Source organism: Heptranchias perlo, chromosome 5 (genome assembly GCF_035084215.1).
Source record: "Heptranchias perlo isolate sHepPer1 chromosome 5, sHepPer1.hap1, whole genome shotgun sequence".
NCBI lineage: Eukaryota > Metazoa > Chordata > Chondrichthyes > Hexanchiformes > Hexanchidae > Heptranchias > Heptranchias perlo.
In genome coordinates, this window is record NC_090329.1 from 111554280 (window position 1) to 111698458 (window position 144179).

General features: G+C 43.5%; 3 protein-coding genes and 1 long non-coding RNA gene across 11 annotated transcripts in view; 3 read left to right on the forward strand and 1 right to left on the reverse strand.

The window, feature by feature from the left end:
- Positions 1–8821: 8821 nt before the first annotated feature.
- Positions 8822–43573, reverse strand: LOC137322011 (uncharacterized). Of its 2 annotated transcripts, none has more exons than XR_010962941.1 (5): positions 43294–43573; positions 34525–36423; positions 31928–32079; positions 10772–10822; positions 8822–9396 (listed from the first exon to the last, which is right to left on the reverse strand). It is a non-coding gene; the product is annotated as an uncharacterized lncRNA (long non-coding RNA). The 2 variants fall into 2 exon arrangements; XR_010962940.1 differs by having other exon boundaries at positions 31928–32127.
- On the forward strand, positions 41300–89288 carry cep57l1 (centrosomal protein 57, like 1). Of its 7 annotated transcripts, none has more exons than XM_067985009.1 (12): positions 43421–43806; positions 43918–43941; positions 47367–47544; positions 48749–48919; positions 51066–51187; positions 54535–54651; positions 56050–56127; positions 70426–70518; positions 74019–74096; positions 74973–75238; positions 79270–79414; positions 88702–89288. In XM_067985009.1, exons 3-12 carry the CDS (start codon positions 47370–47372, stop codon positions 88936–88938), a joined length of 1482 nt encoding a protein of 493 aa, XP_067841110.1. In that variant the 5' UTR covers positions 43421–43806; positions 43918–43941; positions 47367–47369; the 3' UTR covers positions 88939–89288. The 7 variants fall into 7 exon arrangements, with proteins under 7 accessions (XP_067841117.1, XP_067841116.1, XP_067841115.1 ...); XM_067985011.1 differs by having other exon boundaries at positions 43421–43801; XM_067985016.1 differs by lacking the exons at positions 43421–43806; positions 43918–43941 and adding an exon at positions 41300–41396.
- Positions 89289–105744: 16456 nt separating this feature from the next.
- On the forward strand, positions 105745–130923 carry LOC137321498 (putative uncharacterized protein C6orf183). Its single transcript, XM_067983890.1, has 8 exons — positions 105745–105914; positions 108081–108252; positions 109369–109441; positions 112706–112816; positions 113918–114031; positions 114976–115170; positions 125156–125321; positions 130433–130923. The coding sequence occupies exons 2-8, from the start codon at positions 108116–108118 to the stop codon at positions 130549–130551; spliced, it is 915 nt and encodes a 304-aa protein (XP_067839991.1). The 5' UTR covers positions 105745–105914; positions 108081–108115; the 3' UTR covers positions 130552–130923.
- Positions 130924–130973: 50 nt separating this feature from the next.
- si:ch73-242m19.1 (uncharacterized) overlaps positions 130974–144179 on the forward strand; it is a 139937-nt gene continuing 126731 nt past the window's right edge. The window contains exons 1-4 of the mRNA XM_067985017.1: positions 130974–131125; positions 132642–132794; positions 135718–135819; positions 143088–143246. Coding sequence (XP_067841118.1) covers positions 131108–131125; positions 132642–132794; positions 135718–135819; positions 143088–143246 — 432 coding nt within the window. The 5' untranslated portion in view covers positions 130974–131107. The remainder of the gene's footprint in view (positions 131126–132641; positions 132795–135717; positions 135820–143087; positions 143247–144179) is intronic.

The window sequence follows — 144179 nt, forward strand, 5'->3', positions numbered from 1 at the left end:
TGGGATAGGAAACTCATGTTTAATTACTCAATGCTTAGTGTATTGCAGCATCAATGTGCTGAGTCACCACATTGCCCTTCCATTTCGCCTTTTCAAAACTGGTGCATTTGCCATCCAGTGAAAAAGGTTATAGTAAGCATTACGGCAAAAGTCTGTTTATTTTGATTTAAATTTCACTTCAACACTCATTTTTGATCTGCATCGGTGTTCCACAGCCGAGAGTTGGGACAGTAACTTGCTGTTGGACCTCTGCCAATAGAAGCTGGTCATTTGTAGGCTCCCAAAAGATGTTCAGGACAGCTCATTTGATGTTTTTCTTCCATTCTTTCCTGTGAGGAAGCAGATATACACTCAGCGTCTCCTCTTCATGGCCAAGATCCAGAACCAATCTTTTTAGTATATATTATGGAAAAGCTATTACATTCTGCACAGATAAATCTGTAGTGGAACAAATCACTGAAATTGAACATTTACTGATGGTGATTTTTAAAAAAAATCAATTGTTTATAATGCACTCCTATTTGCTATCACTGATTAAACATTTAAATCCCATCTTGAAGTCCAAGTCCTCAGGCTGTCTATCACTTACATATTATGTTGGATCAGATTAGTTTAGCAATTCTCACACGTAAAAGCCAGATATCCTGAGAGAGTAAAAATCTGGTATAAACCAGCTCACCCTACTTTTGATTGGTATCTTCCTATCATAAGTGTAACTGTGAACACTAAGATCCAGCGCATGGTAATTATTTTTTTGGAAATATTTCCATAAAAAGTACTATACAGGCATTTTTCTGAAGGAGAGAGATAGATTGGTTTCCAACTACATTGCAGGCAGCAGATGTCAATCAGTTATATTAGTCCCGATTTTAAAAAGGGGGGCAGGAACAGTGTGCGCGAGCCCTGAGGTGGGCGGCGCGCCCGGAGAGTCTGGGGACATGAAGGCCCGGCTGAACTTAATGGCATAGCCTTCTTTAAATAAAGGTTCCCGGAGTCCCACCCGACACCCGACTAGATTCACTACCTGGCCGGCAGGTGGGAGTAGGAACTTGGCAGCAGGAGGACGCAGCCAGAAATATGTCAAGAGAAAAAGATTAGTGAAGACAAATGTAGGTCCCTTACAGTCAGAAATGGGGGAAATTATAATGGGGAACAAAGAAATGGCAGAACAATTAAACATATACTTTGGTTCTGTCTTCACAAAGGAGGACACAAATAACCTCCCGGAAATGTTAGGGAACCAAGGGTCCAGTGAGAGGGAGGAACTGACGGAAATCAGTATTGGTAAAAAAATAGTGCTAGGGAAATTAATGGGGCTAAAGGCTGATGAGTCCCCAGGGCCTGATAATCTACATCCCAGAGTACTAAAGGAAATGGCCCTGGAAATAGTGGATGCATTGGTGGTCATGTTCCAAAATACTATAGACTCTGGAACAGTTCCTACAGATTGGAGGATGGCAAATGTAACCCCACTATTTATAAAAGGAGGGAGAGAAAAAACAGGGAATTACAGACCAGTTTAGCCTAACATCAGTAGTGGGGAAAATGCTAGAGGCTATTATAAAAGGATGTGATAACAGAACACTTGGAGGGCATTAACGGGATTGGACAAAGTCAGCATGGGTTTATGAAAGGGAAATCACGCTTAACAAATCTACTGGAGTTTTTTGAGGATGTAACTAGTAGAATAGATAGGGGAGAACCAGTGGATGTGGTGTACTTGGATTTTCAGAAGGCTTTTGATAAGGTCTCACACAAGAGGTTAGTGTGCAAAATTAAAGCACATGGGATTGGGAGGAATATACTGGCATGGGTTGAGAATTGGTTGACAGGCAGGAAACAGAGAGTAGGAATAAACGGGTCATTTTCCAGGTGGCAGGCAGTGACTAGTGGGGTACCTCAGGGATCAGTGCTTGGGCCCCAGCTATTCACAATATATATCAATGATTTGGATGAGGGAACTAAATGTAACATTTCCAAGTTTGCAGACAACACAAAGCTGGGGTGGAATGTGAGCTGTGAAGAGGATGCAAAGATGCTCCAATGTGATTTAGACAAGTTGGGTGAGTGGGTAAGAACATGGCAGATGCAGTATAACATGGATAAATGTGAGGTTATCCACTTTGGTTGTAAAAACAGAAAGACAGATTATTATCTGAATGGTGATAGATTGGGAAAAGGGGAAGTGCAACGAGACCTGGGTGTCCTTGTACACCAGTCACTGAAAGCGAGCATTCAGGTGCAGCAAGCAGTTAGGAAGGTGAATGGTATGTTGGCCTTCATTGCAAAAGGATTTGAGTACAGGAACAGGGATGTCTTACTGCAGTTATACAGGGCCTTGGTGAGACCACATCTGGAGTATTGTGTGCAGTTTTGGTCTCCTTATCTGAGGAAGGATGTCTTTGCCATGGAGGGAGTGCAACGAAGGTTTACCAGACTGATTCCTGGGATGGCAGGACTGACGTATGAGGAGACTAGGCCTATATTCACTCAGGTTTAGAAGAATGAAAGGTGATCTCATCGAAACATATAAAATTCTAACAGGACTAGACAGACTAGGTGCAGGGAGGATGTTCCCCATGGCTGGGGAGTCCAGAACCAGGGGTCACAGTCTCAGGATATGGGGATGCCATTTAGAACCGAGATGAGGAGAAATTTCTTCACTCAGAGGATGGTGAACCTGTGGAATTCTCTACCACAGAAGGCAGTGGAGGCCAAGTCATCAGATGTATTCAAGAAGGAGATAGATATATTTCTTAATGCTAAAGGGATCAAGGGATATGGGGAAAAAGCGGGAATAGCGTACTGAGTTAGACGATCAGCCATGATCATTTTGAATGGCGGAGCAGGAACAAAGGGCAGAATGGCCTACTCTTGCTCCTATTTTCTATGTTTCTATGACCCGTGGGAACAGTCCCCGGCAGTCATTGGGAAGAGGGGTCTGAAGGCGATCAGAGATCAGGGAGAGGGGAGGCTTCCTGCGCGTTCGGGGGGAAGTTTGGGGCCGGGGAGGCCCAAGGACTCCATGTGGGGCCTAGGGGGATCTACTCTTGCTCTTCCTGACTCATAAGGAGTTCTGACAAAACAAATTCTTTAAACTTACCATGGCCTCTTCTGGCCAGTCGGCTCCTCTCACCAGACTCCCCCTGATGTGAAGTTAATATGATGTCATCGGCCGCGACCTTTGCATGATAAGTAGGCCCCCGCCTGCCATTAGCAGAAGCCTCATCGATGGCCTGACTTGCCGACATAAAAATTACAGCAGCCGGGAAGGCGGCTTGTTGGAGTCAGGATGTAGAATTTTCACATTTTTAACACCTCCCATGCACATACCTGCAAATATTGTGAAACCTGTATTATAAAATGTACTTTGTATCAAATGGTATCTTGAGCACCTTCTCACAAATAGGAGTTAAAATCAGAGTGAGACTCGTAATTGGGCTGTTGTTGCAGGCCTCCAAGCATCTGGCTGTACAGCAGCATTGGCAGAAAGCTGAGAGCTTGTCACTTCTCCTCACCCTTTCAGCCAAACAAATTAATGCCCCTAGAAGAACTATAAAGGCAGAAAAGTACTGTTCAACTTCTCCACAATAGCCTGGGAAAAATACTGCGTGCAATCACTAATCAGGGAAGGGGAATACAATCTATGTGGCAAAAATTGCAGGTCATTAAGGAAAACAAAATGTAGCATTTTACAATCATCACTTTTAGTGGAACATTGGACAATAGAATGATTAATGCTTCAATTAAAAAGATCAAAATCTAAAAATCACAACAGTTTACCACACACTAGATTTTGAGTCTGCTGCAATCTTTCGCCAGCTATCTAATGGTAGCATCTGGATGGAGTTTTCAGATAAGGTTTTTCTTGATGGTTCCAGGCATTAAAACTCTCCAGTACGACAATAAATAACAAAAAATAACAGCGAGTGATAACATGTTATAAAAGAATTGACCCACTGACTGCGTTGGAGTAGTGGAATGTAAGTTTGCACTAACAATTCCTCATATGATTGAATTACCAATCTCAACCATTCCATCTTGAGATGGTAACGAGTAACAACATCAACTTACATTAATATAATTCCAAAAGTCCCAAAGCATTTATAGCTGGGCATTAGACCCAAGCAGGTTTATTGGGAATATTAAGGAAGGTGACCGAAGGTGCAGTGGAAGAAGCAGCTTTTGAAGGTGGAACAAGATGTAGAAACACAAAGGTGTTTAGGAAGGGAGTTGCAGAGTGTGGGGACAAGATGGCTAAAGGCTTTTCCACTGCTGGAACAGAACAGGGAGGGGGAATCGCCATTTCCCCCTTCCTAACCATCTATTCCACCCTTCATAATCAGCAATTTCCTCCTTATTGCTTTCTATTTCTTCCTTGATTACCATTTATTCTCCCCTTCATTCCCATCCAATTCACCCCTTTATTGCTGCCCATTCCCCTCATTGCCCTCTATTCCCCTCCTTCCCTCGGTCCCACTCCTATCTGAGTCCAGTTGCTAATGGATCAGACCAGGGTCCCACTTCCCTCAATGCTGTTCTCGGTACTAATGACAGTGATTCCAGCCTCTGCATACTGCAGGTGTGAATTTTCCTTCTTGTGAGAATTCCTGCCTGCACTATAAAGAATGTACGGAGTCTTACAACACCAGGTTATAGTCCAACCGCTTTATTTGAAATCACAAGCTTTCCGAGCTTTGCTCCTTCGTCAGGTGAGGACAAAGGAGCAATGCTCCGAAAGCTTGTGATTTCAAATAAAGCTGTTGGATTATAACCTGGTGTTGTAAGACTCCGTACATTTGTCCACCCCAGTCCATCACCGGCATCTCCACATCATGACTATAAAGAAGGCAGTTTACATTCCATTAGCACCAGGAGCGGCATTGTAAAGAGAGGCCCCAAATCCAGTCCATTAGCAGTCAGACATGCATGGGAATGGGACTGAGGATTGCAGCCTGTTGCTTGCTCACTTTTCTCAACAAAATGTTCACATGCTGAGCAGGCCCTTAAAACAATTATGTCAGCATGAATTGCTATTGGTTTGGAATATATGCTATTAAAATGTCGGAGCGGGGCTATGGACAGATCTGGGAGTGGTGGAGAGGGCATAGGGGCTGGAGGGGGCCGAGACAGCTCAGCAGATACTCAACTTCAGAGACAAACTATGAGTTTCTTATAACTGGCTTCAGAAATGAGGATGGTAGGGGCAGGTGAAGGAGCTTGGAAGAAGCTGTTTGTAGAGGAGAATAGGAGTTTGGGATACCCTTGCTCTCCAGGATTATGCTTCAGTATTAAGATGATTTGGTTGTAAAGAAGGAGAGACAATATTTTAAGTAAAAGTCATTTCCCCACTGTAAGGGAAGTGGGAAGGTCTATCTTGGGCTACTATCCTAGCGGCTGGTCATAGAGCAGCATTTGCACATTTTAATTATTTTAACTTCCAGTAAATTAAAAGAAAGTTATTTCTAGGTGATTTCATTAATCTCCTTGCAAACAACAACAATAACAGCAACAACAACTTGTATTTATATAGTGCCTTTAATGTAGTAAAATGTCCCAAGGTGCTTCACAGGAACGTTATCAAACAAAATTTGACACTAAGCCACATAAAGAGGTATTAGGACAGATGACCAAAATCTTAGTCAAAGAGGTAGGTTTTAAGGAGCGTCTTAAAGGAGGAGAGAGAGGTAGAGAGGCGGAGAGGTTTAGGGATAGAATTCCAGAGCTTAGAGCCTAGGCAGATGAAGGCATGGCCGTCAATGGAGGAGCAATTAAAATTGAGGATGCACAAGAGGCAAGAATTGGAGGAACGCAGAGATCTTCGAGGGTTGTGGGGCTGGAGGAGGTTACAGAGATAGGGAGGGACGAGGCCATGGAGGGATTTGAAAATAAGGATGAGAATTTTAAAAGCGAGGCGTTCCCGGACTGAGAGCCAATGTAGGTCAGCAAGCACAGGAGTGATGGGAGAAAGGGACTTGGTGCGAGTTAGGATACGGGCAGCAGAGTTTTGGATGAGCTCAAGTTTATGGAGGATGGAAGATGGGAGGCCAATCAGGAGAGCATTGCAGTAGTCGAATCTAGAGGTAACAAAGGCATGGATGCGGGTTTCAGCAGCTGAGGCAAGGTCGGAGACAGGCGATGTTACGGAGATGGAAGTAGGCGGTCTCGGTGATGGAGTGGATAAGTGGCTGGAAGCTCATCTCAGGGTCAAATAGGACGCCAAGGTTGCGAACGGTCTGGTTCAGCCTCAGACAATGGCCAGGGAGAGGGATGGAGTCAGTGGCTAGGGAACGAAGTTTGCGGCGGGGACCAAAGATAATGGAGGAAATTTTTGCTTGTCGGACAAGCGGTGTGACAAATTAGAGACAGTGGAGGGGTCGAGAGAGTTGGTGGTGAGGTAGAGCTGGGTGTCGTCAGCGTACATGTGGAATCTGACATTGTGTTTTCTATTGATGTCACGAAGGGGCAGCTGGTAGATGAGAGATAGGAGGAGGCTAAGGATAGATCCTTAGGGGACTTCAGAGGTAATGGTACCATAGCAGGAAGTGAAGCCATTGCAGGTGATTCTCTGGCCACAACTGGAGAGATAAGAATGGAACCAGGTGAGCGCAGTCCCACCCAGCTGGACGACTGGAGAAAAGGCGATGGAGGAGGATGGTGTGGTCAACTGTGTCAAACACTGCAGACAGGTCGAGAAGGATGAGCAAGGATAGTTTACCATGGTCACGGTCACATAGGAGGTCATTTGTGACTTTGATAAGGGCAGTTTGAGTGCTGAGGCAGGGGCGAAAACTTGATTGGAAGGATTCAAACATAGAGTTGCAGGAAAGATGGGCACGGATTTGGGAGGCAACAACACGTTCAAGGACTTTGGAGAGGAAAGGGAGGTTGGAGATGGGGTGGTAGTTTTCAAGGACAGAATTAGGACACAGTTGAAGAATGTAAAAATAGGAATATCATTTATTTTTTAACAATGAAGCTGACCCAACAACTGATGTAATAAGGTGATCTCTGAGAAGACACCAAGACGCTTCCCATACAATGAATTACTTTGAAGTGCTGTCACTTGTTATGTAAGCAAGCATGTTCGCCATTTTGCACACAGCAAGTCCCGCAAACAATACGAGACGAATGACAAATTAATCTATTTTTAGTTAAGGAAAAAACGTTGCTAGAAATCAGGAGAACTCCCTACTGTTCTTCAAATAGTGCCATGGGATCTTTAAAGTCCACCTGAACTACTGGAATAGGCAGATGGAACCTTAGTTTAGCATCTTATCCATCGGACAACACGTCTGATGATGTAACACTCCATCAGCATTGCGCTGGTATATCAGCCTAGATTCATGTGCTTAAGTCCTACAATGGAAATTGAACCCACAAGCTTCAACTCAGAGATAAGGGTGCTACCAAATGAGCCGTGTCAACTCAGTTGATATCATGGTGCTAACAGTATGTGTTGGCTCATTCTTGCATATGCTTGGCATCATTCCACTTTTACAAAAGCAAGTACCTACATTAAAACTAATTTACACCTCCCGATACCCATGTTCTCCCCTTAGCTTTATTTTCTTGAAGGCACTGACTCATGCATTGATATGATTCCATGGGCAAAAGCAGTACTTATACCTTACCCAAATGGTCATTCTTGATGAGTGAGCCTGAATAATGAGCGTCAGCAAGTTATTCAACTATAGGGACCATCACAGCCAAGCTAGATCCTGCTGTCAAATGTCATCCAAACACATGGGCTTAGTGAACAGTAACCAGAAACAAAACCCTGGATGATTTTTCTCCCCTCAAAGCCCAAGGCCATGAAGGCCAAATGTTTTAATGTTAATGATAATCCTATTTGTTGAGTTAAGCAGTTGCTAAGTGTTAATCATTTTTGAACGGGGAGCTTCCCATGGGGCTCATTAAGAATCATACGCTGTAAGCTAATTCCATGTGAATATAATTGTTTATGTGGCACTGACATGTTTGTACATGTGATTGAATATTGCAACATTCCTCACCCCAGACTATTTAAATCATAGGATATGTAGGGGCCTAGCACAGTACCAGTGAAAGTTATTGAAATCTCAAAGCTCCAATTGTTGTAGCTCTGAACTGGGAAACATACATTAAGATCACTCTTAAAGTCCTTAAAGACTTTTAGGGGGTTAAATTGGGCCACATAGCCATGTGTTTGGAATGGGAGCATCAGATGGCTGCTCACTTGGAAAATGGAACAGGGCTGAAATTCAGCAAGTATCCAACAGAGCTGAATCTGCTGGATATTTTGACCGCCAATGCCCAAATCATGACCCAGATCGGGGCGGTAGCAGCACTGAAATCAACCCACTGCATTTTCAGAATAGTGCCAAAACCCTGAAGCTCCATCTGTGCCCTCAGGTCCGCTGAAAGCATGGTTTACAGTGAAATTGAAACTGTCTGCCGCAATTTCATGTGTTGGCTTTACTGCAATGCTGTCTAATACATTAGCCACATGTGGCTAATTTGGAATCCAGATGTGGTTAGTTGCATTTCTGATTAGTAAATAAAAAATGACCATCGTTGTGCATGTGAACTCTATACTCATATTTGCACAGTATATGCATGTTTACTTTAACCGTTTTGTGCGTTTGTCAGTAAAATGTAAGACGAAGAGTGGAGCGTGAGTGTGCTTTGATTGTTGTGAGTGCTTTACTTCCTTGGTTACTGAATGGTGGTAGATTTTTGTTAAGTAAATAAGTAAATATACATTTATAAAGTACATCTACGTTTATTGAGTATGTGTATGCATCGTGTTTTCTACTAAAATTAGTGCATGTGGCTAAAACAGTATTGCTGTAGCCACACCTGTGGCTAGTCAACAATTTTTATTGGGCAACACTACTTTAATAAAGAACCCAAATTTTTCTGTACTTAAAGCATTTCAATTCTTAGTGCCGATTAGAATTCTTGAATGAAGATCTCCCACAGGGATCGCAATGGGGCAGAGGGGTTAGCACCAGCGAATAACAACATACTAACCATTTGAACTTCTAGCCCCTCTAACATTAGAAAACGTTCCAAGGCCCAGTCAGGATGTTGAAATGACTGTATGTGCCAAAGTTGAAGGCATCGAGTGGTCACTCAGCTAAGGGTTCTGGAGTGGGGCTGATCGTGTGAACAGGAGAGCAGGGCTGGCGGGTGATCAGCGCTGGAAGTGGTTTTCTCTTCTCTGTGCCACTGTCTCTTAGTGGAGGGAATTTCAGATCTTCAGGGTTCATCTGACACTGCGACCACTTGCATTTCTTGGGCTTGGAGTGTTGCAGATTCCCGATGCTAGGTGCCATTTGTTTAACTGTACTGATTGATGACACACAGGTTGGTAACAGTGAACCGAGCAGAACTGGTGGATTTTGGGTGGACCTTAGAGGGGCACAGTGAATGTAATTCCTGCTGTCAGATGCAAATCTTAGCCTCTAAAAAAAATATTTTGTCTGTGAGCAACATCACAGGGGATCACCCAGTTATGTTAAATTATATTATACATTTGCAGCACTAGGCAAGTGTCAAGCCCCAAACTTTTTGAACTGGGTACTGTAAACATCAGTAACGATGCTCCAAGCCCTAAAGCAGCCAAGAGGAAGGCTGCAGGAGGTCTACTCCTCAACTCTGTTGTGCATCAATATTACTGTATTGGTTAAATATTAATACAGTAGAATCTAGTTGATTTGTCCAGTAGAACAAATGATGACTATATCCACTTATCATAACTGATTCTTCATGTGTTGTTGCTCATAGATCATAGAAATTACAGCACAGAAGGAAACCATTCAGCCCTTTGCCCCTGTGCCTGTGCCATATCTTCAACTGATGCTGTCTAATCCCGTTCCCATGTTTTTCCCCCCCAATATCCTTTTATATTTTTTCTTTTTAAATACTAAACCACTTCTATTTTGAATGATAGTTTTTGCCTGAATAGACAGTCAAATGTTTATGACTTCCAGAGAAACCTTGGCCTAAATTTTAACCCCACTTACGGGTGGGTTGGGGGCGGGTGGGAAGGTAGAAATTGTAAAAAAAACTAAAACCCGACCCTTACCCGCCTCCAACCTGCCTATTTCCGGTTTTAACGGAGGCGGGTCGAGGGCCGGGCGACCAACCCGCTCTCAGGAGGCAGGTTGGTAAGTGAAAGCTTTTAAGGAGGCTGCGGACCTCCATTTTGACAGCTTAACTCCTGGAGGCTGGGAATCCCGGGCCTTCTGCTTCACGCCACATGAGAGGAGGCGAGAAGGCCTGGAATAGCAGGTAAGTGCCTTTATTGCACTGCTTGTGGGCCCGGAGGAGGAGGAGTGCTTCCCGCAGGCCCAACAAGCTTACCTGCCGCGATCCCACACACATGATCGGCCAACCCCCCCGTCCACGATCTCCGACCTCCCCATGATATCCAACCCCCCCCCCCCCGGTGACCCCCCCCGACCCCGATGACTGACCTCCCCAATTACCCCCCCGATGACTGATCCCCAATAACTCCCCCCGATGACCGACCCCTCCGATGACTCCCCTGTCGATGACTCCCCCGAACTCCCTGAAGACTCCCGACCCCCCGATGACTGCCCCCGATGACCCCCGACCGCAACGATGACCACCAACCCCCTGATGATCGACTCCCCCGATGACTTCCCCAATGACTAACCTCCCCAATGACCGACCCCCCGTGACCCCCAACCCCCCAAAGACTCCCCCTGATGACCTTCCCCGATGACCGACACCCCCCCCCCCCACCCCATCTAAGACTTACCCGCTGGCATCCGCTTCCTGGCTCTTCTCCCGTCCTGTCAATCTGGCTGGCCTGTCGGGCGGGAAACAGACAAAAAAATATTAAAAGACGTCCTCACGTCAAAATCCTAAGGACATCTGGGAAACCCGTACTTCCGGGTTTCAGTGAGGAATTCCACTCCGCCACCCCCACCACCCCCTGCCCTCTTCTCGGCTCTGGGTTAAAATTTACCCCCTGATCTCTGGAGACAGTATAACAATCATAACAGATTGAAAAAGGCAGCCATTGTGATCTCATTGCCTTACCTACAAGTATTGCCCGGTTATTGCATCATGAGCTTAGTGACCAAGAATGCCTAGCTATTGCATCACAAATTTAACAAAAGACATCACTATGGCTAGTTAATAATCCATCACAGAACTGTTAAATAACAACATTTGTATTTAAGTGTGTGACAGTTGCCCAAGTGTATGTAATGTATGTGGACTCTAGATTGGTTGTTTCCACTCAATGAGTTATGCCTCCCTCGAGCGATCACCTGGAACTTCTTTCTTCTGACACACGAGCATTACACAACAATGCACCTGGCAGCAAAATATGTCAGAAATATTGACACGAATGTCAATCATGTAGGTATCATCATGTGAATCACTGCACACCGAAACAGTAAGTGCGGCTAAAAATGACAATAAGCTAACAAAAGTGAAAACTGAGATACTTATCTTATCTATACTGTATAAATAGAATCCATGTCAGAGACTGATGGTTATAGAAGGGGTGTAGGGAATGGAGGGGGGTAGGGGCTATCAGGAGGTTGGAAACTACCTTTGCGGGGGAGGTCGAAAAACTGCCAAGGTAGGGAAGAGTGGGAAACTACCTCCATGGGGGTAAGAACGCTACCTCACTGAGCGAGGGTAGGGGTTGTACTGGTCCCAATTTTTGACTGTTATTGGCACTTTTTTTTTTCTAACTTTGCAGTTCCCCTAATTTTTTTTACATTTATATTATTACTCATTTCTTAGCATTAGTACTGCTCCCAATCTTCTATGATTCTTGCTACTACTGATAGAAGCAAGCGTATCCTCCAGAGAGATATAAGCAGTTTTGTCACATAACATGAGCTGACACTTAACAGCACAGCATTACCTGCAGGCATAACAGGTGTCGCAGATAAATGTGGACACATATAATGATAAAACCTATTGACAAAGGTTGACATATGCATTTGCCAGGAGGAGCAGGAGGTACTCCTCTGAGCCCCACAAGGAAAGTCTGGAGTTCTGCCACACCGGGCTCTCCTCTGCCGAACCCCCTCCGTGATTTACCTGAGTGCTGGCAGATGGCTTCTGGGCCACCCGATCTTTACCCTGCTGGCCACCGGCCAGCTGACGTTTTACGCCTGTTTCAGCTGGTGGGAGGTTAATGAGGCCTGACGGCTAAAATCGGCTATGCATCCCATGGAGACTCCCGATGGGAATTTGTACGGCTCCCCTGGCTTCCCCCCCCCCCCCCTCCCCCACCAAGAAGTTAAAATTCATGTTTCTGTATTACAAATTGAAATACAAGGGTAGACTTTCTGATCAGGTCTCCATTCGGACATTAGTTAAGTGGTGCATTATGAGCATCTGTGAGTGTACTGACCCCACATATTGTGCAAGGTCAGATTAATTTGTCTGTTGTGCAGGGTCAGATTCATTTACACAATGTAGGTGAGCTCCTGCCCCAAAATGGGCCTGATATTGGACATTTGATAGAGTTGGGGGGGGTGGTGGTGGGGGGAGAGGTTGGGTGAAATCATGTGGAAGCAGCTCACAGGGTTGCTTACAAGAGGTGAGGCCTAAAATTAAAGGGTACGACCATTTAAATGTAAGTGGCCGAATATAGGGACAAAATGTTGATAGGCTTTACAAAAGCTTCTAATATTCTTAATGTATATTTCAGACTTGGTAAAGGTAACAAAATCAGATGGCAAAACCCAGTGGAAGGTAGGCAACTGAATAGTAGGTCAAAGGGTGAAGTGGTGCAACACTCAAGCCGACTGTGCGACTGCTGATAAAGTGGAATCTGTGCTGTATGAGGAGGTAGTGCACAAGATGCCATTGTTTGCCCCTCCAGAGCATCTTTCCCATAGGACAGTATGCCTGGAAAGAGTCAGAGTAGAGAATATGAGAGCGCAGTTGACAGTGACTGCCACTGGCGTAGCAATCCCTGTGGTAGCTTGCAGGTGTCCTCCCAGCAGACAGTACCACTCTGGCACTGGCTCGCTGTGATTCAGAGCATTTGCAGGCTTAGCTCCTCTGACAAACCCAGGTAGGTGTGTGCCATTGCCTTTAAGTGCAGATGTGAGGGTGCCACTGAGTGTGCAGCCTGAGCTGGCTGCTGTCCCTCTTCCTCCTCTTCCAAAAAAAACATAAATAAAGGGGAATTCCTATGGGGAACGCACTGTGATAATATTCTGAAAGTTCCAAAAAAAAAATTGGGAGTGCTAAAACACTTGGCACAAAGCCTCCTGAGTAATTAAGTATTGGCAAGGAGGAAAGAATATTAACAAGGCTGGAAAACAATCTCAAAATACAAAAGGTGCAATGAGCACTGGAAATGTGGCATGGCCAGACTTATACAGTATTGCTGAACTCCCCTCCCCCCACCCCCACCGCCCTCCTCACCCCACCCAAAATCTCCATGGCCAGTTTAACTATAATATTGAGGTTGAGTTCAACTGTTGGGGAGCAGAAAATAACCTGCATTTGCAGGAACGAAACACCTGACCAGCCTAAAGGGTCACACACAACTTGAGAACAGAGGCTAAATATTACGAGCTGAGAAACATCTGTTAGTTCTGCAGGAGGGCACAGAACCCCCAGGTTCACCAAGGCAGCAGTGGAAGTGCTGCTGGACCGAGTAAGGCAAGGACAGAATGGTGAAGGCCTGCAAAGAAACCTGCTCAGGCCCAGTGGAATGGGGCGGCTAGTGCAGTGAGTGCCAATTCCATCACCCCGTGCACAGCAACTCTGTGCCGCAAAAAGTTTAATGACCTCACCAGCTCAGGCATGACAAAAGGAGCCAGCAACACCTTCCAAGAATGCACTGTACTAAGCATGTCTACCACTAATAACCACCTTCTCCTCACTGTGTTAAATTGCTTGAAGAACTTTACCATCAATGCCCACGATGTAGTGCAGGGTGACCATAAGACCATAAGAGATAGGAGCAGGAGTAGGCCATTCGGCCCCTCGAGCCTGCTCCGCCATTCAATGAGATCATGGCTGATCTGATTTTTACCTCAACTCCACTTTCCTGTCTTTTCCCCATATCCTTTGACTCCTTTGCTGATCAAAAATGTGTCTAACTCAGCCTTGAATGTATTCAATGACTCAGCCTCCACAGCTTTTTGGGGTAAAGAATTCCAAAGATTCACGGCCCTCTAGGAGAAGAAATTCCTCCTCATTTCTGTCTTAAACGGGTGACCCCTTCTTCTGAGACTATGCCCCCTAGTTTTAGATTCCCCCATGAGGGGTAACATCCTCTCAGCATCTACCCTATCGAGTCCCCTCAGAATCTTGTATGTTTCAATAAGATCTCCTCTCATTCTTCTAAACTCCAATGAGTATAGACCCAACCTGTTCAACCTTTCCTCATAAGACAACCCTTCCATACCCGGAATCAACCTAGTGAACCTTCTCTGAACTGCCTCCAATGCAAGTATGTCCTTCCTTAAATAAGGGCACCAGAACTGTACACAGTACTCCAGGTGTGGTCTCACCAGCACCCTGTACAGTTGTAGCATGACTTCCCTGCTTTTATACTCCATTCCCCTAGAAATAAAGGCTAATATTCCGTTTGCCTTCCGGATTACCTGCTGCACTTGTATGTTGACTTTTTGTGTTTCATGTACGAGGACACCCAGATCCCTCTGTAACACAGCATTTTGTGGTATTTCTCCATTCAAATAATATTTTGCTTTTTTATTTTTCCTCCCAAAGTGGATGACTTCACATTTTCCCACATTATATTCCATCTGCCAAATTTTTGCCCATTCACTTAACCTGTCAATATCCCTTTGCAGACACTTTGTGTCCTCATCGCAACTTGCTTTTCCACCTATCTTTGTATCATCAGCAAATTTGGCCACAAGACACTCTGTTCCTTCATCCAAGTCATTGATAAATATTGTAAATAGTTGAGGTCCCAGCACTGAGCCCTGCGGCACCCCACTAGTTACAGATTGCCATTTTGAAAATGACCCTTTTATCCCGATTCTTTGTTTTCTGTTAGTTAGCCAATCCTCTATCCATGCCAGTATATTACCCCCAACACCATGAACTCTTATCTTGTGCGGTAATCTTTTATGTGGCACCTTATCGAATGCCTTTTGGAAATCCAAACATACTGCATCCATTGGTTCCCCTTTATCCACCCTGCCCATTACTTCCACAAAGAACTCTAATAAATTTGTCAGACACGATTTCCCCTTCATAAAACCATGTTGACTCTCCTTGATTGTATTATGAGTCTCCAAATGTCTTGCTACTACTTCCTTAATAATGGATTCTAGCATTTTCCTAATGACAGATATTAGGCTAATTGGTCTACAGTTACCTGCTTTCTGTCTCACTCCCTTCTTGAATAGGGGTGTTACGTTTGCGGTTTTCCGATCCACTGGGACCTTTCCAGAATCTAGTGAATTCTGGAAGATTACAACCAATGCATCCACTATCTCTGTAGCCATTTCCTTTAAGACCCTCGGATGCAAGCCATCAGGTCCAGGGGACTTGTCAGCCTTTAAACCAATTAGTTTACCTAGTACCTTTTCTCCAGTGATAGTGATTGTTTTTAGTTCCTCCCTCCCCTTTGCCCCTTGATTTTCTACTATTATTGGTACATTATTAGTTTCTTCTACTTTGAAGACAGATACAAAATATCTGTTCAATTCCTCTGCCACTTCCTTGTTTTCCATTATTATTTCCCCAGTCTCATCCTCTAAGGGACCAATGTTTACTTTAGCTACCCTCTTCCTTTTTATATACTTGTAGAAGCTTTTACTGTCAGTTTTTATATTTCTTGCTAGTTTACTCTCATAATTTATTTTCTCCCTCTTTATTATTCTTTTAGTCATTCTTTGCTGGTTTTTAAAGTTTTCCCAATCTTCGGGCTTACCAGTAATCTTTGCCATGTTGTATGCTTTTTCTTTTAATCTGATACCATCCTTTACTTCCTCAGTTAGCCATGGTTGGTTCACCCTTTTTGTGGAGTCTTTCCTCCTCACAGGGATATATTTTTGTTCCGAGTCATAAAATATCTTTTTAAATGTTTGCCACTGCTTATCCACCAACATACCATCTGATCTGTTTACCCAGTCCACTTTAGCCAATTCCACCCTTTATAATTGCCCTTATTTAAGTTTAATACAGTAGTTTCAGACCCAAGATCCTCGCTCTCAAACTGGATGTGAAATTCTATCATGTTATGATCACTGCATCCCAAGGGTGCTTTACAATCCAGCCTTCAAATTTAAAGTTGGGGTGTTATTTTGCACAGCCTTACATGCATGCATCCCACTAAAAGTCTCACATAGTATGTAATTGCTTGATTCATGCATCTTCTTCTTCTCTAGATGTGCCAGACCAAGAAGCAGAGGAGCAAGAAGAGCTACCAGGCCCTCTGCTTCCAGCCCGGCCAGCACTGCATTGCATGCGACAATCACCCTCACTCCGCCAAACACCAGCCCAACGACATCCACCCAAGTAAGCCAGAGGGGAGTGCACAGTGACAGGAGAAACAGCAGTGGAACTTCTACCCTAATCCAACTGTTCCTGTACTAGCTAGCACTTGGTACTGGTGGTAATTCTGAGATAACTACTTTTTGCAGTCTTGCTTCTTAACCTGCTTTCCAACTCCTGGAAGTCTTTTTTGTAGGACCTGAATCCTATTCCTCGCTATGTCATTGGTTCCAACAGGACGAGCTTTCAGCTGATCCCCGTCCCTCTCCAATAGTTTCTGCACCCACTTAGTTATGCCTTTTACCCTGGAACCAAGGAGACAACACATCATTCAGAATTCACATTTATAGTTACAGGAGTGACACTGCATTTCTGCACTCGACTCTCCCCCCTTGGGTCCCTCTTTTTTCCATGCTACAGCATTGCTCATGGCTGCCCACCCCCCAAGTTGTCATCCATTGAGTAAAGTATTCAGTATTGAAAACTTATTTTCCTTGCATTTCCTTCTGTCTTTTCTGGTCATCTCGATGGTTGATGTTGACCGGAGGTCACCGGTTACGGTTATTGGCTTAGTACACAGAGGAGGAGAGTCAATTCTCTCTTAATTCTCAATTCACTTTATTAACATTATTAGATCATGTACATATAGCTTATACGTCTGGTTAGATATAGGCATGCAGTTTACAGCAGGTTATACAGTTTTATACTCAAACTAGGATTTAAACGCACACCCACTAGGTTTCTCTGACTAACACTCCCTGAGTGGTCACAGAATAGAAAGGATATTATATTACCCGGAAAGGAGAGCTGACGCTGGCCAGGCGTTCCGTTCTCTCTCTCTTGACGTCGTCTCTACGTCCCTGACGTAGGGTCTCCCACTTTCGCGATGGTTAGTCTCCGGAGTCTCGCACACAAACTGGCACCAAGCCTGCAATTCTTCAGTCTTATTTCCAAGTCTGTCTTTTCGAATGATGCTGTCTTCTCCTGTTGGCTCAGATTTGCTGGAGTGGTCGGTGTCATCCCCTGATTGGCTCTGTTCCAAGGGGTTAGGTAGCATCATCTCATTACTCCTTTTCTAAATAAGGACTGGTGTCTCAGCACATCTCCTTTGTCCCTTAGAAGCGTAACTAATTCAAACCGGTTCCGGCCAGCTCAGACCAGTGACTGAACTCCAGGTCACTTCAGTTCAAAAGTTAGTCTCTTTGCCTGAGTGTTAGCAATTCGAAATAAACTCAGTAGTTTTCTGCAGCCCCTGGTCAACAGTTGATCACATGCTTCCAATCCTTATAATCTATCTCTCTGTCTGACAATGTCTGTGTGGTGATCACTTCTGTGACTTTGTGTTGTGGAAACACCTCCACCTGCCATAAAATTGTGACTGAGTATTTCCCGCTGTTCCTCAAGCTGAGTAACTTTGACCTTGAGCAAAGGCAGCAGGATACACTTCCTGCAAGCGTGTATGCTCTGGCTGCTGAAACTATCCAGGAACGCCCATGACCAGCGAGATTCACACAGCATGGATCGCATCTGTTCTGCCATTGTATCCCTTTTAAACTTTATTTAACTTATACTATATAAAATATTAAAAAAAGACAGAACTGGAAAAGGGCTGTTTACATCCAATTTTGCTTCACTCAACTCATTAACATAACTTTAGGTGTACATTTGCATGGATTTAAAGAACAGACTAATAGAGGAACAGGAAAGACACTTGCAAGTCAAATTTAATGGGATGGGGACAATTAATGTCACAATAGGGTGATAAAAGTTCAGAAAGTCTTTGGAGACAAGAAGACAACTTAATACATTAGCAGACTTTACTTTGACTGAAAGGGAAAGAGATTAAGAGGAGATGTGCAAAAATGAAGGGAAAGGAAACCCTAGGTGCAGGAAGAGGAAACTCCAGTAACACTGTCTGCCAAAACGTGGTCATTTCACCTCTGAAGATTCAGGCGTGTGGGTAATGGCAGGTGGGCACAGAGCAGCTCGTGGGCAATCCAACCTGCCTGGCATCCCTCCGTAGATTGTTCTCTTCCTCCAAGTATGTCAGAACGGATATTCTGATTGGGAAACCCATTGGTGCCAGTAGTGTTACGGGCGGGGGAACAAAAATAAATCATTTACATCTAAATGCCACAAGGAAAAAAGCAAAATAAAATCAAGATGAACAGTCCTTTCCATTAACTCCTGATTGTTTACCACTGTCCAATAATCCTGGATGCCCATTTAAAATTAACATTCTTAAAGTCAAGTGCCCTCTACACCAGACCTGTGGAAAGTGGTGTACAGCTCCCAAAAGACATTGGGATACCAACCTGGCACAATTATGTATTGTTGAGGCTTTAAAACAGAAAAAAAGGGCCCGTTTAACCGACTTCTTCATCTGCTCACAGTGACTTTTTATGCAAATGACCTATTGATTGTTCAGAAGAAATCCCAGCATTCATCTATTCTTACGTCCTGTTCAACTCCAAGTACAGCAATATTTCAGGCCTCTTTAAATTCACTTCCATATACAGCACAGCCACCAACAATTCTGGATGGCCATTTTATACAAGCAAGTTTATGATTCCATGCTATACTGGCACAAATGCTGGGAAATTACATGGACATCTAAATTATGTCATTGGGACTTTCTTTAAATGTTGTAACAGGGAACTGGTGGGCACTTTCTGTGACACTTGAAAACCCAACCAGAAAATTAGGTGGGATGCTAAATGAGCAATACTGAAAGTGATTCATACCACATGCTGCTTAAGCATTAAGTGGGCAAATTTTTTAATATATATTTTTGTTCCTGGGATGTGGGTGACACTAGCAAAGCAGAAGATATTGCCCATCCCTCTCTGCCCTGAACCAACCACATAGTGTGGGACTGAACTCACATGTAGGCCAGGCCAGTTAGGGGTGGCAGGCAGGTTCCCTTCCCTGAGGGCATTAGCGAGCCATTTGGGTTTTACCAATGGGTTTATCCCCATTGCAACTTCTTACAGCCGCAGAGAGCGAAATCAAGGCCAAAATACCATGTATTAAGACACAAGAGATATATTCAGGCCATAGAAGCATTGTAAAGAAGAGCCACAGGGCAGATTCCTAACATCAAATGATTGAATTATAAGGAAAGCCTAACAACACTAGGGGAGTAATTTTAACTTTGGGCGATGGTGTAAAATAGATGATATTGAGTTGGTTATCCACTATACGCCACACCCAATTTTCCTTTCCATTGAAGTCAATTGAACGGAAAGTTGAGCGTAGTGTATGATGGACGACCAATTCGACTTCATCTGTTCTACACCATAGCCCAAAGTTAAAATTACCCCCAAGGGCTCTTTACCTTTGAAAGAAGATGACTAAGACCAGATCTTATGTATTTACCTTAGTTATTAAATAATATAGAGAAGGTAAATGCAGAGGGATGCTTCAAAGTAAGCCAACACAGTAGAGGCACAGGCTAAAAGTTGTGAACGGTCAATTTTGGACCTAAATAAAAAAATTCACATAAAGAGTGAGCAGAATTTTCTGGATAGAGTGGTGGAGGCAAAAACTTTACATTCATTCACAATCCAGTCAGATGACATTATGGATGGGAGACCTGCAATATTATTTTTCCCTGGATGGATGTGCTAAGATGGCCTCCCCGATCTGGACTTACCTTGAACAGAAAGTTGGCAATATTTTGTTTTTCTTACGGCAGTGATACAGAAGAGTCCAAAATATATGTTTGATCCAAGGATACAATTATAATACAGTATTTTCATTACTGGAAAAGTCCTGATCCACACACTGTCCTGCTCCAAATAAAACATTTCTTGCATGATTTGTTATGCTCCTCAGGATTCAGCTGATGAGAGGTCACTGACATGACTACAGGGAAGCCCCCTTGAGATCAATTTTTATTAACCAGAGATTTATTTTTTTAATCTTAAATGGGATTTCATTTTAACTGCTTTCCTCAGGGCAATCCTCAGGATTTTACTATACTGTGATAATGAGCATAAGAAAACATTCAGGTTTATGCGTTGGAAAATAAACACAACCTTTACTTGAATTTTGGCTGTAGAACATAAGGTAGATCTCTTACCAGGAGGAAATAATTTATTCTATCCAAAACTTTTGGGATTACGTTCAAGAACTTGGGTGCCACTCCTACAGACACTCTGAATAGCAGGGTCAGATGTGGTTAATCTCATTTTTTATGACTCACAACTGCTCGACTAGCTATGATGCCAGGGGTTTCTGTTGCTAGCCGTCGCAGGGCATATATGTGTCAGATGACTCCCCCCCCCCCCCCCCCGCCCACCCCCTCCCTCCCCTTTCAGGGCCTCTTTTGTACACATTCTACTCTCTCACTTCACTCAACTCTAATACTCATTCAGCTTGATGTTGTTCACTCTACTATTGGTAACTATCATACTTATGTTTTGACATTTTTGTCTGGACTAACCACTTTGTTATTATTTGATAACATATCTCAAATGTCATGCATCTTGCATCATGTGTATACATCTTAATTGTCACACTTACTTCCTGTATCATGATTTTGGCACAATTTTGTCAAAAGTTTGTCACAGCTGGGGTAAAGCCAGGACAATGTTGAGAAATGCTTTTAAACTGAAATTGGTTTCTTATACTTACCTTGACTTAAAATTTCTTTTTAAAGCTTGTGGAGGGTTTGGGTGGGGGGGAGGGGTTGGGGAGTGTATAGTGGGTAATGGGATGGAGGAATAGGGCTGCACAGGGGGAAATAGGAGATGAGAAGGTATTGTGATGGATTAGTCAGGGTTAGATGGCTGGGAGAGAGCATACTCATGTAAGGAGGATGAGATGGAATAGAACCGAGTGTACAGCAGAACAAATAGGAGGCGAGGGGAGGGTTAAGTGGTATCGACAAATAAAGTGGAGAGCAGGGCAGGGCATGAGAGCAGAGCAGTGGGTAGTGGGTAGGGGCTTGAAGATGAGGGTGATGGAGAGCATGGTTATAGATTCTTGCCGCTCACCCTCAGAGGGAGTGTATGGGGGGGGGGTCATCGGGGAGTGCTTGGAGGGTTGAGTGGAAGCTGAGACAACAGAGTGAATGGGAGGGGAGGATACATAGATTCAGTAGAATATAAAGGGAAAGGAGTATGGTTTGGCAGTGGGAGCAATGGGATGGTAGTAAGGAGAAGTGGTAGTGGGAAGGGAATGGGTAGGAGACGCAATAAAAGCAAAGGGGTGAGGGGGAACAAGAATACCGGGGAAAGGGAATGAGAAGGAAGTCACCGATAGCTACAGGCCATATTTTCCACACACCTGCCACCGAAAAATGGCGCTTGCAGCCTCCCCATCACATCATGCCACGCCCCACCCGAAAAGAAAGAGGAAAAGAAAAAGACAAGCTGAAGAGGAAAGATAAGAGAGAAGCAAAAAGATATGTGCACAGAAGCAGAAGGAAGAGAAAGAATTGGAAGCACAAGAGAAGAGAAACAAACAGCAACAACACGAAGATGACAGACAACGGTGAGAGACACACCATATCCTCTGATCTACTCTGTGCACCCCACAGGAGATTCGCAGGTACAACATATATTAATGACTTGGATTTCAGTGTACAGAAGCAGAAAGAACACAATTACAGGGGTTAAAGGGTATATATTTCAATGCAAGGAGTATTATAAACAAAGCAGATGAGCTAAGGGCACAGATAGACACATGGCAGCATGATATCGCTATAATGGAAACCTGGCTTATGGAGGGGGATAATTGGCAGCTCAATATCCCTGGATAAAGAGTTTTCAGGCAAGATAGAGTGGGTGATTAAAAAGGAGAGGGGGTAGCATTATTGGTTAAAGAATCAATTACAGTTGTGAGAAGGGATGATATGGTAAATGGATCATCAATTGAGACCATATGGTTGAGCTAAGAAATAAAAGAGGGGCAGTTACACTATTAGGAGTGCACTATAGACCCCCGAATAGCGAAAGGGAGATAGAAGAACAAATATGTGGGCAAATTTCAGAGTGCAAAAATAAGAGGGCAATAATAGTAGGGGACTTCAACTATCCTAACATCAACTGGGATTCAAACAGTGTGAGGGGCACAGAGGGTGCAAAATTCTTGATCGGTGTCCAGGAGAACTGTTTTAGCCAGTACGTGACAAGCCCAACAAGAGGGGATGCAATTCTAGATTTAGTCCTGGGAAATGAAGATGGGCAAGCGGGTGAAGTGACAATGGGTGACCATATTGGGGATAGTGACCACAGTTCAATTAGTTTTAGCATTATTATGGAAAAGGACAGAGTTAAATCAGGAGTAAACGTTTTAAATTGGGGGAAGGCAAATTTTATAGAACTAAGAGGTGATTTGGCAGAAGTGGTCTGGTCACAACTACTTGAGGAGAAATCAGTGGCAAGCCAGTGGGAGGTACTAAAAAGTGAAATTCTATGGGTACAATGCAGACACGCCCCTCAAAGAAAAAGGGTGGCACTGCCAAATTTAGAGCCTCCTGGTTGTCTGGAAGTATACGGGGCATGATAAAGCAGAAAAAGAAAGCTTATGACTGTCACAGAAAACTAAATACTGCAGAAAGCCTAGAGGAGTATAGAAAGTACAGGGATGACGTAAAAAAGGAAATAAGAAAAGCAAAGAGAGGGCATGAAAAAATATTAGCTAGTAAGATTAAAGATGTTTTATCAGTACATTAAGGACAAGCGGATAGCTAAGGAAAAGGTGGGACCTATCAGGGACAATAAGGGTAACTTGTGTGTAGAAGCAGAGAATGTGGGTAGGGTTTTAAATGAATATTTTATCTCTGGATTCACAAAGGAAAGGGATAATCCGGATGTAGTAGTTAAAGAGGAGAGGTGTGAAATATTGGATAAGGTAAACGTAATCAGGGAGGAAGTACTAGAGGGACTGGGATCCTTGAAAGTTGATAAGTCACAAGGGCCGGATGGATTGTTTCCTAGGCTATTGAAGGAAGCCAGGGAGGAAATAGTGGATGCTCTGAGGATCATTTTCCAATCCTCACTAGATACAGGGGAGGTACTGGAGGACTGGAAGACTGCAAACGTAGTACCATTGTTTAAAAAGGGCACGAGGGAAAGGCCGAACAATTATAGGTAGGTCAGTCTTACCTCGGTGGTGGGCAAACTATTAGAATCAATACTGAGAGATAGGATAAACTGTCACTTGGAAAGGCATGGTTTAATCAGGGACAGTCAGCATGGATTTGTTCAGGCAAGGTCATGCCTTACAAATCTGATTGAATTCTTTGAGGAAGTGACAAGGAGGATTGATGAGGGTAATGCAGTGGATGTTGTCTACGTGGATTTTAGTAAGGCATTTGACAAGGTCCCACATAGCAGACTGGTCAGAAAGGTAAAAGCCCATGGGATACAGGGAAATGTGGCAAATTGGATCCAAAATTGGCTCAGTAACAGGAAACAAAGGGTAAAAGTCAATGGACGTCTTTGCGAATGGAAATCCGTTTCTAGTGATGTGCCACAGAGCTCAGTGTTGGGTCCCTTGCTGTTTGTGGTATATATTTATGATTTGGACTTGAATGTAGGGGGCATGATTGGCAAATTTGTAGACGACACAAAAATTGGCCGTGTAGTTGATAGTGAAGAGGATAGCTGTAGACTCCAAGAAGATATCAATGGGTTGGTGGAGTGGGCAGAAAAGTGGCAAATGGAGTTCAACCCGGAGAAGTGTGAGGTAATGCACTTAGGGAGGGCAAACAGTAAAAGGGAATACGCAGTAAATGGGAATATATTGAGAGAGGTAGAGGAAGTGAGAGACCTTGGAGTGCATGTGCACGGGTCCCTGAAGGTGGCAATATAGGTAGATAAGGTTGTGAAGAAGGCATACGGAATGCTCTCCGTTATTAGCCGAGGTATAGAATACAAAAGCAGGGATGTAATGATGGAACTGTAGAAAACGCTGGTAAGGCCACAGCTGGAGTATTGTGTGCAGTTCTGGTCACCACATTACATGAAGGACGTAATTGCTCTGGAGAGAGTGCAGAGAAGATTTACCAGATGTTGCCAGGGCTTGAAAATTGCAGCTACGAGGAGAGATTGGATAGGCTGGGGTTGTTTTCCTTGGAGCAGAGGAGGCTGAGAGGAGACTTGATTGAGGTGTACATAATTATGAGGGGCCCAGATAGAGAAGACAGGAAGTACCTGTTTCCCCTGGCGGAGAGTTCAAGAACTAGAGGACATAGATTTAAGCTGATTGGCAGAAGGATTAGAGGGGACATGAGGAAAAACCTCTTTACCCAGAGGGTGGTGGGTGTATGGAATTCGGTGTCCGAATTGGGGTAGAGGCAGGGACCCTCAACTCTTTTAAAAAGTACTTGGACCTGCGCCTAAAGTGCTGTAGGCTGCAGGGCTACGGACCGGGTGCTGGAAGGTGGGATTAGAATGGGCACCTGGTTGTTCTTCGAGCCAGCGCGGACACGATGGGCCGAATGGCCCCCTTCTGTTCTGTATCTTTTCTATGGTTCTATGGTTCTAATTTCCAAATTAGCGGATGACATAAAACTTGAAAATGTAGTGAACAGTGAGGAGGAAAGTGATAGACTTCAAGAGGATAGAGACAGGCTGGTGGCATGGGCGGATACATGGCAGATGAAACTTAACGCAGAAAATGCAAGGTGATACATTTCAGTAGGAAGAATGAGGGGAGACAATATAAACTAGAGGGTACAACTCTAAAAGGGGTACAGGGGTACAGGAACAGAGAGACCTGGGGTATATGTACACAAATCGTTGAAGGTGGCAGAGCAGGTTGAGAAAGCTGTTAAAAAATGCATATGGGATCCTGGGCTTTATAAATAGAGGCATAGAGTACAAAAGCAAGGAAGTCACGATGCACCTTTATAAAACACTGGTTCGGCCACAACTGGAGTATTGTGTCCAGTTCTGGGCATCGCACTTTCTGAAGGATGTGAAGGCCTTAGAAAGGGTGATGAAGAGATTTACTGGAATGATTCCAGGGATGAGGGACTTTAGTTACGTGGATAGACTGGAAGAGCTGGGGTTGTTCTCCTTGGAACAGAGACGGTTGAGAGGAGATTTGATAGAGGTATTCAAAATCATGAAGGGTCTAGACAGAATAGAGAGAGAGAAACTCCCATTGGTGGATGGGTCAAGAAGAAGACATAGATTTAAGGTGATTGGCAAAAGAACCAAAGGTGACATGAGGAAAAACGTTTTTACACAGCGAGTGGTTAGGATCTGAAATGCACTGCCAGAGGGAGTGGTTGAGGCAGATTCAATCATGGTCTTCAAAAGGGAGCTGGATAAGTACTTGAAAGGAAAAAATTTGCAGAGTTATGGGGATAGGGCGGGGGAGTGGAACTAGATGGATTGCTCTTGCATAGTGCTGGCACAGACTCGATGGGCCGAATGGCCTCCTTCCATGCTGTAACCATTCTATGATTCTAACATATAACAACGTTTGCACTCTTTGTTCTGCACTCTCCCATGTACATTCTTCTGTTAATTTGGTGCATTTGCTGTAAAAACAAATTAAAGTAGCTAAAAAAAAAGGTATGTACCAAACTGCTCTGTGTCACTAGTTCACAGTGCAGTGCATTTTATTTTTAGGGTGGTGTAACTTCTAATTTTTGCCCTTTTTCCCACTTTGATCTTCCTGGGTTACAGCTGAGACAGCAAATGGGTGACTTGCTCTCAGCTTTCTACTAACTCAATTGGCTGCCTGGAGTTTTTTTTGTTTTTTTGCTGTATGATGCTCTCAGGATGTGAGTGAGGTTCTGAGGCAGTATTAATACTTGAGAGCACACTGGTGTAGTGGTTATGATAGTGGGCTAATAATCCAGAGAATGTGGGTTCAAATCCCACCATTACAGTTTTTATGAAAAAAATCTGAAAATAAAAACTGTTGGATTGTTGTAAAAAAAGAACTGGCTCACTAATGTCCTTTAGAGAAGGAAACTTGCCTACCTGGTCTGGCCTATATGTGATTTCTGTCCTGTACCAATCTGATTGACTCTGAAGTGACCTAGTAAGCCACTCTGCTACAATTGCAGCAGTTCACCACCACCTTCTCAAGAGCAATTAGGGTTGGGCATTAACATTAAGGGACTGAAAATTCTTGAGTCATTATCCCAGCAATTACACTGGGATCATGCCTGTTGGTGCCTTCAGTGCTGACCCTGCTAGAGTATGGGAGATTTCTGGTGCTGAGAAGCACTGTATACCTACAGGCGAATAGTACAATTGGGACACAGAAGACAGGGCTAGCAGGAATTCTGGGGATCCCGCCAGACCTGCTACCATTTTTGATGTAAGGCTGCAAAGGGGTGGAGGCAGATGCAACAACCACCTGTCCCTGCTCCCACAGGAAATCCCAGCCCAATGTTGAATGGCATAACCAGGTCCTGCCCCAATTTCCACCATCTTAAGTCTCCATCTGCCCTGAATATGCCTCAAATCCACTGAAAACTTCCTAGATTTTATCTATAAACAAATCTATAATGCTGTTATCTATAAACAAATAACTTCGTATTAGATTGTGCCTGGAGGAGTTAGATAGTTGAATTTCTATTGCAAATATATAATTGTATTCTATCACTGTTAGATCATTTGTTTCTTGTTTGTTTAATAAAATTGCTTAATATTTGAATGAGGTTTGATGAGATGTTCTATTGCTTTTAGAGACCCTGTGAAGGTACAGAATAAAGTCCACGAGTTTAAAATTAAATACCAGAGAGGGTTTGCTCTGTGTAACCCCAGGCATGTTACTGAAAGCTTACCTATATTTCAAGAGTAATGCAGACACTCTTAAAGGTATAGGGAGGTGGAATATGCCTGAGACATATTTGAGATATGAGAGCTAAAATAATCCAGAGCAAGAAATGTAGAAAAGACCCCCAAAATGTAACACCCTCATCCCTCAGGAATAAATACACCCTTTGATCTGAGGTCCCACAGATGACTAGTATGAATGAAGATAATTTATAAAAAATGCAATCACAAATGAAGGCTTATATCGGACAGATAATTTTAAATACATTTATCTTATCTCTTTAGAGTGCGGTTTCTTCATCAAAACATGTCTAGTTAGGAGATTTCTATCAGCCTTCAAGCTTGGAGAAAGTTTCTGTACCTACTGTTCGTGTTCTGCAAAGTCCAGCCTCTCATCACGTGCATGTCACTGACTCCAGAACAGTTGTGATGGATCCAGTTGCAAACAATAAAGGTATTTTATCCATGTGAAGAATGGAATTTTTCGATGTAGATCACAGTTCACGTCTAATTCCGGAACAATGTATTTTAAAAAATTTGTTCATGGGATGTGGGCGTCGCTGGCGAGGCCAGCATTTTATTGCCCATCCCTAATCGCCCTTGAGAAGGTGAGCCGCCTTCTTGAACCGCTGCAGTTCATGTGGTGAAAGTTCTCCCACAGTGCTGTTAGGAAGGGAGTTCCAGGATTTTGACCCAGCGACGATGAAGGAACAGCGATATATTTCCAAGTCAGGATGGTGTGTGACTTGGAGGGGAACGTGCAGATGGTGTTGTTCCCATGTGCCTGCTGCCTTGTCCTTCTAGGTGATAGAGGTCGCGGGTTTGGGAGGTGCTGTCGAAGAAGCCTTGGCGAGTTGCTGCAGTGCATCCTGTAGATGGTACACACTGCAGCCACTGTGCGCCGATGGTGAAGGGAATGAATGTTTAGGGTGGTGGACGGGGTGCCAATCAAGCGGGCTGCTTTGTCCTGGATGGTGTCGAGCTTCTTGAGTGTTGTTGGAGCTGCCCTCATCCAGGCAAGTGGAGAGTATTCCATCACACTCCTGACTTGTGCCTTGTCGATGGTGGAAAGGCTTTGGGGAGTCAGGAGGTGAGTCACTCGCCGCAGAATACTCAGCCTCTGGCCTGCTCTTGTGGCCACAGTATTTATGTGGCTAGTCCAGTTAAGTTTCTGGTCAATGTTGACCCCCAGGATGTTGATTGTGGGGGATTTGGCGATGGTAATGCCGTTGAATGTCAAGGGGAGGTGATTAGGCTCTCTCTGGTTGGAGATGGTCATTGCCTGGCACTTGTCCCCTTATTCCCTGCATTAGTTCATTGTTGCCCATATCTGGGTTTTTCTTTTGTTACCTTCTTCTTAATGTTTTAACTGTGTATAATATTTCTTCTATGCTTTTCCACTCTAAAATTGCTGTCCAGTCCTGTTCTGAGCTCACCCCTCAAAATCGGCTGGTCTAAAGTTGAAAGTCTCTATTGTACATAGGAACATAGGAACAGGAGTAGGCCATTCAGCCCCTCGTGCCTGCTCCGCCATTTGATAAGATCATGGCTGATCTGTGATCTAATTCCATATACCTGCCGTTGGCCCATATCCCTTAATACCTTTGGTTGCCAAAAAGCTATCTATCTCAGAGAGTTCCAAACTTCTACCACCCTTTGTGTGTAGAAATGTTTTCTAATCTCGCTCCTGAAAGGTCTGGCTCTAATTTTTAGACCGTGCCCCCTACTCCTAAAATCCCCAACCAGCGGAAATAGTTTCTCTCTATCCACCCTATCTGTTCCCCTTAATATCTTATAAAACTTCGATCAGATCACCCCTTAACCTTCTAAACTCTAGAGAATACAACCCCAATTTGTGTAATCTCTCCTAACTTAACCCTTGAAGTCCGGGTATCATTCTAGTAAACCTACGCTGCTCTCCCTCCAAGGCCAATATGTCCTTCCAAGAACTGCTCACAGTACTCCAGGTGCGGTCTAACCAGTGTTTTGTATAGCTGCAGCATAATTTCTGCCCCCTTGTACTCCAGTCCTCTAGATATAAAGGCCAGCATTCCATTAGCCTTATTGATTATTTTCTGCACCTATTCATGACACTTCAATGATCTATGTACCTGAACCCCTAAGTCCCTTTGGACATCCACTGTTTTTAACTTTTTACCATTTAGAAAGTACCCTGTTTTATCCTTTTTTGATCCAAAGTGGATGACCTCACATTTGTCTACACTGAATTCCATTTGCCACAGTTTTGCCCATTCACCTAATCTATCAATATCCCTTTGTAATTTTATGTTTTCATCTACACTGCTTACAATGCCACCAATCTTTGTGTCATCAGCAAACTTAGATATGAGACTTTCTATGCCTTCATCTAAGTCGTTAATAAATATTGTGAATAATTGAGGCCCCAAGACAGATCCCTGCGGGACTCCACTAGTCACATCCTGCCAATGTGAGTACCTTCCCATTATCCCGACTCTCTGTCGCCTTTCGCTCAGCCAACTTCCTAACCAAGTCCGTACTTTTCCCTCGATTCCATGGGCTTCTATCTTAGCTAACAGTCTCTTATGTGGGACCTTATCAAATGCCTTCTGGAAGTCCATATAAATAACATCCATTGACATTCCCCTGTCCACTACTTTAGTCACCTCTTCAAAAAATTCAATCAGGTTTGTCAGGCACGACCTACCTTTCACAAATCCATGCTGGCTCTCTCTGATTAACTGAAAATTCTCGAGGTGTTCAGTCACCCTATCCTTAATTATGGACTCCCTATCTTTAATTATAGACTTACTCTCATTTTCATCATTAACTTAACTTTAGTCTCCATCATATTGTGGTCTCTGTTGCCAAGGGGTTCTATTAGCTCTGACCTGCTCTACCATCTCCTGGCTGTTACTTACCGTTAGGTCCAATATCATGTCCATCATCCATGTTTTGACTCCTATTGCACCCTTTATAGATTTACATATCTATCCATGGTAAATTAAAGTCACCTATCACCCATACATATTTTTCTGTACACACTTCCCTTATTTGACTACAAAGTTTTGGTCCAATTCCCTCCTCTTGACCTGGTGGTCTAAAGGAGATGCCCATAGTTACTTTCCCTTCCCTCATGTCTCATGTCTCATCTCTCTCCACAGGGTTTCCACCCTATCTACACCCAGAACAGCTCTCCTTCACATGAAAGTCTCCATCCTCTTCTAGTTTGTCCTTTTAATCTTTATCTCTATATGTTCACTCAACCTGTGTCAGTGTTGAACCAGGTCTCTATGGTGCCTATGATACCCGTTCCTTTCCAGCAAAAACCTCTAGGTCTCTCATTTTATTGCTAAGATTCCTTGCATTCATTTATAGAACTTTAAAGCATCCAGTTACTTACTTCCTGGGTTGATGTGTTTATTTATTTTGTCATTGTTTGCTCATGTGGTCATATCCTTTACTCCACACACTTTCTTGCCGTAATAGTGCACTGTACTTCCAGCTTCTGTTTCTTTTGTACGTCATTGGTCCTCATATTCCCTCTTTCCAGGTCTGTTTTGTTTGCACTCCTCCTGACTTATTAGATTAAATCCTCCCCCACTGCCTTACTTACCCTCTCTTACAAGAACATTGGTACTAGTCTGATTCAGGTGAAGTCTGTCCTGTCTTTATGAACATAAGAACACAAGAAATAGGAACAGGAGTAGGCCATACGGCCCTTCGAGCCTGCTCAACCATTCAATAAGATTGTGGCTGATCTTCTACCTCAACTCCACTTTTCCACCCAATCCCCTTGCTCCTTGATTCCCTTAGTGTCCAAATATCCATCAATCTCAGTCTTGAATATACTCAACGACTGAGCATCCACAGCCCTCTGGGGTAAAGAATTCAAAAGATTCACAATCCTCTGAGTGAAGAAATATTTCCTCATCTCGGTCCTAAATGGCTGACTCCTTATCCTGAGACTATGCCCATAGTTCCAGACTCTCCAGCTGGGGAAACCAGCCTCTCAGCATCTAGCCTGTCAAGCCCTCTAAGAATTGTATATGTTTCAATGAGATCACTTCTCATTCTTCTAAACTCCAGAGAATATAGGCCCATTCGACTCAATCTTTCCTTTTATCCCAGGAGTTAATCTAGTGAACCTTCGTCGCACTACTTCCAAGTCAAATATATCCTTCCTTGGGTAAGGAGATCAAAACTGTTCACAGTACTCCAGGTGATAAATCAGTATGTCTTCCCTATTCCCAAGAACTTGTCCTAATGTACTAGGAATCTGAAACCTTCCCTTCACACTACCTTTTTAGTCACATGTTGACATGTCTAATCTGCATTTCCTTAACTTGTCCAGCGGGGAGGCAGTGGGGGTAATCTTGAGATTACTGACCTCGAAGTCTTGCACTTTAGTTTGGAATCCAACTACTTAAATTCTCTCTGCAAGTCTTCCATCCTGCACTTTCCAATTGGTCCTACGTGGACCATGCCTCTGGCTGGTTTCCCTCCTTTCTCATAAGATTTTTTCACCTGTTTTGTTATGTCCTTTACCCGATTGCCTGGGAGACAACACACCATTCAGGACTCCTGATCATGGCTGCAAAACAGGCCATTTCTGCTCCTAATTATATAATTCCCCAGATCTACCTCTCTCCTCATGGCTAGTATGTTTGGTTTCCTCCTTGTTATCCCCTTGCTCCACAATCCATGATATTGCTTTTAATTACCTTCCTCAGTGCACCTGTCCTTTTCTTCACCATAGATGTTGAGAACGGTGTACCTATCAGGCAAGTCCACACCCACAGGGTTTCCCTGTATTAGTTTCTCCCGTTTCCTCTTCCTGCTCCTCCTACTGTGAGTCTTCTCTTCTTCTGCTTCACTGAGAAAGACACATCAGAATATTTTCTTGATGCCGAGATTCTAGGAGCTGTGGAGGAGCAAAGGGATTTAGGTGCCCATGTGCACAAATCACTGAAGGCTAGTGCACAGGTACAAAAAGTAAGCAAAAAGGCTGATTAAATGTTGCCCTTTATCTTAAAGGGTTTGTAGTTCAAAAGCGAGGAAGTTATGTTTCAGTTGTACAGAGCCTTGGTCAGACCTCAACTGGAGTATTGCGTTCAGTTTTGGGAACAACGCAGATTCACCAGAATGATACCAGGGCTGAAAGCGTTAAATTAGGAGGATAAACTTGGCTTGTATTCCACTGAGTTTAGAATATTGAGGGGTGAATTGAGGAATTGAGGGGGCTGGTGTCGTGGGGGGGGGGGGGGGGGGGGAGGTTCCTGCACCTGGGTCCTTCACTTTGGATGCTTTTTTTAAATTAAAAAGTATATTATTGGTAATATTGTCCTTGCTGACATGAAAAGAACACCAAGTTTTAAAAAAAAAGACATTAACCTTGTCAGTCTCTTTGTTTTGCCTAAAAACACCATTGATTTTAAGCAGAAATAGTTTTCATCTGTGGTTAAAGTAAATAGAAAGACTTAGGCTGTGGGTGGTTGGGGGCAGGGGTGGGGGAGGGCTACAAGAGTAGCTGACCCTGTTTAGCAGTCCTGTCTGAAGATTAAACATTTGAAGCATTATGTAACATTCCTTTGATGCAGCAACATTTTTCAACAAACTATTAGCTGAAATCTAATTAAACATTGCAGCTTTATGTAGCTGGCATGTGGAATTAGTTTCAAACATTAAACTATATAGATTTATAACCATTTTAATACAATCCAGGTAGGCAGCCTGATGTAAGAAACATTGTTACTTATAAATGAAGAAATAGTAATTGTGATGAAAATTGACAAAACAAATTCTATAGAATAGGAGAGAAATTTTTGAGTAAGTGTCTGTCTTATGCTAATATCCAGCAGTCCTGACAGCTTGGAAAAGTTTTCAAGACAAGATTCAGCAACTGGAAGAGGAGCGAAAACAAGCTGAACAGAATATGAAACATCTGTACGATGAATGTGTTCAATACATAAAGATCTCGGAGGAAGAAAACAATAAGAAAGATATTATCAGCATCGATGATGAAGTTGCTAATGGTGAGTATGTCTGAATCTATATTATTCAATATGCTTTGTGCTTTAATAAAGTGGTTAAAATAGAACAACAGTAAGCTTTCATTTTTTAAGTGAAGTAAAACATGGCCATCTAATGTTCTGATTGATAAGCGGGAATTGTCAGCACCCCCACCTGATGGAAGCGGGTGGTAGCGGAGTTAAAATTCTATCGGGAGACTTACTGCCCTGTTCCCAATCAATTCCCAGCAATTGCCATAACTGTGCAGTTTTTTCAGGCGCCTGAGGTGCCTGTCGGAAGCAGGCAGGTGCCTCAGGAATAGATACAAATTGGGGTCCTATTTTTAAAAAATTCGTTCATGGGATGTGGGCGTCGCTGGAGAGGCCGGCATTTATTGCCCACCCCTAATTGCCCTTGAGAAGGTGGTAGTGAGCCGCCTTCTTGAACCGCTGCAGTCCGTGTGGTGAAGGTTCTCCCACAGTGCTGTTCGAAAGGGAGTTCCAGGATTTTGACCCAGCAACGATGAAGGAACGGCGATATATTTCCAAGTCGGGATGGTGTGTGACTTGGAGGGGAACGTGCAGGTGGTGTTGTTCCCATGTACCTGCTGCTCTTGTTCTTCTAGGTGGTAGAGGTCGCGGGTTTGGGAGGTGCTGTCGAAGAAGCCTTGGCGAGTTGCTGCAGTGCATCCTGTGGATGTTTAGGTTGGTGGATGGGGTGCCAATCAAGTGGGCTGCTTTGTCCTGGATGGTGTTGGAGCTGCACTCATCCAGGCAAGTGGAGAGTATTCCGTCACACTCCTGAATTGTGCCTTGTAGATGGTGGAAAGGCTTTGGGGAGTCAGGAGGTGAGTCACTCGCTGCAGAATACCCAGCCTCTGACCTGCTCTTGTAGCCACAGTATTTATATGGCTGGTCCAGTTAAGTTTCTGGTCAATGGTGACCCCCAGGATGTTGATGGTGGGGGATTCGGTGATGGTAATGCCATTGAATGTCAAGGGGAGGTGGTTAGACTCTCTCTTGTTGGAGATGGTCATTGCCTGGCACGAATGTTACTTGCCACTTATGAGCCCAAGCCTGGATGTTGTCCAGGTCTTGCTGCATGCGGGCTCGGACTGCTTCATTATTTGAGGGGTTGCGAATGGAGCTGAAAACTGTGCAATGATCAGTGAACATCCCCATGTAATTATGACCCTAATGCAATTTCAACACATGGTATAGAAGTCCCAACCAGCATTGAACCCACTGAGTAAAACGTAGCAGGATTTATTTCTAAAACCATTGAAAGCAATATTTAAAGGGGCACTTACCTGCAAGCGCTCAGATCATTGCGTCTTTTGGATTTCCACAGGAAAGTTTGCCTTGGAGATTGTTTTTCTTCTCTGCATTTATTCTGTTTACACACCCTCAATAAACACACAACTTGTGATAGATGCCATTCTTGCTACTTTATTCTGGTTGCAGCAGCAGGCTCCTCCCTTCCCTTCCCCAGGTTTGGTTCTCTGCACCAAGCACTAGTCGCTGCTCAGTAGGCTAGATAGGTGATCTGCTCCAAAATATCATGGATGTGAAATGTTACATTGGTACATTGGGGTCTGCACAGATTTTGGTACTGTACTACCAGCTGGAAATAAAATATCACAAATTTTAAACAATAGTTTATTGCAAACAGCCCCACTCCTGACCTTATGATGGAGGGAATGTCATTGATGAAGCAGCTAAAGATAGTTTAGATAGTTTAGGCACTGCCCTAAGGGACTTCTGAAGTGATGTTCTGGGGCTGGAATGATTGAAGTCCAGTAAACATGACATCTTCTTTTACATTAGATATGACTACTGCCACTGGAGGGTTTTTCCCCTTCATTCTCATTGACTTCAGTTTTGCTGGGGCTTCTTGGTACCATACTCAGTTGAATGCTGCATTGATGTCAAGGGCAGCTACCCTCACTTCTCCTCTGATATTAAGCTTTTCTGTCCACACTTGGATCAAAGCTGTGATTAAGTCTGGAGCCAAGAGGTTCTGGCAGAACCCAAACTGAGCAGTATACCTACAATGTTGTTAGGGCCTATAACCTTCACTGTGTCCAGTGCATTCAGCCACTTCTTAATGTTGCATGGAACGAACTGCAATGGCTGGACACTGGTATCAATGACGGTGGGAACCTTAGGATGCGACCCAGTGGGATTGTTCACGTGGCAATTTTGGCTAAAGACACTTGCAAACAACTCAGCCTTGACTCTTGCAATTACGTGCTGGGCTCTGCCGTAGTTGAGGATGGATTCTTCATGGAACTTCCTCCTATTAGTTGTTTTATTGGCTACTACCATTCTTGATTGGCTGTGGTAGAGTTACAGAGCGTTGCTCTGATCCATTGTTTGTGGGACTACCAAGCACGGTCTATAGCCTGCTGCTTTCAGTGTTTAGCATGTATTGTAGCTTCACTTGGTGCCTTATTCTAAAGTATGCTGGGTTCTGCTCCCAGCATGCTCTTACATACACTTCATTAAACTAGGGCTTGTCTCCCAGCTTGATGATGATGGAGGAGTGAGAGACGTGGCAGACCATTAGCTTATAGTTGTGATGGTATTCAATTCTGCTGCTGTTTATGGCCCACGCGCCTCATAGATGCCCAACTTTGGGCTGCCAAATCTGTCCTTAGTCCGTCCCACCTAGCATAATGGTAGTGTCATACTATACTATACAAAATTTCTTCTTCACAAGGATTGTACATTCCTACCAGTGCTACCATTGGCAGACCTGTCTGCAACAGGGGTAGGTTGGTGAATATGAGGTCAAATGGTTACTTTTGCCTACATTACAACAGTGACTACACTTCAAAAGTATTTCATTGGCTGTGAAGTGGTTTAGAATGTCCTAAGCACATGAAAGGCGCAACACAAACACAACTCTCTCGTGTTGGTCTCCTCATCATCTGGCATAGGCCCAGGTTGGCAGTTATGTCCTTCAGGACTTGGCCAGCTCTGTCAGTGGTGGTACTGCCGAGCCAGTCTTAGTGGTACACAATGAAGTCCCACCCAAACTATTCTGTGCACTTGCTTCCTCCAAGGTATCTGAGGGGATGGTAGATGATAATCAGCAAGAGATTTTCTTGGCCTTGTTTGATCTGAAGCCATGAGAATTGATGTGGTCCAGAGGCAATGTTGATGACTGTACACCATTGTACTCCTACTTCTGTGGGCTTATCCTGCTGGTGGGACAGGACATATCTAATGTTAACTAATCAACTTAGTTATAAGAACATGAAAACATAAGAAATAGGCGCAGGAGTAGGCCATACGGCCCCTCGACCCTGCTCCGCCATTCAATAAGATCATGGTTGACCTTCAACCTCAACTCCACTTTATCACCCGATCCCATATCCCTTGATTCCCCTAGAGTCCAAAAATCTATCTATCTTAACCTTGAATATACTCAATGATTCAGCATCCACAGCCCTCCAAGGTAGAGTATTCCAAAGATTCACAACCCTCTGAGTGAAGAAATTCCTCCTTATCTCAGTCTTAAATGGCCAACCCCTTATCCTGAGACAATGTCCCCTAATTTTGGACTCTCCAGCCAGGGGAAACCACCTCTCAGCATCTATGCTAGTTCAATCAATGATGGTAAGGCAATATACATACTTGCAAAGATCATTTATTCAAAGTATTAATGCCTCAAATAACGTTAACCAAGTAAACTTAGCTAGGGAAATGATGTCTTTCAAGTTACAATTCTTGAGCTCAATCTTCCCGGGTTGAATCCAAATTCCTTAATTTCTTATGTTTTTTTAATCAAAATGCCATTATATGGCATGTCCAGCATGGCAGCATGACCTAATCATACCTGGTTCACATGTAACTTTATATTTCTGAGCTACAGTGTACATGATACAATGGTCCTTTGATATGATTGAAGCTAACTCAACCGTCAATCAATCTGTGTCCAATAAGCAAGTTTCCTTATCTCTGCTCTCCAAGGTTGCCTTGCCAAACCATTCTTATTTAAGTTTTCCTAGTACGATAGTAGGTACAGCACAGGAGGAGGCCATTCAGCTCATCTTGCCTGTGCCGGCTCTTTGAAAGAGCTATCCAATTAGTCCCGTTCTCCTGCTCTTTCCCCATAGCCCTGTAATTTTTTTTCCCCTTCAGGTTTTTCCCTTTCAATAGTTATTATTGAATCTGCTTCCACCACCCTTTCAGGCAGTGCATTCCAGATCATTACAACTCAATGCGTAAAAAAATGTTGGCTCTTTTGCCGATCACCTTAAATCTGTGTCCTCTGGTTACTGACCCTTCTACCACTGGAAACAGTTTCTCCTTATTTACTCTGTAAAAACCCTTCATGATTTTGAATACCTCTCTCAAATCTCCTCTTTACCTTCTCTGCTCTAAGGAGAGCAACCTCAGCTTCTCCAGTCTATCCACATATCTGAAGTCCCTCATCCCTGGTCCCATTCTAGTACATCTCTTCTGCACCCTCTCTAAGGCCTTGACAGCTTTCCTGAAGTGTGGTGCCCAGAATTGAACACAATACTCCAGCTGTGGCCTAAATAGTGTTTTATAAAGGTTTAGCATAACTTCCTTGCTTTTGTTATCTACATTATTACAATTTGGATAGCCAGGTGGTGAAGGATAGAATACTAGAGCCTGGTCTTCAGTTGCTTCCAAGCCTTTAGTCACAGAGATCCCCCCTCATACACACACCAGAGCCTCAATCAGCTCTCTTATGAATGGATACAAGAGAGTCCCCAATTGATATGCACCACCTGAATGCAATTAACACTAATTGATATAAATCATACAATTAACATATCCTCTATTAATAAAGCCCAGGATCCCATATGCTTTTTTTTAAAACAGCCTTCTCAACTTGTCCTGCTGCCTTCAAAGATTTGTGTACATACAGCCCCTAGTCTCTCTGTTCCTGCACTCCCTTTAAACTTGTACCATTTAGTTTAGTTTATGTTGCCTCTGCTCATCAAGGATAGTACGATATACGGATGTTTCCAAGGTTCAGAAAATGATAAGACTGCTCGGAGTCAGCATTCTGTATTTTAACTCTTCTTCACCCATTTCTACTAATACCAGGGATGATGATGGAGGAGTCTGATATATTAGCTGATTGGATATGACTGTGAGCATGATTATGTCATGCTGTTGCTTGACTAGTCTGTGGGACAGCTCTCTCCACCTGGGCACCAGTCTCCAGATGTTAGTGATCAGGACTTTACAGGGATGATTGGGCTTGGATTGCCTGAGTCCTGTCCTGATGTGAAGCCTGATGTCATTGCTGATCAATCTGTCTAATATCACTGTTATTATTCTGTTTGGTAGCAATTGCTTTATAGCTGAGTGGCTTCCTAGGTCAAGCAATAACAGTCAACCATATAAAAAATATGAAAAAATTTGCAGGGCTACAGGGAAAGGGTGGGGGAGTGGGACTAGCTGGATTGCTGCTGCATGGAGCCGATGTGGACTCGATGGGCCGAATGGCCTCCTTCCGTGCTGTAACTTTTCTATGATTTCTATGATCATGTAGGCCAGGCTAGAGAGGGGTAGCAGGTTCACTTTCCTGAAGTCCATTCATGAACCAGTTGAGTTTTTACAACATACCGCCAGCTTTGACGTTCATTATTCCTGGTAATAGTCCAGAAACGATTAGATTTATTGAGTTCAATTTCACAACTCGTCGTGGTGGGATTTGAACTCACAACTTCTGGGTTGTTAGTCCAGAACCGTAACCACGACACTACCATAACTGTTACAGCCAAGCAGTATGACCCACTCCAGGAGGCCATCTCACGCTCTCTGGGGTTGGCATTGGTGCACTATTGCAGTGTGAAGCTGGGTTTGAAATGTTCCAGGCAATCTGCTAGATCTCCTGGACACTTAAGGCTTGATTTTAACTTGGCGTGTGGGGGGCCCGAGCGGGCAGGAAGACCCCATAGTGGTACCGGGATTTTGCGACAGAACGGAACGGTCCCTGGCACTAAGGTAATTAGTTGAGGATTGGAGGGGGGGTGAGGGGGTGTCGCAGTTGGTTAAGTGTGGGGAAGTCCAGGGCAAAGGAGACCCAGGGTTTCCTTGTGGGGCCTGGAGGGTCACTCATGCGCCTCCTGGAAAATTTACCTGTGCCTTTTCTCACCCCATACAAAACCCTGGTTAGACCGCACCTGGAGTACTGTGAGCAGTTCTGGGCATCGCACCTTTGGAAAGACATATTGGCTTTGGAGGCAGTGCAGCGTAGGTTTACTAGAATGATACCCGGACTTCAAGGGTTAAGTTACGAGGAGAGATTACACAAATTGGGGTTGTATTCTCTGGAGTTTCGAAGGCTAAGGGGTGACCTGATCGAAGTTTATAAGATATTAAGGGGAACGGATAGGGTGGATAGAGAGAAACTATTTCCGCTGGTTGGGGATTCTAGGAGTAGGGGGCACAGTCTAAAATTTAGAGCCAGACCTTTCAGGAGCGAGATTAGAAAACATTTCTACAAACAAAGGGTGGTAGAAGTTTGGAACTCTCTTCCGCAAACGGCAATTGATACTAGCTCAATTGCTAAATTTAAATCTGAGATAGATAGCTTTTTGGCAATCAAAGGCATTAAGGGATATGGGCCAAAGGCGGGTATATGGAGTTAGATCACAGATCAGCCATGATCTTATCAAATGGCGGAGCAGGCTCGAGGGGCTGAATGGCCCACTCCTGTTCCTATGTTCCTATGTTCACCCTGCTCCTGCTTGCCGCCAGGTTTCACAAGCCAAGGTTAAAATCGCATTGGGGTCCTAATTACATCATAGGGCGCAGAATTTTACATATTAATGAGGCCCCCGCCTGCTTGTGCCCAAATCAGCATTGTTAAAATGGTGGTGGGCGCAATTATGTCGGGAACGCAGGGGGAAGTGCTGGGTGGGCAGGGCTAAAATGGTCCCTCCAGTGTTTTGTTTTTTTGTTGTGAGAAAGAGGACTCTGGTCCCTGCTCTCTCCGAATATTAAGTGTGTGTAACCTGAAGAGCGCAACCTGCAGTATAACTCAGAATTTTGTGGCTTCACTTGGCACTGTATGGTTACCAGTATCAGACTACAGGGGTAATCTTCAGAGCCTGTGCTGCTAATTCTTGCCAGCAGTGAAATTCAGGATTTTGGGCAGGCACTGCACCAGTATGATCAGAAAATCACAGGCAGTGTGTGCCCACATTTCTGATTGGAATTGCTGGTGGATGAGGGCCCTCGTCAGCCTCACAGATGTGTAAGATTATCCTCACTACTGTAGTATAACTACCGCCTTTGTGGTACTCCAAGTGTAACTTCGTGTCTTGGGACAATTCCTACTTTAAAGGCGCTATATAAATGCAAGTTGTTGTAGGATTTCTGATCGGGCATCCAATTGGGCATAAGTTGGGTGTTATTAGGACCCGCCCAATCATCACTGTGCTGACCCCACCTGACTTTGCAGTGTCAGATTCATTGACATAATGTGGGCGAGCTCCTGACACATTTTGGGCTGGAGTCGGGAGCTCGCCAGAGGGGTCAGCATGGAGAATTGCATGCAAGCAGCCCAACAAGGGTTAATAGGTAAAAACCTAAACACTTAAAGCTAAGTATGACAAAAGGGAACAAAAATGCCATTCCTGTTGCTCCCACCTGCTATTTCTCTAAAAAAAAATAAAGGGGGATTCCCATCAGCAAACCAGCATCAATATTGTGGATGTACCAAAATATTAGAGTGCCAAAACCCTTAGCCCAAATCTGCTATGCAACAAAGTGTTGGCAGTGCACAAAAGGGGATAAAAATAACAAAAAAGCTGAGAAAACAGCAGAGTCCAGTTTTACCCCTTTAAACTTTCCAACTTGAATTCCAAACAGCATACAACGTAATTTGATACATTGGGACATCTGTCTAATCAGGGATGATAACTACTTGTCAATAAATTTAAGGTCGTTATTCAATCTCAGCACTCAGATGATGAACGTTCAGAGAAAAATTAAAAGTAAAATCAAGGCAATTAACAAGGATTAATGGAGTATTTCTGAAGCCCTGATTCATATAGTTTCTTTAGGTCCTTCTGTTCAGCTGTCAACTACTACAGACAACTGCTCACTCCTGCAGCTACAGTTAGAATATATGATGAATGCAGAGGAAAATGGAGAGACTGAAAAGAACATTGTGTTAGAGAAACAGGTGAGGAATATGATATTTTTTGAGAGTTGTGCGTTTTCCTATTTTGAAAGATTTCATAATTTTATGAACAGCAATAAACCTTTTAAAAATGTAATTTAATGAAAGTGATAGTATGTTATACTGTAGAAACCCCCCCCCCCAAATGTATGTAAATCACCCTGATCCTGGGAAATTGGCTGGGGTCAGGTGCCAGCAAAGAGGCAGGTTGAAGTCCTGCCCCGTTGAAGATCTATCGCCACTGGGGAAGAGGAGGAAATTAAAGCCGTTGATCTTTTCAGTCTTTGAATGATTTTGCCTAATTTGTGCCATATTTTTAAAACAGTTCAGTACTGCAGGTTGATTTAAGGCTACCCAAGGTCAATTTTCTTAACAGTTGACAACTGTTTATAAGGAAAGCTCTGCTTTTCTGGGTTGGAGTCAAGCCCAGGCTCTGTGTTAAAAGGGCAGTGTGTTACCTACCATTCTTTCTCTAGATTTTTTTGGCTTTTCAATCGTTATGTAACTTATATATTCTGGTCCGTAGACTCACAAAACAAAAAGCACTGGGATCCTGCCAAACTGACCAGTGAGTGTGTGACACTGCCATTGGATGCCAAAATCCACCAAAAAAAAATTAAAAGTTATAGAAGATTTTATGTCAATAAAGTTAAAATTCCTGAATTAAACATGGCACAACTTTAGCTTAGTGTATATTAGTGCTTTATTCCACAGTGATGGCAGCATGTATTCAACCCCAGCTGTGTAGATGTAGTCGCTCTACTGAATAACTAAGACCTTGATTTAGAGTAAAGTTCAAGAACTGCAGCATCAACTTCAAGAAGAAAAACATTAGTGGAAGATGAAGCAGCCCTGTTTAGTGAAACAACCATTGAGTTTAATCTGTTCACTTATATCATAGGTGGTGGGTGAGACAATCGGGGGGGAATTTACTGGCCATCAGTAGTTTTTACACTGACTCCCTGCCAAGTGCTAAAGGTGGCAACCTAGCAGTTAAGTCACAATTATATGGCATAGGTGTCCACCTGTAAAATTTTGAATGGGGGGGGAGGGGGGTTAGGGAAGAGGCCTAATTAATTTTATTAACACTGTAAATTCTAAATAGTCAAATGGCATTCCCACTTGAGTTATCAATCATTCTCAGACTAGGCCTTAATCTACACCTGCCAACTAAAGTCAATACGATTCCACTTGTGGTTTAAGTATTCTTCTGAACGTGCTAGCTCTTGTGAGTGTGGATACCTAACTAAGACCATAGGAACAGAAGAAAGCCAATTACGCCATTCTATTAGATCGTGGCTGACCTGCACTTCAATTCTACTTATCCGCCTTTGATCTACCTCCCTTGATACCCTTCTTACCTGTCAAAAATCTGTTGATCTCAGTCTTGAAAATTGACCCAGCATCTACTGCGTTTTGGGAGAGTTCCAGATTTACATTACCATTTGTGTGAAAAAGGGCTTCCTGATTTCACTCCTGAATGGCCTTGCTCTAATTTTAAGATTGTGCCCCCTTGTTCTGGATTTCCCCATGAGGGGAATTAATTTCTCTGTATATGCGCTATCATATCCCTTTATAATGTTAAACACCTACATTAGGTCATCCCTCAACTTTCTAAACTTAAGGAAATACAAAACAAAGTTTATGCAACCTGCTTTCCATAAGAGATAGGAGCAGGAGTCGGCCAATCAGCCCCTCGAGCCTGCTCTATAATTTAACGCTTTAAGCCCTGGTAGCATTCTAGTATAATTCACACCAGAATTTTTAAAAAAAAGATATTATATTAAAAATGAAATCCTATTAAACTCAACATTAAACCACGACTAAATTGAACCACATAAAAAAAATTAACAAAATAAAAACGGAATAAAAGCAAAAGCAGCAGTACGTTTCTCATTACCTGCGAGCAACAAGTTATTGCGAAGCTGCAAGCCCGACCTAGTAGTGGCGCTGTGCTTGGCGGAGTCGGGTACTGTAAGTGTCCAGCAGCGAGCGAAAGGACCACCTTGTGCTTTTCCTGCTGCTCCTCGTTAAAATTCGCACCAAGGCGCGGGGGAGGGCCGGCGGTTGCTCGGCCTCAGACCGTCAGGGCGGAGCTCGACGGGATCGCCGCCGTCTGCTTCCCCACCTACCCCTCTTCAGGGCAGGAATACTGTGTGCTGAAAGCATTTATAAACGTCCTCTTCCACCCCACCCCACCTCCTTCCCGCTCCATTTTAATTATAAATATGGATAAAGTGCCTCCACCGAAGCCCCTCGCCCGATGAGGCCGCTCCTGGCGCCTGTTTTCAGCCAATGCTGAAAGGTGACTGGGCTGGGAGGAGGAGCAAAGAAGAACCGGAGGGACTTTTAAACATCTCAACAGCTGCGTCCGTAGAAACCAAAACACAAGAACAGCAGCGCAGGCAGTTAGGTTTGCTGTGACTTCATTTCATTTCATTTGATTTTATATTTTTTTTCTTTATATATTGTGTTTCGGTCGAGTTTTCAATTATTTGTTTCCCTTCTGTATTTTTTTTTAAAGCAAGAGATTTAGTGCCAAAACCAGGTTTGTATTTTTTTTTTGTCATTCTGAGTGTAAATCTGGGAGAATGTTCAAACTGAAGCTGAGTTTATACACTTCTGTTGGTTGAAGTTATTTTTCAAGTCCGACTGTAGTTCCTGGGTCCTGGTTTAATTTTGAGGGTTTTCATTTGCAGACGTCGCTAGATAAGCCTGTTGTGAGCAGGCTGCTGAAGTTGGGACAATTTTTTTGATTTTTAATGTTCTTGTTGACCTGTCACCGCTTGAGGTCTGGATCCACTGCTCGGCATCAATTGGGATGCAGGATCGAGAGCCAGACTCTGCACAAATTTTAATTTTCTTAGCGGTTTCACCAGCATACTAAAATAAGATCAAACTTACCTTAATCAATACTGAATCAAACCCTGAACCTTTACACTCATCAAAAGAAAGGAATGGAGGATAATAGTAACAATGGTAAAACAAGAATAATTAATCTCATTTTGTGAAATTTTCATTCCAGGATTTGTAACCAAATAAGATTCTAGCTTTATGATTGAGGTTCAATTTTGCTCTTTGTTAATGAGACCTGTGTCTCAGTACAACCATTATGTCTCCAAGGTTAGAAATTTAACTCTAGTTTGACTTTCAAGTTCTTTTTATTTGTCTAAATTGTTAACCTTCCTTTTTAAATAAAGAATGCATTAAATGGCTACAATGCTGATGAGACTAGCTTCTAGTTTGAGAATGGCATGCAATATATTTAAGGCAGGAAAACAAGAAGGTTCTCTCTGGAGACACAGTGCTATGGAGGATGTCCTCTGACTGCTGCTTTGGCAAGAATCTACTTTTTTGTTGCTCATTTTTTTTGTAGTCTAGTGTTTTGATGTAGAGAAACTGCTACTGAATCTGGAAAGAAACTAGCAACCCACCCCAGAAAGCCATTGGATCAATTGCAAGTACTGAAGTTATTCAAGAACTAAAGGAGTTTTTGGAGAAATTTTAGGAAGCCTTCAGTATGGTATCAATAAAACTTGGTAAAATATACATCAGGAGCTAGATAGCCAAGGTCTGTAAGGATCTGTGACCCTTTCAAGACAGCATTCATTATATTGAAAAAGATGGGAATACAGTGCTTTCCTAAGATGGTGAAATATTCCAATCAAGGAATTTGAAACCTATTTAAATATATTTGTATCAAGACGGTCAAATTTTGAGTAGGTGGAGTAACAGACCATACTCTCATTTGGGAGGGTGGGGGGGGAGTAATATTTTTAATTTTGATAGCCTGAGGGAATAGCTACTGATTTTTCTCCCATTCCACCTGCAATCTATTCCATTTTGCAGGGTAACGTATGGTGTTCTCTCTGCAATTGATCTGACCCAAGTCCATAGTAGTGAGACTGCCAAATATTACCTGGAATGGCAGCATTTGGATTAGGGAATATGTGTCCTTTACTGTCTAATCTGCTGCTCCTAGCAGCTATCTCACCCATCTCATTCCCCGGGGATTAATCTTCCTAATGCCCTCCCCATCCCTTTTATCTTCCCACTCCTCCTACTTTCTCCAAACTGAACTCTTCTGTGAGACTCGTTCCTACCCCCTTGGTCCCCTCCCAACTTCTGACCTTTCAGCTACCTTTACTGGCCACAGTGTTTGTTGTTAATAATGGCATCTTCTGTTCAGGCACTGTTCCTCTTTTCAAACTGTCATCGTCGGCCCATCCTCAAAAAGTCCAACCTCTTACCCATTTGTTCGCTTCAACTACCACCCAATATCTAATCTTCTCTTGCCTAATGTCACTTTCCAGCTGCATGCTTATCTCTTCCCCAATTCAGTGAATAGTTCTGTATCCACACTGTCCAAAGCACAAGACTGTTAATCACCACTGAGATTTTCTCTGACCATGACCGTGACACTTTATTCCTCATTATTCTCAATGACTTCTCTACAGAGTTCGACATGATCGATGATGCCGTTTTCCTCCAGCTCTTTCCTTGTGGTCCACATCAGTTGGACTGCCCCTGTCTCATTCCACTCCTATCTGTCGTAGTGCACCTCCAATAATGGATTTTCCTACGAGAGATGACAGAGGATCCGTCCTTGGCTCCATTCTCTTCCTCATCTACTTGCAGCATCTCGGTGACATCATCCTCAGATGCTGCAAGTAGATGATGAGATCAAGATCTACCTTTTCAACACTTTCCTTGATCATCTCCATGCTGTCGGATGCCTTGTGGATGAACCAGAATTTCCTACAATTGAACGCTGAAGACCAAAACCATAGCTTTTGGGCCTCTCCCAAAAATGTCGCATCTTTGTCATTGATTCTGCCCCTTTCCCTGACTGCTTGCTCAGGCTGAACAAGGCTTCGCACAACCTCTGCATTCTGTTCAACTTACAACAGAACTTTAAACCCCATAGTCTACTGACTTCCACCTCTGCAACATCTCTTGCCTCTATCCCTACCCTACCTCCTCTACTGCCAAAACCCAATCTCACTCCTTTATCATCTGTACGCTCAACTTCTCCAATGTCCTGCTTGCTGGCCTCCCAACCTTCATGTGCTCCAAATCCCCAAACCCCGCTGCTCACATCCTATCCTGAACTAAGCCCTGCTCACCAATTACCCTCATCCTTGCTGATCTACACTGACTTTTCCCCCTCTCTTTCCTACCCCCCCCCCCCCCCCCACCCCCACCCCCAAGCCCAGTGGATTGAATTTAGAATCCTTGCCCCCATCTACAAATCCCTCCGTGGCCTTGTCCACCTCTCCTCTGCAACTTCTGCACATTAATGTCCTCCAGTCCTCTGACACTGGCCTCTTGTGTATCCCCTCCTTCCTCTCCCAAGTTTGGTGGCAGAAACTTCAGCTGCCTCAGATCTACCCTTTGGAACTTCTTTCTCAAACTTCTCCACTTCTCTTTCCACATTTTTAAAGCTGCCTTAAAAGACAACTTTTCGACCAAACTTTTGGTCACTTTACCCAACCCTCCCCCAAAGTGTGTTGCCCAATTCTCCGTGAAGTGCCTTGGGATTTTTTTCTACATTTCAGGTGCTATGAAATGCAATTTGTCATTGCTCATGTTTTAATAGCCACTGCAATAGAAGATCAGATCTGCACTCGGAGATCTTTAAGGTTGCTTGACTGCCTTCTGTTCTGAGGAGTTAATCCACATTGGACCTATTTTTATCATTCACAGAAAAATAAATACAGCTATGCAGATTTTGATTGGGTTGAAATAGGTGTCATTAAGTCTCATTCTTAACACATTGCCCTGTGGGATGAGGTGAAGGACTTCAGGAGGAAGAGAGAAAAGAAACTCTCTTTTGCACCTGCCCACCTACTACTAAATATTTATTTTAAAAATGATGGAAAACTTGCAATTTCTATCAATATTTATCGATTAAAATTGTTTGTAATGTTTTGTTTACGACCTGATTCTAAATGGATTTTTTCATGTCTTTAGAGTATGGAATCTCCATCCAAACGTAGCTATGTAGGAAGTTTCTGTCCGCTTCCAAGCTTGGAGAAAGTTTCACTAACTACTGTTGATGTTCAACAAAGGCCAGCCTCTTATGTGAATATCACCGGGTCAAGAAACCTTGATGAGGCTGATGCGATGAGCCCGGCTGCCAATAGCAAAGGTATATTTTATATTTAGGGACAAGGATTTTTGACTTTTTTGATCAATGTTTTTTCAAAATACAACATATAGAAGACTACTACTTGTTTGTTACATTGTCTCAATAGGGTCAAGTGTAGACAAAAATGGGGCAATGCTCTGTGGTTCCAGTTTTTTGGGCCTATGTTATTTTTTGTGGATACAAGTCAGGGTTGATTTGATGTACAATATAATGTTAAATTGATTGACCTTGAGTCTTTACATTAGTTTTTCAGCAAGTGGAATGAATCCCTACAGGCAAAGAATATGCACTCCATAATCAGGCAAATCAATAAATATACATGTGAATTTCTTAATAGTTTGATTTAGATACACTTCAGCATGGTGCTAGGTTTCTGGAAGTGTAAGACACCAAAAAGAGGAATTTTATTTTGTTCCTAGGAATGTCAAGAGATTCTTCCCCGTTCTCGGTTTTCAATTTTGCAGCCATGAAATGGAGGAATTCTCATGGTAGGGAATGGAATATTTTCCTCTTTTGGGCAATGCATCCCAGCATCAATCATAGAATCATACAGAAGGAGGCTAATTGGCCCATCGTGCCTGTGTAAGTTCTTCAGAAAGAGCTATCCAATTAGTCCCACGCCCTTGTTCTTTCCCCATAGCCCTGCAAATGTTTCCTTTCCCTTTTCAAGTATATATCCAATTCCCTTTTGAAAGTTACTGTTGAATCTGTTTCCACCACCCTTTCAGGCATTGCATTCCAGATCATAACAACTTGCTACATTAAAAAAAATTCTCCTCATCTTCCTCTGGTTCTTTTGCCAATTGTCTTAAATCTGTCTCCTCTGGTTACCAATCCTGTTCCCAGTGTAAACAGTTTCTCCTTATTTACTCTATCAAAGCCCCTCATAATTTTGAACACTTCTTTTAAATAACCTTCTCTGCTCTAAGAACAACTATCCCAGCTACTCTGGTCTCTCCACGATCTCAGGTTAATGTAGGACATTAGATCCCTCTATTTGGCCCCAACGTAGCGAAGTCACAGGATGACTGATAAGTAAAATTTGTTCTAAATTAGAGCTAGTTCTGAAACTCATTTCTTCCCATTAAGTTTAGCTTAGATTGAAATCCAAATGCCAAAGGTGAAAGGCCAATTTCAACACACTGGCATGATTCAGTCCCTCTGTTTTTCTCACCATTATGTAACTTTTTAATTCTATGTCCAGCTATAGTTTCCGCTTTGAAAAATCTTCAAGAAAAGATTCGGTGTTTAGAGATGGAGCGGGCAGAAGCTGAACAAAAAATGAGAAATCTGGGCTGTGAAGCTGTTCGGTGTAAAAATACCTTGGAGCAAGAAAAGAAAAAGAGCACTAACATCACGAATGGAGTATCTAATGGTGAATGTGATTTGGTTTGGGTTTGCCTTATGCGCTTGTTTTGGACTTGAAGATGTTGCTATTCACTAGCTTTGGTCACAAACCCAAGCAATGCCATGCTCAAGGACCATTCTCAGGAATGCGCCCAAAAGGCTGCACTACAGAATGTGGAGGTGGGTCGGTGCCCGTAGTTCCCCATGTAATGTGCTCCTGATTTCAGCTTTACCACTATAGACAGTTGCTGAGTGAAGGGTCAGGAAGGAAGGGTGGGAAGAGGAACTGTGACAGATTTTATAGACTACTGGAACTATGGTTTTAATAGATTCCTTTCATGCTCTATGGATGCTGGGATAGTCCCCCTCCTTAGCATTCACTTTGTTTTTCTCACTGAGCAGGGACAGGAGAAGGAACAGCTCTGAATCTCCAATCTCTTGTCCTTATTGAGAAGGCAGACAGGTGACATCTCCTATGCCTCTTTCAATTCTACCCTTCAGATGAGGTGCCAGGTGCTGTGAGAGTTTTAATTGCATTCCTTTTCTCCACTTGTGTGATTTGTCAGTTTCTGTGATTGCACTTGTCATGTAGGGTTTGCATTTTGAGTTTAAATGGTAACCGATTGCCACGGTCATTGGAGGAGAGAATTATCTGAGAACAGAAGTATTATTCCAGGTACACTGTTACATTTTTTTGAATGATGTAGTACTTTTGAGCTAGCTCCTTTTTTATTTATTTTGGATATTTCTATTTCCACCATTTCCTGGCTAAGAGCAGGCAGGTGACCTGCTGCTAGTTCTCGGTCGTTGCCAATTTGTAACCAGCTACGAGCAGATTCTTGAGAGCAGCCATGGTAATATTTTAGATGGTGTATCTCACAGGGGAGAACTTGAAATCCACTCAATTATTTTTACTTGACCATACTGAGATTGGGAACACTCATTGAGGAAATTAAGAATCAAAATCTTTGTCCTAAAACTGATATTGCAACTGATTAGGAAATATTTGTACCAGATAGACCACTACAAGTGCACCATCTTGCATGAGGATACAAAGACTAGTAAGGCCAGCTTTGTTGAGGTTAGAAGGGAGGGAACACAGAGCAGGAGTTAAGGGCAGTTTCTCAGAGTGGTTAGAAGTGGGTGGCAGTGTTCTATGACTGCTTCTACTCACTGTGTGCATCAATGATTTGGATATAAGGCTAGAGGGAATGGTGTCTAAATTTGCATATGATACTAAAATGGAAGGCATAGTAAATAATTGAGGACTAGAGGAAGCTGCAAGAAGATATTGATAAGATGGTAGAATGGTGGGGGTGGGGAAGAAATGTCAGATGTTAGTAGTTGTGTGGTAGCACATTAGATTTTTTTTTTAAAAGTATAATTACATTTTGAATTGGAAGGGTTGGTGATGTGGAAGAGCAGAGGGATTTGGGGGTTCAGGTTCACAAGACCTTAAAACCAGCACCTCAAGTGGATAAGACTGTAACAAAAGCTAATGTTATACTGGGCTTTCTTGCACAGGGGTATGGAATATAAAAGTCAAAATGTAATAGTGAATTTATATAGAGATGTTTAAAATTATGGAGGGATCAAACAGAGTTAATAGAAACAGACTATTTCCAGTGGTTGACGGGTCTAGAACGTTCAAACATGGTTACAAAATTAAATACAAGAGATTTAGGACAGGGAGCAGGAGACAAATTTTCACAGAGGGTTGTGAGGCTGTGCATTGCATTACTGGCATTGGTCATTGAAATAGAGACCATGTCAACTCTTAAGAAGAGATATATGTTGAATGATAGGGGGGAATAAAGAGATATGGGAACAGGGCCGGCACATGGGATCAGGACTACTGCTTATATGGAGGATAAACCCCAACACCAACCATTTGGGCTGAATGGCCTGAATCTGTCGTCATTTTTTGTTCCACAAAAGCACAGCTCCTGCTGATAACTGTGGTGTCAAGATTTTGCTGAGACTCAGCTGCCCTCCAGGCACAGGGAAGGGTGGAAGTATTGAGGACTTAAAAGGAAGAAGGTGGGAAATTGCTTGTTATATTAAAGAGAAAGGGGGAATGAAGCAAGACCCGGTTATCGAGCTGTGATACGTGATAGCCAGTATGGTTTATTGAACTAGTTCTGAACTAGCCCTGATTGTCGTTCTTTATTTAGAACTTGCTGTTCAGCTGGCAACTGTTGAAGGCCGCTGTTCACTACTGGAGAAACAGTTAGAATATATGAGGACGATGGTGGAGCATGCAGAAACAGAGAAGAATGTTTTATTGGAGAAACAGGTAATTATGTCAAACATAGAAAATAGGAGCAGGAGTAGGCCATTCAGCACTTCGAGCCTGCTCCGCCATTCAATATGATCATGGCTGATCCTCTCTCTCAATACCGTATTTCCGCTCTCTCCCCATACCCCTTGATGCCTTTTGTGTCTAGAAATCTATCTAGCTGCTTCTTAAATATATTCAGTGACATGGCCTCCACAGCCTTCTGTGGTAGAGAATTCCACAGGTTCACCACCCTCTGAGTGAAGAAATTTCTCCTCATCTCAGTCCTAAATGTCCTACCCTGTATCCTGAGACTGTGACCCCTCATTCTGGACCTACCAGCCAGGGGAAATATCCTCCCTGCATCCAGTCTGTCTAGCCCTGTCAGAATTTTATATGTTTCAATGAGATACCCTCTCATTCTTCTAAACTCGAGTGAATACAGGCCAAGCCAACCCAATCTCTCCTCATACGACAGTCCTGCCATCCTAGGAATAAGTCTGGTGAACCTCCGCTGCACTCCCTCTATGGCAAGTATATCCTTTCTTAGGTAAGGAGACTAAAACTGCACACAATACTCCAGGTGTGGTCTCACCAAGGCCCTGTATAACTGCAGTAAGACATCCTTGCACCTGTACTCAAATCCTCTTGCAATGAAGGCCAACATACCATTTGCCATCCTAACTGCTTGCTGCACCTGCATGTTTGCTTTCAGTGACTGGTGCACAAGAACACCCAGGTCCCTTTGTACATCAACATTTCCCAATCTATCACCATTTAAATAATACTCTGCCTTTCTGTTTTTCCTTCCGAAGTGGATAACTTCACATTTATCCACATTATACTGCATCTGCCATGTATTTACCCACTCACTCAACTTGTCTAAATCGCCTTGAGGCCTCTTTGCATCCCCCTCACAACTCTCAACCCCCCACCCAGTTTTGTGTTGTCAGCAAACTTGGAAATATTACATTCGGTTCCCTCATCCAAATCATTGATATATATTGTGAATAGCTGGGGCCCAAGCACTGATCCCCGCGGTACCCCACTAGTCACTGCCTGCCACCCCGAAAAAGACCCATTTATTCCTACTCTCTGTTTTCTGTCTGTTAACCAATTTTCAATCTATGCCAGTATATTACCCCCAATCCCATGTGCTTTAATTTTGCACACTAACCTCTTATGTGGGACATTATCAAAGGCCTTCTGAAAATCTAAATAAACTATAGCCACTGGATCTCCCTTATCCATTCTACCAGTTACATCCTCAAAAAACTGCAGTAGGTTTGTCAGACATGATTTCCCTTTCATAAATCCATGTTGACTTTGTTTAATCCTGTTGATATTTTCTAAGTGTCCTGTTATCGCATCCTCTATAATAGACTGTAGCATTTTCCCTACTACTGATGTAATTCCCTGTTTTCTCTCCCTCCTTTTTTAAATAGTGGGGTTACATTTGCCACCCTCCAATCTGCAGGAACAGTTCCGTAATCTATAGGATTTTGGAAGATGACAACTAATGCATCCACTTTTTTTTACTAATACTAATTTCCTTTAATTCCTCCTTCTCACTAGTCCCTTGGTTCCCTAGCATTTCTGGGAAGTTATTTGTATCCTCTTCCGTGAAGACAAAACCATAGTATTTGTTTAATTGCTCTGCCATTTCCTTGTTCCCCATTATAAATTCTCCCGTTTCTGACTGCAAGAGACCTACATTTGTCTTCACTAATCTTTTTCTTTCTACATACTTGTAGGAGCTTTTACAGTCCACTTTTATGTTCCTTGCAAGTTTACTCTCATACTCTATTTTTCCCCTCTTAATCAATCTCTTGGTCCTTTTTTGCTGAATTCTAAACTGCTCCCAATCCTCAGGCTTGCTACTTTTTCTGGCAACTTTATATAATTCCTCTTTGGATCGAATACTATCCTTAATTTCTTTTGTTAGCCATGGTTGGGCGGCTTTTCCTTTTGTGTTTTTGTTCCAGAAAGGAATGTATAATTGTTGCAATTCATGCATTCTTTCCTTAATGTTGGCCATTGCCTATCCACCGTCATGCCTTTTAATGAAGCTTCCCAATCTATCATAGCCAACTCACTCATCATACCTTCATAGTTTCCTTTGTTTAGATTTAGGACCCTAGTTTCGGATTGGACTACTTCACTTTCCATCTTAATGAAGAATTCTATCATGTTATGGTCACTCTTTCCTAAAGGACCCCGCATAACATGATTATTAATTAACCCCTTCTCATTGCACAATAAGATTATTAATTAACCCCTTCTCAAATGTCAAATTACTATCCTCCCCTCTATTTAGATTATGCTATAAGTGTTTGTGGTTCTGCCTCCGTGCACAGTTGATAAAAACGAAGAATGGCTAGTGAGAAACTCCACTGCCTCTCTGCCTGCACCAATAACATATGGCTTCACTCCCGCAACTTCCCACACCTCATGCAATGCAATGCATAGTGCTGTTAGGTAGGGAGTTCCAGGATTTTGACCCAGTGACGATGAAGGAACGGCAATATATTTCCAAGTCGGGATGGTGTGTGACTTGGAGGGGAACATTTAGGTGGTGGTATTCCCACCTGCCTGCTGCCCTTGTCCTTCTAGGTGGTAGTGGTCGCAGGTTTGGGAGGTGCTGTCGAAGAAGCCTTGGCGAGTTGCTGCAGTGTATCCTGTAGATGGTACACACTGCAGCCACTGTGCACCGGTGGTGAAGGGAGTGAATGTTTAGGGTGGTGGATGGGGTGCCAATCAAGCGGGCTGCTTTGTCCTGGATGGTGTCGAGCTTCTTGAGTGGTGTTAGAGCTGCACGCATCCAGGCAAGTGGAGAGTATTCCATCACCCCTGACTTGTGCCTTGTAGATGGTGGAAAGGCTTTGGGGAGTCAGGAGGTGAGTCACTCGCCACAGAATACCCAGCCTCTGACGTGCTCTTGTAGCCACAGTATTTATGTGGCTGGTCCAGTTAAGTTTCTTGTCAATGGTGACCCCCAGGCTGTTGATGGTGGGGGATTCGGCGATGGTAATGCCGTTGAATGTCCAGGGGAGATGGTCATTGCCTGGCACTTGTTTGGCGCGATTTACATTTACCTTTCATCTGGACAATCTTTGACTGAGATTGTTCTCAGATTTGGCATAAATTAAGTTGCATTGTGCTGCAAACTGGATTGCTGCAACTCAAGCTGGTTCTACTTAACTTTTAACAGACACCTGTGAGTGGAGACTTTTAACAGACACCTGTGAGAGGAGACTATCACTCCATCAGTATGGGGTGAAAAAACAATATTTGATCATAATCTTTTTGTTACCCAGTTTTCAATAATATTTATCTTGTATTAAATGGTATATTTTGATCTTTAGACCACACTGCAGATGGATAGACACTGGGACCATTTAGAGCTGCAATCAAAGTTTGAAAAACTGGAAATCCTAGAACAAGAGTGTCTAAAAGTTAATGCAACACAGACCAGAGCTGAAGTAAGTTAAAGCCTTTTTGTTTAAAGTCCAAGAATGACATAAAGGAACTAAACTGGTAAACTTGCTCTAAGCTATTTTATTTCTTCCTCTTTCATCCCTTGCGCTATTATTGGCACAGTTTACAATTTATACATCAAAAATTTGCCATTATATTTGTGTGTGAATTGCTTTAAATTTTTTAGCTGTACACTCAGCCAGTTTAGAAGTGGTAAAGAGAACATTTGGTTTGCTGATTACATTAAATATATGACCATTTTTAATTGGTCATTTTTTTGGTAGCCCAGTTTCACACTACAAAATTTATTCCAGGGTCATGAAGAGTTGCAGCAAATTGATTTGCCTCATGGTACTTTAATACAATTTTCCAGTTGGTTCTGTGCTTGCCGCAGTCTCGCAAGTTGAAAATTTATGACTATCCTTTTTACAGTTGCTTTTGAATCTGTAATGCCACCTAATATTGATGCATATTTAATAACAAATAGATTCCACCCCTATACTTTTTGTCCAGCCGATGCTGTAACATTTGGGTAGGATTTCACAACTGCTGCAATGACATCACTTATGCTATCATTGTGATTTGAAATTAGAGCCCATTGGTACACAGGGACCAGATGGGATACACTTGAATCCTCAAGAAATTGAGTGAGGATCTGGTTTGTATTTTCAAAAGATCTATAAGTGCAAGAATTGTGCCTGAAAATTGGAATATTTGGTCAATATTTTAAAAAGCACTCACTGGGGAGTAATAGAAGAGTTATAATGTTGAGTGGGTAAGCTAGTCGGCATTTTCTGATATGCTACCAGTGTTCACCTAATGCGCTGTCGGGAGCATCCAAGTGATACTTTTGCCTTGCCAGCTACTGCTAGTATAAAGGAGGTGAGCCCCCTTTTACCAATAATGTTGAGCTGAAGTTTTTCAGGTGCTGAGAGCTGCCATCAAAGGTAGTGCAAAATGTGGATCTCCATCTTTGGTTTTCCAACAGGCCAGTATGGATTGGCGGCAAACTTGAGGGAGTTATGTTTATAGATTGCCAGGCTCCACTTGAGCACTGCTCTCCTAGCGTCCCAACTACCAACATAGAAATAACTTAAGCAATGACAAGCTGTAGGATGTGAACTCGTAGTTGAGATTTGAGTACTGAACTATGTAAACCAACAGGCTGCCAAAACATAGACTAGATTGTATAGTTTTTGTTCATTTGATTCTGTTCACTGCCAAAAAAAACACAATACACAAGTGATATTGATATTTTACTAATGAGTTACTTAAGTAACTCTGAAGATAACCACATTTAAAAGGACTTTTTTTTTTTCCCCCCAAAATAAATTCCTGAAGTGATGTGCTTGGTTTAAAATGCTATTGCTTTTTGATTGGTGTAAATGTCTTTTCAATTTTAGTGTAAAATTCATGAACTAGAACAGAAACTTCAAGAAGAACATCATCAGCATAAACTGATCCAAGATAAAGCAGCTCAGGTGAGGGAGACAACCCGATGCTGTGTACTGATTTTGATGGGGCAACGTAACCCCATGAGTGGGGAATGTCGCACTCGGCTCACTGTCCCATTTGTGATGTCACTGAAGTGGAATTTTACAATGTTGTTAGGGAGTGAGGAAATGGAAATTTTGTACAAAATGTTTGCTCCCAGTCTACCTATAACTGGCAGCTGTGAACTCTTTTTTAAAACTTGAGAGAGACAATTGAGAGACATCAATGACAATAGAGATAGTTTCCTTTTAATATTTAGGACAGTCCAGTAGATTACAATTCTCATTTCAATAATTAAGTTGAGTTGTACCAGAAGCGTGCATTAGCTTTTCAAAGTAAAGTCTGAACTGCGAATAACACTAAAAGTGTTCCAATGTTAATAAACTGGCTAATATATTTCTTTTTTAAAAAAAAATAAAGTGCTTGTATTTCAGAACAGCAGTTGGCTTGGAATGTGGTATGTTGTGCTCTTGTGGGTTAAGGCTTTGAACATCTTGATCAAAAACAGCTGTTACTAGATATAATTTATGTATGTATGACTTAGTGTCTGTGCATTTTGTCTGGCATAGTTTGGGCATCTAAATGTGAATGACTGACTGACTGTATTACACTTGCATTTGATTGGTTCAATACAGTAACAGCACCTATCTGGTATTTACCATTTAGAAGCAGACAAAACTGGTTCAATGAAAACTACTATGGCTGTAAAAAAAACAATTGACAATTAGTGGCCATCAAAATGTAGCAATAAAAAAAACAATGAAGTAATGAAATCACTGCAATATTTTTAGAAAGTTCTTTCATCTGCCATTTTTTGCTTTCTCTACTAACTTGAGGCCTCGCTACTGGGAATAGCCTAGTAAAGTTACAAATAATTACAAAATTTACAAAGAAATTATAAAACCTACCCATACTGTAGTATTTTCAGTGTTGGGAATACCTACGGCAATGTTTTCCGTCACAGGGATGTGCCTATGTGAGAACACTGAGTCTTTATCTCATGCGGCATCCTAGGCCCATCATTGTCCACTGAGAAGATTTAGCGAGGAGGCTACAGCTCCCCGCATGTATCGTGTGCTGTAACTTCCAGATTTTTTTTCTGACATTTGCAGACGATGCCAGGACTTGCTGTTTATAACTTCCACCCCCTTCTGTGCATGGAAAATTAATGAGCACTAAAGCTGCAGGCAAACCATATTTAGGAACAGCGAAAGTAACTGGAATTTGTTACAGCAAAAAAAAAGTTAAAGCATGATTCAGAACAGCATTGATACTTAATGTAGATTTTCTGGTCAGGCATACACTTAACTGAAAGTCAGCTGGTGCGGGATGAGTACCCACCAGACCTTTAGTGCTCTAACCCTGCGTGAATGTCCAGCACAGCCTTATTACCACTGTGCGGGCGAGCTCCTGGGTGGAAAATGCCTGTGATTAGGAGCTTGCCGGTTGGGGGGGGGGGGGGCGGAATTAGATGCTGCAGCAGGATCCAATGGCTTGCAACAGCTTAAAGTGGCAGATATGGTGCTTTGGAAGGCAGCAAGCTTCTTTAAATAAACAAGGAGCACAGGAGAAGCACAGGAAACTAGAGTGGCCTGTTTCTTACATGGGGCCATTGAAATTCTCCCAGAGGACGTGAGGCAGAGGAAACGGGTACATGAGGTTCTTGACAAGTTCTTGACACTGAACAAGTGAGCATTGCAGAACCTCAACAAGAGCTGCCCAATGAGAATGGGAGAAATTGGTGGCAAGTGTGAATGCTTTTTCTGCTGCCTGAAAAATCACAGACAAATCTGTAACTGGAGAGAGACCGCCTAAATCTGTGAACTATTTCTTCCCCCCCCCCCCACCCCCAAGTATGTAATATGGATGCTCTGCTGGAGGGCTCCAGACCCGGGTCTGCCCTTCGAGCTATGGGCACACTATATACCTCGTGATTTATTTAAAACTCAGAATGGTCATTCATCAATATTGAACGAATACAATCTTTATTGATGGATTAAGATGTTTGTCAATAAATGCCGTCTTTCTAGCTAACTGTCTCCAAGGGGCTTCCCAGTGTCCGCAGCTTCAGTAACTTGTATAAATGAGCCATATTGCTGCTGGTATTTCCAACTAATTACCACATCAAATAATCATTGTGTTAAAAACGGCCTTACATCTTGAGGAAAGTCTGATGGGCAACCAAGCTGGCTTTAGGCTGTTATTATTTAAAAAAAACTATGTGGAGTTAACCCCTTCAATGCTTGTGTTGGATTTTTAAATATTTCTGTACATGCAAGCCAGGCAAAAATCCAATTTGTCACCAGATTTAAGAGCATAATGGTCATACACTGTCACCGAGAGAAGGCACCATGAAAGCAAACGGAAGGCGTTCGCACATGACTAGTTTAGTTATTAAAAGTTTGATTGCAGACTTTTGCAACAGACAAACTTTGTTTGTACAGTATATATCCTTTGAAAGGTTTGGGAGCATGTTTCATCAAGACAGCAGGAATAAGAGGTTTGTGAGTTGTGTGGAAGATTTAAGGATTTAAGGATGGCTTGAGGAAGACTGGACTGATCATGCAATGGGCAAGTTTCCAAGAAGGTCCCATGTATGAGAATTTGCTGATTGGCTAGCACAGCTGACATCCGCTTCTCTTTCGTGGCCTCTTTAGGTTGCTCCTATTTCTCTCACTGGTTCCTTTACTGTCCTTAGAGGCCTTCCCCCTCTATGATGATGTGTCCGTGCAGAGTGAAGCTATGTAGTATGCAGCAGACCACAAACCTTGAAACTTGTATTGCAGGACACCTGAAACACTGCTTAAACATGCCGATGACATGGTTGATGATTACAGTTGTAGATGCATGTACCTTATTATACCTGTGTTCAGCTGGTGGCCTTGGCTACCACGGCGGTGTCATGAGCCATGTCTGCAGAAAATAGCCTTGAGACTAGTAGGCTCCCTAAGGACTCTGTGTAAAATATTGATGAGATGGTGAGCTCCTTTTTTAAAATGGTCATAGTGACAGCTGCCTGGAAAGCAAGTATTGACTTGATCGTCTGCTGCTGATGGTTGTACACAAGTTGAACATCAGAGAGTGGAATCCTTATCCATTCATACAGATAGTGGCACTATGCAAGGAAGCACGTAGGGCCACGTGGATGGAATCTGTAACTCCTTGGACCTTCAGGAATCCTGCTACTCCCGAAGTTGCACAGCCCTCCTGCTGCTATCTATTGGTCAATCAGGAAAGAGATGAAAGTGCTCAGTTTCGCAAACAAGGAATCAGTCACTTGCTTTATACACCTGTGTATAACTGCTAAGTGTCTTGGGACATTTTTTTTATTCGTTCATGGGATGTGGGCGTCGCTGGCGAGGCCGGCATTTATTGCCCATCCCTAATTGCCCTTGAGAAGGTGGTGGTGAGCCGCCGCCTTGAACCGCTGCAGTCCGTGTGGTGACGGTTCTTCCACAGTGCTGTTAGGAGTGTTAAAGGAGCTATATAAATGCAAGTTATTGTTGATAGCCCTAGTGATCAGAATGAACACTAAGCATAAAAGTTAAGGGCAATTATGATCTTGACAACCACTGGCATGCCATGCCTGTGTGGAAATTGGGTTTCAAGTTAGTTTGAAGCATGTGGCACAACTGTCATACCCTCCTTTTTGTAAATCAAATCCTCTGCAGCCACAGTGTTTGACTATTGGAGCCATTTGTGCCTGTAGCTACAGATTCAGTTTGGGGAGTACGGGAAGGGTGGGTGCAGAGCCATAACTGCCTGGCATCCCTTCATTGGCCCCCTTATCTTCCAAAAACATGCAAATAGGGAATTCCCATGGGGAAACCCATTCTGCTACTGTTATGGTAATGCCTCAACAATTGCCCAAAAGGCTATTGACAACCTTACTGGCAACAGAAAAAAAAACAAAGTGCAGAAATAGACTCCATTTGCAGCTACCCAAATCTTACTTTTTTTTTCTGCAAACAGCATTCCCCAGCAAGTCTGGATGTGACATTTAAATAGAGATCTGGCATCATGGATTTCCAGTCAGTTTTGGCCAATTTATGTCCATTTATTGGGTGAAATCAACAGGAAAATCTAGGCTAATAAGTCTGTTGGTACAATTTGTGTTTTTAAAAAGTAGCATTGCATGCTTCAGGATCAGGATATTTTATTGCCATTATGTGTTATAGTTAAGCAGGGCATTTGGGCCTTCTCTGGGAACCTGACATGAGCAGCATCTAACTCACACCAGCAATTGGGAGGGAGAGTGAGGGGCACAAACAAACAAATAAAAACTAGGAGGAACACATTCACTTGGATGCTGCCTGGTATGAAAAAATACAAATATGAAGAAAGATTTAAAAATTGTGTCTTTTTTTCATTAGAACATTATGTTAAAAGTGTTTAAAATGATTAAAGGATGGGACAAGGTGAATAGAAGCAGACTATTTCCAGCAGTTAATGGTATAGAATGAGGGCCTATAGACGAGATTTAGAACAGCGAGCAAGAGAAACTTTTTTATAGAGTTGTGAGGCTGTGCAATTCACTTCGAGGGTCAGTGGTTGAGGCAGAAACTGTTAACATTCAAGATTAGATTGGATAGGTGGGTGATGGGAATAGGGAAGATAAATGTGATTAGGACTATTTGCTCATGTGGAGAGTAAACACTAACACGGACTGGTTGGGCCAAATGGCCTGTTTCCATGTTGTAACTGCTATGTATTTCTGTGGTGAGTGAAGTGTCATTGTTATATAGAGGAATGCAGCATATGTGCATAGCAAGATTCCATCAACAGCAAAGAATAATGACCGGTTAATCTGCTATTACTGATAATACTTGAGGGACGAATGTTGGTCAGGACCCAAGAGAGCTTCAAATAGTGCCCTAGGATCTTTAACGTACACCTGAATAGGCAACCATAAACTCAGTGTAATATCCCCTCCAACCCAACATTCTTTCCAGGAAGTATCATGTTTTATTGTACTTTACTCAGAGAATGACTAGTTTATTTGAGTTTTATGGTCTTCCCTTTGGGATGAAGGTTATGTTCGACACTAGTCCACTGTGTATTCCCTGATGAAGGGATTCTCAAGCTGCTGATCAAAAAACTGCTCAAGATCCATAGAATAATAAAGCAATTGTTCCATGGGATTTAAGGAACATGAGACTGATAAATACACAATGTACAAGCTCAGTCAAATGTCTATGAAGCATTCTTGACCTGATATTTGTTTAACATGCAACAATAATCCTCCTGAGGAATAACTCTAAATTCCATAGGCTAGGGCAACGGAATGACTGCTTTTAAGATTTGATTTAATAATAGCTTGATTTATAAACAAAGGATTACAATTACATGTGAATGATTTGAAACATATGGGGCTCAATTTTAAAACAGAACTGCGGGTGCGTTTGGGGCGGTGAAGAAAATCGCGATTTCCAGAAGTGGCAGAAATCCTGGCTCCAACATGCCTAAGAACGCGCACGACCCAGAGTCATCTGGGTCCGCGCGCCGTTCCCGAACCTGGAAGTCCCGCTGGCAATTAAAGCCAGCAGGACGATATTTAAACAAGCAATTCAAGTACTTAAAATACTTGAAATGTACGTAAATCTAATTAAGAGTGAAGGCAAGCGATTTCAACGCTGCCTCCGTGTTTCCCGTGCTGTATGAAATATACTATGGGGAACGAGTCATATTTCAGCCGGCAGCCATTTGGATATTTGAATCCCTGTTTGACAGATGAGGATAAAAGATGAGTTATTGCAGCAGGGCACTCAGTTCTCTCCGACAAACTTTTGGCTGGGAGTTCTTTGTGTTTAGACTGAAAATTCTTGGTTTCCACTCAGAATTGTTCTGTTTACACATTTACCAACTTTTTGGACCCCCTTAAACTGGCACCATCAGGATGGGGGGTGCGATGGCTGCATTCACCAGTACATCCAAGGACGAGGAACATCACCATCCTCGCCAGGCACGGCGTGCACTTCTGCCACTTGTAGCTCCCAACACAGTGCTGCGTCACAGGCACCTGCTCGTGCACAGAGGGGAATACCAGAGGGAGCGACGTCGCAGGAAGCACTACCCTCGTCAGAGGGTCTACAGACTGAGGCTCAGCTTCCTGGACCTCTCTGAGGAGCAGTGCATTCGGAGGCTGAGAATGAGTCATTAGGTGATTGCAGCCTCCTTCATGCTGAGCTGTTCTTGGCTGGGCCTGGCGCCATCTCATTACCCGTCGCAATTAAAGTGACCACTGCCCTCAACTTCTTCGCCTCTGGATCATTACAGGGTGCTACCGGTGACATCGGGGTCTCTTCGTCGTCTGCACACAAGTGCATAAGACAGCTCACCGACGGCTTGTTTCGCAGAGCCTCGCAATACATCAACTTCTCCGTGGACTACCTCAGCCAGACTGAGAGGGCAGTGGGATTCCACTCTGTGGCTGGTTTCCCATGTGTACAGGGTGCAATCGATTGCACGTGTATAGCAATCCGAGCACCTCCACATGAGCCAGGATTGTTCATCAACAGAAAGGGGTATCACTCCATCAACACTCAGCTCGTTTGTGACCACCACAAAAGATTTCTTCACGTATGTGCCAGGTTCCCTGGCAGTTGCCACGATTCATTCATTCCGAGGGAATCCAACATCCCGGGCCTCTTCCACGCACCGAATACCCTTAAGGGCTGGCTCCTCGGGGACAAGAGATACCCCCTGCACACGTGGCTCATGACACCGCTGAGGAACCCCATCACTGAGCAACAGCGTCGATATAACGACAACCACATCTATAATTGAACATGTGATAGGACCGCTGAAGATGCGATTTAGGTGCCTCGATCGTTCTGGGGGACGCTTCAATACGCATCAGCGAGAGTGGATCGCGTTATACGTATCCTGCACAGCGTGGCACAACACAGAGGGGTACCGGTTGATGAGGCCCCATGCCCTCATCCAGCATCCACATTGAGGAGGAGGACGACAAACCCATGGGCAGAGCAGCAGCTCACTTGGCTGCTCGTGAGGCCAGGTGTCACTCGTGAACGTTTCTCGTAAGATCAGAAAGGGAGAAGAGTCCAGTCCTCTCTCCACCTGGAAAGAGCAGCACTAATGCCACCGCCCCCCCCCCCCCCCCCCCCCCCCACTACACAAAACAGTTCTGCAACTACACATACACCCACTGTAAAATGACCCACAGGGTGGTCGCCGTTCATGAAGCACGTGAAAGGGCGCTATCATAAAAGCCAGTCAGGAATGGGCAAGACGTGGCAGTAGCTGTGAGATTGATACCATTTAATGTGACTTTAACAAAAAACAAATAGTCTGTCAGACATCCTGGTGCATACCCTTCGTGATCACAGATCCTTAGCCTTTCTCTTCCTACCGCTTCTATGTGGTGCATCCCCCTGGCCGCAGCAGAGGTAGTGGCAGGTTGCTCATGTCCATGGCTGGACTGCCTAGATGCTTTCAGCCCACGCCCTTTGGGTTTTGGAGCCCATGAGGACCCCTCCAAAGACAGCTCCACCTGCACCAATGCAGGGGCAGACTCGGCCACCTGGAGAAGAGGCAGCATTGCGGGTAGTGGTTGAGGGGGGTGGCAATGGGTGAGACATGGGAGCGATTTGAGTGGTGTCCCTATTCCATGTCCCCTTTCGCCATCATCCCTCTCCTGAACTAGGCCCACATCACTCCTACCACCCTGCTGGAGAACAGTTTGGAGGACATGTGTGATACCTTGGAAGCCCATGTAAAGTTTGTCTGCCTGCTTAAGGCGGCAGAATGTTTTTCCCCGAACAGCCGTTGTCAGGGCCTGAATGGACTCATTTGTGAGCCGTGCTTGGAGCTCAATGGAGCTAGCCTTCTCTCCATCGCAGCAATTACCTGCGATACTATCTCAGACATTTCAGCAGTTACGTGCGACACTGTCTCAGACAGTTGCTCACGTTCCTGTGACACCATCTGAGATTCCCTCCCATACCTGTGCCACTATTCCACTAATGCAGTAATTGGACTCATCCATCCTCTGCGCTATTGTGGAGAGTGTGCGTGGCACTTGTTCCAGTACCTCGGAAATAGACTGCTGCCCCTTGATCATTCTCCTTTTAAAGGATGGCCCCCGGGGTTCAGCATCTGTGTCCAGCTGAGCAGAGCCTGTAGAGGAGTGTGCCTACCGACGCGGGCTCTCCACAGCTGTGTCTGCTCGTGCTTACTTGTGTGTGTGGTGACTCACCAGATGCCAACCCAACTAACTGACTACTCTGACCCACTGAGGTGTGAGTATCTGTGCTGGTGGATGGCTCGCTAAGATGTGAAGGTGCGCCCTCAGAGGCCGGCAGCTCCTCTGAGGAATCGCTCTCTGCCGTCACTGCGGTTGTTGAAGGGCCTGTAAGAGAACAGAAGGCAATATTAAGCATCATCACAGAAGTGTCATGTTGCGATGAGCATACTGAGGTGTTCAACATGCCAATCATTGTTAACATCAATTCATGTTGGGTAGAGATGAGGAATAATAAGGGGAAAAAAAACACTAGTGGGCGTAGTATATAGGCCTCCTAATAGTTGCAACTCTGCTGGAAGAAGTATTAATCAGGAAATAGTCGGGGCATGTAATAAGGGAACAGCTATAATTATGGGGGATTTTAACTATCATATTAACTGGACAAATCAAATTGGGCAGGGCAGCCTTGAGGAAGAGTTTATTGTGTGTATTAGGGATGGATTTCTTGAGCAGTATGTAACTGATCCTACAAGGGGGCAAGCAACCTTGGACCTGGTCCTGTGTAATGAGCCAGGATTAATTAATAATGTCCTAGTTAAGGATCCCCTTGGAATGAGTGACCATAACATGGTTACATTCCATATCCAATTAGAGGGTGAGAAGGTTGGTTCTCAAACAAGCGTACTGAGCTTGAATAAAGGAGACTATGATGGTATGAGAGCGGAATTGATTAAAGTGGACTGGGAAAATAGATTAAAGGGTAAGACAGTACATGAGCAGTGGTGTTCATTTAAGGAGTTATTTTACAACTTTCAAAAAAAATATATTCCACTGAGGAAAAAAGGGTGTAAAAGAAATGACAGCCATCCGTGGCTAAGTAAAGAAATTAAGGATAGTATCCGACTGAAAACAAGGACATATAAGGTAGCCAAACTTAGTGGGAGGATAGAAGATTGGGAAGTCTTCAAAAGACAGCAAAAAGTAATTAAAGGATTGATTAAGAAAGGGAAGATAGATTATGAAAATAAATTAGCAAAAAATATAAAAACAGATAGCAAGAGTTTCTACAGTTATATAAAAAGAAAAAGGGTGGCTAAGGCAAACGTAGGTCCTTTAGAGGATGAGACCGGGAAATTAATGGTGGGAAATATGGAGATGGCAAAAATGCTGAACAAATATTTTGTTTCAGTCTTTACGGTAGAGGACACTAAGAATATCCCAACACTGGAGAAACAGGGGACTCTAGGGGCGGGGGGAGGAGCTAAATACGATTAAAATCACTAAGGAATTGGTACTCAGTAAATTAATGGGACTCAAGGCGGATAAATCCCCTGGACCTGATGGCTTACATCCTAGGGTCTTGAGGGAAGTGGCAGTAGGGATTGTGGATGCTTTGGTAATAATTTTCCAAAATTCTCTGGACTCGGCAAAGGTCCCGGCAGATTGGAAAACTGCCAATGTAACACCCTTATTTAAGAAAGGTAGTAGGCAGAAGGCTGGAAATTATAGACCAGTTAGCTTAACATCTGTGGTGGGTAAAATTTTGGAGTCTATTATTAAGGAGACAGTAGCGGAACATTTGGATAAACATAATTTAATGGGACAAAGTCAGCATGGCTTTACGAAGGGGAAGTCATGTCTGACAAATTTGCTTGAGTTCTTTGAGGACATAACGTACAGGGTGGATAAAGGGGAACCAGTGGACGTAGTGTATTTGGACTTCCAGAAGGCATTCGACAAGGTGCCACATAAGATTATTGCTCAAGATAAAGAATCACTGGATTGGGGGTAATATTCTGGCATAGGTGGAGGATTGGTTATCTAACAGGAAGCAGAGAGTTGGGATAAATGGTTCATTCTCGGACTGGCAACCAGTAGCCAGTGGTGTTCCGCAGGGGTCGGTGCTGGGTCCCCAACTCTTTACAATCTATATTAACGATTTGGAGGAGGGGACCGAGTGTAACATATCAAAGTTTGCAGATGATACAAAGATGGGAGGGAAAGTAGAGAGTGAGGAGGACACAAAAAACCTACAAGGGAATATAGACAGGCTGGGTGAGTGGGCGGAGATTTGGCAGATGCAATACAATATTGGAAAATGTGAGGTTATGCACTTTGGCAGGAAAAATCAGAGAGCAAGTTATTATCTTAATGGCGAGAAACTGGAAAGTACTGCAGTACAAAGGGATCTGGGGGTCCTAGTGTAAGAAAATCAAAAAGTTAGTATGCAGGTGCAGCAGGTGATCAAGAAGGCCAATGGAATGTTGGCTTTTATTGCTAGGGGGATAGAATATAAAAACAGGGAGGTATTGCTGCAGTTATATAAGGTATTGGTGAGACCGCACCTGGAATGCTGCATACAGTTTTGGTCTCCATACTTAAGAAAAGACATACTTGCTCTCGAGGCAGTACAAAGAAGGTTCACTCGGTTAATCCCGGGGATGAGGGGGCGGACATATGAGGAGAGGTTGAGTAGATTGGGACTCTACTCATTGGAATTCAGAAGAATGAGAGGCGATCTTATTGAAACACATAAGATTGTGAAGGGGCTTGATCGGGTGGATGCGGTAAGGATGTTCCCAAGGATGGGTGAAACTAGAACTAGGGGGCATAATCTTAGAATAAGGGGCTGCTCTTTCAAAACTGAGATGAGGAGAAACTTCTTCATTCAGAGGGTAGCAGGTCTGTGAAATTTGCTGCCCCGGGAAGCTGTGGAAGCTACATCATTAAATAAATTTAAAACAGAAATAGACAGTTTCCTAGGAGTAAAGGGAATTAGGGGTTACGGGGAGCAGGCAGGAAATTGGACATGAATTTAGATTTGAGATTAGGATCAGATCAGCCATGATCTTATTGAATGGCGGAGCAGGCTCGAGGGGCTGATTGGCCTACTCCTGCTCCTATTTCTTATGTTCTTATGTTGTGTGTGATGAATGTTAAAGTTGTATCACCAGACGTTTGTGGGGTTCCGGTCTCTGTGTCCCCGACGGACAGGCACTTGAGGGTGCAGCTGATCTGCAGGGCCTCCTCCTCCGCGTCTGTGAGGACCACTGTTTGTTGTGGGCCCCCTCCAATCCTCTCCCTCTTGCGTGCATTTTGCATTCTTTTCTCCTAGAAGGGGAGAAAGTACAGATGTGTGAGTGATGGTGAAGTGGCCATCCGATGAACGCATTGCTTTGGGTGAGGCTGACCGTGAGAGAGGTGCTTCAGAGGGTGAGTATGAGACAGAGACATCACATTCGATCAGGACTGGGTGAGTGGTAGTGATGGGGTCACAAATGGGGAGGTGAGGAAGTGCAGGTAAGTTGAGGATGAGCCTTAAGTGGGTGTGAGGGGTGATGTGATGGAGTAGTTTTGGCAGTGCAGAATGAGTGCAGGGACAGGGTGATGTGCACCACGGAATGCAGGAGAATCAGTAAGTGTACTCACTTTTGCTGTCCTAGTTAGATCATTGAAGTGCTTCCTGCACTGGACCCAGGTGTGGGATATGTTGCTCCTGCTGGTGACCTCCTCTGCCACCTCGAGCCAGGCCTTCTTGGTAGCAGAGGCAGGACACTTCCTCCTGTCGGCCGGGTAAAATAATTCCCTCCTCCTCACCCTGGCCAGTAGCAGCTGAAGTGAGGCATCACTGAATCTTGGAGCAGCCTTGCCCCTGCGCTGCTCCATTGGGTCGTCTTGTTCTTTGCTCCAGCAAAATCCGTTGGAGCAATGGCCCTTTGAATCTAGACGCTCCAGCTGACAGCCTGTTATGCGGGTGTACAGTCCGCCCACTGCGCAGCTTTTGGACAGCAAAGGTTATGGGGCACCAATTAAGTTGCGATCGCGTGGGGAACGGTAAGTTTTTATTATTTGCGGTTGCAGCGCACACATTGACCCTCCCCCCGCTGCCATCCCGCCGCCCTTTTAAAATCAAGCCCATGGATTTTTTAAAAATCAACTTCGGTAACTTGGCGAACATACCTTTCAAGGCTGTGAACAACTTCACACAAGTACATATTCAGATGCCTTCTACAGTTCTATAAAACTTCCTTCATGAAGAGGGTGAGAAGTATCTCAGTATAACAATTGTACTCTTTTGAACTGTCAACCCCGTTCAAAGTTTAGTTTCTGTGTTCTGTTTTACCAGTTTTATGGAGCACCCTTTCACATGTTATGGGAAAGCACTTACTCCAGATTCAGTTTATATTGTTTCACCTATATAGTGAGCGATTATGTCATGGCTAACAAACAAGATGCTGTGTGATACCAAGGTCCTTATCTGTCGTAACTTTTTCTAGTGCATAGTTAATCTTTTAATTACAGTCTCTTGTGTGTCAGCTTTCCTCATTCACTACCACACTCACTTTTGGGTTAGAAGGAGTTTGAGCTGATGATTTAAGCTGACGCTCTATTGCAGTACTGAGGGAATGCTGTATACTGGGCGTGCCATCCTCCGGATGAGACGTTAAACCAAATGCGTATTCAGATGGACATTAAAAACCATAGGGCCTATTTAAACTTCCCCTGGTATCTTGGCCAATTCTTCTCCCTCAACCATTACCACCAAAAATAGACTGATAATTTTTAATTGCTGTTCATGAAGTAGTTTGTGCACAAAATAATTGCATTCCTGTACACGACAGTGATAGTTTAAAATAACTCGCATGTGAAGAGCTTTGAGACGTGAAAAGTTTTATCTGTCTCTATCTCTCTATCTATCTCTCTTTATCTTAATCTATCTACTCAGCTTAACTCTGTTGACCAGAAGACTTTTTTTAATTTTCTGAAATTCTCCTTCAGTCACAAGATTTGGAAAATTGACTTTTTTTTGCAAATTTCTAATGCTGCATTCTGAAGCAGAATTATTGAAATGTGAAGAATGAAAAAGTATGATAGGCTTGGAACAAATTAATTCTTAATCCAGTTGTGGTTTTTGCCCTTTTGGTACAGAAATGCTCCTGCAGTCTAACAAAGAAAGAAACTTACATTTATGTAGCACTGTTATCACTTCCTCAGTACACTTCAAAGTGCCTTGCATCTAATGAATCACTAATTAAAGGGTTAACTTGAGTTTGCTGTGCTCAACCAGTTGCTGGCATGTATTTTGCTGGGTTAAGGTATAAAATTTGCCTGGAAGACTCAGTTTTGAGACACTAAAACTACGTGGCAACATAAGCTGTCTTCCAACGGAACCATACACAGTCCTTTCCTCATACTGCTGCGCAGAGGGACCTATGAATCTTGCTTGTCTTAGAATGACTTTTTAAGTCTGGTTTCAAATCTCATTTTATTATTGCCGACACTGGATGTTTCCCAATTATGGCTGTCTTCACCATTTGGGGATTGTTTGTATTATGTATTTTCTTTTTATTCTAGTTTGCATGGTTTATACACTCTCTCGACTTTGTTATAAAAATCTTTAAGCTTTTTTAAAGAAAAGAATGCACCATTAAGCTATAAATTAGGAATTCCTCTTTTACTAGCCATTAAATGGCTCCCATGCCCTAAATAAAACTGGCTGTGCATGAGAAGTTTTATTGCTACATGCACTTTGTAATATATTTAATTAAATGAGTTCTCTATTGGGAGTACTGTGCTATGCTGCAGCTCCATGTTTTTGAAGTGGTATTTAGTGTGAATGGTGTAAGATGTGTAAAACCAGCAGGAATGACATCCTGCAGTTTTCATGTATATTACATGAAAACTGCAGGATGTCATTCCACTCTGTTTGGTTAATAGTTAAATTATGTTGGCTAGTGCCAGCCTGGAACCTGGAACTAAATAGCATTGAAGATTTGTTTAGCACCATAGTAAATCCTGTGAGAATTGTGCCATACTTCATTATTTAAATAGAAAACATTTTCAATTCTAAATTCTTGTACAAATGTCAAAATCATGTTTTTACTAACTTAGCAAACACAATGCTGCAGGTAATTTCTGGAAACTCTCTCTCTATGGGACAAACTGCAACGTCTGAGTACAGATGTCTGCCTTAGATCTTGGCAGTCAAGCAGTATTGTGCAAGATTTGAGTACCAGTGCACATCATTTTATGGGGGGGGTGTTTTTTTTTAAAAACTTTTTTTTTTGTCTCTTTCCAGCTTCAGACTGGACTTGAAATAAACAGAATACTTATAGGATCCTGTTCTGCAAAAAAGAAAAAGAAAACCAAGAAAAAGAAAGACATTGTGAAGGTGGGGGGGAAATGACTGAAATTATTTCTAATTGGTTAACTGCAGCTGTTACTTCATTTTCATGAATTTAATTTCAACAAAGCTTTCCTAATTTCTGTTCACCTTTTTAGATGTCCTCTAAAGCAAGGCCCTATATGTGGACAAACTGCATACATCCTTTTTTTGTTTCCAGTATATAAGCTGTAAACTGTAATTGTGCTTTTGGTGTGACTAACTGTGTTGCTAGGCTTGGCTTCAAAAACTCCTACATATGATTCATCAAAAGTGCAAGCTGATCTGCCAAGAGTTAAGGTCAGTACTCCAAAGGATACACAAGGTGGTGTGGCACCAGGTTGAGAAAACACAGCAGTGAACGTTCTTGTAGCATAAACAGATGGACAATTGCTCCATTAGAAAAGGTTTATGCTGGAAATAGGTTGTATCCTCTGAAGACTTTATACACTATATTTCTCTTGCAGTAGATCTCTGTGACTGTGTGTGTTGTCAAATGCACAGATGACCATCTGAGTTATAGACGCACCCCATGGTTTGTGGAAGGGGTCCAAGTTTTCCCCTTTGGTGACCTAGCATGGATTCACTGGGTCTGTTGTGATCTCAGCTATGATAGGAGTCAATTATATTAGATGCTAATAGCTGTGCCTAATTTTTTTTTAAACTGAGACTGTTAAATGTACATCTTGCATAATTGGATTAGAACACAATGGCTTGTGTTACTGTTAGACATTAGTTGGTTAAAATAGCCTTGTGTCATGGTAACTTGAGGCTATCCTCTGGTTACAGCTTTCAATCAAATCTATTTCAAGTAATATAAGTTATGTTATTTTTGACCTCCAATACAGTCCTACATGATTAGTGAATTTTGTGATTTGCTGTGTTTTATAATTTGCTGTTTGCTCTGTTCATACTTGGGGTGGTAGAAATCAGAATCAAGCGAATCATGTAGGATGCAGTTCACTTTTCTGTTCAGACTGATAAACTGGGACACCCAGTGGCGCAACTTATTGGTGCATCAACACACTGTATGCCTTGCATTGATAGCTGTGAGCTTACACATGCAATGCCACGTGGTTGGTGCCTGTTTTTACCTAGTCTTTTGGAGGGTGAAGCACCTTGTGCACTCTTTCACGTATGATATCGTGTAAGATAACTAAGGAAAGACTAACCAAAAAGGTAACCTGTGTGGAGGCGGAAGATGTGGGTATGGTTCTTAATGAATACTTTGTGTCTGTCTTCACAAAAGAGGGGGACGATGCAGAGATTGTAGTTAAGGAGGAGGAGTGTAAAATATTGGATGGGATAAACAATAGTGAGAAAGGAAGTATTAAGGGGTTTAGCATCTTTGAAAGTAGATAAATCGCCAGGCCTGGATGAAATGTATCCCTGGCTGTTGAGAAGCAAGGGAGGAAATAGTGGAGGCTTTGACCATCATTTTCCAATCCTCCCTGGCTACAGGCTTGGTGCCAGAGAATTGGAGAATTGCTAACGTTGTACAGTTGTTTAAAAAGGGAGAAAGGGATAGACCGAGTAATTACAGGCCAGTCAGCCTCGCCTCGATGGTGGACAAATTATTGGAAACAATTCTAAGGGACAGTATTAACCATCATTTAGAAAGGCACGGATTAATTAAGGCCAGTCAGCATGGATTTGTTAAGGGAAGGTCGTGTCTGACTAACTCAATTTAATTTTTTGAGGCGGTAACAAGGAGGGTCGATGAAAGTAGCGCATATCATGTAGTCTATATGGATTTTAGCAAGGCTTTTGACAAGGTCCCACATGGCAGACTGGTCAGAAAAGTAAAAACCCATGGGATTCAAGGGAAAGTGGCAAGTTGGATCCAAAATTGGTTCGGTGGCAGGAAGCAAGGGGTAATGGTTGACGGGTATTTTTGTGACTGGAAGGCTGTTTCCAGTGGGGTTCCGCAGGGCTCAGTACTAGATCACTTGCTTTTTGTGGTATATGTCAATGATTTAGATTTAAATGTAGGGGACATGATTGAGAAGTTTGCAGATGATACAAAAATTGGCTGTGTGGTTGGTAGTGAGGAGGAAAGCTGTCGACTGCAGGAAGATATCAATGGACTGGTCAGATGGGCAGAAAAGTGGCAAATGGAATTCAATCTGGAGAAGTACGAGGTAATGCATTTGGGGAAGGCAAACAAGGCAAGAGAATACACAATAAATGGGAGGATACTGAAAGGTGTAGAGGAACAGAGGGACCTTGGAGTGCATGTCCACAGATCCCTGAAGGTAGCAGGACAGATAAGGTGGTTAAAAAGGCATAAGGGATACTTTCCTTAGCCAAGGCAGGGAGGTTATGCTGGAACTGTATAAACACTAGTTAGGCCAGAGCTAGAGTACTGTGTACAGTTCTGGTCATCACATTATAGGAAAGATGTGATTGCACTAGAGTGGGTACAGAGGAGATTTATGAGGATGTTGCCAGCATTGGAGAATTTTAGTTATGAGGAAAGATTGGATAAGCTGGGGTTGTTTTCTATGGAACAAAGGAGGCTGAGGGGAGATTTAATTTGAGGTGTATAAAATTGAGGGGCCTAGATAGAGTGGATAGGAAGGACCCTATTTCCCTTAGCAGAGAGGTCAATAACCAGAGGGCATAGATTTAAAGTAATCTTAGAAGGATTAGAGGGGAGCTGAGGAGCAATGTTTTCACCCAGAGGATGGTAGGGGTCTAGAGCTCACTGCCTGAAAGAGTGGTAGAGGCAGAAGCCCTCATCACATTTTAAAAAGTACTTAGATATGCACCTGAAGTGCCGTAACCTACAAGGCTACGGACCAAGTGCTGGAAAGTGGGCTTAGGCATGATAGCTTTTTTTCGGCAGGCACAGACACGATGGGCTGAATGGCCTCCTTCTGTGCCATAAATGTCTATGGTGATTCTGTGATGTAAAGGTTATTTAGGGAGAGACTTGGAAACAGTTTGTCTGCCTTTTTATCTGGGGATGGTGTAGGGGAGTGGTGTGAAAAAAATAATTTCTGGAGACATTTTTACTAAATGCATTTGAAACTTAAAGTCTGAAGTATTATATAGCATCGTAGCGAGTTGTTACAATCTGGAATGCACTACCTGAAAGGACGGTAGAAGCAGATTCAGTAGTAACTTTCAAAAGGGAATTGTGTATATATACTTGGAAAGGAAACCCTTGCGAGGCTTTGGGGATCGAGCAGGGGAGTGGGACTAATTGGATAGCTTTTTCAAAGAGCTGGCACAGGCACGATAGGCTGAATTGCCTCCTTCTGTGCTATATAATTCTATGATAGCAGCCCCATTATCACTGATAGATGGGAATATAGTAGTAGTATTTATAGTTTATGCTTTCCACTCACTATTTCCTACTTTTATAAATTTGAATGACTAAAACTGATCATGTCAAACTGAATACATGTTTTGAAAATTATCACTGAAAAATCTCCAGTTCCAAGTAAGCTTGTATGCCTTTTGTCCTTCTAATTGTTTTTAACAAATAATGTCTTGTTTTACAGAATGATATGAGGGGAGAAAACTCTCAGTCACCTCGTGTTTGGCCAGGATTTGTAGAATTTCCATTTGTCGCTGGCACAGTAAGTTTAGTGAGCAATAATCTTGGGTCATTGTATTCTCGCACAGAGAAGACCGATGAAAGTCGTCATAACTTCAAGCACTAGTGATGTTCTGGGGAGGGTGGTAAGTGTTAGAGGAGAGATAGTACTGTACTGGAGCTCCAATGAACTATACCAAGTTGTATGAAATGTAATTTTTCTGCCTGCAATTTCCTAATGTAATGCATTTTCTATTTACATATGTGAAATACAGAGGTAATGGCAGGTGCTTACCCACAAGGAAGCAGAGATAACCTGGGTTGGCTTTTATACATCCCCCTAGAAGGCGATTAATAGAATAATAATGAAGGAGCTTAGGGGCTGGTGCTCAGATGCTCCTCTCAGGTTCTAAAGATATGTGGCGACCCCAGAAGGAGGAAAATAAGGAATTTTTTTTTTACACTGTTCCGTGTTCCGCCATTAGGAGGTTTGGTTATTGTGCAACGAGGTGGAGAATGTTTAATGGAGGCTCACTGGCTCAGAATCAAATCTCAGTGGAATTGCACAGTACATTGGTGCTGCTGTCTTCCACTGTTATTTTGTTTTCCTTCTACCAAGGTTACCGCATCAAGTAATCTTGCCAGGGTTTATTGCAACAACTGAGTTGGTGGTATCATGTCAGCTAAGACTACAACATGCAGCAGGGGTGTTGCATGTGAGCAATAAAACTGTTAACCTGTAGTTGGAGTTAACATTGTCTTTAAAATAATTGTGCCTCAGTACTTCCTCAATGTTTTGAGCAGCTTATCAAAATATATTCAATTCTATAGAAGCTAAATCTATCGAGATAATGTTGTGAAGAAAATCGCTGCTTATTTTTTTAATCTATCCTTTGATTATGCTGTTTTTGTGTTCAAGTCCATTAGTTCCAGTCACTCTGTCACAGCAAATGTACAAAATGTTCTTCATCTGATGAAGCACTATAACACAAAGACTTCTGATGGAAGACAAAAGCTCCCTGTGCAAAGGACTGTTAAGAATTCAAGTGAAGCGACTTGTGACAATGGCAGTGTGAAGAATGGGGATCCACGTTTTGTATCGTTCTGTTCATCCTCCTCTTCACCAACTGAGGGACTTTCTGAGCTCCTCCTAGCATTGCAGGACGAGCTGGGCCAAATGAGCTTGTAAGTCAGAAAATCCAATTCTAGTCCACTGGTTGGTTCAGCAAGTTACATGGGAAAGTACAGGACTGGAAAAAAACCTATCTTAATTCTCCCTTAATTTTTTTTCATACTATTCGCCTTCAGGGGCAGTTTTCATTATTCAATATTTTCTGTATACAGTAGTTGAATTTAAACTGTCTACATCCATGTACCCTGGCTCTAGAGTTGGTGGCAATCTTGGAACATATTATTGATGTTCAATTTTATTAATTTAAGGATCTTTAATACTTAAATCCCTGAGATTTCTCCTCTCCAGAGTAAACATTCACAGGCTGTTCATCATCTCCATAGCAATTGTGACATTTGCACAAAAACCCATACAAAATGGTTGTCAATGAAAGCTAAGTGTAACTTTAAAATTATTCAAATTTTAAGAAATGCATGGAATATTCTGGATGGAAAATTTTGGATTTGAGATGCTGTAACTGTTTTTCTCTAATCCTGATTTGAATAGAACTGTGTTTAACAGATGAAATCTGCTTTTGTAGCTAACAGATACCAAATACTAAATGTTGTTCGAAACATTCACCGCCATTAGGCAGATCAGTTTTAAGCTTATGATTAAAAATAGAGAATGCCGGAAATACACAGCAGCATCTGTAAAAAGAAAAAGGATAATGACATCATCAGAACTCAAGACCCATCTTTTCAGATGCTGATTGACTTGTGTATTTCCAAAAGTTTTTATTTAATTTCCAGTATTTGTAGTTTTTCTTTTTTAACTTTAAACATGTGCCTTGCTCTATTCTTCAAACCTCTCCTTTTAGTGAACTATTGAATTAGGTTAATTTATCGCGTGTATTAATTTATCCAACGTTAACAATATTATAGCTACTATAACTGCTGACATTTCAGAGAATTCTTGGTGTACTTGTTTAGCCCTGGTTTACAGAACTTTTTCTTTTTGCTAGCGAGAAAAAGGAGGTTTGTAAACACTCTTGCATGACTTCTGAATGTGGTGTTTATGGTACAATGTTAGTCTGGTGCGCAGGTACTAAAACCACATACTGTTGTAAAACTGCCTGCATTGTTCAAAACCATTTAATGACTGACAAACATTTCAAGTCACCAACAAGGATAAGTGGATTGCATCCAATTAAGCATCCCAATTTTTTTTAGAAGGAGGGGAAGACTTTCACTCATCACTTTGTGATACTGCAATGTTATTGTTTTAAGGCATGTCAGGATTGGTCTCGTGTCTGGAAGCTTAAACCAGAAAAAGACCAAACCTGGCGTTCTCTATGCCAACAACATGGCATCAGAATGAAATGTATTTGAAATAAGAATTATCTCAACCATTGGTATAAAATAGCTACAGGAAAGCTTCAAATTTTAGTAAACATTGGTCACATGCACAAATCTTTGAAGGTGGCAGGACAGGTTGAGAAAGTGGTTTAAAAAGTATGTGGGAGCCTGGGCTTTACAATTAGAGGCATAGAGTACAAAAGCAAGGAAGTTATGTTGAACCTTTATAAAACACTGGTTCGGCCACAACTGGAGTATTGTGTCCAATTCTGGGCACCGCACTTTAGGAAGGATGTGAAGGTCTTAGAGAGGATGCAGAAAAGATTTACTAGACTGTTTCCAGGGATGAGGGACTTCAGTTACGTGGATAGACTGGAGAAGCTGGGGTTGTTCACCTTAGAGCAGAGAAGGTTAAGAGGAGATTTGCTAGAAGTGTTCAAAATCATGAAGGGTTTAGATAAAGTAAATAAAGAAAAACTTCCACTGGAGGAAGGGTTGAGAACCAGAGGAGACAAATTTAAGGTGATTGGCAAAAGAATCAAAGGCGACATGAGGAAAAACTTTTTTACGCAGCTAGTTATGATCTGGAATGCACTGCCTGAAAGGATGGTGGAAGCAGATTCAACCATGGCTTTCAAAAAGGAATTGGATAAATACTTGAAGGGAAAAAATTTGCATGGCTATGGGGAAAGAGCGGGGGAATGGGACTAACTGGATTGCTCTTACAAAGAGCCGGCACAAACTCAATGCGCCGAATGGCCTCCTTCTGTGCTGTAACCATTCTATGATTATAAAGAAGATATACTTGAAGGATGGGGTGAGTTTACTTCCTGTGTGCAAGCAATAATAAACAGCGAGGTCACTTCTATAAAGGATTATATTGTCATAACCAAGAAAAATAACATGACATTCTATTGGGTGCAGCCACCCTTGGTAATATCATCCGTTTGAGATTTAGCTTTCCTTCACTACTTGCAGTTAGAACTGCATATTTGACAACCTGCAGAATAAAGTTTAATTTGCAACTACACAGTACCAAATGGTGTGCTTAAAAATAGAAACTGCAGAGTCCTGCTGGGAGTGTTGAATTTACCCTCATAAGTGTGCTGTATGTTATTAGAGATGCATACTTGTTCATAGAGCAGCTGTGGCTGACATACTAATCAAATGAGTACCAATTTATCCATCACCAGATGTTGTTTGTCCTGCATTCCAAGATCAGCTTTCCTGCTCTTGTGGTCAGCCAGCTTACCCAATTTATAGTATGCATGTCTAGTAATTCTACACTTCATTTATTTATGTAGCACTTTTATCAGTTAATTTGTTTCAGAAAGTGATGTGCTTGTTGCGTAAGCAGATACAACAGTCGCCTGTGTCAGAAACATCCCACGAGCAGCAATAAGACTAGTGACTACTTAACCTGGGTTTTTTGGTATTGGTTTCAATGTAGCCTAGATAGTGGGACAATCTGAATTCACTTCTGGCTATTTTTACCTCTTTTTTTAGTTTTTCAGAAACTTCTCATTATTACTCCCCAGTGAAAAGTGATCTGCAAAGCTGCTGTGACTCACTGAATGAAATTTAAGACCTTGTCTTAAAAATTTAAGACGTCCTACTTCTCATCTACGTGCTGCCCCTCGGCGATATCGTCGGAAAACACATCCAGTTCCATATGTACGCTGATCTACCTCACCACCACCTCACTTGACCCCTCTACTACCTCTGATTTGGCACAGTGCTTGTCTGACATCCAGTATTGGATGAGCAGAAATTTCCTCCAATTAAATATTGGGAAGACTGAAGCCATCGTCTTTGGTCCCCACCCCAAACTGTCTTCCCCAACCCCTGCCTCTGTCCCTTTCCCTGGGCACTGTCTGAGGCTGAACCAGACAGCTCGCAACCTCAGTGTCCTATTTGACCCCGAGCTGAGCTGCTGACACCATTTCCTCTCCATCACCAAGACCTCTGCAACATTGCCTGTCTCTGCCTCAGTTCAACTGCTGCTGAAACCCTCATCCATGTCTTTGTTACCTCTAGACTCGTCTATTTCAATGCTGTCCTGGCCAGCCAGCTGCCCACCTTGCACTCTCCGTAAACGTGAGCTCATCCAAAACTCTGCTGCCTGTATCCTAACTCGCACCAAGCCCTGTTCACCCATCAACGCTTTGCTCGCTGGCCTACATTGGCTCCCGGTCCGGCAGCACTTCGATTTTAAAATTCTCATATCCCTCCATGGCCTCGCCCTTCCCTATCTCTCTAACCTCCTACAGCCCTCTGAGATCTCTGTGCTGCTCCAATTCCAGCCTTTTGCGCATCACTGCTCCACCATTGACGGCCGTGCCTTCAGCTGCCTAGGCCCTAAGATCTGGCATTCTCTCCCTAAACTTCTCTACCTCTCTCGTCTCCTTAAAGACGCTCCTTTAAACCTACCTCTTTAACCAAGCTTTTGGTCACCTGTCCTAAAATCTCCTTATGTGGCTCGGTATCAAATTTTGTTTGATAATGCTCCTGTGAAGCGCCTTAGGATGTTTCACTACATTAAAGGCACTATATAAATGCAAGTTTGTTTTCATAATTTTTTTTTTAACTGGGGCGTAAGGAGAAAAGTTGTGGTAGCTTGAAAAGGGGAGGAGATTAAGGTAGGTGTTGTGTTGAACAAGAGTGAGATAGACCCATTGGCAGTGTGGAGAATTGTTTTTGCCAATAACTTCAGTTATCTAAAATGTTTCCAAATTCTTTGATCCCAGTGAGCATCAAGACCTGCTGAAACAGATACAAGGCACCAAAAATACTGATGTCCGTGAAGATTTAGAACGTGAACTGGACTGTCTAGTGAAACGGATGGAGAAGAAAGGGGATCAGATTTCTAAACTCAAAAAACACCAGAACAATGTAAGTATCTGATTTTTAAAAAAATTATATCGCCATATTGTTTTTATTCGTTCATGGGATGTGGGCGTCAAGGCGAGGCCAGCATTTATTGCCTATCCCTAATTGCCCTTGAGAAGGTGGTGGTGAGCCGCCGCCTTGAACCGCTGCTGTCCGTGTGGTGAAGGTTCTCCCACAGTGCTGTTAGGTAGGGAGTTCCAGGATTTTGACCCAGCGTCAATGAAGGAACGGCGATATATTGCCAAGTCCGGGATGGTGTGTGACTTGGAGGGGAACGTGCAGGTGGTGTTCCCATGTGCCTGCTGCTCTTTTCCTTCTAGATGGTAGAGGTCGTGGGTTTGGGAGGTGCTGTTGAAGAAGCCTTGGTGAGTTGCTGCAGTGCATCCTGTAGATGGTACACACTGCAGCCACTGAGCACCGGTGGTGAAGGGAGTGAATGTTTAGGGTGGTGGATGGAGTGCCAATCAAGCGGGCTGCTTTGTCCTGGATGGTGTCGAGCTTCTTGTGTTGTTGGAGCTGCACTCGTCCAAGCAAGTGGAGAGTATTCCATCATACTCCTGACTTGTGCCTTGTAGATGGTGGAAAGGCTTTGGGGAGTCAGGAGGTGAGTCACTTGCCGCAGAATACCTAGCCTCTGACCTGCTCTTGTAGCCACAGTATTTATGTGGCTGGTCCAGTTAAGTTTCTGGTCAATGGTGATCCCCAAGATGTTGATGGTGGGGGATTTGGCGATGGTAATGCCATTGAATGTCAAGGGGAGGTGGTTAGACTCTCTCTTGTTGGAGATCACAAGCTTTCGGAGATTATCCCCTTCGTCAGGTGAACGAAGGGGATAATCTCCGAAAGCTCGTGATTTTAAAATAAAATTGTTGGACTATAACCTGGTGTTGTAAGATTCCTTACATTTGTCCACCCCAGTCCATCACCAGCATCTCCACATTGTTGGAGATGCCGGTGATGGACTGGGGTGTACAAATGTAAGGAATCTTACAACACCAGGTTATAGTCCGACAGTTTTATTTGAAAATCACAAGCTTTCGGAGGCTTTCTCCTTCGTCAGGTGAGTGTCGGATTCCTTGAAAATCTGACTATATATGCGGTAATTTTCAAGGAATCCGACACTCACCTGACGAAGGAGAAAGCCTCCGAAAGCTTGTGATTTTCAAATAAAACTGTCGGACTATAACCTGGTGTTGTAAGATTCCTTACATTTGTCGGAGATGGTCATTGTCTGGCGCGAATGTTACTTGCTACTTATCAGCCCAAGCCTGGATGTTGTCCCGGTCTTGCTGCATGCGGGCACGGACAGCTTCATTATCTGAGGGTTTGCAAATGGAACTGAACACTGTGCAATCATCAGCGAACGTCCCCATTTCTTATGATGAAGCAGCTGAAGATGGTTGGACCTAGGACACTGCCCTGAGAAACTCCTGCAGCAATGTCCTGGGGCTGAGATGATTGGCCTCCAACAACCACTACCATCTTCCTTTGTGCTAGGTATGACTCCAGCCACTGGAGAGTTTTCCGCCTGATTCCCATTGACTTCAATTTTACTAGGGCTCCTTGGTGCCACACTCGGTCAAATGCTGCCTTGATGTCAAGGGCAGTCACTCTCACCTCACCTCTGGAATTCAGCTCTTTTGTCCATGTTTGGACCAAGGCTGTAATGAGGTCTGGAGCCGAGTGGTCCTGGCGGATCCCAAACTAAGCATCGGTGAGCAGGTTATTGGTGAGTAAGTGCCGCTTGATAGCACTGTCGACGACACCTTCCATCACTTTGCTGATGATTGAGTGTAGACTGATGGGGCGGTAATTGGCCAGATTGGATTTGTCTTGCTTTTTGTGAACAGGACATACCTGCCAATTTTCCACGTTGTCTGGTAGATGCCAGTGTTGTAGCTGTACTGAAACAGTTTGGCTAGAGGCGCAGCTAGTTCTGGAACACAAGTCTTCAGCACTACAGCCGGGATGTTGTCGGGGCCCATAGCCTTTGCTGTATCCAGTGCACTCAGCCGTTTCTTGATATCACGTGGAGTGAATCGAATTGGCTGAAGACTGGCTTCTGTGATGGTGGGCATATCGAGAGGAGGCCGAGATGGATCATCCACTCGGCACTTCTGGCTGAAGATGGTTGCATAAGCTTCAGCCTTGTCTTTTGCACTCACGTGCTGGACTCTGCCATCATTGAGGATGGGGATGTTTATAGAGCCTCCTCCGCCTGTTGTTTAATTGTCCACCACCATTCACGACTGAATGTGGCAGGACTGCAGAGCTTTGATCTGATCTGTTGGTTGTGGAATCGCTTAGCTGTGTCCATAGCATGTTGCTTCTGCTGTTTAGCATGCATGTGGTCCTGAGTTGTAGCTTCACCAGGTTGGCACCTCACCTTTTAGGTACGCATGGTGCTGCTCCTGGCATGCTCTTCTACACTCCTTATTGAACCAGGGTTGATCCCCTGGCTTGTTGGTAATGGTAGAGTGAGGAATATGCCAGGCCATGAGGTTACAGATTGTGCTGGAATACAATTCTGCTGCTGATGGCCCACTGCGCCTCATGGATGCCCAGTTTTGAGCTGCTAGATCTGTTCTGAATCTATCCCATTTAGCACAGTGATCATGCCACACAACACGTTGGATGGTGTCCTCGTTGCGAAAACGGGACTTCGTCTCCACGAGGACTGTGCGGTGGTCACTCCTACCAATACTGTCATGGACAGATACATCTGCGACGGGTAGATTGGTGAGGATGAGGTCAAGTAGGTTTTTCCTTCACGTTGGTTCTCTCACCACCTGCCGCAGGCCCAGTCTGGCAGCTATGTCCTTCAGGACTCGGCCATTTCGGTCAGTCGTGGTGCTACTGAGCCACTCTTGGTGATGGACATTGAAGTCCCCCATCCAGAGTACATTCTGTGCCCTTGCTACCCTCAGTGCTTCCTGTCCTGTCTCACCGACTCCTGTCGGTGAGACAGGACATACCCAGGGATGGTGATGGAAGAGTCTGGGACGTTGGCTGAAAGGTATGATTCTGAGTATGGATATGTCAGGCTGTTGCTTGACTAGTCTGTGGAACAGCTCTCCCAATTTTGGCACAAGTCCCCAGATGTTAGTGAGGAGGACTTTGCAGGGTCGACTGGGCTTGGTATGCCTTTGTCATGTCCGTTTCCTAGTGGTCCGATGCCGGGTGGTCCATCCGGTTTTATTCTTATGACTTTTTGTGGCGAGATTTTACAACTGAGTGGCTTGCTAGGCCATTTCAGAGGGCAATTAAGAATCAACCACATTGCTGTGGGTCTGGAGTCACATATAGGCCAGACCGGGTAAGGGCGGCAGGTTTCCTTCCCTCAAGGACATATTCTTGAGTGATGTGCAGACAGTAATCTCATTGAGGGGTTTAGTGCCTGTTACATTACAACCACTTGAGCTTTAGGATGTGGTCTGAAACCCTCATGAGATTACTATGTTGAAATCGTGCCTATATAGGAATTATATTAAATTTTTTAAAATGACAGAGTGACGTGTGTGGAGCTATATTTTTTAATTCTTCTCCTGCCGCCCCCCCCTCCTTCCTGCAGCGGCTGGTGTCTGACATCAGTGATGGTCCATTTTAATTAATGCATGATGTGTAAAATTACAGAAATCTAACCTGAACAGAGGATTCCTAACCACTCATGACTCTAATATTTATTCAGAAATTTTGCATCTAGTGTACATCCATAAAGTGGGTGAAATTTTCCTTCACATCTCAAACATCTGTCAGAATTGGTGGATTGTCCATAAGGCAGATCATTCGAATGGGCTGAGATGTTCGATTGATTTTTTTTTTGAGATATATAAAACAACAGCAGATCACAAACTATCTGTTAAGCGAGTCATGCTGATTTGGCTCAAATGTCCTATTGGTTAACAATCAAGCAGTGAAAAACCTTTCCATTCATTGAACAACAATGAAAAACTACCAAAGAAGATTGACTCACCAGAACACCAACCAATCAAAAAACGGAACCTCCTTTGAGCAGCTGTTCTGTTTTTCTACCCACTACCTATGCATAAAAGTAGAATTTATAATGAACATTCTGCAGCTCGGACTCTTCCAGAACAATGTTCTTCTCATTCTGCACATGTGCACCTTCTGTGCCCCTCTGTCAATTTTTCCACTGTTAGCAGTTGCATGCAGCATCATAACTCTTGCCTTGTCTCTGTATGCCTCTGGCCAGAAGTGTTTTTCCTGCACGGACTATTTTCCACGGCCTGCTTCCGGGCTTCACCGCTCCCCTGGGCTTTCCCTTCAGTCCAGGGCTTTGGTTTCCTCCCCCTTCCCCAAATGTTGCCAGGCCAAGTCAGCACCGCTTCAAATGTCATCAGACCCCAGACTGCCAATTCCATTATCAAACCTCAACCATTGGCTGCCCATTCCCTCCCAACCTCCCCACCTTCTCACCCATCTGTGTCCCACATGGCAACCCCAGGTCCCACATTCCCTCCTGGCCTCGGCCACCATTTCCAATGTCCCAGTTTCTCGTTTGTGTTCTTGTACTGGATACCAGACATATTATCCTCAACTAATCCTGGCATCAGCATCTAGCCTGGTACATGTTTGTTGCCATCTTGTTGCCTACCCTAAACTTTAAGAAAGGTAGGACAAGGATACTGAGTAAATCAGTAAAGACAGCCATAGAGACATTGATAAATACAGAACACATTAGAGATGGAGGGGAGAGACTCAGTAATATTATTCAGCTTTATTATGACTTGATTGCTGCAGCATTAAGGAATATCTGTAGCTATTTTCTGCAGCTGAGAATACAGAATCCAATATGGCTGGACCAGATATTACCACTTCTGATAACCCCTGCACTGATTAAATAACATTGGTCTACTTGAATTGTATCATTAGTTCAGTTATTTTGCAATTATCACCCTCAATATCGATATTTAAATAGCCTAATGTCAGTGACAATATTCAGTATTTACTATTTTTTAAAAAATCATACTTTCTTTGGTTCCACAGTGCTTTTTTATCTGTGAATTCTTTTGTCTGGGACAGAAATTACTTATGAAAATGCCAATAAAATTTCTGTTTATCATGGAACTTCAACAACAACTTGCATTTATGTAGCATCCTTAATGTAGCATAAACATCCCAAGGCGCTTTTACTTTCAAGAAAAATAAAACCTGCTTTGTAGCTTTGAGTAATCCATTGTAACCATAGTGATAGTGTGACACCTGGAGGGCAAATGAAGAGCAGTAGTTCATTCAAAGCTTCAAAAATAAAATGCCACTATGAAGTAGTTTCTGATTATACACCTCTGGAGTGGCAAGGAGGTCAATGTTAAAATATTTTACTTCCATCCAGTTTGTTGCAGAGGCAAGAAGGGAATCAGATTTTTAGAAACTTGTTGTAGGATAACACGAGTCTACATCAAGTCCTAGTTTAGTTCTTGCTTTTGGAAGGGAGGGTAGAGAAAAATCCCTTGTAAATCGTGAGAAAATAAAGCAAGAACTTGCATTCATGTAGCACCTTTCACATCCTCACGACATCTCAAATTGCTGTTTTGTATGCAAACACAATTTGCATACAGTAGGGTCCCACAAACTGCAATGAGATAAATGAACAGATAATCTGTTTGTGGTATTGGATGAGGAGTAAATGTTGGCCAGGACAACATTCACAGGATCTTTTATGTCCATCTCAGCAGGGAGTTTGGGCCTTGATTTAACATCGCATCTGAATGACAGCATGTCTGACTGTGCAGCACTCCCTCAGTACTGCATTGAAATGTCAGCCTACGTTATGTGCTTAAGACCCTGCAATGAGGTTTAAATCCACAACCTTCTGACTCGGGTTAAGGTGCTACCACTGAGCGAAACTGATAACAGAAGTAGAAAATTGTTGAGACTGGCCTTATTTTCTACTTGTAATATACAAGCCATATGACCCATTTAGGTCCACAGGAAATGCCTTGACTATTTTGATTTCCCTACCCCTCAGAATAATGAAATGGAGGAGAAACCATGGTGGATGTTGAGATGGAGAGAGATGGATTGACTGGTGTGGCACCTGTATTTGAGCAGCTGGAAATTTTCACTGTAAAAGTAAAAATAATCTTACCTGAGAAATGGTTAGATCTTGTATCGTGTATGAGTGGTACATCTTGCTTAATCCTTCCCTGTTAAAACGCATGCACTGCAGGGAGTTGCTATATTTTTATAATCCAGAGAACATGAGTTCGAATCCCATCATGGCAGATTGAGAATTTGAATTCAGTTTTAAAAATCTGGAAATATAAATTGGTATCAGGAAAAGTGACCATGAAGCTGTCGTAAAAACCCAACTGGTTCATTAATGTCCTCTAGAGAAGGAAATCCCCCCCCCCCAACCATACCGTGTCTGGCCTATAAGTGACTCCAGTCCCACACCAACATGGTTGACTTTTAACTCTCCTCTGAAGTGGCCTAGCACGTCATTCCATTGTATCAAACCTGCAGTGGTTCTAGAACGTGGCTCACCACTTGACAACATTCTAGGGAATGTGGCCGGCCAAGTGGAAGAAGTGCTAGTAGGTGAGCACTTTGGTGACAGTGACCATAATTCGGTGAGATTTAAGGTGGTCATGGAAAAGGACAGGGAGGGGCCGGAAATAAAGGTTCTAAATTGGGGGAAGGCCGATTTTAATAGGATAAGGCAGGATCTGGCCAAAATGGACTGGGATCAGCTGCTTGTAGGAAAATCCGCATCGGAGCAATGGGAGTCTTTCAGAAGGGAGATTGAGACCATACAATGGCAACATGTTCCCGTAAAGGTCAAGGGTGGTTCCAAGAACTCCAGGGAACCTTCGATGTCAGGGGATATACGAGAATGGATTAGGAAAAAAAGGAGGGCTTTTGGCAGATACAAAAGGCTAAAGACGGAGGAAGCCCTAGAGGAGTACAAAAAGTGCAGGGGGATACTTAAAAAAGAAATTAGGAGATCAAGGAGGGGCCATGAAATAACACTGGCGAGCAAAATAAAGGAAAATCCTAAGATGTTTTATAAGTATATTAAGGGTAAGAGGATGACTAGGGAAAAAATAGGGCCCATTAGGGACAAAAATGGCAATCTGTGTGTGGAGCCGGCAGATGTAGGAGGGGTTCTAAATGAATTTTTTGCATCTGTTTTCACTGTGGAGAAGGACGATGTAGACATAGAAATACGGCAGGGGGACTGTGATATACTCGAACATATTAACATCGAGCGGGAGGAGGTATTGGCGGTTTTAGCAGGCCTAAAAATGGATAAATCCCCAGGCCCGGACGAAATGTATCCCAGGCTACTGTGTGAGGCAAAGGAGGAGATTGCGGGGGCTCTGACACATATATTCAGAACCTCTCTGGCCACAGGGGATGTGCCAGAGGACTGGAGAACCGCTAATGTAATACCATTATTCAAGAAGGGGAGTAGGGAAAAACCGGGGAACTACAGGCCAGTGAGCCTAACATCAGTGGTAGGAAAATTATTGGAAAAAATTCTGAAGGACAAAATTAGTCTCCACTTGGAGAAGCAAGGATTAATCAGGGATAGTCAACATGGCTTTGTCAAGGGAAGATCATGTCTGACTAATTTGATTGAATTTTTTGAGGGGGTGACTAGGCGTGTGGATGAGGGTAACGCAGTGGATGTGGTATACATGGATTTCAGTAAGGCCTTCGATAAAGTCCCCCACAGGAGACTGGTCAAGAAGGTACGAGCCCATGGAATCCAGGGTGCCTTGGCACTTTGGATACAAAACTGGCTTAGTGGCAGAAGGCAGAGGGTGATGGTCGAAGGTTGTTTTTGTGACTGGAAGCCTGTGGCCAGTGGGGTACCACAGGGATCGGTGCTGGGTCCCTTGCTGTTTGTGGTCTACATTAATGACTTGGATATGAATGTAAAAGGTATGATCAGTAAGTTCGCTGATGATACAAAGATTGGTAGGGTGGTAAATAGTGAGGAGGATAGCCTCAGTCTGCAGGACGATATAGATGGGTTGGTCAGATGGGCGGAACAGTGGCAAGTGGAATTTAACCCGGAAAAGTGCGAGGTGATGCACTTTGGAGGGACTAACAAGGCAAGGGAATACACAATGAATGGGAGGACCCTAGGCAAGACAGAGGGTCAGAGGGATCTTGGTGTGCAAGTTCACAGATCCCTGAAGGCGGCAGAACAGGTAGATAAGGTGGTAAAGAAGGCATATGGGATACTTGCCTTTATTAGCCGAGGCATAGAATATAAGAGCAAGGAGGTTATGATGGAGCTGTATAAAACACTGGTTAGGCCACAGCTGGAGTACTGTGTGCAGTTCTGGTCGCCACACTACAGGAAGGATGTGATCGCTTTGGAGAGGGTGCAGAGGAGATTCACCAGGATGTTACCAGGGCTGGAGCGCTTCAGCTATGAAGAGAGACTGGGAAGATTGGGTTTGTTTTCCTTGGAGCAGAGGAGGCTGAGGGGGGACATGATTGAGTTGTACAAAATTATGAGGGGCACAGATAGGATGGATACTAAGGAGCTTTTTCCCTTCGTTGAGGGTTCTATAACAAGGGGACATAGATTCAAGGTAAAAGGCGGGAGGTTTAGAGGGGATTTGAGAAAGAACTTTTTCACCCAGAGGGTGGTTGGAGTCTGGAACTCACTGCCTGAAAGGGTTGTGGAGGCAGGAACCCTCACAACATTCAAGAAGCATTTGGATGAGCACTTGAAATGCCATAGCATACAAGGCTACGGACCAAATGCTGGAATATGGGATTAGAGTAGACAAGGCTGATGGCCGGCGCGGACACGATGGGCCGAAGGGCCTCTATCTGTGCTGTATGACTCTATAACTACTGTCTCAGGGCAACTAGGGATGGGCAATAAATGCCGGCCTTGCCACTGATGCCCACATCCCGAGAATGAATTATTTAAAAATTATATAGGTTGTAGCAGATGTGAAGCCAGTTATGAGACCACCCAACATGGAAACCAGAACTGAACCTATGTTTGGCTTCAGTTACGTTATACATTTTAGGTCACTACAAAACCAAAACCAATTTGCAACAATGCAAAGAGTGCAGTATAACTACCTTTTAAGTGCGTTTTCCTTTGAATTTAAGCTTCCGTGGAACGCAATTTCCAAAATGTTTGTGACTAACCTCGTGTCAATTTTTTAATTCACTTTAATTGATATTAATTTAGACTTCTACACTTCGGTACTAAATGTCTTTAATTTTTTTTTACATGTAATGACATTTTATTCAATGTGCAATTTCTTTGGCAATGATTTTTATTTTTTTAGGTTGAGAAATTGAAGATGAAAGCAAAAAAAATGAGAAGGCAGATGGCTGACACAAAGAAGCGAGCAAAACCTTTAGATGAAATGAAGGAAGTGCCAGTTACCCTCAAGGGAACAGAATTTTCAGTCAAAACAACTTCTGCTCCTGGGCAGAAAGGAAAAGAAAGCCTTCAGCTGCTTAGGAATGCACAGAAACTGCAGCTGACCCTGAAGAAAAATGATATTACATGGGACCAGTGACAATTGCGGTTCAGAAAGCAATGGCTGCAAATTGGATTTGTGATCAATGTAATTAATAGTTAACTATAGAGTAGCCTTATGAATCTGTACATTTTTATTGTGTTTTTTTGACGTGACTCTCGTTGCTTTGAAACTGACTTGAAATAGTACAGATACTCACATATGGTGCTAATGTATTTGAAATTTCACATTGCATTTTTTACATTCATAAATTTTTAATCTGTTAAGATGATTTACAATATGCACGTGATGTAACCTATCGGTAGCTCTTGTTGGAGTTAGGTTGTTGACTTCCTTGAATGTTTTGTATATGTATTACTTGTGTATACAAACTAATAAAAGCTGTTAAGGACCCGCTGTGTCTTGCCCTTTCTCCCCTGCCTGCCCATCTACAGTTTTCATTTTGTTACCATGCACTATTGCAAAAGATTTTGTAGGTGACTTATTCTCTAGACTTTAAAAAAAAAATGCTTTGTCTATGATACTGTTAAATTTGCTACTAATATAGATTGAATTCCAAGAACAGAAATAAGAACAGAACAGAAATAATTACAAGAAATAAAGAGGCAATCACCCTACTAGGAGTGTACTTTCGACCCCCGAATAGTGAAAGGGAGAAAGAAGAACAAATATGTTGGCAAATTTCTGAGGGCAAAAATAAGAGGACAATAATAGTTGGGGACTTCAACTACCCTAACATCAACTGGGATTCAAAAAGTGTGAGGGACACAGAGGACGCAAAATTCTTGATCGGTGTCCAGGAGAACTTTTTAGCCAGTATGTGACAAGCCCAACAAGAGGGGATGCAATTCTTGATTGAGTCCTGGGAAATGAAGATGGGCAAGTGGGTGAAGTGACAGTGGGTGACCACAATTCAGTTAGTTTTAGCATTATTATGGAAAAGGACAGAGTTAAACCAAGAGTAAATGTTTTAAATTGGGGGAAGGCAAATTTTACTGAACTAAAAGGTGATTTGGCAGAGGTGGACTGGACACAACTACTTGAGGAGAAATCAGTGGGAGGCACTAAAAAGTGAAATTCAATGGGTACAGTGCAGACACGTCGCCTCAAAGGAAAAGGGTGGCACTGCCAAATTTAGAGCCCCCGGTTGTCTAGAAGTATACGGGGCAAGATAAAGCAGAAAAAGAAAGCTTATGACTATCACAGAAAACTAAATACTGCAGAAAGCCTCGAGGTGTATAGAAAGTACGGGGATGACGTAAATAAGGAATGATGTGGAGATGCCGGTGATGGACTGGGGTTGACAATTGTAAGCAATTTTACAACACCAAGTTATAGTCCAACAAATTTATTTTAAATTCCACAAGCTTTCGGAGGCTTCCTCCTTCCTCAGGTGAATGGTGTGGAAATGGTTTGCACACCATTCACCTGAGGAAGGAGGAAGCCTCCGAAAGCTTGTGGAATTTAAAATAAATTTGTTGGACTATAACTTGGTGTTGTAAAATTGCTTACAATAGTAAATAAGGAAAGCAAAGAGAGGGCATGAAAAAATATTAGCTAGTAAGATTAAAGAAAACCCAAAGATGTTTTATCAGTACATTAAGGACAAGCGGATAGCTAAGGAAAAGGTGGGACCTATCAGGGACAATAAGGGTAACTTGTGTGTAGAAGCAGAGGATGTGGGTAGGGTTTTAAATGAATATTTTATCTCTGGATTCACAAAGGAAAGGGATAATCCAGACGTAGTAGTTAGAGGAGAGGTGTGAAATATTGGATAAGGCAAACCTAATCAGAGAGGAAGTACTAGAGGGACTGGAATCCTTGAAAGTTGATAAGTCACCAGGGCCGGTTGGATTGTTTCCTAGGCTATTGAAGGAAGCCAGGGAGGAAATAGCGGATGCTCTGAGGATCATTTTCCAATCCTCACTAGATACAGGGGATGTACCGAAGGACTGGAAGACTGCAAATGTAGTACCATTGTTTAAAAAGGGTACGAGAGAAAGGCCGAATAATTATAGGCCGGTCAGTCTTACCTCGGTGGTGGGCAAACTATTAGAATCAATGCTGAGAGATAGGATAAACTGTCACTTGGGAAGGCATAGTTTAATCAGGGACAGTCAGCATAGATTTGTTCAAGGAAGGTCATGCCTTACAAATCTGATTGAATTCTTTGAGGAAGTGACAAGGAGGATTGATGAGGGTAGTGCAGTGGATGTTGTCTACATGAATTTTAGTAAGGTATTTGACAAGGTCCCACATGGCAGACTGGTCAGAAAGGTAAAAGCCCATGGGATACAGGGAAATGTGGCGAATTGGATCAAAAATTGGCTCAGTAACAGGAAACAAAGGGTAAAAGTCAATGGATGTCTTTGTGAATGGAAATCCGTTTCCAGTGGTGTGCCACAGGGCTCAGTGTTGGGTCCCTTGCTGTTTGTGGTATATATTAATGATTTGGACTTGAATGTAGGGGGCATGATTGGCAAATTTGCGTTCAACACAAAAATTGGCCGTGTAGTTGATAGTGAAGATGATAGCTGTAGACTCCAAGAAGATATCAATGGATTGGTGGAGTGGGTGGAAAAATGGCAAATGGAATTCAACCCAGAGAAGTGTGAGGTAATGCACTTAGGGAGGGCAAACAGTAAAAGGGAAGTGAGAGACCTTGGAGTGCATGTGCACAGGTCCCTGAAGGTGGCAGTACAGGTAGATAAGGTTGTGAAGAAGGCATACGGAATGCTGTCTGTTATTAGCCGAGGTATAGAATACAAAAGCAGGGATGTAATGATGGAACTGTATAAAACGCTGGTAAGGCCACAGCTGGAGTATTGTGCACAGCTCTGGTCACCACAGTACAGGAAGGACGTAATTGCTCTGGAGAGAGTGCAGAGAAGATTTACAAGAATGTTGCCAGGGCTTGAAAATTGCAGCTACGAGGAGAGATTGGATAGGCTGGGGTTGTTTTCCTTGGAGCAGAGGAGGCTGAGGGGAGACTTGATTGAGGTGTACAAAATTATGCGGGGCCCAGATAGAGTAGACAGGAAGTAGCTGTTTCCCCTAGCGGAGAGTTCAAGAACTAGAGGACATAGATTTAAGCTGATTGATGGAAGGATTAGAGGGGACATGAGGAAAAACTTTTTTACCCAGAGGGTGGTGGGTGTATGGAATTCGCTGCCCGAATTGGTGGTAGAGGCAGGGACCCTCAACTCTTCTAAAAAGTACTTGGACCTGCGCTTAAAGTGCTGTAGGCTGCAGGGCTATGGACCGGGTGCTGGAAGGTGGGATTAGAACGGGTACCTGGTTGTTCTTCGAGCCAGTGCGGACTTGATGGGCCGAATGGCCCCCTTCTGTACTGTATCTTTTCTATGGTTCTATGGTTCTAGAGGCAAACATCTTTCCATTGTATTGCTGTGTGCTTGAAAAGACTATTATGCATGCTATAGTATCTCTCCTAATGGAAGGAATGAGCAGTGTTTGCTAGATTTGTGTCTATACAAATTCATTCTTAAATAGTGGACATTATTTCCTTGTATAAATTTTTGTTCACAAAAACAAAGTTGCTTTCTGCCTGTAGTGCTCTTGAGAGGACAAAGGTTAACTCTTTAATTATTCTTCCCAATTAATTTATCCTTTTGTATCTTTAGGATAAACCCATGATCAAGGTGGGGAAACAATATGACATGAAAACAATACTCTTGCTTTCATGTCTGAAAGGATGTAAATTCTTTGAGTAACATTAGGTAGCCCAATAGTTTAAAGTTAAGTAGCCATGATTCTGCCCTTAGAGGCCATTAAAAGGTCCACTGTAATACATAACTAAAATCTGTACTGTTTTCTTAACAAAACAAGCAATGGCCAAATTCATTATGAAGCTGATGTGTATGAAATAAAACTCCCATGTTTTCATCTGCTTAAGCTAAATGCAAACTGATGAGAGAAAGAGCGAGCACTTTATATAAAAAAAATTAAATGCAGAAAATGGATTTAACTTCAAAATTCAATCAGCTAAATTGTAATTCAACTCTAAGTGGTATTCATGTTCCAAAAGTACTGGAAAATGAAAAATGTTAGTGGTATTTTATTTGAATGAATACAAGTTGATAGGCCAGAATAGAGAGAATTTTATCCTGCCTGTGCTTTTGGTGCACTTGGGCACAATTGGTGCACTGGGTGGGTAAATATCCCATTCCTCTGTACTGACACACCCCACCTTTACCCACCCACAAAGTAGATGACCCAATAGTAAGTTAACCTCTTTAAAGTTTTGGTGCTATACCCCAGCACAGATGTTGCCTTTTGTGGGTCCCAACTATAGAATGCTCCTTATAACCAATTATTTAAGTCTTCAGGCAATATTTACAGATGCCTATGTTTACTGTCAGTTTATTTAAATAGCTAACTTAATAAGGGGAAAGGAAGACAAATCTGGGTTACACAAAAACATAAGAAATAGGAACAGAAGTAGGCTATAAGGCCTCTTGAGCCTGCTCCGCCATTCAATGAGATCATGGCTGATCTTTGACCTCAACTCCATCTTCCCGCCTGATCCCCATATCCCTTGATTCCCTTAGAGTCCAAAAATCTATCGATCTCAGTCTTGAATATACTCATTGAGCATCCACAGCCCTCTGGGGTGGAGAATTCCAAAGATTCACAATCCTCTGAGTGAAGAAACTTTTCCTCATCTCGGTCCTAAATGGCCAACCCCTTATCTTGAGACAACGACCCCTAGTTCTAGACTCTTCAGCCAGGGAAACAGCCTCTCAGCATCTACCCTGTCAAGCCTGTAAGAATTTTATACGTTTCAATGAGATCACTTCTCATTCTTCTAAACTCAAATATAGGCCCATTCTACACAATCCTTCCTTTCATCGCAGGAATCAATATAGTAAACCTTCATTGCATCACTTCTAAAACAAGTATATCCTTCCTTAGGTAAAGAGACCAAAACTGTACACAGTACTCCAGGTGTGGTCTCACCAGAGCTCCGTACAATATGCAGCAAGACCTCCTTAATCTTATAGTCCAACACCTTGCAATAAAGGCTAACGTACCATTTGCCTTCCTAATTGTTTGCTGCACCTGCATGTTAACTTTCTGTGATTTGTGTACAAAGGCACCCAAATCCCTCTGACTACCAACATTTCTTAGTCTCTCACCGTTTAAATAATATTTTGCTTTTCTAGTCTTTCTACCAAAGTGGATAATCTCACATTTCCCCACATTAAACTCCATCTGCCATCTTCTCGACCTGTCTATATCCCTTTGCAGCCTCTTTGCGTCCTCACAGTTTACTTTCCCACCTAACTTTTTATTTGTAAGGAATCTTACAACACCAGGTTATAGTCCAACTGTTTTATTTGAAAATCACAAGCTTTCGGAGGCTTTCTCACCTGATGAAGGAGAAAGCCTCTGAAAGCTTGTGATTTTCAAATAAAACAGTTGGACTATAACCTGGTGTTGTAAGATTCCTTACATTTGTCAACCCCAGTCCATCACCGGCATCTCCACATCATAACTTTTTATTGTCAGCAATCTTGGATACATTACACTTGGTTCCATTATCTAATTCATTGATATATAATGTAAACAGCTGAGGCCCAAGCACTGATCCTTGCTGCACCCTACCAGTTACACAGCCAACCCGAAAATGGCCCGTTTATTAATACTCTCTGTTTTCTGTCCGTTAACCAATCCTCAATCCATGCCAATATATTACCCCCCAATCCATGAGCCCTAATCTTGTGTAACAACCTCTTGTGTGGCACCTTAACGAATGCCAAATATACCACATCCACTGGTTGCCCCCTATCTCCCATGCTAGCTACACCCTCAAAAAACTCTAATAGATTTGTCAAACACGATTTCCCTTTAATAATACAGTGTTGACTCTGCTTAATCATATGATTTTCTAAGTGCCCTGTTACCACGTCCTTAATAATAGATTCTAGCATTTTCTCTACTACTGATGTCAGGCTAACTGACCTATAGTTCCCTGTTTTCTCTCTCCCTCTTTGTTTGAATAGCGGGGTTACATTTGCTACCTTCCAATCCACGGGGACCATTCTAGAATCTAGGGAATTCTGGAAGATCAAAACCAATGTATCCACTATCTCTGCAGCCACCTCTTTTAAAACCCTAGGATGTAGGCCATCAGGTCCTGGGGATTTGTTGGCTTTTAGTCCCATTAATTTCTCCAATACTTTTTCTTTACTAATATTAATTATTTAAAGTTCCTTACTCTCATTAGACCCTTGGTTCTCCACTATTTCCGGTATGTTTTTGTGTCTTCTACTGTGAAGACAGATACAAAATATTTGTTTAATGTCTCTGCCTTTTCCTTATTCCCCATTATAATTTCTCCTCTCTGCCTGTAAGCGACCCATGTTTACTTTTGCTAATCTCTTCCTTTTTACATACTTGTAGAAGCTCTTACAATCTATTTTCATATTTCTTGCTAGTTTACTCTCATATTCAATTTTCTCTCTATCAATTAATTGGTCATCGTTTGCAGATTTCTAAAACCCTCCCAATCCTCAGGTTTGCTTTTGGCAACATTGTAAGCCTCTTTTAATCTAATACTATCCTTAACTTCTGTAGTGGAGTTGAGGTCCAAGATCAGCCATGATCTGATTGAATGGTGGAGCAGGCTCGAGGGGCCATATGGCCTACTCCTGCTCCTATTTCTTATTTCTTATGTTCTAGTTAGCCCCGGTTGGATCACTTTTCCCGTGGAGTTTTTATTCCTCAAGGGAATATATATTGGTTGAGAATTGTGAATTATTTCTTTAAATGTTTGCCATTATCTACCGTCATATCTTTTAATCTAATTTCCCAATCTACCGAAGCCAAATCGCCCCTCATACCTATGTAATTGGCTTTGTTTAAATTTAAGACTCTAGTTTCGGACCTAACTACATCACTCTCAAACTCAATATGAAATTCTATCACATTATGATCACTCTGTCCCAGAGGATCCTATAAGATTACTAATTAATCCTGTCTCATTACACAATACTAGATCTAAAATAGCCTGTTCCCTAATTGGTTCTTCGGCATATTGTTCTAGAAAATTGTCTCGAATGCATTCCATGAACTCATCCTCCAAACTAATTTTGCTAATTTGGTTTGCCCAGTCTATGTGAAGATTAATGTTCCCCCATGATTATTGCATTACCCTTGTTACATGCGCCTCTAATTTCCTGATTTATAGTCTGTCCAACACTATAATTCCTTTGATTCCTGGGATGAGAGGGTTGTCCTATGAGGACAGATTGAGTAGAATGGGCCTATACTCTCTGGAGTTTAGAAGAATGCAAGGTGATCTCATTGAAACATAAAATTCTGAGAGGGCTTGACAGGGTAGATGCTGAGAGGCTGTTTCCCCTGGCTGAAGAGTCTAGAACAAGGGGGCATAGTCTTAGATAAGGGGTTGGCCATTTAGGACTGAGATGAGGAGGAATTTCTTCACTCAGAAGATTGTGAATCTTTGGAATTCTCTACCCCAGAGGGCTGTGGATGCTCAGTCCTTGAGTATATTCAAGACTGAGATCGATAGATTTTTGGACTCTAAGAGAATCAAGGGATATAGAGATTGGGCGGGAAAGTGGAGTTGAGGTCGAAGATCAGCCATGATCTTATTGAATGGAGGGGTCGAGGGGCCGTATGGCCTAAACCTGCTCCTATTTCTTATGTTCTTATATTCTTATAACTAGTGTTAGGGGGCCGATAAACTACTCCCAACAGAGTTTGCTGACCCTTGTTATTTCTTAGCTCCACCTATACTGATTCTACATCCTGATTTTCTGAGCTAAGACCCTTTCTCTTTACTGCCTTTATCTCATCCTTTATTATCAGGGCTAGCCCCCCCGCTCTTTTTCATTTTGCCTATCTTCTCTAAAAAATCAAGTACCCTGGAATATTTAGTTCCCAACCTTGATTACCTTGTAACAATGTCTCAGTAATGGCTACTAGATCAAACCCATTTATCTCCATTTGTGCTATTAATTCATCGACCTTGTTACGAATGCTTCGTACATTCAGATATAGTGCCTTTAATTTTAACTTTTTACTATTTTTCCCCGATGTGACCTTAGTCACTAATCTTTGTTAAACTCTCTGTCCCTTCCTGACACACTCTGTTTTTATCCAAATCGCTCCTCTGCTCTACAGCCTTGATTTTTCTTTTTAGACTTATAAATTTACCCTTATCTGAATACTCCCCCGCTCTTATTAGTATAAAGCCCTATCTAACGCCCTAGTTATTCGATCCGCCAGGACACTGATCCCAGCCCGGTTTAAGTTGTGCCCGTTCCAACAGAACAGCACCCTCTTTCCCCAGTACTGGTGCCAGTGCCCCATGAATTGAAACCCTTGCTTCCCACACCACTCTTTCAGCCATGCATTTAACCATCTAATTTGCATTTTTTGATATATATTAATGACTTGGACTTGAACTTGGGTGTACAGGATACAATGTCAAAATTTGTGGATGACACAAAGCTTGGAAGTGTAGTAAACAGTGAGGAGGATAGTGATAGACTTCAAGAGGACACAGACAGGCTGGTGAAATGGGCGGACACATGGCAGATGAAATTTAACGCAGAGAAGTGCAAAGTGATACATTTTGGCAGGAAGAATGAGGAGAGGCAATATAAACTAAATGGTACAATTCTAGAGAGGGTGCAGGAACAGAGAGCCCTCGGGGTATATATGCACAAATCTTTGAAGGTGGCAGGACAGGTTGAGAAAGCGGTTTAAAAAAGCGTACGGGATCCTGGGCTTTATAAATATAATTGTAAACAATTTTACAACACCAAGTTATAGTCCAACAAATTTATTTTAAATTCCACAAGCTTTCGGAGGCTTCCTCCTTCCTCAGGTGAATGGTGTGCAAACCATTTCCACACCATTCACCTGAGGAAGGAGGAAGCCTCCGAAAGCTTGTGGAATTTAAAATAAATTTGTTGGACTATAACTTGGTGTTGTAAAATTGTTTACAATTGTCAACCCCAGTCCATCACCGGCATCTCCACATCATTTATAAATATAGGATTAGAGTACAAAAGCAAGGAAGTTATGTTGAACTTTTATAAAACACTGGTTCGGCCACAGCTGGAGTACTGTGTCCAATTCTGGGCACTGCACTTTAGGAAGGATGTGAATGCCTTAGAGAGGGTGCAGAAAAGATTTACTAGAATTGTTCCAGGGATAAGAGACTTCAATTACGTGGATAGACTAGAGAAGCCGGGGTTGTTCTCCTTAGAGCAGAAAATGATAAGAGGAGATTTGATAGAAGTGCTCAAAGTCATGAAGGGTTTAGATAAAATAAATAAAGAGAAACTATTCCCATTGGTGGAAGGGTTGAGAACTAGAAGACACAGATTTATGGTGATTGGCAAAAGAACCAAAGGCGACATGAGGAAAAAAAAATTACACAGCGAGTAGTTATGATCTGGAATGCGCTGCCTGAAAGGATGGTGGAAGCAGATTCAATTGTGCCTTTCAAAAAGGAATTGGATAAATACTTGAAGGGAAAAAAATTGCAGGGCTATGGGGAAAGAGCGGGGGAATGAGACTAACTGGATTGCTCTTACAAAGAGCCAGCACAGGCTTGGTGCGCTGAATGGCCTCCTTCTGTGCTGTAACGATTCTATGATTCTATGCCAATTTGCGCGTGGCTCAGGTCGTAATCCAGAGATTATTACCTTTGAGTCCCTGCCCCCTCGCAAGTGGGTGGAAAATTTAGCCCAACTTGGCTCAGTGGCAGTGCTCTTGTAGCAGAAGGTCCTGGGTTCAATCCCCACTCTGTGATTTGAGTGCATAATCTAGGTTCACATTTCTCTAGAGTACTAATGGGGCATTGTCAGAGGTGTCATCTTTTGGATGAGGTATTAAACCGAGGCCCCATCTGCTTTTTCAGGCGGATGTAAAAGATCCCATGACATTATTTGACGAAGAATAAGAGAGTTCTCCCAGTGTTTTGGCCAACATTCATCCCTCAACCAACACCACCAAGACAGATGAACTCTTCAATTGTCTCATTGCTGTTTGTGGGACCTTTCTGTGTGAAAATTGGCTTTTAGTACTCTAGAGAAATTTGAGCCTAGATTATGCGCTCAATTAATTTGCTGTGAAGTACTTTGGGACATCCTGAGTTTTTTTTGATTTACTCATCTTCTCTCAACTCACTTAGTTTTATTTTTATTTGTTGTCTAAAGTGATCCAAAAAGAACTTTTAACTATCTGCTGAAATTTCAGTTTAATGGAACGAAGTGTAACAAGGTGATAAATGGGTTGTAAACAAAATATTTTTTTGTATTTAGTATTCTATATTTATTGTAGTCATTGTTTTCAGACTGCTTTTCTTTTTCCCACCAAACTCTGCTTCAAATGTATAATGGGGGAGACCATACTATTGCTTACTCATCATTCACGTGCTGCATCTACCAAATTTCACGCATGCTAAATGCTTATAACAGGGTGCGGCTGCTCCCAGATCTAAAGTAGTTCAAAAGCTCCCCTTGAAATCTCTGGTTAGATTGCTAGTTGAAAATGGAGTAAAATCTGAGGTAGTTGTCTTAAAACAATTAGCAAAATAAGTGGTTTTGGGACATTTTACTACATTAAAGGTGCTATATCAATGCAAGTTGTTTGCTGGTCTGATCCAAATTGCTTTGGTGCAATCTATTGGCATGCCAAAGTGTGGCACGAAAATCTCAGTTGGAGTACTGAGGTTCAATTCTCTCTCTTGACCTCCCCCCATTGGGTTCCTGATCTGCCCCATAAGGAAGAGAGAAAATAGTATAGTCACTGCTAGGCTTGTCGCCTGAAGAATGGCATTGGTAGAAGCTTGGGAATAAGTAGCCTCTTAGCCACAGGAAGTTTCTGGCCTGAGGAGACCTGCTATCGGGGGGGTGGGTGGGAAATGGAGAAATGTCATACCCTTTTCAGTAATTTAATGTAATACAGGTTATGGTAATGCTTTGATGAAAATGTTTTGATATTTAAAGAGCAGGACTCATAAAAATGTTGAAATCCAAAATGAATGATCAATTTAATGCATGAGACTTAAAGTGTCTGAGTGAGGCCACATCCTCTCCACTGCACAATGTAAGGCTTTTTTTATCAATATGAAAGTACACCAAAAAACATTTAAGTTGGATCAACATTGTAAGTATTTTTGAAGACAGTCAAGCACTTATTTAAATCCAAGATTTTCCCTATGTGTCAATTACTTTGCATAAACTTTGATGCAAAACTGATCATTTGCATGCAACCTGAAGGTATGCAAATCTCAATTGCATACAGGTAATTTGTCCTTTCACTTGGATAAAAGTGAAATTCTGTGAGAAATATCCTCATAGCACAGCAAAATTCAAGGGCCAACTCAAGATCACACACTGAATATACTATGCCCACACAAACTTTACCCCTCTCATGAAGGACTGCTGGAGAGGCAACAAAAAGCATACTGCTTTATATGTTCTGGTTCGACCTCCACGTTCAAACATTCTAGAAGCCAATGGTTACCTTAGAAGGCTCCATGGGCCCAGCTCCATGCCTGCTGTGCTTACCTACCACACAGAGTGCTCTCCTTTCCCCTATACTTTGCCACACACAGGCTAGCACAACTCTTACTGTTGACTACAAGAAGCTGCATCCACTTCCTGTTTAGAATCATAGAATCGTAGAATGGTTACAGCACAGAAGGAGGCCATTCAGCCCATTTAGTGTGTGCCGGCTCTCTGCAAGAGCAATCCAACTAGTCTCACTCCCCCGCTCTTTCCCCGTAGCCCTGCAATTTTTTTCCTTTCAAGTACTTGTCCAATTCCCTCTCCAAAGCCATGATTGAATCTGCCTCCATCACCCCCTCAGGCAGTGCATTCCAGATCATAACCACTCGCTGTGTAAAAAAGTTTTTCCTCATGTCGTCCTTGGTTCTTTTGCCAATCACCTTAAATCTATGTCCTCTGGTTCTTGACCCTTCCGCCAATAGGAACAGTTTCTCACCATCCACTCTGTCTAGACGCTTCATGATTTTGAATACCTCTATCAAATCTCCTCTCAACCGTCCCTGTCCTAAAGAGAACAACCCCAGCTTCTCCAGTCTATCCACGTAACTGAAGTCCCTCATCCCTCAAACCATTCTAGTAAATCTTTTCTGCACCCCCTCGAAGACCTTCACATCCTTCCTGAAGTGCAGTACCCAGAATTGGACACAATACTCCAGATGTGGCCGAACCAGTGTTTTATAAAGGTTCATCATAACTTCCTTGCTTTTGTACTCTATGCCTTTATTTATAAAGCCCAGGATCCCACATGCCTTTTTAACCACTTTCTCAACCTGCCCTACCATCTTCAACGATTTGTGCACATATACCCCTAGGTCTCTCTGTTCCTGCACTCCTTTAGAATTGTACCATTTAGTTTATAATTCCTTTCCTCGTTCTTCCTAGCAAAATGTATCACTTCACACTTCTCTTCAAATTTCATCTGCCACGTGTCTGCCCATTACACCAGACTGTCTATGCCCTCTTGAAATCTAACACTATCCTCCTCACTGTTCACTATACTTCCAAGTTTTGTGTCATCCACAAATTTTGAAATTGTGCCCTGTACACCCACGTCCAAGTCATTAATATATATCAAGAAATGCAGTGGTCCTAGTACCGACCCCTGGGGAACACCACTGTACACCTTCCTCCAGTCCGAAAAACAACCGTTCACCACTACTCTCTGCTTCCTGTCACTTAGCCAATTCTGTATCCATGCTGCTACTGCCCCCTTTATTCCTCGGGCTTCAACTTTGATGACAAGTTTATTATGCGGCACTTTATCAAACGTCTTTTGAAAGTCCAGATACACCATATCAACCGCATTGCCCTCATCAACCCTCTCTGTTACCTCTTCAAAAAACTCAATCAAGTTAATTAAACATGAATTGCCTTTAACAAATCCTTTCCTTAATTAATCCATACTTGTCCAAGTGATTGTTAATTTTGTCCCGGATAATTGTTTCTAAAAGTTTCCCCACCACCGAAGTTAAACTGACCGGTCTGTAGTTGCTGGGTTTAACCTCACACCCTCTTTTAAACAAGGGTGTCACATTTATAATTCTTCAGTCCTCTGGCACCACCTCTATATCTAAGGATGATTGAAAGATTATGGCCAGTACATCTGCAGTTTCCACCCTTGTTTCCCTCAGCAACCTAGGATGCATCCCATTCGGACTGGGTGACTTATCTACTTTAAATACAGCCAGCCTTTCTAGTACCTCCTCTTTATCAATTTTTAGCCCATCCAGTATCTTAACCAGCTCCTCTTTTACTGGGACTTTGGCAGCATCTTCTTCCTTGGTAAAGAGAGATGCAAAGTATTCGTTTAGTACCTCAGCCATGCCCTCTGCCTCCATGCGTAGATCGCCTTTTTGGTCCCTAATCAGCTCCACACCTCCTCTTGCTACCCTTTTATTATATATATGCCTATAAAAGACTTTTGGATTCCCTTTTATATTAGCTACCAGTCTATTCTCATATTCTCTCTTTGCCCCTCTTATTTCCTTTTTCAATTCCCCTCTGAATGCATAATAAATATAATAAACATGGAGATAAAAAACCTACAAGACACAAGTGTTCAGAATGGAAGATGTATAGCCTCTCCTTTGACCTCAGAAGATATTGCACAGTCTTGAGCCCTTTCCTGAAGACTTCTATGACCCATGCATATGCCCACTGTAAGTACCCATTCCTCTCCATGACTGTCCAAAGCTCTGAAAAGGGTGATGACCCAGCCTTGTTAATCTACTTAGGTAGAATCCCCTTTGGCCCTTGCCCTACTGAACTCCAGGAACTATGACCAAATTACCTCAACCATTAAAAATGCACTTGCAACAGCATATTCACAAAGCCAAAGTATTCTCACTGAAGAACCATTTGATACAACAATTCAGCGAATTCACAAAATATGCGTGAGTAATTTCTGAGCAAAATAAAAGTGAAATTTTCCTCTTTAGTTCCATTCTGTACAGTTCCATACCATACTCAAAATATCAGTGGTGCTTAGCCGTGTTCCTTAGCAGATAGAGCTGTTCTGTAAGATTCACCACAATTTAATTGAGTTTTTCAAGAAATCAGAGAACACATAAAGGGAATTTGGTGAATGTTGTATATATGATTTTTCAGAAGGCGATTGATAAGATGCTGCATAAGAGACTTGTTATGAAAATTAAGGCAGATGGTAACTGGAAGAGGATACAGAGATAAGGAGGGGCAAGGCCATGGAGGGATTTGAACACAAGGATGAGAATTTTAAAATCGAGGCGTTGATGGACCAGAAGCCGATGTAGGTCAGCAAGCACAGGGGTGATGGGTGAACGAGACTTGGTGAGACTTAGGATACAGGCCACAGAGTTTTTTGGTAGAGCTCAAGTTTATGGAGGATGGCAGGTGAAAGGCCGCCGGGGGACCATTGGAATAGTCGAGTCTGGAGGTAACAAAGGTATGGATGAAGGTTGCAGCAGCAGATGTGCTGAGGCAGGGGCGAAGACGGGCGATGTTACGCAGGTGGAAGTAGACGGTCTTGGTGATGGAGAAAATATGGGGTCGGAAGCTCAGCTCAGGGTCCAAAAGGAGACCAAAGTTGCGGACAGTCTGGTTCAACCTGAGACAGTGGCCAGGGAGGGGGACGGAGTCGGTGGCTAGGTAACGGAGTTTGTGGCGGGGACCAAAGACAATGGCTTTGGTCTTCCCAATATTTAATTGGAGGAAATTTCTGTCTAACCAATTCTGGATGTCGGACAAGCAGTTACACAATAGCATGGACGGAGGCCTCGGATCTGATCTCCTATCTGCTTGGGAATGGGGAGCGGCGCAAAGAGGCTTCATGAAGGAAAAAGGGACAAAAATCACATACATTTTCATCCAACCATTGTAGCAATACATTTACTTTTTGTTGAATTGATTTTTATCGTAACTTTTGGAATCTAAAACCAGCCTTTTTTAAAAATGCATAATTATGAAAAAGAAATATTGGCACAATTTGAACAGAGACTACCTATATCTCCCTGCACCATTGGGGATATGGGGTGGAGAGTGTTGCACGGAGCAGTGCGCACAAACGGCTGTTAAGCCATTTTATGGACTGCTGGGCTGCCTCTAATTTTTGCGGCCTGGACGAGTCCGCGTTCCATATGGTGTACAGAGACTTGAGTGTCCTGGTACAAGAAATACAAAAAAGTTAGCATGCAGGTACAGCAGGCAATTAGGAAAGCAAATGGTATGTTGGCCTTTATTGCAAGGGGGTTGGAGTACAAGAGTAAGCAAGTCTTACTACAATTGTAAGGGCTTCAATGAGACCTCACCTGGAGTACTGGGTACAGTTTTGGTCTCCTTGTCTAAGGAAGGATATACTTGCCTTAGATACGGTGCAACGAAGGTTCACTAGCTTAATTCCTGGGATGAGAGGGTTGTCCTATGAGGAGAGATTGAGTAGAATGGACCTATACTCTCTGGAGTTTAGAAGAATGAGAGGTGATCTCATTGAAACATATAAGATTCTGAGGGGGCTTGACAGGGTAGATGCTGAGAAGTTGTTTCCCCTGGCTGGAGAGTCTAGAACGAGGGGGCCTAGTTGCAGGATAAGGGGTCGGTCATTTATGACTGAGATGAGGTGGAATTTCTTCATGCAGAGAGTTGTGAATCTTGGGCATTCTCTATCCCTCAAGGCTGTGGATGCTGAGTAGTTGAGTATAATCAAGGCTGAGATCGATAGATTTTTTTTGGACTCTAGGGGAATTGAGGGATATGGGGATCGGGCAGGAAAGTGTAGTTGAGGTCGAAGATCAGTCACGATCTGATTGAATGGCGGAGCAGGCTCGAGGGGCCGAATGGCCTACTCCTGCTCCTATTTCTTATGTTCTTGTGCCTACACCGAGTGTGAGCGGTTGCAGCCCCTGTTTCACTATTTAAAGGGGCTGCTCTTCAAGTTCTGGCAGCACTTCAGTCCCACGCTCCTGATGTTTGGCCAACCGGTGAGGGGGGGCGGGCAAGTTGGAGGACCTTCTCGTGGGTCTGCTCCTGGGTCTGGCCAAGGCAACCATCTACAGGTCGAGGCTAGATGCGGCCCGTGGGGACGGTCGCTCCAACTGTCCACCTCTCTTCCGCGGCTTTCTCCTCGCCCGGGTGGCCCTGGAGGGGGGGGGGGTGGGTTCGAGGCTTTCCGTGACCGGTGGGCACCTCAAGGACTGGAGTGCTTGGTTGATGAGGATAATTGTATTGTGATTTAATTTGTATGATTGGGTGTTTATTGCTTGTGTCAAAAAAATATTCTTATGGTGGCACTTTTTGGGGGTTCATGACACTGGGGCAACCCGGTGTTATTCTACGGACCCTCGCAACAAAGATACTACCTACATCTTTTTGACTGGGCGCTGCAGATAGAGCGGCGGGGAACCTGCACCGATCCGCACTGGTGCACCACCTCTCCTGGCTTGTGTAGCCTGTGTGCGTTTCTATAGCTACAAATGGACGAGTCTGAGCGACGAGGAGGGGGAGGGTGATAAATAATTTGAGTATCTTAAGGGCGTTTAAAGGACAATGTGGGACAGCGCCGCAAAGAGTGTTTTCGAGATGAATGGTCCGGGCGCCTGAAGTGAGAGAGAGAGAGAAGATTGGACTATTCTGAATGTTGATATAGTTGTCCCGGTGACTCCACACCCTCTCGCCCTCCCCCTACACATGCTTCAGTGACACTTTCTGCTCAGGTTTGTTGGGGGAATTTTCACGCCCGGGTGACTCAGCGTTCCTCCAGGTTTGGGAAATGTTTTAGAGACACTTCTGCATATCTTCTGATAGAGTAAAACAGATTAAAATGCTGGTTTGCAATGTATTATTCACGTGATTCCCGATGCAAAAAGCAAACCCTTGTTGCTATTCAGCAAAGGACTTTTACCTCCAAGTGATGAGCCGGGTTTGCTTAATGGTCGCAGGAACTTGCAACGACTCCAGTTGATAATACAGGTAGAATCTGAGAGTTAAAAGGCTTAAAACGAAAATAGAGGCTGCTCAATGACTGACTGTTGCCTGGTCATTTGAGCCCAGCGATTTTAACTGTTTTAAATACACTGAGGTTGTCTAATACTTATTTATAACAATTAGAATAAAGCGCCTTTTGAAAAAGATTTCAAATGTATTAAGAGCCGCAGTGACATTACGGAAGTATTTTGGTTATCGCCGTTGTGTTGTCGCTGTGTTTTGATAATCAGTATTATTTTGGATAGGGAAATACAGAGAACTTTCCATACCACTCCTAGTCCAAGCCTTGGCTCAGTGGTAGCACTCTCGCCTCTGAGCCCAGGAGATTCTGGGTTCAAGTTCCACTCCAGCGACTTGAATCTAAAATCTAGGCTGACACCTGTACTCTATGCCCCCGTTTATAAAATCTAAAATACTGTTGGGCTTTTTAGGGCTTGATTTATATATTGTTAAATTGTCTCTGCCTTCCTGTCAGGCTGGCTCGGTGGTGACACTCTCACCTCTGAGTCAGAAGGTTGTGGGTTCAAGTCCCACTCCAGAGACAAGAGCACATAATCTAGGCTGACACTTTTTAATGCAGTACTGAGGGAGTGCTGCATTATCGAAGGTGCCGTTTGTCGGATGAGATGTTAAACCAAGACCCTGTCTCCCCTCTGAGGTGGACGTAAAAGATTCCTTTCGAAGAAGAGCATGGGAGTTCTCCAAGTGTCCTGGCCAATAATTATTCCTCAACTAACACCTAAAACAGATGAGCTGGTCATTTGTTTCATTACTGTTTGTGGGACCTTGTGTGCAAATTGGCTGCCGCATTTCCTATATTACAACAGTGATTACACTTCAATGGCTGTAAAACACTTTGGGACATCCTGAGGCCATGAAAGGTGCCATGTAAATGTGAATCTTTCTTTCATATCCCCTCGCTTTCTGGATTACATGGCTGACCTGCTTTGATTGTTTCCCATTAAGCATCAGAAATAAATCCTTTCTTGTGAATACAAAACAGTTGTGTTCTCAAATTTCAATTTGTCTTGTGTGGTACAGGTATTTCTCAGTGATATGCACAAACCCACTTTTGATACAAATTGTGTGCGGTACACATGGATTTTTGGAATATGGGATGTCACTATTTTGCTTTTGGTCCCTTCCTACATTAACTAAGCAGTCAAAAACAACCCATTTTTCTAGTTTACGGTTATAATTTATAAATTTAGCAAAATTTAAAGACTGAAAAGTAAGGTTGGTTCTTCCCAAAATAGGAAGTGACACAAGGATTAAAAAAAGAATGCTGGGAATTTGAAATAAAAACAAAGTGCTGGAAATGCACAGCTGGTCAGTAGGCATCTGAAAAGAGAAAGAAGGCCTTTCAACAGCACACAGGGCAACATACTGGGCACAATCCTAAAGAAGAGAGGCAGAGCCACTTTACACTTGCCTCCTGAATAATCAATTGCGAATGTAGCGCACCTGTACCTTAAGCCCCTTTCATAAAAATAAATATTTTATTTCAACAGTCTGAGACGAGGGCCTCCTTATTTCTTTGGAGCCTGATGGTTCTCTGTCATTGAATTACATAGAGCCCACAGCACAGAAACAGGCCATTCAGCCCAACTGGTCCGTGCTGGCGTTTATGCTCCACACCAGCTTCCTCCCACCCCTCATCATCTAACCCTATCAACATTTCTTTCTATTCTTTTCTCCCTCATGTATTTATCTAGCTTTCCCTTATATGCACCTGTGCTGTTCGCCTCAACTCCTCCTTGTGGTAGCGAGTGCCACATTCTTGCCATTGAGTCTGAGTTCCTGGTGATCCATTGGCGGTCAGTCATTGGTGGTATAGTGGCGGTTGGTCACTCGGTGCCTGTTGGTTTAGGAGAGGGTCCCACCAGTTTGCAGGCTGACACTTTAACTTTGATTCAGACCATCTGATTTCTGGACCAAATTCAAAATCAAATTTCATTGGCATGCTTAGCTCTAATAAATATGTTAAGCTTTTGTACCACGTTTAGTGTATATTTATGAGTTCTTGGTGCATGCCTGATATTTCATGTTAAACACATGAATGACAAGTGCTGCAATAGGTGCTAAGTACAGTGATTTTTAAAAAAACATTAGTACCTCAATCAAAATCTATTCTAACTCTGATTTGAACAGCACATTTGTCGTCTGCTGATAAATAGCTGTGAGCAATGGGTGAAACGTACAATGTCTCTGCTACTGCGAGGATACAGATTATGGAGAACGAACTGGCTGGACAGCTGACAGAACTGAAGCTGGAAATTGAAGAAAATGGAATATTACAAGGAACACCTACACGACCTTTCAGGTAATATTTAGTAATAAACACTGGTCCATTGATTTTGTTTTATTTAAAAATATGCAGCACATAATATATTTTAAGAAATGTTTAGTAAAACACTACTTGTCTGATGGCACAAATAAAGCAAAAAGCTGAGCCAGTATCATGTTTAAGTTTTTAAAAAGTTATTATGGTGCCCTAATGCATTGCACCATGACATGATAGGATGTGGGGTAGAGATCTTCTGATGTCTGGTCATTTGTGCAACACCAAGAGTATATTTACACTGCAAGTTTAGCATCATTGTGAAGCAATTTAAACTTTGGACCAATGGTAAGTTGGGAGTGTAATTCTGGAGTTAGGGTCAAACCTGACTAGAGCTAAGTGGAATGAGACTCCTTGGTGGTGATAGTGTCCTGTCACTTCGGTTTGTGTAAATCCAGTATGTTGTCAAACCTAGTATGGACCCCTTGGGCATTTTGTAAACATGTCTGACCTTAATTTTTTCCTATTCCTAAACATTTAATTTTCTAACATTTGGGAGACCGCAATAAGCCTGTATCAAGGCAAATGCAGAATACTGCCCTGAATAAGACAGTTAAAGTTCCAGCCAGCAATTTAAACAGAGTTCTACTCAGCTGGAACCTGAACTACAGCTACTGGATTCAAATTGGTAGCTTTGGTGTAAGTGCATTTTCATGTTGAGTCTTTGCAATATTTTGTCACTAAAAGCAATTATGCTCAGGAATTAACAGATTTCTGGGCTGTAATTAGCTACAACCTTCTGTAAATCTGAAGGAAATAACTAATCAATGTTTATAATTTTCCAAATGCAGTAAATAGCACAGATAACCAATTGATGCAATATATTGATGTTAGACACTTGAGGCTATTTTAGCCTAACCAGCCCATCGAGATTGGATGCAATCCTGGTTTTACACCCCACCCAATTTTACTCTCCATTGAAATCAACAGAGGGCAAAATCGGGCAGGGCATAAAACCGGGGTTCCACTCCATCCCGTGGACTTGTCGCCTGGAGAGTTAGGTTAAAATTACCCCCTTAGTAATGGCCTTTGCATCTCCCAATGTAACATCATTCCTACTTTCACTTTAATATGGTTGGGTTTTCTCATCTTTTTCAGTTCTGTTTGCATTCCAAAGGACATTTCCTATTTCAGAAAAGAACGAGAACTGCTCTTGAGGAAAGGTTTGCAGGTAATGAGACAGAAATGTTAAAAAGTGCACAGATTTTCATACAATACTCAAGGTACTACTCTACGCTTTAGTTTCAAAGTGATTTCACATTGTGCTTTACTTTTGACATTTTGCTAAGATTTTATGTTTGTATGGTGATAATTTGCAACGATGCCAGACTAGGAAATTATTTTCAGTGGAAAGTTTCATGAATGCAAAGTTCATAACATATTCTGGGCAATGCTATGTTGATATCACGACCTAATCTTCTAAAATCATAATTTTTGTTGTTAATTTTTGCTTGGCTTTATTGCCATTATCATAAAGCCAGCCTGCGGTACTCTCTCATCTTTTGTAAAGTGCCCTGCGATGTTCCTCTAAATCAGGAATGCAAATTGTTGTTAGCCTCTATAAAGAAATGGTAATGCTTCACAAAAAAGGCTCCACTTATTTTGGAAATCAATTTATTGAAAAAAGAGGAGGGAGTTTGGCGATACATTAGCCTTTGAGATAAATGTTTGCCAGCATACCAGGAGAACTCCCCTGCTCTTCACTGAATAGTGCTGTGGGATTGTTAATGCCCACCTGAGCGAGGAGATGGGGCCTCGGTTTAATGTCTCATCCAAAAGATGGCACCACCGATTGCAGCGTTCCCTTTGTATTGCGCTGAAGTGCCAGCCTAGATTATGTGCCCAAGTCTCTGGAGTGGGACTTGAACCCATGACCTTCTGACTCAATGGCAAGAGTGCTACCACTGAGTCAAGGCTGACACACTCCAGATCTGGGAGCAATAAGGAGATCCAGGGATTACGGCGCATTGAAAGTGTGGTCTAGAGCTTTGTAAATTTAATTCTGTTATTGTGAAATGTGTAGTATTTTTTAAAAAATGTATTTTGTTTAAAGTCTCATTTTGGACATTAGAAATTTGAGGTACTGAGAAAAATGGTTGTTAAAAATATCTTCAAAAAGCATTTTCGGCGATTCAATTGGTTCATCAACGAACCAGGATGGTGAAAGTTGACATAGCAAAATTGAATGGGAAATGTTGACAGTCACAATGGGAAAAGTGACACAAAAGTGATAATAGGAACTAAGGTTTGTTAACCGGATGGGTGCACCCTACACAAGAATATTTATTAAAATATGGATATATCAGAACCAAAAGTGAGCAGACTCTGGCTTGATGACAGCACAGATTGGAGAATCGGGTATGGAGGGCAATGCATCTAATTCACGATGCTCCCAATTTTCTGGCCCTTAAAATCAGTGGAGTTTTCAGTCATGATTGTATTTATACTTGGTTCTTTTGTTTCGGCAGCACCTGTTATGGTGGATGCTGACACTCAGCATTCAATGCCATAGATGCAATCAGGCTGACACTCCTACTGAAGGATCAGCGATTCTAATATAAATTTGTTGAGTGATTATGAACAGTTGAATATCAGGAAAACATACAATCAGCCTTATATATTGTAAAGAAGCGTTTTGTGGAAAAGTTATCTTGCATTATAAAAACTGACAAAAACAAAAATCTCGGAAGGGGCAACTTGAATCCATTTTAGACACGTACTGAGAATAAGCTGATAAAGGAAGACTTGAAAGACTTGCATTTATATAACACCTTTCATGACCTCAGTACTTCCCAAAGCCCTTTACAGCCAATGAAGTATTTTTGAAGTGTAGCCATTGTAATGTAGGAAACGCAGCAGCCAATTTGCGCACAGCAAGCTCCCACAAACAGCAATTTGATAAATACCAGATAATCTGTTTTAGTGACGTTGGTTGAGAGATAAATATTGGCCAGAACACTGAGAAGAACTCCCCTGCTCTTCTTCAAAATAGTGCTGTGGGAACTTTTATGTCCACCTGGGAGGGCAGATGGGGCCTTGGTTTAACATGAAGAAAGACGGCACCTCTAACAATGCAGCACTCCCTCAGTACTGGAGTGTCAGCCTGGATTTTGTGCAACCTTCTGACTCAGAAGCGAGACCGCTACCAACTGAGCCACAGCTGACTTTCAGATGTATGTTCGTTTTTGAAGTACAAGCAGTTCTTTGTGGACAATGGGTTTCTGCTTCAAAAAAAAACCTGAAGAAAATAAGAAATAATTAACTGAGACAGATGGTAGTTCAATAAACTGTGCCAGGGAGTGGTGGGATGTGGGTTTGAGCCAATAGTTTCTCACAGAGCAAGGCCTCAATCTCCTGAGCTGTCAGTGGGAGAGAAGGGGGGTGGGGGTTGGTGTTGAAGCAGAAGGCAGGCACTTCTCCGCAGGGCAGGGTGAGATACTATGGGAAAACGGGAAGCTTTATTTGTACTTCAAAAACTAAAATATATCTGCAAGGAGCTGGTGAGTTGTATAACATTGTTCTGCCAGAGACCGGGAGCAATTTCCCCACAATTCCACTCAGGTGGGGGGTGGTGTAGGTGCGTGCATGGACTTAAAGAGGGAAAAAATATTGAAAGGCAAAAAAGAAAACTTAAAAAGATTTGCATAATAAATAAATAAATAAATAAATAAATACTATTTGTAATATAGGTGAAGATAGTTCTTTAAGTAAGGGCATAAAACTTTTTTTTCAGTGCCTATCAGAAAATTGGTTGATGGGCTGGTCCATTGCAATATAGATCTGGTTACTGTAAATTGATTAGCAGACTCCCCAGTTGTAGCACCAGCACTTCACTGTTCCTATCCATGGCAATATTCAGCATACTGCACAGACACCTAGGGGGTGAATTATAAAAAAGACAATTCAGTGGATAAATTTAATTGTGTTATCGTGAAATATGTAATTTTTGAATTTTAAAAAATGTAATCCCTTTTTTGTAAATTCAGAAATTTCAGTTACTGAGAAAACGGCAGCGGAAAAAAAAATTCAGAAGCATTTTGAATGACTTGCACGGGAATCAGATTGTACAATCACAGGGTGGTGAGTTTACATGGGCAAAACCTGTTATAAATGTGGACATAGGAATTTATAATGGGGGAGGAAAGTTAACACATAAACTTAGTAACAGGAAGTCACGTGGTGCAGGCAGGAAGTGTGAGCTGACACAAGATTTTTAAGATATAGATAGATGGTTAAATATTCATGATATTTATAGTGCTAGAATTGACATGAACCAACTACCTCTGATCTGACTCAGCAATACAAATTGAATGTGTGCTGTAGCGATGCAGTGAACAAATTGGAAAGAGTTCAGAATCCCTACATTCGTTGGAAATCCTGGAACTGCCTTTCTGAAGAATTGTTTAAACTACAAGTTTTTTCTTTTTTTTTGTAGGTGGCTGAAGCAAAACCACTTTTAATTCAGGCCGATGTTATGCAGAGAGAGCTGGAGAGCTGTCTGAAACAGGAGTACACAGCCGATAGTTTACCTCTTCTCCTCCACCAGGTAACATGGTGTAAATTGTTCTCCCAGTCGTCTCCCTTTCTTTCCTGGAGGCACTGACTCTTTCTGTGGTACAGTCAGCGAGCACCACTAACCCTCCAATACTTTGCTCAACTAACCATTCTTCATATGTGATCCAAGGCAGGATATTCGGTGAGAAGGGGATGTCACATGAGCGCCCAATCCTGCCCTCGTCACATGTTCACTCACTTGCACAGGGTATTGTGCTTTTGTCAAAATTCTAGTTTTGGAGGTGTAATACTGGATATGAGTTGCTGTACAGTTCATTCCCGTTAAGTGAATAATCTACTTTCCACAACAAGTGTTCACATTTAAATGTGAGCAATAACTTTCAATGCATGAACTTCTAATTGCAACAGGTGATTATCTGCAAATAATGTCTCCAATTCTGGCCTCTTGTGCATCCCCCTTCCCTTTGCCTCACCATTTTTGGCTGTGCTTTCAGCTGCCTAGGCCCCATGCTCTGGAATTATCTAAACCCCTCTGCCCCTGTACCTTCCTCTCTGCCTATAAGGCCCTCTTTAAAGCCCACTCTTTGACCAAGGCTTTGTCCATCCTTCTACTATCTCCTTCTTTGTCTTGGTGTCCATTTTTGTCTGGTTACGTCTCTATGACGTGCCTGGGGACATTTTTCTACGGTAAAGGTGCTGTATAAATGCAAGTTGTTGTGTGGCAGAGTGCTCTATCTAAGGGAAAGGAAAGGTCATCTAGGGGTCCCATCCAACTTTGTAACTAGTATCTCCTGAGGGATGAGTGTGGAGTGGCATTAGGGGCAGCCTCCCATATTTCATCAGAGAGGTGGCAAGCTAGCAGAATGGAATAAAGTAAGATAAACATTACTTTTCTGATGTGGTCAGAGGTTCTTGCTTGTGCTGATAATGAAATCTTGATCTATCCCAAATGAAATATGATTGGTTGACTCTTGTCTCATAGCTCTGTGAAACAGCAAAGCGTCTTGAGTTAACACTACCGACACTAAGGTGAAAAGCATCCTAAATTTACCCAGCTTCATTTAATTGCATAGCACATGTGTGTGTTTAAATCTGTTGCTGCTGTTTTCATTGAATATCATTTTTACAATAGTTTTTCACAGACCGGATCCACCAGTTAGTACAATGCAAATATCTGCACATGCTCAGATGGAAAAGATTTTGTCAGCATACTAACGTTATTGAGCAACTTTATCCGCTGTATAAGGTAGGCCGCAAATTGTAACCTTTGAACTCGTTTCAATAACAGTGCGTGCAGTCACTACGAAGTAACTTGTTGCTGCTTTAATCCATTTTGTTAGATACTATATGGTATATTACAAGGGACAGAAATTACTTGGGAAAGAATACCAAATAATGACTTTGTTAGTGAATGAGTCATAGAAGATTTTAATCCCATTGCATTGCTAGTAAAAGCCTACACTGCAGTGATGGTGCTTCAAAAGTAATTCATTGGCTGTGAAGCATTTTAGGATGTCTTGCTCTTTCTAAATGGTGCAAATTCCTCTTGATGGCATGCAAACCTAGTGATGATCTTATTCATTCCCCCATTGGCAATAACATAAAATATTCATACTACAAATTATAGAGGGAGTCAGGGGCAGAGGAATCTTCTTTTTCAGCAGCACTTTACGTTTCACAGTTAACACAGTGGTGGTGGTTTGCAGTGATTTCTGTTTTTGCGATGCCAAAAATGTAAGGACAGCATCAGGATCCCTGTCTGGTTTGGATAGAAGCCACCTTTGTTTTGTTCAGCAGTTAGTTTTCCCCTCGAGATCACATTATTCCTACAGATGAGAAAGGCCATTCGGCCCATCTTAATTCAGCCATCTAGAGCAACCCTACGAACATTCGAAATTGATAGGCAGGAAAAGACCAGCTGGTCCTTCAAACCTGCCTCACACCTTCCCTCTCCTCCCCATCTCCCTGCAGCCATGTAATCTCCACTCTGCCTTGAAGTTCATTCTAAGTGTTGATCACTCTCTGAAGAAGAACCTCCTGCTATCAGTCCTAAAGTGCTTGTACTTTGGTGAGACGTTAATGGGGATTTTCCTAATGGGATTTGGTGCGAAGTAAGCTTCCCTGACCTTTGCTGCAGTCACCTTGAAGGCTATTGTCTCAGTTAACCTTTTTCTTTTCTCCACATTACAGAAACAAATTTCTCATATTATGAAGGAGTATGACGATGCTGTTCAGAGAGCTCAAAGGCTTTCAATAGCCAGAGAATGTCTTTTGACAGAAACAGGGAATCCCAGTAAATCTGTGACCCAGGAAGATGTGGTTATCTACCTGCAGTGGCTGGTGTGTCACCTACACTCTGTCACAACTATCCACAACTACCTGAGGGTAAGATAATAAAAGAGGATGTAGTGGCTATTCTGCTTGACTGTAATCCTGTTACACATATATGCTGCTCAGGTGTATTTTTTATAAGCGTAGCCATCCGATTTATTTTTATCTAAGTCTGTTCTGTTCATTTTAATTGTTTTTATTTAGGGGTTTTATACTAGAGGACTTTCTGCTAACAAAATTTAAAAATTCAAGTTAAAGTTCTCAGGCAATACAGTGAACTATCTAGAAACTTTTATAATGCATTTGGTGTAAAGCCAATGGGCCCGATTTTACCAGGGGTGCGGGTTGGCAGCGGGTGGTCAGGCGGGCTCGAGGAAAACGCGCCGGCCAAATTGAGTGCGTTGCGCACGCGATCGCGGGATGATTGATGTAATTAGCCGGCAGTTACGGGTTCCGCGCTTCTCAGCTGCGTGCCGGCGGCCTGCGCATGCGCATTGACGTCTGAGCGATGGTTGCGCTCTATTTAAAGGGGCAGTCCACCAAAGCCCCTCCAGCCACAAACTACACTCCATCAAGGATGGAGGAGCACAGGGGTAAGGCTGCTCCCCGTTTCACGGACCACGCCCTCCAGGTGCTGCTGGACGGGGTCCGCATGAGGAGGGAGACGCTGTTCCCCACGGATGGAAGGAGGTGCCCTGCCAGCGCCACCAAGAGGGCATGGGAGGAGGTGGCCGCGGAGGTCACAAGCAGGGGAAACACCACCCGCACTTGGATTCAGTGCCGCAAGAGATTCAATGACCTCACCAGGTCCGGAAAAGTGAGTACACTAACGCACTCTGCGTCACTCCGTCTTCCACATCACCTCAAACACCTCACAACCCCATCTCCACTGACAGCACTGCGCTCCCGCACCAATCCTCACAGCCACCCAACTATCAGCCTCACAGTGCCTGCACGTACCCACCGTCCCTGTCCCCACTCGACCACTACCACACACCCCAATGCCCATACAATGGGATGGCCATGTGGCACACGCATCCTCCCATCCATCTGGCACACGCTCAACCCAATCACACCAATGCTTGAAGCGTCTCACATTGTAATCATCACTCAATAACGTTTTTGTGTTTTGCCCTCACAGGAGAAGAGGGCCAGGAACGCACGCGATAGGGCACGCACCGGAGGGGGCTCGCCACACGAGGTGGCCCTGACAGACGCCGAGGTCGAGGCACTGGAGATCAGCCGCACGCTGCATTGCCTGTCGATGGCGGATGGCGAGTCTGGTTCTGGCGAAACGGCCGGTAAGGGAAAGCTGGCACTCATCACTCATGATCGTGAATGATCTTAGCATCACATGGCATATGCCGCACCGCCACATTTGGTCACATGCCTGATATTTCCCTCTGTTCTCTTGCAGGACCGTCTGCGATCGACGTCTCAGTTGAGGGCGATTCCTCAGAGGACATGCCCGTCTCTGAGGGTGCATCGTCACACATGAGCCTTGCATCCACCAGCGCAGATACACACACCTCGGTGGGCCCTCCCCCTCAGCTAGTTGGGATTGCACATGGTGAGTCACCGCGCACACGTGAGCATGAGCAGACCCTGGTGGCAGGGTCAGCCGCGGAGGGTCCGCGTCGGTGGGAGCACTCTTCTCCAGGCTTTGCTCAGCCGGACCCAGATGCTGAACCCAGGGGGCCACCTGTCAAAAGGAGAGTCGTCGAGGGGCACCAGAACATTGCTGAGGTTCTGGGAGAGGTGCCACGCGCACTCTCCACAATCGCGCAGAGGATGGAGGAGTCCTACTCCTGCATGAGGGGAATGGTGGCACAGGTGCAGGAGGGTATCGCCGAGATAGTGTCGCAGGGACGTGAAGGCATCTCTGAGATAGTGTCGCGGGTAGGTGTGGGAACGTCTGCGGTGGAGGACAGGCTAGCCTCCCTCGAGCATCACGCACAGCTCACCAATGAGTCCATCCAGGCCCTCACAACGGCTGTTCGGATTCAGGGTGAACAACATTCTGCCGCCATCAACAGGTTGACAGATACATTGGAGGTGGCCTTGCAAGGTCTCACCCACGTCATCCAAACTGCCGTCCAGCAGGGTGGAAGGGGTGATGTGGGCCTTGGCCATGAGAGGGAAGATGGTGAACGGGGAAATGGAAGTGTGGACGCTACTCAAGGCGCCCCCAAGTCTCACCCGTTGCCCCCCTCTCAACCAGTGCCCGCAATAGTCCATCCTCTCCAGGTGGCCGAGTCTGCCCCTGCACAGGTGCAGGAGGAGCAGTCTGTGGAGGTGCCCTCACGGGCACCGAAACCCAGTGGGCGTCGGCCCAAAGCATCTACCCGGTCAGGGCACGAACAGGAGCAACCTGCCACCACCTCTGCTGGAGCTACAGGGGTAGCACCACGTAGGGGGTCCCGAAAACGAATGCCTAAAGTTCCGTGAGCACACAGGGATTGCACCAGGGTGTTTGTCTTTTTTTATTTTTTAATTTTCCACTCTTTGAATGTCACCACAAAATAAACTCACTTTTTCTCACCAATGCTGCCACCTCTTGTCCATAATTCTGCGGCTTGTGCAATATGTCCCTTCCGTGCGCCTCATCATGACGACGACCACCCCGTCCCACCCATTGGGCATAATCCAGTGGGTGCAGGTGTACAGGCACCACTCTTCTGTGGAGGGAGCCTGTATGGATCCTCGTCTGTGCACGTTATGACATGTGAACGCCTCACACAGTGTGATGTTAGGAGAACCGTTGGCATATGAGTGCCTCCCTGGCCTGACGAGCATGCAGGTGAGCCGGTGTTCGGCGCATGGGTCGTTCCTCCTCCTCTCCCTCTTCCTCTTCCTCCTCCACCTCCTCCTCATTGTCGTCCTCAATGTGGGTGGCGGGTGTGCATGGGGCCTCCTCCAGCGGCACCCCTCTCTGTAGTGCCATGTTATGCAGGGCACAGCAGACAACTATAATTCGTCCCACTCTGAATGGCGTGTATTGGAGTGCTCCCCCGGAACGATCAAGGCACCTGAAGCGCATCTTGAGCAGCCCTATAGCCTGCTCAATTGTAGACCTGGTAGCAATGTGGCTGTCATTATACCGACGCTGCGGCTCGGTAATGGGGTTCCTCAGAGGTGTCATAAGCCACGTGTGCAGGGGATATCCCTTGTTGCCGAGGAGCCAGCCGTTGCCGGTGTTGGGTGCGTGGAAGAGGGGCGGGACGGTGGACTCCCTGAGGACGAAGGCATCGTGGCAGCTGCCAGGGTATCTGGCGCACACGTGTAGGAATCTCTGGCGGTGGTCACAAATGAGCTGGGCGTTCATGGAGTGATACCCTTTCCTGTTGATAAACAGCCCTGGCTCATGTGGAGGTGCCCGTATTGCGATGTGGCTGCAATCGATTACACCCTGCACCCGTGGGAAGCCAGCCACAGCATGGAATCCAACCGCCCTCTCCGTCTGGCTGCGCTCATCCATGGCGAAGTTGATGTAGGTCGAGGCCCTGCGGAACAACCCATCGGTGACCTGCCTTATGCACTTGTGTGCAGACGACTGACAGACCCCGGTGATGTCCCCCGTGGCACCCTGGAAGGATCCGGAGGCGAAGACGTTGAGGGCAGTGGTGACTTTGACGGCGACGGGTAAGAAGATGCTGCTTGGTCCATCCGGGAGCAGCTCGTCATTGAGGAGGCTGCAGATGTCGGCGACTACCTGGCGAGTGACTCTGAGCCACCGTATGCACGGCTGCTCAGAGAGGTCCATGAAGCTGAGCCTCGGTCTGTACACCCTGTGCGGAGGGTAGTGCCTCCTGCGATGCATCTCTCTCTGCGGATGCCCTCCATCCTGCTGTGCAGGTGGATGTGCCGCAGCACCGTGTTGTGGGGATGCACGTCTCTGAGGCGGACGGCGTGGACTGCGAGGCTGCTGAGGCTGGTCATGCTGTTCGTCCTCCGAGGATGTCAACGCAGCACCCATCTGGCAGGTTTAGGTTTGCGGGGTTGTGCACGCTAGAAAAGTGTGTCCTCACACAGGGGTTGGACTTCCACGCCGGTGAATCTTCTTGCTTGGAGGAGGGTGGTGGAGGGCAGGCGTTGCCCAATGTTACGGAGTGTCCTCCTGCGTTGGTGAAGGCTCTCCCCCCCCCCCCCCACCTGTGGAATGCACCTTGGCAGCTGCCACAGGCTGCTGGCTGCAACACGTCCGTTGAGAGTGTGAGTGTTTCCCCCAGTATGGGAAACAGTCTCATTTCACTGTAAAATCCCACACCTGTTAAATAAACAGCTCAATCAGGTCATTTAATGACCTGAAATACCAAGATAAATACACTCAAGTGGAACCCCGCTGGCTTTAATTGCCTGCGGGATTCCCACCAGCGGGGCCAACGCACGCACCCCCGCACGTCAGCGCGCAACCCGGAAGTGGGCGGGATCGAGGCGCGATCCGGTCCCGCTCCTCGAAACCGGGATTTTAGAGGCCCCCCCGCCGAGAACGCACCCGGGACCGGGTGCTAAAATCGGGCCCAATGTCTTGAAACTAACTCCTGAGGTTTGCACCTGAATTATACCACAAAATGTGGCCCTGAATTTCCTTGAGTTCGGCGCAATGTGCTGAAAAATGGCCAGAGATCTGGATATGCCGGGTCACAGCCAACTCCAGGAGTTCCTGGTTGGTTTTGTAAGGGGCGGAACCTCCATCTGCCTCTTACAAAGGCCGCTGATGCCAAGGGAGTGGAGACAGGCCTTGGAGACTCCTTACACTGGGACATCCTGCTTTCTTGGCCCAGAAGGGACCTGTTGAAAAATTGGTGACCAGTACATTGAAAGCGATGAGGTCACTAGCCTCCAGAAGGGCTCAAATGGGGATTCCACGGGTCTGTCGGAGGGGCAGGTGGTACTGGACAGAGTGGCGATGATCGGGGGAGGGACAGAGCGATGGCAGTCATTTGGTGGGGTGGTGGGTTGGGGGGAGCAGCTGGCTAATATTGTATTAGACAGGTCCTGTTCAGGCATGCCTCTGAGTTCATCAACTTCCTCATGGAGAGATTTAAAGGGAAAAAAAAGAAAATCAGGAGATGTGACTGAGGCAATGAAAGGAGGTCTTTCAAATAATCAGAATGTCTGAAGGCAGCAAACACTCAGTCCAGTAATCAATCCATCCCATTACCAATCTTAACCTGTCAGCTCTCCTCCAAATTTTCCATCTCTTTCTGTCTCCCCACGGAGCTGTAGAGTCTCCTCCTCTTGTCTACTCAGGATCCTGATGGTCGCTGTTGCTTAGCCCGTGGCACTCCTTTGCCTTTTAGTTGTGCGCATGCTTTCTCTTTGCACAGAACGCAAACTAATCCGCAGTTTCATGACCTGTCTAATACAATACTGCTGATTTACTAATGTGCTGTTGTCACCTTTACAGCCACGTACAAGACTGTGCACCAGTGGAAAGAGGCTTCAGGTCAGTTTCCAACAGCTGGCAATTCTCATTTGCTTGTTGTATCCAAGAGCAATGCAGCCTCCTCAGACACTGCCTTTAAGGAAAATCCAGATAGGTTGTCCTTGGACCCAGGAGTCCTCAGACATTCCATTGTGATAGTAGCAATCTCTTCACTTTTCATTCAGACACTGCAGGAAACGTGATCTGGGACGGTGGAATGTTAGGAGAGGGACGTGTGGCTATGAGAGTATCTTGTGCTAAAAAACTGTTTCATTCGTTTCTTCTTTTACACTGCGTGGTCATGGATGGTGTGCAGGTTGAGTCACACTTCCAGCGTGATTTCATCATCGGTATGAGCACTCGTGCCTTCACTTACCTTGGGCGATCTGGTGAGGATATTAAAGCATTTATAAGATATTGAATAGCCAGATATGGGGTGGTTGAGATGACACTGTCTGCCTGAGCCACCTCCCTCCAAACTGCTTGAATCTCCTTTTTCTGGGGATTCTTTTTGTTTTTCTTGTTCCCTTATCTCAGCCAACATGACCTCCACCTCAGCTTCAGAAAATCTTGGGCCGTTGCAGACATTCCCATTGTTGCTCTTCCTTCTGCCATTGGAATTGTTACTTGAGCTCAAGAGTGCTGCTTGCTGTCTCTCTCTGTCTCTGTCTGTCTGTCTCTCTTTGTCCACTCTCTCTCAATCCAAAGTTAAACTTCCTTATTTAATGACAATATGATAGTGGATATTATTACATGTCATGCTGATGAGCAGAAGTTCATGTTTTATACAGGATTCAAATACCACTATTATGTCGACTCTGTATAGCACCTCGAACAAAGCCCCTGTACCCTGACTAATTTCTAGAACCGTCAACCCGGCCTGGTCACATAGATACCTCGCCCTAGGCTTTCCACCCCCTACCCTGCATATCTGGGGCGCAAGGTGAGGGTGGGGGAGGGGATGGGTTGCTCCTTGCGTGTAAATACTCCTCTTTCCCCCTCCCCCCTGATTCTGGCCAACCTCTGGCATCAGGGTGGTACTGGAAGTGGGCTTCTCTGACAGGAAGTCCTGCTCAAAAGAGGGCAGATTTCTGACAGGCAGGCTTCTTGCTGCAAATGGGAATTTTATTTGAAAACAATATAGCGCCCCTCTTTTTTTCATTCTCTGGATATGGGCATCGTTTACTCATTCCTGATTGCCCTTTGAAGGTATGATGTGGAGGTAGTGGTGGGCTGCCGCCTTGAACCATTTAATACAACTAATTGACTTGCTGGGCCACTTCAGATGGCAGTTAAGAGTGAACCACGTTGGTGTGGGACAGGAGTCACATATAGGCCAAACCTGGTAAGGACGGCAGGTTTCCTTCCCTAAAGGGCATTAGTGAACCAGTTGGGTTTTTGCGACATTCCAACTGATTCATTGTCACTTTTCCTGATACCAGCCTTTTATTTCCAGGTTTTTTTAAAACTGAAATCAAATTCTCAAACTGCCATGGTGGGATTTCAACTTGTGTTCCTCTGGATTACTAATCCACTAACATAACTGTTACACCATCATACAATGTGCAAGGTCCCACTCTGTGAGCAGTTGCACCGATTGCTGAATGTTGGCTGGCAGGGTCAAACATTTGCATCCACCTTGAAGTGCCGTAACCTGCAAGGCAACGGACCAAGATCTAGAAAGTGGGATTAGGCTGGACAGCTCTTTTTCAGCCGGTAAAGACACGATGAGCCGAATGGTCTCCTTCCATGCTGTAAATTTCTGTGATTCACCTTTCTAATGGTGTAAACGGCAGTAGATGCGGCAGAGACCATCTTCCTCCACAATCAGAAAATGGAGTGGGGAGGCTTACTGCTGCCTCACCACTCTGACCTCAATTTCCTGCCCCCTGTCCCCATTGGGACCGCCACTGGCCACCCCAGGGTAGCGGGGCCTGGCCCCCTGGCCTGTTTCTCTCTTGTCCACCCCAATTAATGCCGCTCGCCAGGATCGCCTGGTGGAAGGTGGCTGTGGGTCTGGGGGAGCAATGGAAAGGCCCCAAAACTATTTAAATAAAGGGAGAGGACCCCAGAGGCCTTCATCCCCTCTGTTGCTGCCCCAGAGCCTGAACCTATTTAGGCCTGTCTCAGCTGAGGCCTAAAAAGAAATTTGCCATTTTATCTTTGGGTTGCTTCCACCCCTTTAAGGTTACCCACTGCCGCTTCAAATATTCCAGTGGTGTCCTCACTTCAGCACCACCGGGAGTTTCTTCTGTTGCACTGATGGGCTCCCTCGAATGATGGGAATCCTGCCATGCACGTGAAATGACCCCGGTCAATTTCCTGGGTCAGACCTGCAATAAAGAGGAAAATCCGGCTTGACGTTTTCCACTTCTGCATTACGGGGGGAATTTTAACCCCCAAGGATGGGTGGGTTGGGGGCAGGTGGGAAGGTGGGAAGGTTAAAATTGTAAAATTCTCAAACCCGACGCCAACCCATTTTTAACAGGCGCATTTGGCTGCGTGCGAGCAACCTGCTCGCTGGAGGCAGATCGATGGTTATCACGGGCGGGTGGGTCGTTATCACGGGGGGGTGGGTCGTTATCACGGGCGGGTCGATGATTATCACGGGCGGTTGGGTCGTTATCACGGGCGGGTCAATGATTATCACGGGGGGGTGGGTCGTTATCACGGGCGGGTCGATGATTATCACGGTGGGGTGGGTCGTTATCACGGGCGGGTGGGTCGTTATCACGGGCGGGTTGATGATTAACACGGGGGGGTGGGTCGTTATCACGGGCGGGTGGGTCGTTATCACGGGCGGGTCGATGATTATCACGGGCGGTTGGGTCGTTATCACGGGGGGGGGGGTGGGTCGTTATCACGGGCGGGTCGATGATTATCACGGGCGGGTCGATGATTATCACGGGCGGGTCGATGATTATCACGGGCGGTTGGGTCGTTATCACGGGCGGGTCGATGATTATCACGGGGCGGGTGGGTCGTTATCACGGGGGGGGTGGGTCGTTATCACGGGCGGTTGGGTCGTTATCACGGGCGGGTTGATGATTATCACGGGCGGTTGGGTCGTTATCACGGGCGGGTCGATGATTATCACGGGGGGGTGGGTCGTTATCACGGGCGGGTCGATGATTATCACGGGGGGGTGGGTCGTTATCACGGGCGGGTCAATGATTATCGACCTACTCGTGATAGAACCTGCCCGATTTTCATTCCGTTGATTTCAAATGGCGTGCAATCCGCCCGCCAGTTTGCCACCCAGGCGTTGAAAATCTACCACATAGATTTTTGTAACTTTCCAGTGAACTTGGAAAGGAGCCATAACCAATGAATCAAGGCTCATAAGTAATGCAGGCTGTTGCTATGGAGGGTACATAAATCAATTTGCACTTCATTATCTGCAGTGACCTGAAAATGAACTGGGACGTAAATGCAAGGGTGCAAAATGTTCCTGCACAAAATCATCGATGGCAGGATTCCTTCCTGCTCCTTGTTACTGTGAAACACAGCAGCTTCTAGCTACACTTTTTTTGAATGTACTTTTTTTTGAGTATTAACAGATTTGTGAACTGTCCAACGAATACCCAGCAAATGCTTTGTAAACTCTGTTAGCTCAGTTAGCTGTGTACTGACATTGGAGCCAGGGGGCCTTGGGTTCAAATCTTGAGTTCACTGGCCTTTCATGATTCTGAGATAGATAAAATGAGTACCATGTCTTACGATGTGGGGGAGAAAACAGGAGACTGCAGGTAATACAAGCGAGTAGTGCTCACCAAACTGTTAGGTTACGTACCTTGGAGCATTCCTTGTAGTTTGGGCAAGAACGTGAGAGACCCATTTCTATGCCCGAGTTGACATCAAAGTGTTGGAATTTTGCACAAAATCATTCATAGAGAAAGTAGGCTGTTGCATTTGGGTACAGAGAAACTATTTCCTCAGGTGGGGAAATCCAGAAGAAGGGGTCATAATATTAAAATTAGAGCCAGGTCGCTTAGGAGTGAAATCTGGAAGCACTTCTTCACACAAAGGATAGTGGAAATCTGGAAGTCAATCCCCCCAAAAAGCTGTGGATGCAGGGACAATTGAAATTTTCAAGACTGGGATCGATAGATTTTTGTTAGGTAAGGGTATCGAGGGATGTGGAACAAAGGTGGGTAAATGAGTTGAGGTACAGATCAGCCAAGATGTAATTGAATGGCGGAACAGGCTTGAGGGGCTGAATGGCCTACTCATGTTCCTATGTAGAAGCCTGAGTCAAGTATGCATGGCTGCTATAGGTTATTAATTTCTTTCACCCGCGGCTTCAATTTATAGACTCTCGTAACCCATACTGGGTCAACTGGCCCAGATAGGAGATGCCAGCCCTCAATGTGCTATAAGTAAGTTTGAGCACTGAAAACAATTTTTAGGAAACCACACTGTAGTTTGCAGTTTTTGTTTTCCATTTGGGTAGACTTTGGTGACATTGTTTTTGTTTTGTGGAGAAGGAAAATGTGAAAATGTGAGTGGGCTTTAATACCTCTAAGTAATTCTCACAGTAATGGTAAGGGACATCATATACTAAGGGAACAGACAGACAGCTCAATTACTGTGATTCCCATTATGTTGCAGGTGTTACAATATCTACCCATGTCTCATAAGATTGAGGTGACACCAGAGAAGTTTTCTGATGCCTTGGCAGATGATGAAGATAAAGGCAGCACCATCACGCTGTCTTCCTTCTTACGTGCTCCTACCCGTCCCAGTACGGCTTTCTCTAGTGTTTCTGGATCAGCCGGTAAGGAAACAAATGTCATGAAGAACACTTCACAAAGAACAAAAAGGTCTGCAGCAGTCATGTTCACAATAGGTTTCATTGAGCAATCACTGTTTGAAATTATAAATAGAAGTTGTACCTTTTTAAAAGAAAGGTAGTTTGCAGTTTCTGTTGGGACACCATTAGGACATCATGGGCTAAAAGTTTGGCCGTGTAGCACCCGTTTTTCAGGCACTATGCGGCCACCTGAGGTCCCAAAATGGTGTCCAGAATGCGCACGCATTCTTCTAGTGTGATGTGCGCCGGACGCCATCTTGGCAAAGGAGTTCGTGCAGGCGCAGATAACGAACACTGGCAGCAAGTAAAGTAGGGAGAATATGCGTCAGATCAGTATGCAACGCTGATTTAAAGGAATAGATACCATTTCAGCACTCAATACTCCAATGAACGCATTGTCTTAACCACGACTAACTGAACGTGTCTTAGAAGGCCTGGAGGACCCCCCTAACAGTGCTATTTAAAGGGACCATGCAGGATTTACAGGTTAGTTGCTGGATTATTGCTTCTGGCTGCTGATGCATTTGTACTTGTTTTTGGAGCTCTCCTATACTTGAATACTAGGGTGAGGGAACATAGCCTAAAAATTAGAGCCAGGACTTGCAGGAGTGAAGTTAGGAAACACTTCTACATGCAAAGGGTGGTAGAAGTTGGAATGCTGTTCTGCAAACGGCAGTTGATGCTACTTCAATTGGTAATTTTAAATCTGAGATTGATAGATTTCTGTTAACCAAGGGTATTAAGGGATATGTGACTAAGGCGGGTATATGGAGTTAGGTCATAGATCAACCATGATCTCATTGAATGGCGGAACAGCCTTGAGGGGCTAAATGCCACTGTCACTTGCTGCCTCCTGTCATGCGCTACCTTCTCCTGCAAGAAACCGAGAAGTGTGTCGGTGAGTGTCCTGCAGGATGTCTGGGTGATGTGCCTGTCATGGTTGAATAGCTGCTAGCGTGTGTGACCTGTGAGTTGTGGGTGTGCGGCTTCAAACAGTGGTAATATGTGAGGGTGAGAGGAAGCATCTGATTGGAAGAGTTGAGTACTGATTGAAAGAGTTTATTGGTTTGTGGGCGATGGGGGGTGTAGTGCATGGAGCAGTGGATGCGGTTAGTGGTGCAATTGGTAGGAGATGCCACTTGATGGTTGACCTCACTCACCTTGACCACTTGTGTCCAAGTATTGAACTTCTTCCTGCGTTGCATCCATGTTCGTGGTGCTATGCGCCTGGCATTGATTGCATCCCCTACTGCCTCTCACTGCCTTTTGAGCATATGTCTGGAGAGCCTCTTGCCCCCCTGCAGATGTAGGATGCCCCTCCTTCTGTGCACCTCTTGCATCAAGGCCTCTAGTGCATCATCAGAAAACCTTGGTGCATGCACTCTCGCAGGCCTGGTACAAACTCAGATCGGCAGATTGGAGAATGTGGAATTTAGTGGTGCGCAACCTTTATTCAATGTTTTAACATAACTCATCAGTTTGTAAACATAGGGACAGGACCTGCATCTGTGTTTTCCGTGTGTGATGTCTGATCTCTGTTCAGACTCAGTGCGGACCCATATTTTATATTTTGCACTTAAGAGGTGCAGTCCGCCTTTCAGAGGTGCAGGCTGCTTTTAAGAAGTGTGAGCAACTCACCGATACCTCGGTCCCCCTGCTGGTGAGAAGTGTGAAGCTGGTGAGAACATCGCAGCCAGGCCTGACTGCTGCGCTACAATCAGGTATGTGAGCAGGCAGCACGAATCTCACGTGCTGCTTGCATTGGAACCACCAGGAGCGGGTTAATTTTGATGCCCGCGTCCGGATTCGGGTTTAACTAATTTAACCTCCAACTTCTCTTCTCGGACTAGAAAGGTGTAATGAGTTGTAGTTCCAGTGGGGTCTGTGTTGGGGCCGCTCTTATTTACTATGTTACATTGGTAATCTACATTTATGAATTGAGGGGATAATAATTAAATTTGCTATTAAACCAAATTGGGGGAGTGAGGGGGACACAGCAAATTGTGGCGAGGATTGCGAAAAACGACAAAAGGACGAAGATCCGCTAACTGGATGGGCAGATAGGCGATAGGTGTAGTTCAACCTAGAAAAATGTGAAGTATTACATTTTGGCGGTAAGAACAGGGAAAGGAAATGCACCTTAAGTAGTAAGATTTGAAATGGAATGGAGGAGCAGAGGGACCTTGGTGTGCAGACACACAGGCCAGTAAAAGGGGTAGAGCAAGGCCCATTTAAAAAAAAATCAGATTGAATCGTTGGTTTTATATCTAGAGGCATAGAATGTACAAGCAATGAGGTAATGGTGAACTTGCACAAGACCTTAGTCAGGCCACAGGGTGCTGTATGCAGTTCTAAGTATTATGTTATAGGAAGGATATAAAGCAAAGGAAAGGGTGCAGTAGATTCCTTACAGGGATAAGAGCTTACTATTAGGAAGAGAGAATTCAGAAGTTAGAGCTTTTTTCACTAAAGCTGAGAAGATTAAGGGGTGACCTAATTGAGGTTTCCATGACTATGAAAGGTAACAATAAGGTGAACAGTGGTCATTTCCACTGGTCAGTGAGATGTTATCTGGAAAATGGGGAGGATTTTCGACTCCCCCCCCCCCCCCCCCCCCCCCCAAAACGGGAGTGAAGTCAGCGGAGTGGACGCTGCGCCCGCCCTGAAGCCGGCGTTGGGAGAGTAGCCGGTGTAGATGTGTTTAATCCTCTTAGCTCAAGGCACCCCGATTGGATAATTGCTCTAAGAAAACTAGATGTCATCTCCCAGATGACGTGCTAGATTGCAAGAACAAGCTTCAAACATAGCCAATGCCTACTGAGTGACAAATCCAATAGTCCAGAACCCTGGTTTTGACCTTCGATGCCATTTGTGGGTCAAGCACGATTGCTTCAGATGTGGAATGATCAGATGAAGTGCCTTCACGACCTCAGGATGTTCAAAAGCACTTTATAGCCAAGGAAGCACTTCCTCGAAGTGTTGTCTCTATTTTAATGCAGGGAAATGCAAAAAACAATTTGCGCACAGCGAGGTCCCACAGCGATGAGATGCATGACCAGAAAAACTTTTTTTCAAGTGATGTTGGTTGAGGGATAAATATTCTCCAGGACAACAACTCCCCTCTGCTCTTCTTCATTTAGTGCAATGGATCTTTTAAGTCCACCTGATAGCAGATGAGGTCTCGGATTAACATCTCGTCTTAAAGATGTAACCTCCAACAGTGTAGATTATGTGCTCAGCCTGGATTATGTGCTCAAGTCTCTGGAACAGGGCTTGAACCCATGACCTTTGGACCCAGTGGCGAGTGAGCTAAGGCTGACACCTATAGATGTGCTGTAAATGACTATTAGTGGGGCCTTCCTGCCATCCACTTGCTGCTACGGCCAGTTTGAAGATGCGGGCTACATATAGGCTGCCCCCATCGGCAAAGGCAAGGGCTGTCCAGTTCCCTAATGGACCTGCACAATGTCCTTCGCTCAGTTATTGACTAGTTAGAACAATTAGACTCGCACTCAACTTGAAAATCAATAAAAAGCGAATCCTTAAAATAATTGTAGCAATTTTTCTACAAAAACAGTTTGTTGATTTTTTTTTGTTTGTTTGGACATGGGTTATATGTTTGCAGCACTCAGGCAGTAGTAGTGTATTGGTATGAAAATTGGGATAAATACAATAACTACTCAAATGAGGTGCCAACTCAGTGAATAAATGAGATTAACTAAAACTTGTTGAACTGTGATGCATATTTTTTGGGTTAAGTTAAATGACAATAACACCAGAGTTCTTTCATGTACCTGTAATCGGTTAAAAATACACCTCTGATCCGCCACTGGTGCATTCTGATGATTTGATCGACACTTAGCATCTGTGAGAAGAAGTGAACACCCCATGAAGAGGATTTTTCTCAACAAGGGTCACTTACTCGGTACAGGCAGAATACACGGGTCATAAAGGGGGTGGGGGGTTTACTGGTTAATCAAGCGATCAGTGACAGATGCGTGGAATTAAAATGTGATAATGAGCTCAGCTCTGCCTGTATCATCATCTTTAAATTAGAGCTAGGCCATTTAGGAGGGAAATCAGGAAGCGCTTTATCACACAAAGGATAGTAGAAACCTAGATTTCTCCCTCCCCCCACCCCCCACCCCACAAAAGGCTGTGGATGTTGGGTCAATTTAAATTTTCACGACAAGAACAATAGATTTGCATTAGGTAAAGGTATTAAGGAACATGACGCAAAGGCTGGTAAATGGATTTAGGATACAGGTCAGCTACAATCTAACTGAATGGCGGAGCAGGCTCGAGGGGCTGAATGGCCTGCTCCTATTCCTAATGTTCCTATGTAGTTGTGTACTACCAGTGCATGTCCAGGTCACTGCTGTGCTTCTTTTGTTTTTCAACATCCCTCTACTGTTTCACATCCAGGCAGGGGGTAGTTTGAGGATTATCCAACCATGTATCCTGTCATGGGCTACTTTTGATCCGATGATCAGTAAAATCTCCTGTATGGAGGACCACACAGCTTAAGTGTCTGGTCATGCACCAGTTCAACAACAACTTACATTTATATAGTGCCTTTAGCGTAGTAAAACATCCCAGGGCGCTTCACAGGAGCGTCGTCAAACAAAATTTGACACCGAGCAACATAAAGAGACGTTAGGACAGGTAACCAAAAACTTGGTCAAAGAGGTAGGTTTTAAGGAGTGTCTTAAAGGAGGAGAGAGTGATAGAGAGGCGGAGAGGTTTACGGAGGGAATTCCAGAGCTTAGGGCCTAGGCAGCTGAAGGCACGGCCACCAATTGTGGGGCGATGGAAATCGGGGTTGCGCAAGAGGCCAGAATTGGAGGAGCGCAGAGATCTCAGAGGGTTGTAGGGCTGGAGGAGGTTACAGAGATAGGGAGGGGCGAGGCCATGGGGGGATTTGAACACAAGGATGAGAATTTTAAAATCGAGGCGTTGCCGGATGGGAAGCCAATGTAGGTCAGCGAGCACAGGGGTGATGTGTAGTGTCCTGTAATTTGGTAGTTGAAATGTGTAGTGTACAGTCATCTGATCATTTATATGATTCCTAACAGGAAAGACCTCAGCTCTCCTATCATCAGCCGGAACCCACACTGTCTCGATCTTCAACAAGTACTCTACTGTCATGGGCTTTGAAGGTAAAGATGAGACAGAATTCAAAAATGTGTTGTGAATATATCGCTGGAAATATATCGCCGTTCCTTCATCGTCGCTGGGTCAAAATCCTGGAACCCCCTACCTAACAGCAATGTGGGAGAACCATCACCACACGGACTGCAGCGGTTCAAGAAGGCGGCTCATCACCACCTTCTCAAGGACAATTAGGGATGGGCAATAAACGTTGGCCTTGCCAGCGACGCCCACATCCCATGAATGAATTAAAAAAACTTTAAATCTTTCATGTTGCAGTGGCGTGTCCTTATTAATGATATTCCGCTGTGACCTAGCTAAGCTGGTTCAGTATCTTTCAACACACGTACAGTACTGTTGACAGACCTTAAAAAGTAAAACCTTTCAGCAAATGTGTTTAAAAAATCTTGAGAAACTGAACAAGTATAAACTGTTGCAATGACTTCTCTTTTGTTGTAGGTGTGTTTGATTTTGAAGTTAACCTTTGTCTTCCTGTACACAAGCTCAACATTGAGGAGTTTAAACCTCAGCTGCAGTACCTTGTTTCTCACTTCAGCATTGAATATGATGTGGATGATATCAGAAGCACAGCTAATGAGATGGAACTATTCACACTGGTAGTTACGTGCTTACGTACTCGTTCCTAGAACTTCTATTCCCCTGTATTTTTTTAAGAGCTTTTTCCTATTCCAGGGGTTTGGGGAATAGGGAGGAGGACTGTAAAAGACTTCAGGAGGACATATAAGCAGGTTAGCAGAGTGGGCAGACAGGTGACAGATGCTATTTAATATGGAGAGGGTGATGTATATTAGGAGAAAAAACAATTAATGGGAGTATGCATTAATGTAAAGAAACTGAATGGGTGTGGAACAGAGACACCTAGGGGTAGCAAATACATAATTCCTTGAAAGTGCGAGTACAACTAATTAAAGCCATAATCGTTTGGGTTTTATAAATACTGGAACCGCGTATAGAAGTGAAGATGTCGTGATAAGTTGTACAAGGCATTGGTTAGATAACAAATGGAGTACTGTGTGCGGTTTTGGGAACCCTCTCATAGAAAAGACATTAAAGTCATAGAGGGCGTGCAGCATAGATTCCAAATGCTGTTCCCCATGCCCACTGGTACATATGTTTCTAGGTGGAAATTTTAATTTAAATTGCTGCATTCCTGTTTTACTTCACAATTGACAGAAAACAGAAAAAATAAGTGTCATTTTGACCTATCCATCATCAACAGAACAACCACATCATCACTTTCCTAAAGGCTTCATCAACAGTAACACTTTTTTTTCTCCCCTTCACAGAGGTTCTCCCCTCCCCCCCCCCCCCTTTATAGGAGCACCCTTCACCCCCTCCCCCATTCAGTGACAATCTCCCTCCCCAGCACTCCCATCGCTGCCAATTCACAGAGACACTCTACTCCCTTGATGTGCTCCTTACTGTCTGCAGGGCATGGCTGCTGCACCTGTCTGACAGTTCTGCTTCATTCCAGGATCAGGCTGTCCTTCGGAAGGGAATGCCTGCTTGACAGTGATTGGACAGTGATTGCATCATTTCATGTAGAGACACCTCCAAGCACTTCACCCAATGTATTATTTTCGAAGTGCAGTGACTGTTGTCGTAGGGTGACAGGGTGTCAATGGTGCTGTTCCTTGAGGCATTATTAGTATGCGTTGTACGTATCATAGGATATAGTATTAAATTTCCCTCCTTTTTTTTGGCAACACATTTGGTCTTGGTCTTGGTCTGGCACCTCCATGTACCAATATAACAGAGCTCAAAAGCTCAGCAGACGGGAAATCAAACCCATGTCCCACCTCCCTGTGGTGCTACATGTTGGTGTTCCAATGCGCTGTACCACTTTGCTGCTTGAACCAGTTTTTCTTCTTGAGTCAGCTTCTCTTGCATTAGAAAAGTACCGAGGCATTATTTGGTGCTTCCATCGGATGTTGCAGTTAAGATGGGAACATGCTTCTTAAAGAATTACAGTTACAAAGATCTTTCATATCATTCAATGATGCCTTCATATGCTTAATGCCACCTCTATTAATTTCAGTTTTTCATATAAATAAGCTCCATCCAAAATCAATTAGTTATTGTAAAAGGTGTGATCCCACATTAATATTTCAGGTTATTCGGAAATTCAGAAGCATTTTTAGCAAGGAGGAAACCATGAAGACCTTTCCAGTTTATGATGCTTTGGAGGCCGGAACAGAACGCTGGGGAATGAAAGGCCCAAACATGGCTCTGAAGAAAGAAGCAAATTGGATTCCATTCTTAAAGGTACAATAAACTGAATCTGTAGGGCATAGTAGTGTAATGGTTATGTTACTGGACTAATAATCCAGAAAACGTGAGGTTCAGAAAACCATGGCAGCTTGACAATTTGAATTCAGTTTGAATAACCTGGAAATAAAAAACTGGTATTAGTAGGAGTTGTCAACTGGTTCACTAACATCCTTTAGGGAAGGAAACCTGGCCTATATGTTGTTAATTGTATCTGTGATTTATATCAATTAATGGTAATTGTATTCAGGTGGTGGGTATCAATTGGGGACTCTCTTGTATCCTTTTATAGGAGGGTGTTTAATGTTGATCTCTGTGAATAAAGGCTTGGAAGCAGCTGAAGACCAGGCTCTAGTATTCTATCCTTCACCACCTGGCTATCCAAATTTAAAATATGTGACTGCAGTCCCATACCAATGTGATTGACTCTTAACTGCCTTCTGAAGTGGCCTAGCATCAAACTGCTATTTCAGGGCAACTAGAGATGGCCAGTAAATGCCAGCCTTGTCAGTGACGCCCACATCGCAAGAATGAATGAATGAATGAATGAATATATATATTTTTAAAAATCTAGTTATGACAATTGGGCAATCTAATTTACCTATCCAGAAAGTTCCTAATGTTCCCCCATTGTAGCATCAATTGTTTCTTAAATGATTCCAGGATTTTTACCCCCACTACTCAGCATGTTGATCATTCTTTATGTGGAGAAGAATTTCTTCATATCAGTCCTAAAATTACCTATCACTGGTTTGAATGTATCCCTTAGTTCTATTCCCAGAGTTTAATTTAAAATAATATTTCCACACCCTTAGCAATCTTGTACACTCATCCATTCCAAACTGCAAAGCCCCGGCATATCCTGTCTTTTCTTGTGGCTCTTTGGACTGTGTCCAACATTTCAATATCCTTCTTATTTGCTGGTGGCTAGAACTGGACACAGTACTCAAGGTGCGATCTGACTAGAGAATTATACAGTTAGATTATTACCTCCCCGGCTTATATTCTACTGTTTTGATGCATGCCTGCATTAAATTTCATTTGCCATTGTTCTGCCCACTTTATCTAACTCATTCTCTGTCAATTCCACTGCCAATCCTAGTTTGGTATATCCTGCAAATTTGAGCACTTTGCATTGAGTTTCTGAATCCAGGTCATTTATATAAATACATTAAAAACCTCTGTTATTACCACGAACATTACAAGGATGTTTAACTTAAAACGGTGATGAACGATAAACAATCTGTTTCTCTGCAAGCTTAATTTGTTACTTATTCTAGCTATCTATTCTGTGCTTCAAGTGTAGAGATGAGCAGAGGGTTGAAGTATCTTTGTCGGACAACAACTTGACCGATAAAAGATCATTTCAAGTGACAATGACATTTTTATTTTATTGTATTTTTTTATTATACTTCAGTAGCCAACCATCAGGTAAAATGTAAGCAAGTCAAGTACAATATTCATAATTATTGGACATTTTTCTTTAGAAAATGAAAGCAATCTTTTCTCATAATGTCTTGTGGCTTGCAATGACACAATGGAATGCCTTTAGTCTTCTACAAAATGCATTTCCAGTTAAAACTGCTGCTTACTGCTAGCCGTAGTCAGCAACATGTGCAGTATGTTTAAAAATTGGATGTATATACTGCATGCACTTCTTCACACTGCTCCACATTCTCCTTCACACTTGGTGCAGCGGAAGGGGGAAGGGTGCCTGACCCTCAGACACCTTCATGGCTGTTCTCAATGGTGCACTCATATGAAGGTTACTTCAAAAACTGGACAGTTTTACTCCTCTCTGCCGCCCCCTCCCAACCCCACTTTCAGTACCAGCGGTAACCTAAGTGAAAGATTGGTTTATTTACATATAGAAACATAGAAAATAGGCCCTTTGAGCCTGCTCCGCCATTCAAAATGATCATGGCTGATCGTCTATCTCAGTACCCTGTTCCTGCTTTTTCCCCATATCCCTTGATCCCTTTAGCATTAAGAAATATTTCTATCCCCTTCTTGAATACATGACTTGGCCTCCACTGCCTTCTGTGGTAGAGAATTCCACAGGTTCACCACCCTCTGAGTGAAGAAATTTCTCCTCTTCTCGGTTCTAAATGGCATACCCCGTATCCTGAGACTGTGACCCCTGGTACTGGACTCCCCAGCCATCAGGAACATCCTCCCTACGTCTAGTCTGTCTAGTCCTGTTAGAATTTTATATGTTTCGATGAGATCATTCTTCTAAACTCTAGTGAATTTCGGCCTAGTCGACCCAATCTCGCCTCATACATCAGTCCTGCCATCCCAGGAATCAGTCTGGTAAACCTTCGTTGCACTTCCTCCATGGCAAGGAGACCAAAACTGCACACAATACTCCAGATGTGGTCTCACCAAGGCCCTGTATAACTGCAGTAAGACATCCCTGCTCCTGTACTCAAATCCTCTTGCAATGAAGGCCATCATACCATTCGCCTTCCTAACTGCTTGCTGCACCTGAATGCTCGCTTTCAGCGACTGGTGTACAAGGACACCCAGGTCTCGTTGCGCCTCCCCTTTTCCCAATCTATCACCATTCAGATAATAATCTGCCTTTCTGTTTTTACAACCAAAGTGGATAACCTCACATTTATCCATGTTATACTACATCTGCCATGTTCTTGTCCACTCACCCAACTTGTCTAAATCACATTGGAGCCTCTTTGCATCCTCCTCACAGCTCACATTCCACCTCAGCTTTGTGTCGTCTGAAAACTTGGAAATGTTACATTTAGTTCCCTTATCCAAATCATTGATATATATTGTGAATTTCTGTGTATCACTGCATTGTTTGTAGGTCTTGTTTACTATGAGTCAGATTAACCAGAATCACTGCTGTTGTTTTGTACGCCTTGTTATCTGGATCATGCGGTTATGTTTTGTTGATTAGATCAAACCGAAACAAGACCCTTGGCAGCAAAAAATCATGACTAAACTGAAACAGCAGAAGTACATGGATGAAATCTTGAGATTGCAGTCGCAATTTTTCCAGGTAAACTTAGAATCATAGAATGAATCATAGAAAGGTTACAACTCGGAAGGAGACCATTCGTTCTGTCGAGTCCGTGCTGGATCTCTGCAGGAGCAATCCAGCTAGTCCCATTCCCCCGCCCTATCCCCTTAGCCCTGCAAATTTTTTCCCTTCAAGTACTTATCCAATTCCCTTTTGAAAGCCATGATTGAATCTGCCTCTGCCACCCCCTGAGGCAGTGCATTCCAGATCATAACCATTCACTGTGTAAAGAAGTTTTTTCTCATGTTGCCTTTGGATCTTTTGCCAATCTTCTTAAATCTATGTCCTCTGGTTCTTAACCCCTCTGCCAAAGGGAACAGTTTCTATCTACTCTGTTCTAGACCCTTCATGATTTTGAACACTTCTATCAAATCTCCTCTCAACCGTCTCTGCTCTAAGGAGAACAATCCCAGCTTCTCCAGTCTATCCACGTAACTGAAGTCCCTCATCCCTGGAACCATTCTAGTAAATCTCTTCTGCACCCTCACTAAGGCCTTCACATCCTTTCTAAAGTGCGGTGCCCAGAACGGGACACAATACTGGCCGAAGCAGTGTTTTATAAAGGTTCATCATAACTTCCTTGCTTTTGTACTCTATGCCTCTATTTATAAAGCCCAGGATCCCGTAGGCTTTCTTAACCGCTTTCTCAACCTGCCCTGCCACCTTCAACGATTTGTGCATATATACCCCCGATCTCTTGTTCCTTTTGGAATTACACCCTTTAGTTTGTATTGCCTCTCCTCGTTCTTCCTACCAAAATGTATCACTTCACACCTTTCTGCGTTGCATTTCATCTGCCTCGTGTCCGCCCATTCCTCCAGCCCGTCTGTGTCCTCTTGAAGTCTATCACTATCCTCCTTACTGTTCACTACCCTTCCAAGTTTTGTGTCATCTGCAAATTTTGAAATTGTGCCCTGTATACCTAAGTCCAAGTCATTAATATATATAAAAAAATAAGCAATGGTCCTAGTACCGACCTAGTACCTCCCTCCAGTCTGAAAAACAACCCGTTCACCACTACTCTCTGTTTCCAATTACTTAGACAAATACATATCCATGCTATCACGGCCTCCTTTATTCCATTGGCTTCAACTTTGATGACAAGCCTATTATGCGGCACTTTATCACATGCCTTTTGAAAGTCCATATAAACCATATCAACCGCATTGCCCTCATCGACCCTCTCTATTACCTCATCAAAAAACTCAATCAAGTTGGTTAAACATGATTTGTCTTTAACAAATCTGTGCTGGCTTTCTTTTGTCCAATTGACTGTTAATTTTGTCCCGGATTATTGTTTCTAAAAGTTTCCCCACTACCGAGGTTAAGCTGACTGGCCTGTAGTTGCTGGATTTATCCTTACACCCTTTTTTGAACAAGGGTGTAACATTTGCAATACTCCAGTCCTCTGGCACCACCCCCGTATCGAAGGATGATTGGAAGATTATGGCCAGTACCTCTGCAATTTCCACCCTTGCTTCCCTCAGCAACCTAGGATGCATCCCATCTGGACCAGGTGACTTATCTACTTTATGTACAGCTAGCCTTTCAAGTACCTCTTCTTCATCAAATTTTAGCCCATCCGGTATCTCAACTACCTCTTCTTGGTAAAGTCAGATGCAAAGTACTCATTTAGTACCTCAGCCATCTCCTCTGCCTCCATGTGTCGATCTCCTTTTTGGTCCCTAATTGGTCCTACCCCTCCTCTTACTACCCGTTTACTGTTTACACACCTATGGAAGACTTTTGGATTCCCTTTTATGTTGGCCGCCAGTCTATTCTCATACTTTCTCTTTGCCCCTCTTATTTCCCCTCTGAATTTTCTATATTCAGCCTGGTTCTCACTTGTATTGCCATCCTGACATCTGTCGTATGCCCCTTTTTTCTGCTTCATCTTACCCTGTACCTCTTTTGTCATCCAGGGAGCTCTGGTTTTAGTTGCCCTACCCATCTCCCTCGTGGGAACGTGCCTAGACTGTACCTGAACCATCTCCTCTTTAAAGGCCGCCCATTGTTCATTTACAGTTTTACCTGCCAATCTTTGATTCCAATTTACCCGGGCCAGATCCGTTCTCATCCCATTGAAATTGGCCATCCTCCAATTGAGTATTTTTACTTTAGAGTGGTCCTTGTCCTTTTCCATAGCTATTCTAAACCTTATGATACTATGATCGCTGTTCCTTAAATGTTCCCCTAATGACTCTTGCTCCACTTGACCCACCTCATTCCCCAGAGCCAGATCCAGCAATGCCTCCTTCCTCGTTGGGCCAGAAACATACTGATCAAGAAAGTTCTCCTCAACACACTTCAAAGATTCCTCCCCCTCTTTACCCCTTACACTGTTACTATCCCAGTCTATATATAGTTATGTTCCTATATTTAAATCTGAGATAGATAGCTTTTAGGCAACCAAAGGTATTAAGGGATATGGGCCAAAGGCTGGTATATGAAGTTAGATCACAGATCAGCCATGATCTTATCAAATGGCGGAGCAGGCACGAGGGGCTGAATGGCCTACTCCTGTTCCTATGTTCCTATATTAGCATAATTGAAGTCCTCCATTATCACTACTCTTAGCTCTTGCACATCTCTGTAATTTCCCTGCAAATTTACTCCTCTATATCCTTCCCACTAGTTGGTGGCCTGTAGACTACGCCCAGTAGTGTAATGGCACCTCTATTGTTTCTTAACTCTAACCAAACAGATTCTGTCCTTGATCCCTCCAGGACATGGTCTCTCTCCAGCACTGTAATATTCTCCTTAATCAATACTGCCACCCACCCCCTCCTTTCTTTTATTCACTATCTTTCCTGAACACCTTGTATCCAGGAATATTTAGTACCCAATCCTGCCCTTTTTTGAGCCAGGTCTCCGTTATCGGTACAACATCATATTCCCATGTGACTAATTGCGTGGTAAACCTATCTTGGACCTTCTTGTATTCTCTCTTAGTCTGATCCCACCTAATACCGTACCATTTCTTACTCTAGTGCTATCCATCTCTCCCAATCCTTTGTGCACCTTGTTTCTCCTTTCCAATGCTACATCCTGGTATGCAACTCCCTGCCAAATTAGTTTAAACCCTCCCCCACAGAACTAGCGAACCTCCCCGCAAGGACATTGGTCCCAGCTCTGTTCAGGTGCAACCCGTCTGGCCTGTACAGGTCCCACTTCTCCCAGAACTGGTCCCAATACCCCAGGAATCCAAAGCCCTCCCTCCTGCACCATCTGTCCAGCTATGCATTCATCTGCCGTATCCACCTATTTATATACTCACTAGCACGTGGGACCGGGAGTAATCTGGAGATTACTACCTTTGAGGTCCTGCTTATTAATCTCTTTCCTAACTCCCTAAGCTCTTCCTGCTTTCGATGCTTATCAAGGTGATGGATTACAACAGAAAGCTTGCGTTTATGTGGTACCTTTTTAAAGTAGAAAATGTCCCAGAAACTACCAGAACTCATTTTATGTAGAATCTGAAGTATTGGAGAGAGGAAACCATTGTCTCTTTTGCCACAGTTGTACTCAAACCTTATACAGGGCACCACCTTATGTCAAACTGAAATCAGTTCAAGTGAACTCGGGCTCGTGTGGAGCATAAACACTGGCGCAGACCATTTGGGCCGAATGGCCTGTTTCTGTGCTGTAAATGCTATGTAATTCTGTGTAACTCAATTTATGAATCTACATCACCTGATTCATATGTAGAGTCAGTGCCTGTCTAACACATTACCGCCCTCCTCCCTTACTGGGAATAGCTTTCATGCTGATGACGATTCAGACATATGCCAACAAGAGATGGATTCATGCCTCAATCACTCAGATTCCACCAGCTGCATCCAGCAACGCTGCCTTCTGTAATAAATACAGAAAATGCAGGAACGGCCAACGGGTTAGTCATCAATATTTTATTAATACAGCCCTCTGTGTCTGTCCTGTTCCATTTATGCTATCAATTGTAAATAAAAACACTTTGTACAAGCACATTTTCCTGTTCCTGGGCCAAGATGCATTGGATTATTTGGATGCAATGCAGAGCGGCGAATTGGGCTGGGAGGATTGCACATCAGTAACGGAACCTGCAGGATTTTGTACCCATTCATTTAAATGGATGGGAAATTAAGCAGGAGTGGATATGTAAGCTAGTGGATGGGATGCCAATTAAGCTTTATCTGCTTTGTCTTGCCTGGTGTCGAGCTTCTTGAGTGTTGTTGCAGCTACACCCATCCAGTCAAGAGGAGAGTATTTCATCACACTCCTGACATGTGCCTTGTAGGTGGTGGAGAGGCTTTGGGGTATCAGGAGGTGAGCCACTCGCCACAGAATACACAGCCTCTGACCTGCTCTAATAATCTCTGCATTTATGTGGCTGGTCCAGTTAAGTTCCTGGTCGATGGCGACCCCCAGGATGTTGATTATATAACAATGCCATTGAATATCAAGGAGAGGTGGTTAGGCTCCCTTTTGTTGGAGATGTTGATTGCCTGGCACTTGTGTGACAAAAATGTTACTTGCCACTTTTCAGCCCAAGCCTTGATGTTGTCCAGGTCTTGCTGCATGCGGGCACAGACTGCTTCATTATCTGAGGAATTGTGAATGGAGCTGGATGAAACAGATTAAATTACAACTTTAAATTCCCAAATTCCTGGTGCCTGGGAGTGAAAAAATTCTGTAATCTGAGTGGGCGGATGTTGATTTCCGCCTGTCAAATATTCCATTGGGAGTAAGGATGAACACATTATACGTCTGTCCACATTTGGGTGGTCATATTATGACGACATGGAAATGAGGGAAATACATCATATGGCAGATTTTGACCCAGCGACGATGAAGGAACAGCGATTTATATGTCCATGTTGGGATGGTGGCTGACTTGGAGGTGGTGGTGTCACCATGCATATATTGCCCTTGTCCTTCTGGATAGTGGAGATAGCGAGTTTTGGAGATGCTGCTGAAGAGGCCTTAGTGAGTTTCTGCAGTGCATCTTGTAGATCGTACACACTGAAGCTATAGTGGAGGAAGTGGATGTTGTCCAGATCTTGCGGCATGTGGACACGGACTGCTTCATTATCTGAGGAATTGTGAATGGAGCTGGACAAAGTGCAATCATCAGCAAACAGCTCCACTTCTGATCTTATGATGGAGGGAAGGTCATTGATGAATCAGCTGAAGATACCTGGGCATAGGACACTGCCCTGAGGAACTCCTGCAGCGATGTCCTGGGGCTGAGATGATTAGCCTCCAACAACCACTACCATCTTCCTTTGTGCTAGGTATGACTCCAGCCACTGGGGAGCTTTCCCCCTGATCCCCATTGACCAGTTTTATTAGGGCTTCTTGGTGCCACAATCGGTTGAATGCTGCCTTGATGTTGAGGGTATTTACTCTCGACTCAATTCGGGAATTCAGCTCTTTCGTCCATGTTTGGACCAAGGCTGCAATGAGGTCTGGAGCTGAGTGGTTCTGGCGCATCCCAAACAGCATCAATGAGCAGCTTATTGGTGAGTAAATGCCACTTGATAGCACGGTTGACGACACCTACCATCACTTTGCTGATGATTGGGAGTGGGCTGATGGGGTGGTAATTATTCAGATTGGATTTGTCCTGCTTTTTGTGGACAGGACATACCTGGGCTGTTTTCCACACTGTCGGGTAGATGCCAGTGTTGTAGCTGTACTGGAACAGTTTGTTTAGAGGCGCAGCCAGTTCTTGAGCACAAGTCTTCAGCACTACAGCTGGGATGTTGTCGGGACCCGTAGTCTTTGCTGCATCCAGTGCACTCAGCCATTTCTTGATGTCATGTGGAGTGAATCAAATTGGCTGAAGTCTGGCTTCTGTGATCGTAGGGATCTCAGGAGAAGGCGGAGATGGATCATCCACTCGAAACTTCTGGCTAAAGATGGTTGCGAACTCTTCAGCCTTGTCTTTTGCACTCACATGCTGGGCTCAGCCATTGTTGAGGATGGGGACGTTTATGGACCCTCCTCCACCTCCTCCTCTTCCTCCTCCTCTTAATTGTCCACCACCATTCATGATTGGATGTGACAGGACTACAGAGCTTTGACCTGATCCATTTGTTGTGGGATTGTTTAGCTTTATCTATAGCATGTTGCTTTTAATGATTAGCATGCATGGAGTCCTTTCCATAACATACCAGTGCCATTATATATCAAACAAAAATGCTTAATTTTATTACACAGTCATTTCTATTTTTCATTAATTTATGTAAAACAATTCCAGGTAATTGTTGCACTTGAATATACCTGTCAACTCATTGTCACTTACTCCATTGGGAGCTATAATACATCCATTGAGAAGTGTCTGGCAGTCAGAGATAAAAGTTGCCAGTTGCCTGTTGCCTTTGGTGCTGTGGATTCCACCCTACAGTATAAATGGGCAGATTCTCCACCGGCAACCAAGGCTATTTCAAAGTTGATTCTACTTAAATTAAGGCCAGATAGATGTTAGACTAAATGCTATTTTGTTGTTGTCGTCACACTGACACCTATGTGTCTCATGTTGCAGATTTCTTCTTTGCATTATGAAGTAGCTTCAATGTTGCAGAAATGCAGATTTTTTTTTGAATAACTTGGTTAATAGAATCATGTTATGCGAGAAGACGACTTATTTACATAGGTGCATAATGCACCACCATGTAAAATAGTGTTGTATGCAATGCAAATATAGATTGTACAGTATTTAAATATCACATCGTACAATCTGTACCATGCATTTGGAATAAGATTGAGCTCACAGTGCTGTTTCACTCCATTGGTGACATGCTCCACCTTCTGGCCCAAATGAGAACTGACAAAACGCACATTACAATTGATAGCAGATAATTACACCCAAATCTGGTGCAGGCACAACATTTCAGAAATCTTATGAGAAATTACTTGCTATGAGAAAAGAAACATGAGTAAGTCAGAAAATATGATTTTGATTATGAAAATTAGGCTAGAGTTATAGTGCACTCAGTGTGAACTCAAACCAGGGTCAGATGGTCTTCTGGGGAGCATCCCATGCCTCATGGATTTAGTGTGCTCCAGAGATATACTATTACATTTGTGTAGTCGTGCACCCCAAAACCACTTTGGATCAATGCGAAAGTGGCAGCACAACTGATCTCTAACCCATTATGGCACTTAGTTCCTTTCTTAATCTTTTATATTTTCAGTTTCATTAGAAAAATATTTCTTGGACAAACTGAGTGCCTGATATTTTATTTCTGTATACTTGAAACTAGGTTTCAGACCCAAACCAAGTGATGGATGCTCTTCGACAGCACGCTGTGGTAGCACACGAACCATGCGCTGTGCAACCATTGGCTGTAACTTCACATCATTCGGGTCAACACACGAGTCATATCTGGAACAGAATCTATGGAAATGCCAATCTCTATCAAGTGAGTGTGAAACCGGCCGATGTGATTTTATACACCTCTCCTGTGGTGTTGCACAGGGGAGAGTCGAGACCAAGTGTAGACTTCAGGTGAAGCAGGGATAGAGGGCGGGGGATAATTGGATGTAATTCAATCCCCACTTCATTGTCATACATCCTGTCCTCATTTTTATCGATCCGTTACAAATTCCTATGTCCACATTTATAATGGAAATTGCCTATATAAACCATCATACTGTAATTACTGTAATGAAGTGTCCTTACTGATGGTGGGGAAGGGGATGAGAAAGAGAGATGTAATTACAGCATGACAATCTTGCATGGACAGTTTCTTTATAAATGTGGACATCGGAATTCATAATGGAAAAGTTGCTACGAAATGCATACAGACGTAAGATTTTTAATATATATCAAAATATATAAACATCATTGGGACCAAAATTCTGCACAATCCGAACCCTCTGCTGCAGGATCCTACCAAGATTCGCTGGGTGGGGAGATCTTGTAATTAACGTGCCAAGCCGGGTGCCTACACCTGCCCCCAGAGGCCACAAACTGTGGCACAAGTTGCTGGCTCCTGGGGGAGAGCACCAGGCCTTCCCTCCCCCCCCCCACTAGAAATATATTTACGATGTCCCCTTGGTTCCCTTTTGCAAGGGAGGTCATTTTCAAAGAAAAGTTTGCTTTTTAAATTTTTAGGCGTTCAGGCCCCAATCTAGGCCTGGACACCACCCCTGCTCAGGTGGGGCGCACGTTTGCTAATCAGCTGGCTGGTGCGCCTGGTTTCATTTGGATTACCAGCTGCCAGTTATCTACCTGGCTACTGAGAGGCCAGGCACACATGGGCTACCAATGTTAGGAGACCCTGCCACCTTCTACGCTGGGTTGTGCTGGGGCTCTGCACCTTCCAAGGCCCCGTGGAATCCCCAATGTAAAG

What these genes read in the sequence shown, in the direction of transcription:
- cep57l1 (XM_067985016.1), top strand. Translation starts at nt 41,340, where the DNA reads ATGATGAATGCAGAGGAAAATGGAGAGACTGAAAAGAACATTGTGTTA. An exon ending in ATGTTTTATTGGAGAAACAG is followed by an intron (nt 51,188 to 54,534) that starts GTAATTATGTCA and finishes TTTGATCTTTAG; the next exon opens with ACCACACTGCAGATGGATAG. An exon ending in TTCCATTTGTCGCTGGCACA is followed by an intron (nt 74,097 to 74,972) that starts GTAAGTTTAGTG and finishes TTTGTGTTCAAG; the next exon opens with TCCATTAGTTCCAGTCACTC.
- LOC137321498 (XM_067983890.1), top strand. Translation starts at nt 108,116, where the DNA reads ATGGGTGAAACGTACAATGTCTCTGCTACTGCGAGGATACAGATTATG. An exon ending in TCTTGAGGAAAGGTTTGCAG is followed by an intron (nt 109,442 to 112,705) that starts GTAATGAGACAG and finishes TTTTTTTTGTAG; the next exon opens with GTGGCTGAAGCAAAACCACT. An exon ending in TACCTCTTCTCCTCCACCAG is followed by an intron (nt 112,817 to 113,917) that starts GTAACATGGTGT and finishes TTTTTACAATAG; the next exon opens with TTTTTCACAGACCGGATCCA.